A 119,245-nucleotide genomic window follows, 5' to 3' on the forward strand; every position below is an offset into this window, starting at 1 on the left:
ACCAATATGCTATATAAAGGTTACGGGCATGAAGTAAATCTGTAAGTATCTTTCTCTTTGAATACAGGCTTTTGTTTTTTTCATCCGAGTTTAATGCCCCTCTAAATAACTTGAATAAATTTACATGTAATAGTGACGTTAACATTTGTAACCTGTTTTACTTGTTAGGTTTGTGCAAATCAAACTGAGCAGCTGAGTGTATGGTCACTATTCAGCTGTACACATTTCTGCAGAGAAAAGGAACTTGCTTGAAGATTTCCAGGCTGCTCCAAAGGCAAAATGTGACTTTGGGCAAGCAGTTCTGGTCTCTGGGGCCTGTGAGAAGCATTCTAGGCTGCTTGCAGGCTGCAGTCAGTGCTTTGGCAGTCAGCTGCAGTGGCTGGTGACTCACCACCACAGAGGAGAATCAACAAGCCTTCAAAAAATACAAATTAGATGTCTCCTTTGCTGAGTGCAGGGCTCTAGCCACGAACGGGGTAAGGATGAAAGCTACATAGTTTCCATCACCTCTTCACCGTTAGAATATTGTACAGCCACAGTTTAAAAAGAAGACATTGCCTGACTAAGTCATACATTTTTACACATGAACGACACACTGATTCATTTACCTTCCTCAGTCCCTGTGGGTTAGAGTTTTACAGAAGAGTCGATTTATTTAAGAAGAGAACAGGTCCGTTGTTTTGCCTACACAACAGAACAACTGCTTTAATATCTTCACAGGAAGTGAGATAGCATGCCGCCAGGTTGAATTTATCAGCCCTGTAGATCTCCAACAGAGAGTGCTTCATATACACCCGTAGAGAGGGGGGTTCATGAAGTGCTTTTCCAGGACATGTGCCTTACATGCTGCAACGCAGTACTGGGTCACGACCCACGGATTGAAAAACACTGCTGTAGCTAGTGGCCAGGGCCTCAAGCCTGCAAGTCCCAGCAGCTAGCCAGGAGTGCTCTCTAGCTCCCATGGTCCCTGCTAGCAGCTGCCCTATCTGAGGTGCTACCCTCCTGCAGCCCTCTAGGAACCAAGTCCTCTCCCTTGAGCTCCCTGCAGTAACTGAAATACTCTGCCTTGAAGCTCCCTTTTATATGGACCTGCTAGGCCTTGACTGGCGGTTCTTCACAGCCACTCTCCTATTGGCTGTTCCCTGCACAGCCTGTCCAGGCTGCTTTTAACCCCTTCTCTGCCAGTGTGGGGTGGAAGACGTTGCCTGACTAAGTCATACATTTTTACACATGAACGACACACTGATTCATTTACCTTCCTCAGTCCCTGTGGGTTAGAGTTTTACAGAAGAGTCGATTTATTTAAGAAGAGAACAGGTCCGTTGTTTTGCCTATGCAACAGAATAACTGCTTTTAACCCCTTCTCTGCCAGTGTGGAGTGGACGCCTCATCACACTGCATACAAATTTAGGCAATAGGCAGTCCATGAAGATTTATGAATGGCACAGGGCTACAGAGAATAAGGGATTTTCAGCCACTAAAAACTCCAAAGTTAGGTGCTCATCTTGCTTTGGGAATGAGAACAACCCCCAGATTACATCTCTGAAGTTTCCATAACATCTTTCATGATGAAGGACCTCTGAGGCCTTAAACAGCAAACAGGAACCACTTCACCCAACCCCAAGCCACCTCAGCTGGGGAACACGATGGCTGCTCCAACGGCACATGGCTCCACAAAACTGGGTAGGAGACGAAGTGGAGAGGAGAGCAGTCTCAAAATGCAGCTGCAAGGGGGAAATCTGGGCAAGCAGAATGTAATTAGAATTAAACCAGGATCCAGGGGCTAACACCTGAGTGGGGTCTTCAGAACCCACAGGTGGTCAGCCCCTTTGTTTTATGTTGTCTCTTACAGCAACACCTCCGGCAGCACCATGACCCCTAACTATATGGTAGGGCCCTGATTGAGTCAGTGCAGTCTACAGAGTACTATTGAATGACAACAACACTGCGACTTCCAGCTGTTTCTGAGTACTGCGACGGCCACTTCCCATATGACCAGTATTGTCCCATTGTTTCCTTGTGCTGTCTGTGGTATTCACCTGCTGCCTCTGAGCCTATACAAAGATTGTCAACTCTTCCAGGCAAAGATTTTTTTTTTGTTCTGGGTTTGTGCAGCACCAGCCATTCCCCACCCTAGTTCCCTTCCACATTCCAAAGTTGTATTGATGTTGGGACAGTCAAGTTGTGAACATCTTTTAACATTCCAGCCTACTGCTCCAAATAGATTAGCTCTAATTGGAAGAAACCACGTTATGCAATGTCAGTGGTTTGCAGCAGTGGCTGATCATTTATCAAGTGGCTGTGAAAATTTCTTTTAACAATGCAAAAATGTCATGTCTTTGTTACAGGTTTTTATTTCCCTGTGAATTAAAGAAACACTACAGACTTATTCAAGGGAAAAAAAAACTTTTTATAGGCCTAGGATCCTTCTTTCACAGTACAATGCAACAGTAAAAGATTTAGTCAGCGTAAACAGAAGGTGCAATAATGATCATCAACTATCACAAGCCAATTGCACAAAACACCACAACTACTGAAGTTAATGCCATTACTGGACAATTCAACAATACTAGCAGAAATCAAAACTTGATCAACAGTGCTTTTCCATGTGCAAAACCCAGGTCAATTCAATTTACAGATGAGAGGATTCGCAAGGGGCGACATCTCTAAATCTTTATAAAAGCATTGTAAAATTGTGCATCTGGGGCTGTTTTACATATTTGGCAAAAGATCTACAGGCCTGAATGCCGGGTACTAAGCGACAGGTGTCAGAGTTGCAGCCGTATTAGTTTGTATTTGCAAAAAGAACAGGAGGACTTGTGGCACCTTAGAGACTAACAGATTTATTTGAGCATAAGCTTTTGTGAGCTACAGCTCATCCGATGAAGTGGGCTGTAGCCCACGAAAGCTTATGCTCAAATAAATTGGTTAGTCTCTAAGGTGCCACAAGTCCTCCTTTTCTTTCTGGGTGCTAAGCATTCACCACTTCCTTTGAAGTAAGTGGAAACTGTAGGTTCTCAACACCACTGAAGATCAAGCCCTCTGAATTCCCCACTACAACAGAATAAAGGAAATAGTTTACTATTAAGTTTGAGCTGTTTCTATAAAGTCACTCTTGAATCTCAGCTTTGATTGATTCACTCATTCCATTTTTATTTTTAAAGCAGTCCTTATATTATGTTTAACACACAATATAATTCCTGACTACACAAAAATACACACTAGAATATTTATCTAAAGTACTTCAATCATCAATTAAAATGTTAATTGACACCAAAAGTCTAGGACTGAAGTAATGTGTTGGCAATTCAAATACTGTAGCTAACGTATTAAAGTTGGAGAGAGAAACACATTAACACTGAATGCATCCGATGAAGTGAGCTGTAGCTCACGAAAGCTTATGTTCAAATAAATTTGTTAGTCTCTAAGGTGCCACAAGTCCTCCTTTTCTTTTTGCGAATACAGACTAACACGGGTGCTCCTCTGAAACCTGACATCAACAGTTAATTAATAGGAGTTAATTCCGGCCTTGTGATGATACTTGGTATTGCCAGGTGAGTCTTGATTTCTCACAGGTTTTAGGCTATAGAGGCAGCACATGCAGGCCCTAACTCCAAATCAAAGGCCTGGTCTAGGGAAGGATTTAAGGTGTGACAGTAGCATATATTAGCTAACGCCTTCTAACTAACATGTTTTAAAAGTTGAGCATTGCCTAGTTTTGAACTTGACCAGTTCCAAACAGAACGGCTGTGTGCGAACACATTCTAACACCGCACCTTTCGTCCTAGGCTACACAAGACCAGTGAGGCTTTTGTCACTGCTTCCAATAAGTACTGGATGAGGCCCTAGCTGCTAGCACACTCAGTGCAAAGTAGGTGAGGTAGTATCTTTTATTGGACCAGCTTCTGTTAGTGAAAAAAAAAAGCTTCTGAGCTTACACAGAGCTCTTCTTGAGATCTGTGTAACCTCAAAAGCTTGTCTCTTTCACCAAGAGAAGCTGGTCCAATCTTTGATTACCTAACCCACCGTGTCTCTCTCTCTCTCTCATAAGATGGGACCAACATAGCTACAACAACACTGCAAACAATTTTCAGGAATGGTCTCTTAGGAATGTCTATGCAGCATCTGGGAGGGTGCTTCCCAATGCAGGTAGACAGACGCATGCTAGCTCGCCAAAAAGAGCAGCGTGGCCGCAGCGGCACAAACTGGTAGTACTGAAGGAGTCGGGCAGACTTGGACTGGGATCGCTAGCTGGAGCCATCCTGGCCACACTGCCAACGCATCTGTCTTCTTGCATTGGGAAGCACACTCGAAGCCGCAGTGTAGACTTCCCCTTATAGGAATTCTATGCAGTAGGATTCTGACTGGGATTGGAGTGATTGGGTATTTCTCCGCTGAAACTATTAAGTGGGCAAAGCTGGGGGTTTACAGTGCTCTGACAGCAGTGGATCCTTCACCGGGAGAGATTAGGAAGCAATCTCAAATTGCTTTGAATACCTAGTAACTGAAGAAATCAGATGATGTGCTCTTATCAGAGGCATACTGAACAATAGCTGTGTTTTCCACATTCTATGGTATCAGCGTGGATCTTTGTAAATTGAATTCACAGTCACCCAGCTTACAGAGGAAAAAACAGGAGGTAGTTATTGAACCTACCTCTTTTTAAACCGGCAAAATAAAAAGAATATTTGATGTATAATAGTGCAGCAAACAAAAATCAACACTAACTTTTTTTTTTTTAAACTTTTTTTCTTTTTTTTAAACACATGAAGTTAAGATACAGACATAATATAAAATTCACACTGCATGGAAACCCTGCATAGCAGGGAACAAACTGGCTAGCACTAAACAACAAATGGGTATGTTAACAGCTAAAACTGCCATTTACTGGGTGCAATGAAGATTCTGATTTCCTAAAATACAAACGCAGAATGTACACAGTTCTGGAGGAGTCCTATAGAAAAAACCTATACATTTTGCTTGAAAAGGGGGGGGGGGGAGAATTCTTGGGGATAGTTTAACTGCAAAAATTAGTTCCACTTCGGTAATTTTAAGGCAATGTTATTTAGACCTGAGAAAATGAGAAAAGGTAATTTTATTTTCTGAACTATAAATATACACTCAGTCAAAGTCTAAGTATTTCCTTATTTCTCCTCCCCCTTGCACGAATGTCCCACTCCACAACAGTGGTGGGTAAACATCCAAAGAAAACCACAGTGGGGTCTCAGGTCCTGATCTCAATTCCAAGCAAAGTCAATGGGACTTGTGAGTGCTCAGATACCTCTTAGGATCAGGTCCCGTGCTATCTTGAGGAAGTGCGCTCTTGTTTTAACAGAGTGAATGCTAACTCGGAAATCAGCCTAGTGTGTGTATTTGTGACTGTGAAAGGACTGGTTGATTGTGTGACTAAAAATAAATTAAAATTATACACAGTTAAGTTCTAGGCTGGAACTTTTTTCTTGGGGAAAGCAAGAAATAAGAGTTCTCAGCTTCTTAAATTTTCACTGCACCTTTGGCCATTCCCATCATTGAAGAATAAATCCTAGTACACTAATGTGAAATAGCAAATTGTTCTGTGCTCTTCCTTGGAAAAATGTAAAAACATGGCAGCTCACAAACATTTATTATAAACCGTAAGAGACATGAAAATGAATCAGGGAGGAGAGTATAATAACTCCTTAGCATGCAGTGTATCAAACAAAGTGCAACAATTTCAACTAGACAGGAGGACAGACAACTCCCTTCCAGTACCACCTCAATTTCTAAATACCTCTTAAGAAATCTACATGTACAGTTTCAATTTACAACCTTTACACTTCCTGTTTGGATAGGTGTGACTCCGTGGTATAGCATGGAACTAAAGTACACTTGTATGTTTATTTAGTTTCCTCAATGACTAACTAGTAAAAGGGCTTCAATCACTTGAGACATGGCCCCTTCCCAAAATTCAGAACTCAATCACCTCTTAAAAATGTGTTTGTTATCTCTAGAAAAGCTGTTTAAGACACACCTGAAATGCAACTCACCAACTACAAAGCCTGTGCAATAAGCCTGATGCAGCTTGTGTGTGATCAATTCTTTCCCTCAAATATAACTGCAAAACACAAACTGTGAAGCTTTGGGCCCCCATCTGAAAAATCATACATCATGGTGACCCACCCTAGACCAGAGGACGGCTGGGAATAGCTTCTGCTGATGCCCCATTATCTAAACAGTGGCTTAGTAGAGTGGGTGAGTCACTTCAGAGCAAAATGCTCCCTTTCCTCCCCAGGAGCAAAGGATTCTGAGTCAATGATGCCTTACACCGCCTCCTGGCCTGGATAAATGGGGACCCCAGCTCAGATCCAAATACAGCAGTGCAGAGTACAGCTGGCTACTAGACCATCAGGCCAATCTTTGCGCAGAGATTTTGCCAATTTTATAATGTGTGTATTTGACAATCAGAGATATGAGAGACCAAAACAGTCGTCATGCGACTAATAAGCAATTTACATCTTTAGTTGACACCTCCCTAACAACTCTAGGTAGGGCAAAGCAAAGGAAACATTTCATTTGTCATTCCCGTCTGTGTCAAGCTGAATTCTGAATGCTAACAGAGAAATCAGCCACTTTCCCTACCTAGCTGGGACCTAAGGCCATACATCACACCACTTGAAAAGAAGTCCACCATGTGCAAAAGATTATTATGCTAAAAACCAGTTTCTTTCTACACAATGCAGTCAACATGGCTTTCAGCTTAAGAAACTGCAGCTTGCTCTTCACAAGCCAACTTGTAGAGAATATTTATATTCTTCTGGCACCATATAAATAATATTTATACAGCTTAGACATTCTGAGACATGCATTAGATTTTAGGTAGTACATATTTCTTCGTGATCACATATGCAGATATTATTGTCAATTAAATCGAGCAACATAAATCTTACGCTGGGCCATGTCTTGCACTATCTACCAAACTTGACGGAGGCTCGGAATCATCCATGGGAAGGACCAGGCGTGTTCCCCGTATTACAAGTTCATGGTCTCCAAATGCCAGCTCCCGATCCAGTGCATCTTCTGAACTGTTTCCCACAATCCTCCTCGACGTGCCACCAGAAGTGATAGAATCAGCATTCACAGTAGAATCCCCATATGTCAAACTGATGTCTCCATCATTCAAAATAAGGTCGGAATCATCGTCCTTCAGTTGCTCTTGATTCTGAATAATAAACAGAATCAAGAGTTTATTTGCTTATCGGTTTCTTATACATATAGCTAGAATTGGTCCCGAAGTCTGAGAACAACCAACAACAGACAAGAGGCAGTATCCAGTGATGGATTCTCCTTCACATCTCTGACCACAAAGTCGTGCCCTCAAAGGCTTCCCCAATCCAAACACACAAGCATAAGACATTAGCTTAACTGAGTGAGGACAACAAGGGCTTTCAGCTCAATGTTTCTTCTGAGCTGTCACTTCTCACTAAACCCTTGGTATGGACAGAGTCCACCATAAGAGGCTATCACATACAACAGTTCACAAGTGACCAGATGCATTATGGGTACTAAGAACTGCTGGTGTCATGATTCTATAAACAGTTTGACCCTGACTGGCAATTTTCTGGTTTCTAATTCAATCCACCCACTGTGGGAAATGTCACAATCACCACATGGTATAGAAGACACAACCACCTCCGAGGCCACAGTCACTTTGTGACCAATTATTTTCAGCTGTGAAGGCAAAATGCACAAGGGAGGTGCCTCATCTGCCAGACTAAGCGTCTGACTTTTCATAAAGCTCCCAGCGTCAGCTGTTTCATGGAGCAGGAGTCCCAAGATAGTTCCCAACAGTGACCCATGCGTTGGCAACACACTATTCATGTGAAAAAGCTGATGAATAAATACTTTTACTATATTCTATAACTTCAGATAACAGATGAAAAACCCCAAAACATTGGACTTAAGGAATCAATGTACATACTCCAGAAAGTAGACAGAAAGATAAATACATCCGATTCAGACAACACGGGGGCAGACTAGTACTAGACTTACTTCATAAGCCTGAGGACTCGTCAAGCATCTGGCAACAGGTCCGCAGCAACTAGGCAGTGTCGTTGTGAGAGGAGGGCCACTGTGCGTCAACAGAGGCTTCAGATAGCTGTGGGGTGTGTTAAGGCAGAGACAGAGCATGGCTGTATTTATAAATCAAAGTGCACAATGCCGTGGGGCAGAAATACGAAGCTGAGACAGAGCACAAGATTTAAACATGTCTGTTGATTATGGAGCCAAGAAAGAGAACAGAGCATCAAGCAGCCCTGCTGGGAACACAGCATCAAGCAACAGAGGCAAGAAGTCAGTCCAGTCTATGTCAGACCCTTTGCGTTGCTGCTGATTCTGCTATTTGCTGCGTGTATCCCTTCTCACATGCTATAGCTGTTCTCTGGCAAGAGTCGCCGGCAGACTGTCTCAGGACAAAATGTCACTTCATCTTCTATTTTCTGGGTGTGTTTAAGAGCAAACAGTAAAGGTTTTGGGCGGGATTTTCAAGAGTGCCTAAGGCATTGTCTTCTCTAGGAAAGGAGGGGCATTCTTCACTCATGTTAGCTACTGCATGGAACTAACAAGAGGTAAAATAGTGACAAGACACGGCAGTTAGTTTGCACACAAGTTAGCAGGCCAAGGCAATCCCTAGGCTCTCCAAGTCTTTACCTTAGCTTCCTAACTCACGTGCAAACTACGAACCGCTCTGTCTTCACTAGGATTTCATCTTCAGTCAGTTACTGCCCATTAGCAGTAATTATTAACTACTAAAAGATTAGCTAACGTGAGGTAAGAACACATTTTTTCCCCCCTAATGAAGATGCACCCTGTGTGACTTAAGGAACACAAGTTCCAATGATTTTAAGTCCCATTGTGCTTCTAAGTTACTTTGGAAAATCCCATCATTGGGTTAACAAAAAAGTGTTGGAGACTAAAACCATGACCGGATTCCAAATCTAGTTCTGCATGCACATGCTGGAGCTTGGGCCCAGCTGTTTGCTCCTGCATGGTGCATTCACTTCCTTCCTACATGCTAGTCAGTAGCTTTCCCCCGCACAAAAAGCTGCAGCTGCTATTGGCACAGGCAACACAGAGACCTGCTAATGCTCAGCAGAACAAGCTCAATGTTGGAACCATTTAGTTTCCGAGAGGCTTATGTCTCCTCTTTATTTAAAAAAAGCCTTCTTCCCACTTCCTGCATTAAAGAATACAGAGCATTTTACAAGGACTATTCAACTTTTCAACTAAAAGTATTCAACCAAAATACAGCAACCAGTTCCAAACATAATTTGTAAAGGAAATCTAGATATTTGGGACCATGCAAATCAAAGAAACGAGGAAACATGATTGCAACCAAATGAATGGGGAAACGAGCGTAATGAACATACCAGAACACAGTCCCAGTTGAACACCCTTTTCTAAAAAGGGCAACACCACCACTTTTCCAGAAGACAGCACCTTTCGTAAGAGCCTGGCAAATCACTTCACTATTAATTCATTGCGATGCATTAGGACAAGCAAGACAGCACAGCACAAATTCAGAATGTTGTAACAGGATAGGAAAGGGCTGAGAAGAGCTTCTCAACTTATTACTGGACTCTTGCCACAAGAACCATACACACACACGGAACTTAAATAATTCCATATCGTGATCCTTGTCGTGAGCCTGGCTTTGAGAAGAGCCATTCTTCTAAAACTGTTGGTGGTAAGAGTTGGATAAATTCTCACAGGTGCAGACACTATAAGAAGTAAAGAAGAACAATGGATCAGTTAATGCTGGCTACTCCTCTCCCAGGGGACAAAGCATGCTCTGAGTTAATAGGGTTACTCAGATGAGCCAGATTCTGGCTCTTACGTGTTCTTATTTCCATTAAGGATACTTGTGATCAAAGTTGTACCACAGCCTGAACAGCCAGGCACTTTCCGCTTTCGTACTCCTCCTTTCACTTTCCGGGGCACCCTGCAAAAGAGTCACAAGTTAAACGATGACTGCACAATGCAATTCTCTTTCTCTTGGAACCGGATCGGCATGAAAACCCACTGTTCTGATTATACGTGTATGTCGAGGAAGAGGGGTTCGCCAGCTTTTTCACAGCTCCTTAATTCATCATTCTCTAACGCACACATCTTCTTTTGACGGTCATGTAACATCCTTGTGGAGCCTTCAGCAATTGCTTACATGGCAATAGAATACTAATGAGGTATTTCATCAGAAGCTTCTTTTAACACAGTTTAGCAAGCAGAAATAAGAAGGTGCAGCCTGTACCATGTGACCAGCCAAAAAGTCTCTGAATTAGAGGTGTTAGTACTCCTCAGCCTCAGAGCCCACTTCCTTCCACCACCTTTCCAGCACAAACCTCAGTCCTGCAACAGTTTGAAGTGGAATTACACATCGTTCCCAATGGAAGTGAAGACTTCCCTCCCATTCCCTTCCCCTTTGTCTAATCTTATTTGTCCCTATAACTGAGCCAACTTGTTGGGGCAGAGGCCATGTTTTTTTAATGCCCACCAGTGCAGTGTGCTACTTTTGAAAAATCAAGACGCTGAACACAGAAAACGTCTAATCCATTGCAGTATTTGCCACTCAAGTGACATCATTTCTTAAAGAAGAGATTTTTATGTGCGGATGCTTCACATGGATTCACTGTTTTTGCTCCTTGAACAACAATATCTCAAACTCCCTCAGTTTAGAACTGGGTGGCTTACGGCATTCAGATTTTTTTCCTTCAATCAAATATTTCATAAAAGTTTGGCTTGCAGACTGATGGGTCTGGGCTCCTCCTAACAGTGTCTTAGTAATCGCAGGGAGCAGAGTACCCCCCTACAGATCTTATTATGCATGGGATCCTCACGAGCAGAACCCCAGTGATTTCCGTGAACTCCAAATACAGAGCAGCTCAGGCCTTAATGGTGTAGGTGTCACACCTACAAGGAGAACAGTTACATGCTATTTTATCACAGCACACTTTAATAACTCTGATTGGGCACTGCATGAGTCTTCGTCTTAGAGCTGTAAGTACTTCCTGTTTTACAAAATAAACAAATGCAGCAAGGCAACAGAGGTGCGAACAAACAGCAGTGCGTGACAACCCAAGGATTAAGAATAGCCCAGCAGGCACAGAAAAGAAGATAGCATCAAAGGAAACTGCTGGAAAGCGTTACATGCTGGGATAAAGAAGAGGAAGGGTTTAAGTATTATTAAAGATCAAACACCTCAGAAGCAGGAAAATTAGGGTTCTGGTCTTAAAACCCAGTCACACTCCAACTTTAGGGCACCCTATATATAGCATGTCTTGAAAATCAAATTAAAATGTGTAGAGGCTTTTTGGCTCCCATGCTTAAGTTTAGAAAAGGGTTTTTTTCAGCACAGGGAGAGAGGGATTGTACCAGGGAACAGATGGAAGTGATAATATACTGAGTGTTGTGATGCTTTTCCCACTACCTTCTTTCAGGTTTAGACATGTCCCTTCTTTCACATCTTCACCGAATGGCACTAAAAACCTCCACCTACCCCAGGGCTGGAGTGAAAGAAAAAAAGAGTACGCGGATATACATGTAAACCATTCATATGGTTCTATGTAACCTTCTGCCACCTGACATGTGGTGCACGTCCCTAGATAAAGGTTCATGTGAAAGCAGTTAAGGAACAATATTTACCAAGTGTTCTTGATCTGAATCTACACCGACCCTGTGGAGGAGAACAAAAGGAAATGGTTAGCGTGAACACAAACAATCCCACAGACATGTGTGACAGTCTTTGGAGGCGCTCTCTTTTAGGTTTGGATCCATAGCAGGTTAAGCTCATTTATCAGCTTTTCCTATCAGAGGGGTAGGGTCAGATTTGGCTCCAGTCATATGAGAGAGACTGCCCATAATGGACAAATGTTTATCCGCATCACAAGCCTATCTCAGAATTTCCAGCTTCCACACACTGTTCAGCCCCCTCGCCCCCAGAAATGGATTAGCACCAATCACAGCAGCTCAGGGCTGATGTCCATCAATGTCCCTATTCAGAATGGCACTTAAAGCACCTGCTTAATTTTAAGCACATGCTTAAGTCCCACTGAAGACTATATAGCTGTACCATGTGTTTAAATGTTTTCCTGAACTGGCGCCAGAGCTATGCGAGGAAACGGGTCTGATGTGCATGTACTGAGCACGGTTCCAGAGCATGCTAACACACCTCACTCGCAATATTCAAAATTCAGCCCTCTCTCCCCACAAGTGTGCTAATAGCGCTGTCTGAGTACAAGTAAATGCATTCAGAGGCCACAGTTACAACACACAGAACTATGTGGGGGTGTCAATAATCATGAATATGATCCTAGAAAAAGCTGTCCAATGTACCACGCCTGTTTTTTTGCTCTCACAAGGGGTGGGACTCAGCAGAGGAGCATTGGAAGGGGAGGGTGAAGCATGCTCTCCCCAGAGTGTTACTGACACTGGCTGGCCATCCCTCACAGGAACACTAGCTGCAGAAGTCACTCTGCCTTTTGCAAGCGTATCTGTGGCGCCTTTGAAAAACTCTGGCGGTGTAGTTCTTCTAGTATTTCATCCAGTGGCGGGTGGGGGAGGAAACATGGTAGATGCCCAAGATAAAGTGACTGAGGTGTTTTGATGACTCCACCTGGACTGGCCTTAGTTGTGGGCAGGGTTTACGAAAATGAACCTGTGCACTAATGCCCAAGGGTAACCACCATCAGGAACATCTTATTTCAGAACCCAAGTTACCTACTGTTTCTACTTTGCTACTGAATATTTGCCAGTTACCACAGTATCCATCTACAGCAACACCCAGTGGTGAAGAGGATTCATTTCACCTGTATAACAAAGCAGTCTTCCATACAAGCATAAGAGAACATGCAAAGATTGAACTGCCTTTTTTTTTTTTTTTTTACTTCCAGGCCAAAAAAAACAGGATTCTAGGCTTTATTCAGTTTTTTGTATTCTCATTTGAAAGGGCTGGAACATTTTCAGACTCCCAGTAAAATGAATGGCAGTTCTCCAAAGGTTGACTCCTCTGCACACCCATGCCTTTTGGTTTGGTGGCTCTGCTGGGAGGCACCCAGCGTGTATATTCAACGCACCCAAACATTTCTGGTGTCATCACTTGATGCAGAAGCCATCCGACACAAGAAGGTGTGTGTGCATATACAGGGCATCACAAAAGGAAGCATCTACCCTCCTTAAAAATCCTAAATTCTGCATGTTTGGGAGAACAGTGGTAGAGAGGAAAAAAAGGAGGTGGGTTTCTTTGATCTCCCCATCCTCCACACCTGTGAAAAACTCTTACAGGCTATAGGATCCCGATGCTTAAGCAGCACTTACTGCTGAGTATCAGCCAGCAGACAGCTTAAAGTCCACAGCTGAAGGTGGTTGCCTCCATGGAAACAGATGTCAGATTGCCATAATGGGATAAGGGGATTAGAAGTGAAGACTGTTTCAGCTCTAAGGCCCAACCGTGAGATTCCAGAGTGGGGAAATCACAGAGACTTGCACCTTGGAAGGAACCAAATAATACTGAGTCCTGCTAGAATAATACTGCACAGGATTCCAAGGGGGTCACTGCATTCTAGGAAAAGAGAGGAGGGGGGACAAAGGTCTCACTCACCTGATATGCAGGCAAGATAACATGGCTGTAGTCCCACCGCCAAAAACCCAGACGGTGAAAAACACAATGAGGAGCGTTGTGCTGAACATCATCTGTCTAGCATAGGTGGCAGTGTCTCGAATGGCCAGGGCAAAAGCCATGGCGCCTCGCAATCCTGAGAGGAAAGGCAAAGAGGTGAACTCCAGTAGCCTCATGAAATCTGCAGCCCATGATGGTTCCTACTGTCCATCTCCAGATTTCTACAATTCCTAAACAGGGGCTTATTTAATCTAAGATGCGTACCATTGGCATCCTACAATCCTCTCCCTAGACTAACCATGCCCATTCTGCCTGCCAGGTTACTCTTGCCTGCAATCAAGTTCTCATCATCTTTTGCATTCTAGAGCACCAGCCACTGGAGGATCTCAAAGTGCCCTGATGAGTTGAGTGAAGCTGGCATTACAATCCCCATTTTAAAGATGAGGAAAACAAGCAGTGAGAGGTTAAGTATTTTGCCCGAGGTCACAGCTGGTCCATGGCAGAGCTAAGAATGTATCCTGACCCCTTAAGCGCTATACCATTTTGTATGTCACAGAGAAGAACTGCACTCAAAACGGACACATTTATACTAACTAGCTAGGATGTGGATATTTGAGGTGAGGCCCTGGTTTCACATGTAGCCCAGATGAGTTTAAAGTTGGAGGAAGGATGTTTCAGGCTGTTCAACAGGGTGGTTACTCGTGCATTCATGAGAGGGAGTGGCAGGGAAGAGACACAGGGACAGGGGTAACATACCGGCAAACATCATCATGTGCTGGAGATTTGTTCCAATCTTGTTTCTTCTTCCCAAATTAAGTAAAAAGGACAGGGGATATATATTAGCAGCTCTTCCCAGGAAGATGGCAAGCTACATTCGTACACACATTAAGGATATTTTTTCTTCAGTTCATTTCCCACTATACCCTACATCTGCATTCAAAGTCAATTTCTATTGTACACAAGGATTCTTAAGAAACTTGAAAAGTGTTCCATCCATTGCAATTAATGGATAGTAACCCAGCTTCAGATGCACTGATATCCTGGTGAGGGGCAAACTACGATCTTATCTAAGCAGAATCCAGAACTGCAGTTCAAGATAATCATAAAGAGACAAGTATAAACAGAAGAAACAAGACAAAGAATACAGGGCAAATTACATAGCAGGGAAGAGGGGGGGAAAAAAAATCACAAGTTCTCCATTCCACTCCCTCCTCTCCAGCTCATGTTCAACCTCAAAAACTATTAGCTGCAAGTGTGTCAACTAGCAACTTTATCATCCTCAGGGACCTTTCTGGAGTTCAAAGTATCCCAGCTACGTCCATCCCTCTGCTCAAGTCACACTCCCAAGGGTACCAGATTTCCAAGCTTTGCTCGAGTTTGAAGGACACATGCTCTACAGAAGACACAGTCCCTACAGATCAACCCGTGAAATAAAAGCTGTAAGAGTCCAGTTAACAGGGAATACTCTCACAGTTTCTACAGCCTTGGAGATCCAACCCCTTCACATTTTTGCCTTTCCCTTTTAAACTGTATCTTTTAATACGGATGTCCCCCACGGTAACAATAACCTTGAAGCCAGGTTCCAATTCTGCCTACAATAACTTGCAAAAATCCTTCCAGCCTTTATTTTCTTTCCCGAATGTCATGAATTGCATGAGACACATTTGCATCATATTGCTCATGAAAGTCCCCGTTCCCTAAGCCAGTTTCCACTGCAGGGGCACAATATACTACTCTTGTCTATTTCCCCAGACAGGACTTTGCTCTCCATCCCCTTGGCACATTAGCACAGCCTTGCAAAAAATCATGACCATTTACCACACCTGCCACAGTATCTATTCTCCAACCCTGACAAAGAAAAAGCTAACGATATTTTATTCATTCATCAAAAATAAGTGACTCAACCCAGGCAAACGGGAGAACACAATTTTACAAGGCTGTACTGGTTTCCCTACATTCCCATACTGAACTCCTCACAACCCTCACTCTTTGTTCTGAGACACCCAGATTCCCTTTTATTTGTCTGAGCACAAGTCCCCGGTCTGCATTAGCACTAGCCCATGCAGAACAGCAAAGCCTTTATCGCATTACTTGTAGGCACCAGCTCACACTTTCATGCTGCTGATTTGAGAGGAGTTTTTCAGATATTAGCCAAGTTTAACAGTCAATCCTGATCAGCAGAGAAAGTCGGATGTAAATGGTTTGTTCTACCTGGAAGTGTTCCACCTTGCAAAACCATTAGTTTTGCTTAGTACCACAGGAACACGTGATCACCCTTAGTTCCTCAATAGCACATTTACAATTCAATGCAGAGTTTCAGGCTGAGGTGGTTATAATATCCACTGACATGGAATAAAGTAACAGACATAAAAGTTTGGCAAAAGCAGATACTGACATCTTTAAAAATCATCAACAGAGACAAAAATGCATACGGACTTGTCTATGCAGACAGGTAGCGTGCAGTAAGCTGGGGTGCATATCTACAGCACACTCACATGCTATGCACTAACTGGCTGTGTGAACCACGTTACTATGCACCAAATGCTCCCTACTACACCCTGACTACTCCTGCCTGAAACGCTCACTAAATTGGGTTGCTCCAAAGGATACAAAGGCTCCCACTATAAAAGTAGGGTTGAAGTCGTGATTCTGGAAGGTGAACAACGTGAGTCCCATATAGGAGAAGATGAAATTTTCTGCCAAGAAATTCAGAAGCTCAAACAGCTAAAGAAAAAATAAACCTAGTTAGTTATCGTGCAATAAGACAAAGGTGCTCTCCTGCCTATAAAATACGTCCATAACAGTGATTTTTTTAGTAAAAGCCAGGCACATTCAGAAAACCCAACTAATTCTTGCAAAGGAGAGAGAAAAGTGAATTTGGTATTCGCAGAGGTTGAACAGTTCTTACCTGTTTAGTTCTATGCTGAGACTCTGTAGACAAGTTGTTGTATGTATAATGGGCCTGGGTGATTCCACAGAACAACACTGCTACCACACCTGGGGAGCGCAACGCCACATTAAAACGTTTGTACGTAAAATGGGAAACAGAGCTACTTATTTATATTTTATTGATTTCTATGCAGCACTAAAATATTGAAATAATTATAACTTTTGCATTCCTTTCTTCTAGTCTTCTCTCCCAAGAGAGTTTCATGAAATTTATACTGTTTAAATTTGAAAAAAACAACAAAAAACACTAGATTTTTTCCCCCTAGGCTACATGATAAGTTTTGTGGTGGAGTGTAAGTTACTTGATGCTGAGTGAGATTATTGGCTGCAATAAATACATTTGCTCATAGGGAAGCCATTTAGTAGTTCAACACATACGTGCTATTGTGTGTCTCAGCTATATGAATCCCTAATTCTCCTATCCATTCGTAGCAGCTAACACGCTGTATCCTACCTGTGAAACCACATGCTTCAGCCAGCAAGAACGTGCTCCAAGACATCAAGAAAAACAAACCGGTTTCCAGCAAGGGGAACTCACGGAGTTTGGTGAACTTGGTGACGTTGAAGACTGTTAAGGACAATATATTAACACAGCGGATTGTAGCTACACTACATGCAACAAATAAACAGGAAGACTCTGAGTATCAGACATTTATATTATTGTAGAGCCCAAACCTATCAGAACACATTTCCAAAAGCAAGGTGAGAAGCAGAGAGAGCCCATACTAACAGCAGGGCAGTGGCAGAGTAAGGACATGGTGATAACCTCCCTCCATCCCCTCCCTCCCTTTTTTATACACTGAGTTATAGTGGGAGCATATTCAATTAGTTTAATAGCTGTTAGATCAGTCCTATGATAATTAACTTCACATAATCTTCAATCCAAGAATTGAGATGTAACGTAAACTTGATTTAAAGAATTACAGAAAGCTTTCTTGATGACTTACTGTCCCCAACTTGGTAATATACATGGGAATTCATACTTCAGGCGTACCTAAAATCACTACAGAAGTATTTATCTTCCTTTTAAAATGTTGATTGTGCCAGGTATATACATCAGGCCAGATCCTGCTTGCCTGACTCACAGAAGAAGTCACACTGAATTTAACTCCCAATATATCTTTTGTAAAGCTATATAACAAGTGCAGGACTTAGATCAACTAAGCTGCAAGTTATGAACAATGGGTAGTATCTGAAATCTCCTTCAAATAAAATTAAGTGGTCTATATTAACTATCCCAATGATATAATGTTTGTGATGTAGAAAGAAACTGCGCATTGTAAGGAAATCAGACCATGTTCTATACAATTGGTAACATTACATGGCTTCCCTCTAATCACACAGCTTTAGTAGCTTTCGTTAAAGTAGAACAGAAAATCATAAAGGCTTATGCTTATATGAAACACATTCTAACAGCATGGAATACACTTTCTGAAATACCAGTGAAAAGGATATTAAAGCAGTGACTACTCCTGTAGCAGCTCCCATTGCAAAAGAACCACTGAATATCCCAAGGAAGATGCCAATGGACTTAAACATTGCTGTGACATCGAACGTGTGGCTGTTGTCGCCAGCTGGCTGGTATGCTACGATTGAACTGGAAGAAATGAACACTTCTTAGTTTGGAAGGATAAGAAAGCTGTGTGGATTTGCATGTTAATCTAATGGCTGTTGCCATGGCTTCTACTGATGACGATCTTGAAAAGATGGAGAAACATGGGCTAAAAGGCAAAAAGGGGACTTCAAGTAGTGTGTTGAAGCCATGCTGTGACTGCACCTGACTTCTCAGCACACATTGCACCAACTTGAGGAATCAAATCAAGCTCTCACTGTAACAGGTACTTTTGGACCCACCTATTCTATTGGGTTTTGAGGAGGTTTATTCTACTGTTTGTAACCCGCAGGTAGCCAGGAGGCAGGAGCCATTCCATGAGGATACTGACCCCTCACCACAGTCATCCATGCTTTTGCCATTTCCATGCCACTCTGCTAAAATATGCTCTACTTGGGGCTACCCTTGAAGCCCATGCTGGCATTTCAGCATAGTCCAGAATGTAGCAGCCCACCTGTTTCCTGGAGTGGGTAGTGAGAGCATATTACACCTGTGCTCTGTGAACTATGCTGGTTTCCCATCTGTTCTGGGTACAATTCAAGGTACTGATTCTAAACTATAGTGCCCCTTATGACCCACCTTCTCTTGGACCCTAACTCCCTAAAGAGCACCATGACACCTGGGAACAGCCAAGGCACATTTACCAACAAGCCCAAATGTTCACTTTTGGGGACTGGCCATGAGAAGTTTCCAGGGAGGCTCGCAACTGTGAAACTTGCTCCTTCTGATGATATGCAATATCCCAAATTTAGTGACACTCTCCTCATCCTGGTGCAAGCCACCTTTTTGGACACTAAGCTGTGAATGATTATTAGTTCATTTAAAATTGTTTGGCGGCATGGGAGGGGTACATGAAGGAGGGCTGTTTGTGATGCCCACTGTGTGAAGTTTAACTTAACAGGATGCTGCATCTATCTACGATGCCCAGACAACATGGAGATGGGCACATACAAGTCAAACATACTATCCCTACTGTCATTTGCTGTCCCTGAAGGCATAGATTTTAAGGCCAGATTGTATCTTGTCTGACCTCATGCATAACATTGGCCATAGGACTTCCCTGCATTAATTCCTGCTTCAAGTCCAATAGCTGTGGTTGGACTAAAGCAGCGCTTTTTAAAAACATCCAGTCTTGATTTTAAAACGTCCGGAGTTGGAGAATCCATCACCACTCCTGCTACGTTGGGCCAGTGGTTAATTACTTTCATTGTTAAAAATTTGCTCATTTCTAGTGTGAATTTGTCTAGTTTCAGCTTCCAGCCATTGGATCTTGTTCCTCTGCTAGACCGAAGAGCCCTCTATTACCAAAATCTTGTTCCCCTTGTAGTTACTTATAGACTGATCAAGTCACACCTTAACCTTTTCTTTTACAAGCTAAGCAGGCTGAGCTCTGTAAGTCTCTCGCTATAAAGTGTTCTCCAATCCTTTAATCATTCTTGTGGATCTTCTCTGAGCCCTCTCCAATTTTTCAACATCCCTCTTGATTTGGGAACACCATAGCTGCACACAGTATTCCAGCAGTGATTGCACCAGTGCCAAACAAAGAGATAATATAACTTCTCTCCTCTTACTCAATGTCCCCTGTTTATGCATCCAAGGACTGCATTAGCCCCTTTGGACACAGCATCACACTGGGAGCTCATGTTCAGCTGATTATCCCCTATGACACCCAAATCGTTTTCAGAGCCACTGCTTCCCAGGACAGTCTCTCATTCCGTAAGCATGGGCTGCATTCTTTGTTCCTAGATATATGACCTTACATTTGGGTATACTGAAACATGTATTGTTTGCTTGTGCCCAGCTCGCTCTGTATCAGTGACCTGCCCTCTTCATTATTTACCACCTCCCGATCTTTGTGTTATCTGCAGACTTTACCAGTAGTGATTTTATATCTTCTTCCAAGTCATTGGCATGCTAAATGGAGTATGGCCAAGAACTGATCCCTGCGGGACCGCACTACAGACACAACTGCTCGGTATGATTTTCCCTTTACAATTACATTTTGAGCCCTATCAGTTAGCCAGTTTTTAATCCATTAATGGGTGATGTGTTCTAGTTCCTGAATCAAAATGTTGTGCAGTACCAAGTCAAATGCCATGCAGAAGTCTATCTTACATCAACACTATTACCTTTAGCGACCAAACTTACACTCCCATCAAAAAAAAGATAAAACCCATAAACCTATGCTGACTGGCATTCAATATTACCCTCTCCTTTAATTCTTGATTAATCAAGTCCCATAGCAGCCATTCCATTATTTTGCCTGGGATTGATATCAGGTTGACAGGCCTGTAATTACCCAGGTCAGCCTGTTTACCCCTTTTAAATATTGGCACAACATTAGCTGTCTTCTAGTCCTTTGGAACTTCCTTGTGCTCCAAGACTTATTGAAAATGAGTATTAATGGTCTGAGAGCTTCTTCATTGGCTCTTTCAAAACACCTGGATGCAAGGTATGCAGACTGGATGATTTTAAAACGTCTAACTTCAGTGGCTGCTGATAATAGGAAAGTGAGAGCAGAATAGAATTTGCTTTTACAAAGCACCTTTCATGCAAGAAATGACTGAAATCGAAGTAGGTAATGCAAACGCACCACAACACAGCTAACTATTCAACTCATTCCCCTGAGGGGAGATTGGAAATGGTTTTACTACACTTCAACTTTGGTCGACCGAGCTACATCACTCAGGGGTCTGGAAAAGTCACACTCCTGAGTGACAAACTTAAGCCAACCAAACCCCCAGTGTAGAAGCTGCTAAGTCGACTAAAGAATTCTTCCGTCCACAGCTAGCTAGTGCCTCTCAGAGAGCTGGATTAATTACAGCAATGGGACAACCCCTTCCATCGCTGTAGGAAGCATCCACACTATGCTACAGCAGCACAACTGCAGCATTGTAGCTGTACCACGGTAGCACTTGTAGTATAGACAAACCCTCAGAGGGGGAAAGCTGTCCTGGAGATGCTGGGGCAGGCAGGATCTAAGCCTACGTGCAAATCCCAAATTTCACCTAAGCAGTCTCCAAAGTCTTGCCTTTTTCTTTTTTGTTAAATATTCAGAAACTACCCCAGTAAAGGGAGACAACAAATCAGCGCTTTGGACTCCTAGCACAGTAATTATCTCCAACAACAAGCAAGACTGAGAGTTGACTCTCCTGTTGCACTTAAAAATTAGTTCATTTTTCTGTGTCAAGGAAGAGATTTCTGTAGCTAACTTAATAAAGGTAGGTAACCCTGGTCAGTACGCTCTGAGCAACTGGCATGAATCAAATCCACATAAAGAGAAATCCTTGTAGATTATATATTTAGGTCTTCAATGTAATCAACTAGTTACAGTAACGCACTCTATACTTACAACCCTATGGTATATTTTTAAAAGTGTGTTTTTATCTGTTAAGCATGGTTACAGGACTATTGCTAAGGGGATGTGTATTAGGTCACTTAAAACACTCCTACCTTTGTCACTCCTCCCTATTTCAAGGGGAGGGCTACACACAAACTTGCACCAAAATAACGCAATGGGTTGTAGCTCACACCATTTTTATTCTGGTGCAAGTTGTACAAGTGAATGCTCTGATTTCTGAATAAGACTGTTTTATTTCAATTTAATTTAATCAGAAGAGGATGCTCATAATCTGAGATATGAGTCTCCACACACAGAACTTGCAACAAAAGGGATGAATTACAATTGATTTAGTTATTTAGGTTCACATAGGCAAGTGGATGTGTAGACCAGCCCTGAATTTCATCGTGATGTGCAACATATCCACCTACTCTCATCCAGAACCTTGCAACACACATCTTTCATGTTCAGTTTTATGCTGGGACACATCTTACACATGGCTGGATCATGCAACACTTACATACTCTGGTGATGGACCCAATATAAAAACAAAGAGAGATTAATACAAATAGTCGTAGCGATGTCAATAGGCTATTCAAATTAGTAAGTACTGCTCAGATATGAGGTGCAGGGTTGGTCCACAAACTGTAATTAAAATGTGAACAATTATCAAATCTGGGTTCTCAAATATTTCAGAAGATCTAAATTATTTTCTGCGTTAACCTTAACAATAAAAGAATCTGCCATGATCACAAATACTGTATATTTCAAAACAAAACTTCCATGACAACAAACACAATGAATATGCAGGAAAACTATGTTACAGATGCAGAAAAGTTTGAAAGCATCCACTTGATTTAGGGAGACACTGAATTTCTGGCACTGGTGCTCTCAGTCCAGATATTAACTACAGTTGCAATGACTGTCTTCTTCTCAATGCAATCGCAGGTGGAAGGTGAAAGGAAGCAACTGCTTTCCCAAATATTTCCACTAGAGGAAAAGCAAGTGTGTGTGGGTGGAGAATTATTTGAGAGTGATCTCACCGGTAAGTGGCATTAGCAGGATCCCGCAGCAAAAGAGCAGACGTGTTGTTCCTTTTTCACATTACAGGTGGGTGTTAAGATTTCCTATTGACTCACTCAATAGGCAAAAAAAAACCCCAAAACATGCACTGTAATAGCTGTAATTATGGCCTCAGTGTTGCTTTCAATTCCCAGCAGCAGTCTTTCATTGTGAGGCTAATTAGAGGGTGATTAATACAGAGGATTGTATTAGGAGGATTAGTAATGAATTCTGATTATTATAAATATTGATATTTCTATTTTCTCTGATGCAAGACCAGGTGATTTTTAAAGTCTCACATGTGACATACATAACAATTAAAAAAACAGAACACACTTACGAAGACAGCACTATGGCAACGGCATCATTGAGGACGCTTTCGCCAAAGAGAAGGGCATACAGCTCAACATCAACCTGAAGCTCATGGAATATGGCAAGAACAGTCACTGACAAATAGAAAAATAGAGAGACATTTAAAAGGTGCCATTACTTCCTTTATGTAGATATATATTAAAGCAAACTTGGCCTTTCTAGAATTCTGCCTTCCTTCACATTTTACTAGTCTGCTTTTCAGTGTAGCAATGCTTCATGCAGTCTTTGCTACTCTGCCCTGTGCCTCCTCAGCTTTGTGTTTTTTACAGTTTATGTTATTTTTTACATACAGAACAAGGATCTGTTTCTCCCCTGTATAACGCAGAGTTATCCCCTGTTGGAGGCCTTTTTTAATTCGACCTTAACCTCGGAGTAGTCCTGATTTTATCAAAAGATCCTAGAAGTGCTGGTTAATATCAATATGAACCAACATCAAGGAAAGTGCCAGTACGTGTTAGAATTTTGGAAACAGCAAAACAATGGGCCAAATTCTGCCTTCAGTTACTCTGGTTTTCCAGCAGTATAATAGAGATTGGAATTTGATCTATTGTTTCTGCAACTGTTTGACTCCAAGTTGGTCATGAAAATGCACCAAGTTTTACGGTCAGTTTCATGTGAACCATAAGAATGTCTAGAATAAGCAAGATGTAATACACAGTAATCCTTGCTCTTGTGTCACACAAAGTCACACGGAGGCATTTGTCACATGGGCTTGGACTAATGCAATGTGATTGCTCTAAAAGCCCTTTTAAAACAATTACCATATGAAAGGCAAGAAACTCAGATATGCATATTTAAGGGGCTTTAACCCACTTACACATAAACAAAGGCATTCATTGATTGACATGAGATTAAAATCCACGTAATATTTTATGCAGGCTGAAGCAGCAGAGGACCCAATGACCAAAAGCAGGTCGGTTCAAGAAAACATGCCCATTCCAGAAAGCCGCTAATGCAGATACTTCATTTTAAACATGTGTTTAAGTCCCACTGAAGTCAGTTGGAAATAAGCACGTGCTTAACTGCTTTCCTGAATGGGGGCCATAAAGAGAATCATTTGTTAAGCACTGACGGTGTGCTTGGCGCTGCAGAAGACACAGAACGGACAATTCCTGGCCAAAAGAATTAACAGTCTCAACAAACGGACAACACAAAAGACACTGGGAGAAGCTGGGAAAGGATTTGAGTTCCTATTTTAAAGTGTTCTACGAAGGGGTAACTGTCAGTGTCACTTGACTGTGTTAAGTGTACAGGCACAACTTTTACAGTAAATTGAAAAATACTACGCTACTGTACAGTAACGATCCAAAACAATGCAGTTACTCTATACTAAAAGGTTATGTTTTGGACTATTATTTTAGGATGCCGCGGTGGTTTTTTTTGTTTTATTTTTTTTAAAAGGAAAGTAATTGATGGGTGAGATGCAGAAGTAGGAATCAAACGCCATCTGGCAAGAATAACCATTGGCATTCATTTTATTGTCCAGATTGAGAAAAAGACACAGGCATTGCACATGCACAAAATCTGCCCAGTCTGTACAACACAGGATGTCAATATCAGCTTTTAAACAGGTCTACGCAGGTATGTCTACATGACATCTTGGAGGGTGCTTCTCAGCACAGGTAGACACGAGCTCCAGCTGGCTTGCTAAAAAGAGCAGCACGGCCAGAACAGCACAGGCTACATACCTGAATGCAATCCCGCCTGCCCCCCCAAATAAGCCCACCTGTGCCGCAGTGGCCACATTGCTATGTTTAGTGTCGAGCACTAAAGCACAGCCAACGAATGTCTGTCTACCCGCACTGAGGGCTCGTCTACACCACGCAGCTTTTAGCGACAAGGCTGCGTTGACACAGCTTTGTCGCTAAAAGTCAGCGTGTGTAAACACTGTCGGTACTTTGTCAGCACTTTTGCCGACAAAATACTGCCAGCCTTGTGAGCGGTGTTAGCGCTCTCCTGCCGACAAAGCTGCGTTCACACTGCCACTTGTGTCTTTTGCAAAACTTTTGTCTTTCGTGGGGGGGCTTTATTAAGTATCCGTGAAAGACAAAAGCTTTGTCGACAACTTTGCAGCGTAGACATACCCTGAGAGGCGCCCTCCCAGATGCCATGTAGACACATAAGAACGGCTATAACTCAGGAGGCAGAGCTAGGCTGCAGTGTCTCAGACCCCTGAAGGATTTACTCAAATTTGCAGAGATGTAAGGCACCAATGGAAGAAATTCAAGTTCTACTACTTTTAAAAAAAAAAAAGGCACATTTTTGCTCTTTGTTCTTAGGTTAGATTATACTGATGAGTACAAATGTGATGAAGACAGTTAACAAGCAAAAAAAACCTTGTTGCATTCAAATATAACAACATTTAGCATTTGTATAGCACTTTGTACATCTAAAGAGCTCAGCAGGCTGGAATACGTTTTTGTTTTTAAATAATCGCCATTGTTCTTGTTATGGTTAGATAGAGTCAGTTCATATTTTAGATTAAGACCAAAAAATCTGTCCATGCAAAACTTTGAGGATAGAGATTGTCTAGCACATACCAAGAAAACACCCTGAATTCACACACTTTGGGCAGCACTGATTGCTTGCATAGGGTGCTAGGGGCTTACATCTGCCACACTCACTGTGGGCCTGAACAAAAACCCCAGTAAAATCGACAGAAAGCCTCCCAATGATGTCAATGTGAGGACAAGGCTTTGGAGGGGGGCAGCTTTTATATATAATTCAAATATTATTTTTCTTGATGGAGATCAATTTTACCGCTAAAAATGAGTCATAATTGGCTTAAACTCCGAAACTCAGGGAAAGATGCCATAAGTCACACATCTCTCTTCCCCCCCCAAAACAGAACAATACTTTGGTAACATGAGAGGAGAAACAATGATCACAATATACCTGGGTCAGTAGCAGATACTATGGCACCAAACAACAGACAGTCCGTAAAGTAAAAATCTCCTCCAAGTTGCCCGGTTACTTTCATCAATGCTACACATCCATACATGAGCGACCTGTTGAATAAGCAGAGACATAGCTGGATATTTGAAAAGCTTGTGAATATTGTTTTAACAATGCAATTCGCTTGAATTTGCAGGTTTAACCCGTAAAGTTACCTCAATACACAATATTTTATTTATATTAAACAAGAACGGCAGAGTTTGACCGGCTGGGCTGTGTTCATCGACGGGAGCAAGTCTGCAAAGCGCTAAGGGCCCTCAACTCCCATTTAATCAATACACAGTGCTGTATATGTGGTTAGCAGCACATGGATTTAACATCTGAACTACTCCGTGCATAAAGCTACTTAATACAGAACAATTTGAAAGGATAAATATGTCAGCAGCTTGTGGAATGTGTAACACAGACCATCGCACCTGCTCCATCTCACAAGTGGTTTAATTTCTACAATGTTTTATATGACTGGTCAATGTAATGACCTTTCACTGACTTTGTATCAAGCCTCTTTCTTTTTCTCTCTCTCTTTTTTTAAGACAAGTCTAGATGGAGGCTGAGGTTGCTTTGATCTTCCACAATCTCCTCTTGAAAGCATCCTATGTAATTCTCACTTTTTTACTACTTAGAATAAGAATTAGTTCCCTCTGTCTATATAAATGAATAATACTAAATAGAATCATAGCATGGCATAACCAACAATATCCGGGAGCAAACCCAAGCCCCATTAACTTGCCAATTTAACACATCACAGTAATTCTCCTGCTCTCTTGCAATATTCTAAGGGACATTTTCAAACACAAATTTGTTTCAGCTATTGCTACACATGCACATATTGTATCCTACTAGCTAAAGGGCATCACATCACTAATCACAGGTTAGATCAAACACAGCATGTGTGGGGGAAAGGGAAGGTATTCCTGGAAAGAAGAAAAAAAATCTACTGATTACTTCAATAGCCTAATCCTGTGTTACTTAGAGTAACTCCTTCTACCCCAGAGGTACTTCCCTATCTTTCAGGCAAAGAAAATTAAAATATGTAATTTCATTTTTTAAAAGTTGATATTATCTTGTAGGTTTCTGCTACATTTCTCCAGTCTAGTAGCATTGTGCCCTACCACGGACCAGAAGAATGAATCACAGCACAGCAGCGTTCCGTACTGCTCCTGAAGCAACTCCCGAAGCCTTTAATCCCTCGGGGAGGTTTTTTTACTGCTCACACTAAAACGACGCTTGTAGAAACCTCTTACTCTTAGGCCAAGTTTTCAGTTTAGACACTGTTACAGTTCAGGTGTTTGGGGTGGTGTTGTTTTTTTAAATACCGCTATGCAGTTTGTGTGGCCCTCTATATTTCATACCAGTGCCTCACTTGATACTTATATCTACCAAGTCTTTCACTGATCCAGTCTCATAAGTAATATCTGGTATTTAAAGACCTGTGAAAATCTCTGGAAACCTTTTAAACCCAATTTAATATTTTTATATCAATATTCTATTTATTACAGTAGTAACTAGAAACCAAGAACTACAGTATAATATTTGTCAGACCCTAATTGATCTTCAACAGCTCTGAAAGGTAGGCAAATAGTATTAATTCCTCCTTTAAAGAAACTGAGACAGGGAGGTTGAGTATCTGGTCAGAGCTGGGATTAGAACACGGGAGTTCTAGCTCTAAGTCCTGTGCTCAAATCATATCACTCTATCTTACTCCACATCAAGGATAGGTCTACCCTGCAAGCGAAGATGTGATTATAGAATGGGTAGGCATCTCCATACTACCTTTAATCTACCCAGCATAGGTAACAGCACCATAGAAGTGTTGGCACAAGCTAGCAACCAGAGCACAAGCCCTCTATATTGCCAAAACCTGTGGATGGACTTCAAATACTCACCCTATCACAAAACAGGAGATAGCTGTTCCAAGAAAAGCATACGCTAGGATTGACCCCAAGTTTCTGAAGAAATGCCTCTAGAAGAGAAAAAACACACTGCATTACAGCTGTACTGATGCTTTGCATTCAAATGGTTTGTATGTTCCTCAGACCATACACATTAAGGAAGGGTTGTCAATATCTCATCTTATACTTTGATTGTAAATTCTTTGGGGCAATCAAAGTGTGTTTGTACAGCACCTTGATCCATGATCTGGCCCCTAGGTGCTACCACAATACTACTACTAATAAATAAATCAAAATGATCTAATTGTTTGCTTTTAGCAGCTTGTTTAGCAGATTGCTGATGCTGAAGACTGGGGGATTTCCAAGCCTGGAAGGATTATTTCCTTTTACATGAGCCAAACAGGCTCATGTTTCCTTCCTTACATATTAGCACTTCAGAGATTTGGCTAGGACAAGGAACCTGTCGCTTATTTCAAACCTGCAAAAAAAGCTTCACCGTGACCTAATTTGATTTAAGTGCTTGTAAATGGTTTGTAACTGCTGCCTCCTGGGGAACTCCTGAGGAAGCTTATGTTCTCCTCAGTGACCCAGGCCAAAATGCTGAGTTCCCCTAACTCTGCTTTTTGTAAGCCTTGGTAACAATTGCCTCAATAACTTCTGGATCCCATGAGAAAGCTCTGACCCATACACAATATTCTAACATGGCTATAGTTTCCATTTCCCCAGTCTTTGTTGCTTTTTTAGGAGAACTCCCATACCTGATCCTTTATACTTGTGTATTTTGGGGAGGGAAATAGACAGAAATTTTACCAGGGATCAAGCAAACAAGCACCCTCACATCTGAGTGCAAATTTGAACAAAAACTGGAGATTTCAGATAAAGAATATACAAGCAACAATTATATTTTTTAAGCTTTTCTCCTTTTTCTGTATATATACACACACATCACAGTATAGGACAGCATGAGAACCTTTGCTTAGTCACTCTGGCAATGACCGCTCTAGAAATAACTAAGACAGAACGTAGGACTGTGCACTGCAAATGAGGCGTGCTGACGTTTGTTCAGTATTACCGTACTTCCAGAGCTACAAGAATTTTAAATACCTACGACCTTCAAATAAAATGAAATGCAATGACACATACCCTTTTTAAGCTGTATCCTGCATAAAATATAATTGGAGGGAGTAAGATATTGAAAAACACTTCAGGATCAAAAGTCACCTGTTTAAAAAGAATAAAATCTGTTGAAATTAAGATTTCAAGAGACAAAAGAAATCACAGTAATCAGAATATGTTGCATATTTTATATATAATCAGACAAGACAGTTTGGCATGAAAGCTACAAGACTAACAAGAGTAATATGAAGTGCAATCCTTTAATTTGTAGCTTTTACAATATAATTAGCTACTGTAGTAAGATTAAACGTTCTGGTTTACAGTTTGCGCCAAATCCTGCCCCTGCTGCAGCTGAGACCAAAACTCCTATCAACTGCGAAGGGGACAGGATTGGGCCCATTTAACAATCCTGTCTTGGACATTTGCCAAGAGCTATGCCATGCAAAGTTTCCAAACGATAAGCAGCTCACCTTTCTCAGCATTTCATTATCTTGAACGTTATTAAGTTCATGAGGGCTGATTTCCCCCTTCAGGGTATACTCATAATATTTCCCACTAACATTTACTAACAAAGTAGCTGGACTGGTTTGCACTTGGCAATTTAAGGTCACATTATTAACGTCGCTGGGAACGTGAATTCCATATCGAAGGATGACGCCCATCAGCACACCTGGAAATAAAGACACAACATTAGCCATGCAACATCTGTAAATATTAACCAACTAAATTCCACCAGGAGATGTGGAAGATAAACTCTGTATTTGTGCTAGCTCCTTGCCAGCTTCTCAGAGCTGTAAAACCACAAATCTCTTTTAAAAAAGAAAATTCATCAGAACTTCTTCCTAGCATACTGACCTGCAGAATGCACATATTGGTAGCACACTGCCTCTCGAGGGTGGACAGAATTAGCATTTCTTAGGATGCAACTATTACATCCAGGAAACACACCTCAGATGTGGGCAGACAAATCATATACATCCCACTGACTGGAAACTCCCATGTATAAACAGTTCATACACAGAAACTGCCCCATTTCCCATGACGCCTTCCCAAACTATAAAGATTTATATAAAAGAAAAGAATAAAATACTTATACTGCTGAGGGGAAATACACAGAGATTGTTGTGCATTCTTTTTAGAATGTGAGGAACACATATGTATTACAACGTTAGGGCACCATAAAAGCTTTAGAGGATTGAAAGATATCTATCCAGGATAAAAGGTCTCTTCTAGGTTGATAAAAAAAAAAGGGCAGTATCACTGCTAGAATTCTAGGTGGAAATCAGTCCTGCCAACATATTAGGAAGGTGTTTAGTGCAGTGTAGCACCTGGAAATGAGGAAGAGGAATGCTGTGGAGTTGAGTTTAAGACTCCCTTCGCCTGGCCAGTCAACTGTATTGCAAAGAAAGGGCACTATACAAATCGCAGGCCTGTGCACTAAAACCACAATACTGCAAACCAGCTGATCAGAAAGCACCTAGCATTCTGCTGCTGCCAGTTCAGGAGTTGTTATTGACTCAGCTGGTTCATAGGGGATGGGAGGGGTATATTTGCCATAGAGTAAGAACAGGGCCCTGCATTCCTTTCATAGAGAAAACACTCATTGTTTACGTAACACTCAAAGAACACAAGAGTCTTCAAATTTTTCATTGGCATAAGGATGATCTTAAAGAGCTACTTATTGCACAAACTCACCAGTATTAAAGTTATACTGAAAGGCCTAGCTTAACCCACAAAAGCAAAGTGACTGAGAATTAATAAGAGGGGCTCCCAGAATAAAGAAGTTCTTGTTAGGTTTTTGCCCTGCTCCAGATTTTTCAAGTGTACACGACAGCTAGTACCCAAAGAGAAATCTGACTGGACTGATGTATGGGATGTTAAGCTCTTCTTGGTATGCACAATGGATGTATTTTCTTGGAAAGAGATGATTTTAGGACTGTCATGAATATTTGAAACTGTAAGAATAACCATCAACCTTGTTTCAGTCTCCTTAATACAACCCAGGAGGTTCATTCAGGGATTATTTTTAACATTTCAAAGCTGGTAGGACTTAATAATACCCTCCACAGGACACCTTGCTTTGTGAATTTCTAAGGGATCTTGTCTTTCTTCATCTGCTTCTCCACGTCTTTTAATCTTTGCAAAGCAGTGCTTCATTTGATCAAGCTGGTTTCCTAGCAGGTGCCTTTCTGCACTTTGCAGTCCAGCTTTCAGTCCAACTCGAACAGATCTGTACATGACGCTGTGCACATATGAACAATTTAGGGGCACCTTAACAAGACTGGCTTCTAAGTTAAAATTCCTCAACACCTGTTGCTCCTTGCATTTTCCTGCCAAATAAATTTCTGGTTCCATGGAAAGCAGGAGACAGAAAGTGCTGGATAAACCTATAATGTTTGCTAAGACGACCATCTGAACCCTAAAGATACTGTATATTGTGTGTGTTAACAGAGCGAAGAGTCTGAAAGACAGCATGTTAAAGAGCAAAAATAAGTCCCCTTACTATAAACGGAATCACTAAATAGTATGTAAAAAAATATACACATACACAAATCAACACCAGAATGAGAGCTCAAGCACCCTGGGTCTGAACCACTGGGTGACACAGCCTCACTTCTAAATGCAGATTTGTCATTCAGATTTACCTATTAGGGAGGGACAATGTGGCTATGCCCAAAATAGATCTGTTTTGACAATGGTCCAGTGTTACACTGAAGATGAATACTGAAACATGGGACACACCTTTCCGTTTGCCTTGCATTGGTTTTAGGTGTAACTGACCCTCTCAACAGAAATCTTGTGGCTACAAGACAGCATTAGTTTGAAGTGCCAGGCATAAATCCCTAGATGGCAATAAATTTCAGAGATACAAAGTGGGTGAAGGAATATCTTTTACTGGACCAACTTCTGCTGGTGAAAGAAACAAGCTTTCGAACCACACAGTCAGCTCTCACTCTCTGTACCATGTATATGTGTTACTACTTCTTACCATTGCTGAGAATAGTATAAAATCTCAGGCAAAGATTGCTGGCTTGGAGCTCCACTCTGGTGACGCCACAATCAGAGAGGGTTTAATGTTTTAGTTTGGCAACACTTATAAAAACCTCTCCCTAAATCTGGCCTGGAGATTGATGGTGGGGAGCCTGCTGACACAGAAGAAAGGACATGGAAAGTTTAACGGCGAGGATGGTAGACTAAGTGGATCATTTTGAAACAAGATGCTAAAGCTAAGTGTTTTCATCACATTTACCTTTCAACAAACAGTGGAAGCCCATAGGCTTTTTAGGTGTTTCTGAATATTTCTGAGCTAGGGTTTAAAATTAAGATCATGTGCTGTCTATGAACACAGCTGTAATGATCTTAGATTTTTGATGCCTGGGTTGTGAGAGCGTCGTTTTAAGCATCTGTGTGAAGCACAAAGACCATCAAAATGCTGTTTTCCAATGTGCTGAAATAATTCACTGCTGTGCCTACGTCTTTTATTGCAGGCAGACTTTAGCCTACAGCACAATTTATGAGAGAGATACAAACTCATTGAGAGAGAGAGAGATTATAATTTACAGTGAAAATATGAACAAGCTGAACCCTAACATTGTGTTTTACTGGCAAGAGATGCAGCCAAAAGATATCAAACATCAGTGCTTTCTAATGGAATTAGCAGATAGGTTTTCAGCCCCAACATATGCTACACCTGTGCTGGCATCCTCCATGCTTAGTTAGCAGCTTCACAGTACCCAAACTCAAATTCTGATGGGTCAGAAATACTGAGCCCAATTTACTTGAGAGTCTGAGGACTTACAGGCAAAGATGAAGCTTAAGTAGTTTACTTCGTGCAGTTTTTAGCTCGCCGCTTTTGAGCAACCAGGGTCCGAACAGCCTCTACAGCACTTGAAGAGATTAGCCTTCATTTTTCCTAATTCCACACTTGTGATCAGTCTTCAAAGGAGGCAAATCTCCAATATTTCCCCCAAAGCCATAGAGACAGAGAATGGTCCAGGTTTTCCTACGCAACCACTGAAATAGTATGTATTTGGTGTTATTCGTTTTGCTATTGATTCTCTAAATTCAGTTTAGGAAAGTGCAGATGGGAAAAAAAAGCACATTACAGATTAGTTTAGAATCCAAATTACATGACTCATCCTCTAGAAATGAAGGGAGAGCAACCCTCGGATGGGATAAGGGGTAATGGCAGAACAAAGATGACAACCTCAAGACACAAGTGGAGTCAAAATGAAGTCTGCAAAAACGGTGCAATTGCCATCTTGGCTGACGGACCAGGGATTTCCAGAAATAAAAGCATGAGCTACTACCACTTGAGCTAAAGAACTAAGTTTCTCTAGCTGGGGCTGTATCAACTCATATCCTCTGTGAATCGGGGGTCTTGTAACATACTCATCAGTGGGTTACACCGTTTTTTGCACATCAATGGAAACAACCTTCTTCCCTTTGTTTTAAAATTAATGAGAAAATAGGGCACAACACTCAAGAAGCTGAATGCATAAAAATCACAACTTTTGGATAGTGTTTTCCACTTGTTTTGTCGAGGACATTTGCCATACGATAGCTACCAGCTTGATGAGCTCAATCACAAGCACCTAATACTGCAACGCCAATTAGAACTAACAACTGACAGGAAAACTGAAATAAGAGCCATTTAATACTAGCTACAATACCAAATACTGAAGGCTACTTTTCAATCCTAAACACATACTTAGTAAGGGCTTGTTTAGAGTAGGATTTGTCGTCAAGTTACAACCTGACTGTTCCTTCTAGCTCAACTCTAACTCTCTCTCTGCCCATACGCCTAAGCCCCTCAATGTGTTGGTTTCAGTCATGTCATCTCAATCATGTTAATGCCCATGAAGCTTCACTGGTAAGGCAAGATTCCAATGCTGATCCAAATCAGTCCTCAGCGCTACTACACAATGTATGACAAAGCCACCTATCTGCCCATCTCCCCTCTCTCCACTGCATCAGTCAGTCCTAGGTCCTGAAATACCTGCAACTACAGTGCACCTTCCTCGGATAACTCACCTCCTACCGCTAATGAGAATTCTCAGTATATCACCTTTCACTGCAGCTTACGCCAGGAATCTAGGCTCACAAACAGCTAAGCAACACACAGGGAAGGAAACTAACAAGCAGACAACAGAGAGATGGAGTGCTGCCTTCTGGCCCCATGGATTTCTGGAACTGGTGAACGGATGGACTGTGGGAATTTTCATTCAAGTGACTTTCCCCTGCACAACCCCCAGATAAACAGACAAGCTCTATCACAAAGCCCTGCAAAATCAGCTGATCCAGGAATTCAGGGAGGCTTGTCACAAATCACTGCGACTAACATGGTTGAATGCTGTGACAATGTAGACACAAGGAGGCTGAACAAATCCTAGATACATGCGTATCAACAGAGCATGGATGCAATCCATCAAATTAGTTTTAATGGGAATATAGAACTCGAGTTAAGAACAAATGAGTTAACTCTAATCTAGACAAGGCTTGGAATGGCACAGTTTAAATCACTCAGCTAAGTCCTATAGCCCATTGGCCTTACCCTACCTATCCATTACAACCCCAAAATTCAGTTAATACTTTGCAGAGATCACAGACACAGTCTAATCGGTTATTGATTAGAAATGTTCAATTTTGACTCACACTCCATTAAAAAACAACAACATGATTCGAGAGAGCATGTTATACATCCTTGCAAAAATTACCCTTTTTGGAACCCATCCCACTATATTATAAAGGGCTGCAAAGGATATTTTCCTCCACAGAGCTGCTTCACACCTCAAATAATTATGCCTTTTTCCCACTTGATCGCTTCGTTGTAGAGAAGTATTCAGAGGTGGAACTACAACCTGGACGGTGAGTGCTCTTAACAAGTGAACTGGAACAGTCCCATCTGCTCAAAGACAAACACTATGCAGCAGATTTACAAAATGACCCAAGGAGCATGTCCCTCAAACTGCCAAGCACCCATCCTTAAATCAATGGGATTTGTGCTCCTGAATTCCTCAGGTGCTTTTGAAAGCACCACTTCAAGTGTTTGTCCACATTTGGGATTTCTGAACCCCCAGTGTAGGTACACTGTACTGGTGCAAGCCCCACTTTACAGAACTGCAGCACAGATGCACTGGTGCAAAAATCCCTAATAGACAAGCCCTAAGGTCAATTCCTACATCACCTCACACACGGAACAGGGCCTTCTTTCTCTTATTTACGTTCCGGGTACTTACAAGGGATCAACTGTATCTTCTTGACAGTCCGTTTGTTATGGGGTAATTATTCTGCAATGCTCCTCGTTAACTGGTTTCCTTTCAATGGCATTTATTACAACAAATTGAACAGCTTTCAACGTAGGTGTTTGCATAGAGTATTGAAAGTAAAATGGATTTAAAAAATAAGTAATGAAGAGGTCCTAGCACGGCAAAACTACCTACAACAATACAAGCAGGACAAAAGAAGAGAGAGCCATATTTGGGACATATTTTAAGAAGGCCCGGTAACAGCCTACCTAAACAAGCATTTCTTTGGCAACCCCAGGGCAAGAGATGGAGTGGCCAACCTAGAGGCACACTCCATATCTGACAACAGTGGAAACAGCATTATTACACTGGAATATAAAAGACATGTAAAAATGAGCCTAGGATAGGAATGACTGGTGCTGTGTGGCTTCTGCCTCATGCACCTGATAGTGTGGGAAGAAAGATGAGGACGATAATGGTTTAACAACACTATTGAACAAACGGAATACTTTACGTCTTCTGGGTGCAGTGCAAACACTCCCCCTACCATGGTAAGTATTATCTCCATAGTACAAATGGGGAAACTGACAGAGGTTGTGATTGGACTACAGTCTGAGTATAAACCAGCCACAGAACCCAGGATTGGAACCCTGGAATTTCATTGCCTGATGAGACATTCTTATGTTGTAACAAATCCACTGCCACCTAGGACTTCCCTAGTCTCAACAAGCTGCATCACAGAATGTAGCAAAGGCAATGGTAAAGAACTCCGGTCCTCCTGCCCTTTATACAGTTTAGTTCTGTGTTAGAAATAGCACTAATTCTCCAGGCCAAGATTTTAAAATGTGACTAGTTATTCTGAGTGCCCAACTTAAGACACCTTAAAGGAAGCTGATTTTCAGCGGGAGGGTGCTCAGCACTTTCTGACAGTCAGGACCCACTCTGGTGCCCCAAGCTGGGCACCCAGAAACACTAATCATTTTGTAAAATCTTGGCTCCACAGACTCACACTTTCATTGATGACAAGCTCTATGACCTCTGAGATTCATATAGGCATAGCTCTGCACAGGGCCACACTGATGTCCACCTCCACAAGACAAGCTGCAGGATTAGTGCCTCTACAGGGCCTCTACATGCAACCTCTTTGCCACAAGTGTCAGTTGGTCAGGAATTATATAAACACCTCAGCATGATCCCTTTTGGACATTAGATGTAAGATCTCCATTCTTGATACGATGCAATATATAATTTATTTATTTTTAAAAAAGCTTACCACCCAGTAAGTGACATGCTATACCTCCCAGGCAAAGAACACGGCCTAGGATCTGAGCAAGTCTCTGTCATCCTCTTAGCCTACTGCACCTTCCTTACTCAGTTGTCAGAACCATGTGAAATCAGTTGTCACAGAGTGACACCTGCACTTAGGAACATTTTTAATAGGCTGCCCCCATCTGAAAAGACCACTTTCAATATTCCCAAGACCTCTTACCTAAAATACATTTTCTTGCAAATTTTAAAGACACACCTCGGCTACTATATAGGCCTTTCAAGAAGCCCTGGGTTAGTTAGTTCAACCCCTCATGCCCAGACCTTTCTTATGCAGGAATTGTGCCCAGCAGTGAGTGCTGAGGCTCAGCACCAGTGGGTGCTAAGATGGTGGCTCAGAGAGGGAGACCCCAGATGGGCATTTTCCTGGTCAGTCTCACCATAGATCATGGTCCCGTCTCACACAGAAAGTATATCACTGTAGATAACGGCAAGCGCTATGATGGGGTTGCAGGGTGAGCACTAGATGGGGGGTGCTGGGTGCAGAGTGCATAGAGAGGTTCATGTCCTGGCTGGTCTCATGCAGGCAGTGTGCACAGGGATGGGTCCGACTCAGTGGGTGGGAGATGGGGTTGTTTGCTGGGTGGCTCAGAGGACGGTTGGGTCCTGGGAGGGTGTCTCGCTATAGATTGTTGCCAGGCAGATCTTGTGCAGTCAACATGTGCCAGCAGCGGGTGCCAGATGGGTGGCTAAGTGTGGGGTGTTGTGTGGCAGTTCAGTGGGTGGGTCTGGATGGCTGGGGGAGGGAGGAGGGGCGCCTCACCGTAGACATAGCCAGGCTGGCCTCATGCAGGAAGTGTGACTGGAGGGTGGCTGCTATCAACTGGTTGCTGGGTGGCAGCTGAGAGTCGTGTGACAGCTCGGGGATGGGTGCTGGGGGTTGGTTGCTGGGTGGATGCTGGGTGAGGGGTGCTGGGGGTTGGTGCTAGATGAGGGTGCTGAGGGCTGGTTGCTGGGTGCTAGATGGCAGCTGAGGGGGTGGGGGCTGGTTGCTAGGCAGCAGCCAGGGGGTGGGGGCTGGGGGTTTGGCTGCTGGGTGCTAGATGAGGGGGGCTGGATGGCCGCTCAGGGTGTGGGGGATGGGGGTTGGTTATTGGATGGGTACTGGGGGGGGGGCTGGATGGCCGCTCGGGGGGTGGGGGCTGGATGGCCGCTCGGGGGGTGGGGGCTGGATGGCCGCTCGGGGGGTGGGGGCTGGATGGCCGCTCGGGGGGTGGGGGCTGGATGGCCGCTCGGGGGGTGGGGGCTGGATGGCCGCTCGGGGGGTGGGGGCTGGATGGCCGCTCGGGGGGTGGGGGCTGGGGGTTGGTTATTGGGGGGGTGCTGGGGGCTGGATGGCCGCTCAGGGAGTGGGGGCTGGGGGTTGGTTATTGGGGGGGTGCTGGGGGCTGGATGGCCGCTCAGGGAGTGGGGGCTGGGGGCTGGTTACTGGGGGGGTGCTGGGCCGGGGGGGGGGGGGGGCCGGCGGCAGCTCGGGGCCGAGTGTCGGTTGCTAGGCTGCAGCCAGGGGCGTGGGGGCCGGTTGCCGGGCGGCAGCTCGCGGCGCCCCTCACCGTAGATCATGGCCAGGCCGGTCTCGTGCAGGAAGCGCGCCCGGCGGTGCTTGAAGAGCCAGATGGTGAGGATGGTGAGGGTGAGCAGCAGGATGAAGATGAGGAGGTTGGCGCTGTCCTGCCGGTGACTCTCCTCCGCCGCCTTCTCGGACACGATCTCCTCCTCCAGGGCCACGGGCCGGGCCGCGGCCTCCCCCCGCGCCGCCGCCCCGGCCCGCGCGCCCAGCCCCGCCGCCAGCAGCAGCAGCGGCGGCAGCCCCCGCAGGGGCCGGCGCTCGGCCCCGCCGCGCAGCGCCATGGCTCCGGCTCCGGCTCCGGCTCCGTCCGCAGGGCCCGGCTGGCGAGCGGAGCTCGGCGCAGGCGCCGGGGCGGGGCCAGCGGGGGGCGGGGCTGCTGGGCGCGGGGCCTGGCTGCGCACCGGGGACCGCTCCGGGGCCTGCCGCTCCCCCGCCGCCCGCTGCGCAGAGCCCGGGGTCAGCGCAAATGCCGGCGCCCCTCCGTCTGCACTGGGGTGAGGGGCCCCCCGAGGCGCGGGGCGCCAGTCAGGGGCCCCGGGGTCACCGCCCAGGGCTCGCGGGAGGCCACCTGATGACTGGGACTTTCTCTAGCTGAGTCAATGCCAGGAAGAAAGCACCCCCCTTCCCCCCCGTTTCATAGCTAGCCACCTCGAGCCCTCGAGAGCCCACTTTCCTAGACTTGCCCAAGCGTTTGGGCCCGTGCCTCGCACCGGATGGCATCACATCAGCCTGCCACGGGGTAAGAGGGGACGACAGTAAGTTACAAACACCTTCGGAAAGGAGGTTGTTCCTAACTCTGAACTGTTTGTAGCTCTGAACAAAAAACATGGCTCTTTTCAAAAGTTTACAATTGAACATTTCCTTAATACGACTTTGAAACTTTACTATGCAGAAGAATAATGACGTTTTCCCTATTTTTTTGTTTTTAGTAGTTTACGTTTAACACACTACTATACTATAGGGTCTCTACTGCTGCCTGATTGTGTGTTTCCGGTGCCACATGAGGTGCATGGTTGACTGGTCAGTTCCTAACTCTGGTGTTCGTAACTCTGAGGTTCTGCTGTACACCAAAACATCACAATATTTCATAAGCTCTGCAGCTTCAAAACTCAAGATGATTCCACAAGCAACACAATGGCAGTCAGTCAGTGGGATCTAAAACACTTCTGTGTACAGTGACATTAATACAGTGCAGTTAGTGTGATTTCCTCCTCCCCCCCCAAAGCGTAGTTTTGTGTGAGCTGTGTACCTGGAGAATAGGATATATGCTGATATAACCCTCACAACAGCCGAATAGGAGGGACAGTCAAAGGTGGCAAATACGCAGGCTGTCCATTTCTCCCTATTTGGGAGGGACAGGTGTTTTTTCCGAAAGGTATGTTCTAGCATCTTAACTGAAGTGGTTGGAGTACTGAATCCTTAACAAAGCCATCCTTTTTCTGAAATATTCATTAGAAACTGAAGTTAAACAGGTATTAACTAAAAATGAACCAATAAAAAAAACTGCAAATGGTGTGAAAAAACTTTCTCCTTTCAATTGCTCAATACACAGACACATCCATGCATACATACATCTCATACGAAGTTATAATACAATAAATTATAACGGTGATTAATATATTTTCTTACATTTCTGGCTGCCTTACATGCTCTCTGACTGCTAAACTATTTCCTTATTCCATCATTGCAAACTCTGTCCTCAGCAGCTCTCTTTAATTAATCTGCCAGATAAATGTTTCCTCCTTCTTCCCCAAATGTGTATTTCCCAAAAATTACCACATCCCAGAGGCCCAACGTAAATGAGATCGTTATGGACTAGTAACCACTTAAAAATTAGCCCTGCAGGGCTAGAAACAGGAACCTTAAATTGTTGTCCCACCCAAGTTCCACAAAGCACAAGAATGGAGAGGGAGGCAAAAGGGATCCCCTTATTCTGGCACTATCTGTTCTCAGAAACAACAAGGAGTCCTGTGGCATCCTGATACTCTGTTCTTAGAGTAAATAAGAGCAGCCGCAGGGCAGCTCTAATTTATGTTCAACTGCAACATCCCCTAGATTCCATTTAATCAAGTAAGAACAGAAATAATTCTGTCTGGCTACACACTATCCCCAGGAATGTCCACGGAACCAGAGAAATGGATAGCTACCCCGACTGCTGAAATGGTTCTATTTCCTAGCGCAGACAAAGCCTGAGGCGGTATAGATGGAGGGATACAAGAAAGTCCCATTTAAATTATTAATAACTCTAAAACAATCCTTAAGTAGTTTTTAGAACATACATGGCAGGTAGAGCATGATGTAGTGTAGAATAATTTTATCAGCTCTCATTTTTTATGTTCTGCATAATTTGCTCATAGCTTCACCCCTTGTAATGCACTCATCCCAAACTCATGGTGACAAAACCTTTCTCCCACGCCATCATGTATTCCGCATAGATTACATATAAAATATATTCCTATTTGTTTAAATATTTTTGTTGTCAATATTCATCTAATTGACCTTTAAGGTATTAAAAGCAATCATTGCATTTTACTATAGGGCACATCTTGTTAGACCATTAGAATCAACAAAATTCTATCTACTTCCTAGCTCCAATATGTTGTTTTTTAAACAACCGGGAGAAAATATGTAATGATCTTCTATCCTCACCCCCTCACTGACAAGCTACTCTAATTAGAGTTTCTTGAGAAAAGACTACAAATTTAATCCTGCACTCTGCACAGCTAGAACTCCCATTGATTTAATGGGCCTACGTATGCAGAGACAACAAACCAGACATGTACCTACAATGATACATTTATCCAAGTGGGAGATAAAAGATAGCCCCAAGAAGTTCTCATAACTAATTTCAAATTTAATGAGGATGAAATTATAATTCTGAAAAGTGTGGGTTTTTTTAAAAAAAGATTTGCTCAGAATTATTTAAGATAGTGTGAATTATGAGAGAAATCAGGGAAACCAGAGATGGCATTTTTAGTGCCAGGCTATTTCTTAACACAAAGACAGGTTTCAGAGTAACAGCCGTGTTAGTCTGTATTCCCAAAAAGAAAAGGAGTACTTGTGGCACCTTAGAGACTAACCAGTTTATTTGAGCATGAGCTCACGAAAGCTCATGCTCAAATAAATTGGTTAGTCTCTAAGGAGCCACAAGTACTCCTGGTTTTTTTGCGAATACAGACTAACACGGCTGCTACTCTGAAACCTGTCATTGTCATGTTGTGTCTGTGATTAAACTGGGATAAAGGTGTGGGGATGGCTTACTGTAGGGGTGGCCAACCTGTGGCTTTGGAGCCACATGCAGCTCTTCAGAAGTTAATATGCGGCTCCTTGTCTAGGAACTGACTCTGGGGCTAGAGCTACAGGAGCCAACTTTCCAATATCCTGTGGGGGTGGGGTGGGGTTGCTCACTGTTCAATCCCTGGCTCTGGCACAGACCCCTTGCCCCCACTCCACCCCTTCCCACCCCCTCCCCTGAGCCTGCCGTGCCCTCATTCCTCCCCCTCACCCCCAGAGCCTCCTGCATGCCAGGGAACAGCTGATGGGGAGGCGCTGCTTGGCAGGGCTGCTGGTGGGTGGGAGGCGCTGGGAGCAGGGTGGGAGCTAATGGGGGGTTGCTGACATATGACTGAGGCTCTTTGGCAATGTACATTGGTAAATTCTGGCTCCTTCTCAGGCTCAGCTTGGCCACCCCTGGCTTAGTGGGATGACCATGCATTGGGAGTAGAAGATGAATGCTTGTGGGACAACCATCCTCTAGGGTTGGGGTAAAAGCCTACTGTCCCTGCCTGGGGCATTACCTACCCTATTGTCATCAATATAGCGCAAGTAGAGTAGGGGCTTTAGGGGACGAGAGCTGAGGAAGCGTTGTTCTAAATCAGCCATAAAAATGTTGGCATACTGTGGGGCCATGCGGGTACCCATAGCAGTGCCGCTGATTTGAAGGTATACATTGTCCCCAAATGTGAAATAGTTATGGGTAAGGACAAAGTCACAAAGTTCAGCCACCAGGTTAGCCGTGACATTATCGGGGATAGTGTTCTTGACGGCTTGTAGTCCATCTTTGTGTGGAATGTTGGTGTAGAGGGCTTCTACATCCATAGTAGCCAGGATGGTGTTATCAGGAAGATCACCGATGGATTGAAGTTTCCTCAGGAAGTCAGTGGTGTCTCGAAGGTAGCTGGGAGTGCTGGTAGCGTAGGGCCTGAGGAGGGAGTCTACATAGCCAGACAAGTGGTCAGTTTAGATGAGCTATTACCAGCAGGAGAGTGAGTTTGTGTGTGTATGGGGGTGGGGGGGATGTGAGAAAACCTGGATCTATGCAGGAAATAGCCCGACTTGATTATGTAAAGAGTTGTCACTTTGGATGGGCTAGCACCAGCAGGAGAGTGAATTTGTGTGGGGGGGTGGAGGGTGAGAAAACCTGGATTTGTGCTGGAAATGGCCCACCTGTTGATCACTTTAGATAAGCTATTACCAGCAGGACAGTGGGGTGGGAGGAGGTATTGTTTCATGATTTCTGTGTGTATATAAAGTCTGCTGCAGTTTCCACGGTAAACATCTGATGAAGTGAGCTGTAGCTCACGAAAGCTCATGCTCAAATAAATTGGTTAGTCTCTAAGGTGCCACAAGTCCTCCTTTTCTTTTTGCGAATACAGACTAACACGGCTGCTACTCTGAAAGCTGCGGAGGAGGCAGCTCTGGGGCTGCTGCCTCGCCCCAGCCTGCGGGCTGACAGCCGGGCCCCGCCGGTTGGGAGACCGGGGAGAAGCGGCTCCCGGGGCGGGGGCAGGCGGCCAGGGGCGCCGGGCCGGGTCCCGTCCCCCCCACAACGCCCCCACTTTAAGGGGATGCTGCGCCCTTGAAGGCGCCACAGCCAGGACCAGCCTCCTCCGCAGGCGCCACCAGCCCTGGGAAAAGAAGGCGCATGCGCAGCAGCACCAACCCGCCCCAGCACCACGCCTGCGCTCCGCCCCTCGACCTATGACCCTCCGCCCCCCTGGCTCTCTTGGCCCCGCCCCTCGACCTATGGCCCTGCCCGTCTCTCCTATCACGGTCGGCCTTCTGGGCCCGCTCCGTAGTGACGCCATCTCGGTGCGCCGGTCGCGTTGCGGGCGCCCCTGGCGGTGGCCGGCCGGGCTGAGGAGGGGAGGGTGTCGGTGGCCCGTGGGGGACAATGGCGGCCGCCTCGCTGTGGAAGGGGCTGGTGGGGATCGGACTCTTCGCCTTGGCCCACGCGGCCTTCTCCGCTGCGCAGCGTGAGTGAGCGGGGCCCCGCGCGGACGCCCCGTCCCCGGGCCGGGCGTGCCGCGGGCAAGGATCCGGGGTGGGTGAGGGGGGGCAGCTGGCGGGGGCCGGGAGCAGGACTGAAATGGGGGGGGTCTTATCCCCCATAGCCCCCCTCCCCCACACTCACTGCGCGGGCAGCAGGGAAAGGGGGCGGCTTGGGGGAGAGGAGGGGATTTGAGGGGGGAGAGAAGGGGGGGATGTGAGGGGATGTGGGGCTTGGGGGAGGATGGAATCTGGGTGAATACGTGTAGCCGGCATCGAGCTGATGGCGTGAGGTCTGGCATGCAGGAGCTGGACCAGGGTGATAGTGGGAGCCAGGGTGGCAGGCGGGGGATGGGCTAGAGTTAAAAGATGGGAGAGAGGTTCAGGAGGGCAATCGAGGGCCAGGTTGTTATTGAGGAGTCACTGGACCTCAAGCCATTTGCTCAACGGAAGATTTGGGAAAGCATTTCTAGCAGTGGGCTAGGGCACGGGAAGGAGAAAGCTGACGGGGGGGGGATACAGCACAGAGCTGAGATTGCAGCTCAGAGTCCATTTTTAATATATTCTGTGTAGGAAAAGAATTTGTAGAATGTAGCTAATCTCTTTTTAGTGCATAAATGAATTTTACATGTTTGTTTAATAGATGTCATTAATATGTTTAAAGCTGAACAGTATCATTTCTCAAAAATGCTTACTTATGCGGTCAGAGATCCAATTATGTTTTCTGATCGTTAATTCAGGGCTCTTGCTTGGAGAAATTACTGTTTCCTGAAAACATTTATTCTAGTCCATCAAAATGGTTCTAGCTGTGGTAATGGCAAATCTGAATATTACGTATTTCTGATTACTATCTATATAGAAATATCTTTATAATTCCAAATTCTCAATTTGTTTAAAATACTGTTTTTCAATGCTAGTGGGTTTTTGGGACACCAGATGCTAAAACCATCTCAGAATTGAGGTGGGGAGATAGGGGAACATGCCAACAACTAGTATTATATGATTTAAAGGTTGAGTATCTTTCCAGTTGCCCATGCTAGAAGCAAATGCTATTTAACCTTGATGGTTTGCGAGGTACTGAAGCTTGAAACTACCATTTGTCAGTGCTGCATTAGTTCCTTGGTGCAGCAATGCATTTGGAGTACTAGTCAGTGTCTGACCACAGCAACTGCTACAGTGCAGTTTCCAATCTGTGGCAAGAGAACCATTTTGCCAAGAGTATTTGAAGATGCTAGAGAGGATGGTCACATTATTTCAACTCCTAGTGCACAGTGGATCAAATTCAGCCCTGGTGTAAGTGGGTGCATCTCCCAGTGACCAAGATGGAGTAAACCATTTAGGATAATGTTTATAATTCAGAAAAAGGTGATATCCTTTAGAACCCAAAGTTATCTGAATTTTATGACAGACTAAGTTAAGGCAAAATGTGCTTTTAAAATTCCACACTATCACATAAGTATAAGTAAGTATAGCATTTACAAATAATTCCTCAATGATTCTTCTTTACACACAGTGCTAGTACCTTAATGGGTTATAGCCAACCCATCTGGAAAGTGTACCTATTTTTGAAGAATTCTGGAAGAGATTTGTGCTTCATGTGCAATAGTATTCCATATACATATTATATACAATGTCCTAAGAGTGTACAAGAAGGAATCGTTTATTAAATGTAGTATTATGCTGCTGAAGTAGTAAAGCAATTGCAGATTGTCTTGTGCAGAAACATGCTCTTCAGTTTACTAGTAATGATGAACAATTTAGATCAGTTCAATAGGGAACAGTGGCTATATATATTGCAATAAAATAGAACATCTAATGCCTTCTGCTGAAGTAGCTTTGTGATAATGCTGGCTGCACTACAGTTTAAGTAGCAATATCTGGCATTCATAGAGAATTCTTCCTGCATCTGTGTGCTCCATCATCAGCCCTCTTCCACCCTCTTCTCTCTTATGCAGAAAGGAGACTAAATTATTGCTGAAATTATTTATCAGAGCAGGTTTGGAAGATCAGATATGCTGTGTGAGGAAGCAAACGTGGAAACAAGATTAAATATGGCAGAGTTACTGGGAGTTAATAGTCCATGGCATAATACATAGAAACCCAAACACTCTTGGAATTTATATTGATTTGCCTTATTACAAAAAAAATTAATTTACCAGTATGTCTTTACTTTATAGATCGTTCCTATATGAGATTAACAGAAAAGGAAGATGAAACATTGCCGATAGATGTAAGTTACACATTTTCATGGTGTTTGGAAGATTTAAGACTAATAATATAGTTTGGGCTCTTGCTTTTGTTCCTGTTCATGTTTTTTTATTTGAATAATTGTATTTTAATCGTACAATCTTTCAAGTTCTCATTCTGCGTGAGAATGTTTCACCTACCAGTCCTAATGTCCAGTAATGCATTACAGCTCTTACAAAGAGGGTTTGCAAATCAGAATAAGTCCTGACTTCCTTCTCCTTCTTTAGAACTGTTGGTGAAACGTCACCTCTAGAACTTGGAAAGTCCTTGCATAAGTTTCTTATACTCTGCAGCATAAACATCTGCGTCCCTCTGGCATTTGTTGGCTGACATTTGTTTATTCAATACTATAGGTGCGGCTGTTATCCCAGCACAACCTGTTTCATTTACTTCAGTTTTCTTATTTTAGTATCTTTCTTTCTTGGTTGACCAATAAGAAAATGACATGCAGAAGCGGACTTCAAAGGTTGCGCCCAGTTGTCATCCTTGTTGACAGTGTTACAGAGGTTACATAATTTGTCTGAGTACCAGATTCTTCCTGTTAAAGCAGTAATTTGAGTGCACAGAACAGTGATTCTGACTGCTGTGAGGAATACAGAATCTGCCTGAAGAACTCTGAATTAGATCAAGCTGCCTAGCAGAGGGTATAAGTAGGGTGCCAGGAAATCCCCCTTCTGTTCCTGCTTCTGCTATTGACTTGCAGTGCTACCTTGAGCAAGCTACTTAATCCTTGTGTCTCAATTTCCTCCCCCCACTAAAATGGGTCTAAAATTATTTACCCAGTTTCCTAGATCACTGGTTGAAAAATGTGTATGTGCTTATTGTGAGCAAAACAGAATAAAAGATGACAGTTTTGTACAAGGGTTCTCTTATATTGTTTAGCAACCTCTGTGTGGTGTATTGTGTCTCTCTCTATTGCAGATAGTTCTTCAAACGCTGTTGGCCTTTGCAGTTACGTGTTATGGAATAGTACATATTGCAGGAGAATTTAAAGACATGGATGCCACTTCAGAACTAAAAAATAAGTACGTTGGGGTTCTTTCTGTTCGTTAACAGGTTTTTCTGTTGCTCTATAAATAAACTCAGTATGTCCTGTGAAATAGCAGCCCCAGAAAGGTTCTCCTTTTTAGCTCACCGCTTCTTGACAACATGCTGTAGATGTGATGCTGGGAAGGACAGGAAGAGCCAGGAAGCCACCACGCAATGTCTGGCTGGGGGATGTAGTGTTCTAGATAGGATGAGGCTACAGCAGTGACTGGGATACTTTCTGCCCTTCCTTGCCTCCTTCCTTGAGCCTCCTAAAAACCCACCTCAGAGTTGGAGTAGTGGAGTGAGCAGGTGAGGAATAGGGAAATAAGAGGTTACAGAACTACTCCTGTCCTGTGGTCTCAGCAGGGGACTGGGACAGAAGCTCTTCCCACCAACCATCTCTGCCTCAGTTTTCACATCAGTAAATAGGGATGACACAAACCCGCTCCTAAGAGTGTTGATGATGAATTAGTTAAATACTATAGAAGTGCTGAATTGTGATAGATAGAATTGTGTAAACCTGTGAAGGGTTTTGAATTGAATTTTGAGGTGGATAGGAAGTCAGATGGGCAGAAAACCTGCTCCTATAGAGAATAGTCTGAATAATATGGGACTTAAGTAAATCTATGAAAGATGGCAGTACAAGGGGGCCTGAACGTGAAGTGCTAGGAAGTGCGTGAGAATTAAGGGCGCTCAGCGTTATTAGCACTGAGGCATGAATATGGATTTTGGCTTAGGCAAGGTCAAAGGAGGGAGGAATTTGGGTGATATTTTGTAGGTAGTTATTAACACTTGTACATAAGGAAGCTGTAGAAGGGAGAATAAAGTTTATTAATGATGTGGGTGTTTTCAGTATACTGAACAATCGGCATATCTATATCTCCATAACACTAGCATCTTATCTTTAAAATTCTTAACATTTATGTTATGGCATAGGAAATTTGGGTAAGATCTAGAGGCTTAGCACCCCTGCCATTTGGTAACAGCACTTACTTCTTATTCTATCAATAAATACCATATTTTTACACTTTTGTGAAATGATCATTCCAAATCGACATTAATTTATTTTTCATGTTTATTTTAAGGACATTTGACACATTAAGGAACCATCCATCTTTTTACGTATTTAATCATCGTGGTAGAGTACTGTTCCAGTCTCCAGATATAGTGAATTCTTCTTCAAACCAAGATGCTTTGTCATCCAGCGCATCACTGAAGTTACGAAAACTTGAACCTCTGCGCCGTTAAGATTTTTACAGATTATAATAGAACAGGACACTGAGATGTAATATTGGAGTTGGGGATGTAAACACTTTTTAATTTCTGGAGCAGTATTTATATTGATCTTCCAGACTTTATAAAATATATATATATATATCTATATATATATCTCTTAGGACCTTCTTTGTACACTGTTAATGAAAATGACTGAATTGTGACTTGGCAATGGAGTGTAAGTTATTGCTACAATTATGCTGTGAAACATCTTTGAACTTTCATATATTAAACAACGTTGCGGTTGCATTTTTTTCATTTAAAACTATTCCTATCCTTAAGAAAAGGCAAATAAGTTTTTATTGCAATGAATATCCTTTGAAAAGAGGGAATGCTTTAGTGCTATTTATTTTCTTGGTTTGCTTGTATTACCCTTTATGGAACTCTTTCAGAAACAGTAAGTGCACTGCAGCATTTAGCAGCATGAAAAGATAGACTTTCTAGGAACAGGAGACAGACAGAAAGCTAAGATGCACCTTTTGGTGTATGTTTGAAACCTAAAAGAATGCTTTCATTCTTACAATGCTAGAAAAAAGTGGTTGTCAGGTTTTCTAACTCTTTGTTATCAAGTTATTGTTTTCTAGTTATCCTCCTGTTTAAAAGTAGATTCTCTCCTTCTCCTCCCAAAATTATCTGGGACTCTACATCTGGTATGTGTATGGGGGAGACAACTTGCTTCTTTTTAGATAATCTAATATGCTCAGCTTGTTTATTCACTGTATTTGTATTGCTCTCTTTGCTTGTGTATACAGGAACAATCGTGAAATGGCTGAGTAGTGTTTCAGTACCATAAGTGGCACCAGAAACTAGTTTATCTTTCATGCATTCTGAGAAGCAGTTTTCATAAGTATTAAGACAATATCCATTCTAACAAATTGTATGTGTTTTCCAATACTAAGGTGCTATAGGGATTAGCACAGGAAGGGGGGTTAAGTGGGCATGGTGTAACTAGCCCTGAAGCATCAAATTAAGCTAACAAAACTGTTACCTCTGAGCCATTAGCTGACTTAAGATAACTGTTTTGAGGGCACATGTTCTTAAAACATGACATAGCCTTTAACAGTTACTGTTTTATAATTTTTTTTTAAAAGGTTGGTTTTACTGTTAAACTTTGTTCAACTCTGGCATTTTCCATTGGTAACTGAAAGCTTCTCTTCTGCTTCCATGACATAGCTAAGACCCTGTGCATTGCATAAGATGCTTTACAGGTCCACCTAGATTTCTGTTTATTCCCCCTTAAAGCTCTCTCACCTCACCCTGCAATATTTTTATTTTTAAAAATCTATTTTATTCAACCCAGCAATCTGAAAGTTCAAAGGCAAAACGCGTAGGAAAACTAAGCACCTTCTGCTGGTCCATCCTATTGCCTGGGCTGCCATGGTGAGAGCAGCAGTATGGATGGTTGCTCTGAGTAGTTGGATTTTCACTTGAAGGTTCTTTGGGTTGGTTAAATATTCAGAAGGGTTATTCTGATCATTTAAACGTTACTCTCCAATCCACTGTGCTATTTCCCAAAGTGCATTTGGCTCTCTTTCCTTGGGAGTCACAAATAAGCTAGATTAATTGATGGCTGCTACCACTAAAGGCCTCATGCTGCCCTTTTAACTTAGAACAGTGCTGGTGTACAAGGAGAGGATTGCTTTTTGCCTTGGCAGGGTATGTGGAGGAAATGGATGCAGACTTAGGCTCCATCATGACTTGCTAGCTAGGGAGGAGCAAAAGTGGTATGGGAGATGGAATGAGATTCTCATGCCATTAGATTAACGACAGAAGAGGTGAAGAAAGAAGGCAAGAGCCATGTAACCAGCCTAGCAGACTGATATTTCAATTGTTTGGCAGTGTACTATTTGCATAATGTCTTGTAGAGCAGGGCTGCTCACCTTTTAATATCTAGGGAGGCCATGTTCATGCTACTGTAAGGCCCACTCAGTGCAAAATGTGCTACAACGTGAAGTCTGGAGTCCTGCTCAGAGCAAATGTTTGTTTCTCAAGCCCTCAATGTTGCAGAGTTTGAGAGCTGCAAAGCACCTTGGTGGCTACATGTGGCCTCTTAACCACATGAGGAGTAGCTTTACTCTTTAGCAACAATGGTTACATCACAAAGCTGTACAAATTATTTTTTTCTTATCTTGCAATGTCCAATAAATAACATCCTTACAAAGCTTTTAGTGGTGATTTTTCTCCCAACTATCCTGCACCTTGTCACAGCAAGGTGAGTGAGGGTTATCAAGAAATTGTCCAGCTAGTAGTTCTAAAGAAATAACTTTACTTTGCCTGTAGCATCTTTGCAGGGAAGTTCTTGCATGCCACTTTTCCATTACAGTGTCAAATACATAAAAAGGGAATCAGAGCAACACCATGTCCTGGGGCTAAACAAGCTTTTAGGATTGCTAAATCATTGGCCTGCATTATCTGGCTGCCTTCACCATTCCTAGTCTATATCTCAACAGCCTGAGTCATATATATTCTTCACATGTGAATTAATACTATATTTAATGATGAGCAAGCTCATTGGAAGGCATGTGCACTCAAGATCTTGTCTCCTTGGTGTCTGAGTTGTTGAGCAAAGTTCCACCCCTGCTTCCTAAGGCCAGAGATAAACACTGGTCATAACTGCGTAGTCACATCTAACTCATCCCATTCCAATAGGTATCTGAAGGCTGTAAAATTAGCAAAGAAAAATTTCAATTTGCTTAACTACACCTTTAAATGTGGTTGTAATAGAGAGATCACTGTTCAGCTTTGTTTACTATACTCCCTTCACTCTATTAAATCCCCTGTCTCCATTCAGCACCTTAAGTACAAACACAGTCCTCAGTACAGTATTCAGTGGGGGGGGGCACTGTATTGCTGTGGATTTGCTCTGGGAACCAGCTATACTGCACTTATCCCTGGGGCATTCACGCTTACGTTCCTGTAGACCATTTTCTGTTCTCAAAAAGTGGCAAGGAAACAAAAATATGTTGCACCATCAACAGCTTTGAGTGGGCCAAATGGAAATATTTCCCCAGCTCATCCAAGTATTTCCAGGGCCTTTACTCTTGGTATCTACTTGGCTAGTGTACATGGCATATTTCTGCTCAAGCAGCATGCTTTATTAAATACTGCAAAGATTAATCCCTTCAAGCTGGGCCACTAATTAGCATTTCTATTCTTTTGGTTGCAATTTGAATCCAGATGAACTTCTGTGCTGCTGTATTATCTTTCCCGCTCCTCACTATTTAATGTAGGTCCACCAGTGATTTTGGATTTAAAAAAGTGGTGCTGTCAATCAACTGTTTGATCGAATGACGATGGGACAGGGGCAATAGCTTCTGTGAGGAAACCTTAACAGTTCCTAGCCCCCCTCCTCTGGTACAGGTTGTTAGGGTGTCTGTTTTTTTATGGATCTCAGCTGGTAGAAGTGTCTTTTCTCAAAGATTGGTCAAATAGGCTTCAGCAGTTACATGTCTCTAAAATAGCCACTAATTACACTCTTCTTTTGCTTCCAGCTCTGGTAGTCATAACGGAGACTGATTAGTCTCTGGAGAAGTTTGTAGTGTAACAGAGCTGCAAACATCTCTTTAGTGCAGGAAAACAAGAGACAATCTGAGATTAATTGATGTGGCTTTATTTTTAGTACTTGGTATGTGGTTTCACCCCCCTCCAGCTGTAATCTATTTTCCTAGAGCAGTGTTTAGATCTCTGTGAGATGGGTGTTAGACCCTTACCAAAGATTTGACACTGAATAAGTGACTATTTACATGTAAGCAGGTGACACAAATGACTTCTCAATCTGAAAAAAGAAAAGGAGTACTTGTGGCACCTTAGAGACTAACCAATTTATTTGAGCATGAGCTTTCGTGAGCTACAGCTCACTTCATCGGATGCATACCGTGGAAACTGAAGTGCTCCTGCACCATTTAGTTTTTACCTCCTTGTGCCTGGTGGAAGAGCCATTCAAATTCCAGCATTCGTTTCACTGCCTCTTCTCCATCTCTATGAAGGAAGAACCCTACAACCTATGTCTCTGAACTAGTACTTTAGCCACAGGCCTCTCAAGCACCTTCGGCTGTGACTCAGCAACTCCAAAATTATCCTGGGGTTTAGTGTCTCTCAGAGCTTCCACCCTGCAGAGAACTTGATTCCAACCACCAAAAGGGGCAAACCATTCAGGGCAGTTCAGCCTCAGAAAACAGCAGCTAAGAATGTCTGAGCCCTGCCAACCATAGTGCAGCTTCACCATTGCTGGAATACAGGCACGTTTTTCTACTGTACATGCACCCTAGGAGTCGGCATCCTCCCCTGCTTCAAAGGGGCAGGGAGACCTGCAGCTTGGGTTACAGCTGCCTTGTCATCACTAGTTAGTGCCTCTCGTGATCCCAGGGGATGGGTAGGGAAAGTGGGGGTCAGATATTTAGAATGCTAAAACAAGCAGAAAACCTGTACCTGCTCCCTGCCTTATGATGCAGCCCTGAGGGCACACATTACTTTACTTTGCCTTGCAGTTCACACTGAAGCCTCTCAAGTCACCCAGGTTTCAGAGTAGCAGCTATGTTAGTCTGTATCTGCAAAAAGAACAGGAGGACTTGTGGCACCTTAGAGACTAACAAATTTATTTGAACGTAAGCTTTTGTGAGCTACAGCTCACTTCATTGGATAGGAGACTATCAGGACAACTTTAAAAGCATGGGGAAAGGACAACTCCCCACATCTCAGCATCGTCTGAGATGTCCGTCCCCAGACTTTAAACAGGACAAGAGGGTTTATTTTATATAATTACCACATATACTTGTTCATTACCCCGTTCATTTATAAGCCGACCCCCCAAGATTGATAGGTAAAAAATAGTAAAAACTTTATGACCCTTTCATAAGCCAACCCTATATTTTAGGGGTTGGCAAAGTTTGGCTCCCAGCCCGTTAGAGTAAGCCACCAACGGGTCGGGACGTTTTGTTTACTTGTAGCGTTCATAGGCACGGAGCTCCTCAGCTCCCTGGGGCCGCGGTTCGCCCCTCCCATTGGCTGGGAACGGCAAACCGCAGCCACAGGGAACTGAGGGGCTCAATGCCTGCAGACGCTCCAGGTAAACAAAATGACAATGTATTAGATATTCAATTCAATGATTTCATAGAGTTTAAAATCATCAAATTTTGGTGTAGACCCGTTTATAAGCCGACCCCTACTCTTCGATGCATCACTTTTTTACCAAAAATATTCAGCTTATGAACAAGTATATACGGTACTCACTTTTTAAACACAGCAGCATAATCGTAGCTACAGTTCACACCATGGTGCCAGCAATCTCCATATAGCCCACCCGGCTTGACAGCTCTGATTCAAAGATAGGTCTGAAATGGAGTTGGAAATGTCCACTACAATCCCGCATAGTAAAGACTCAGTATTTGGGTATTTTACATGGGGCCAGGTTGAAACACATTATTAGTCCCAGCCAGGCTTTTTGACCTACTATATCAAAATTGGCCACATAGGGCCAACTTCTGGGGTTTGCTAGCTGACCCCAGGCCACAGAACCATCCCTTTTAATCTGTGCAGACAGACAATGAAAGGGGCGTTACTGGAATTTTGAAATAACAGAGTTTCTGTGGCTAACTACCAGGCTTACACAACAACCGATGAAGCAATGTGAAGAGCAAATTCCAGCCAAGCACAACTCCCAGTGCCTCTGCCAAAGGCAGACTCCCTTTCAGCTCACATGACAGAGCTGCTGCCCAGTCTGAGTCTCTGCTGAGGTGGGTGCTGGACTTATTATTGGGAGTTCCTTAACCCAGAGAGACTCAAGAGTGAGGGACAGAGATAAGAACTTTGCTGCTCGTGTGCCTTGCATGCTACCCCTATGGCTCTAATGCCCTGCGGCCTGATTGGCCCTTGCCATTTAGACGGTTTAGTTACAGTACAGAGTACTATCAGATCAGACTAGTAACTGTTCCCCCACCTTGTGCTGGTGTACATGACAACACATGGGAAAATCCAGCCCCCAGAGCCTTGGTCCAGTTCGCACTTGGTCTGGGATGGATCTTGTGAGGAAAGGCTTTTCTTGTGTGGTTCGCATATGCTGGTCGGAAAGCTAGAGGGGATCTTCCCGAGACAACAGCAGGGCGTCTGCTCACCCTACCTCCAAACTGTTACTTGGTTTGGATTGTGCTCGCAGCACTGGCTTTGTGATATTACCATAGAACTCTGCATTCTACTACGTATAACAACAGTAGTAAGGGTTAGGCAGAAATCAGCTGCTTAGCAGAGGGCTGGGTTTCTAATCAAAAGTCAAACAAGACTGTACTGGAAACCTTGGTGATACTTTAAGGTGGTTGCTTAACACATGGAGTTTTCTAGGTGTCCCTAAAGCCAGCTTCACATGTGGTGTAAATTGGCAATTGTCTAGAGTGCAGAGGTGGGCAAACTACGGCCCGCGGGACCATCCTGCTCGGCCTTTGAGCTCCAGACCTGTGAGGCTAGCCCCCAGCCCCTCCCCTGCTGTTCCCCCCACCCCTGCAGCCTCAGCTCACCATGCCGCCAGTGGGTGGTGGGGCTGCGAGCTCTTGCTGGGTAGTGTGGCTGGCTCCGGCCAGGCAACGCGGCTGCCAGTCCTGGTGCTCTGAGCAGCATGGTAAGGGGTCAGGAAGTGGAGGTTGGATAAGGGGCAAGGGGTTCTGGGGGGCAGTCAGGGGACAGGGAGTGGCTGGATAGGCATGGGAGCCTGTCAGAGGGTGGGGATGTGGATAGGGAGCAGGGCAATCAGGGAGCAGGGTGGGGGTTGGATAGGGAGTGGGGTCCCCAAGGGGCGGTTAGGGGAAGGGGGGTCCCTGGAGGTGGCAGTCACGGGACAAGGAGCAGGGGGTTTGGGTGGGTCAGAGGTTCTGAGGGGGGCAGGACGTGGGAGAGGGAGGGGGCCAGGCTGTTTGGGGAGGCACAGCCTTTCCTACCCAGCCCTCCATACCGTTTCGGAACCCTGATGTGGCCCTCAGGCCAAAAAGTTTGCCCACCCCTGGTCTAGTGGCTGGAAGTGACATAAGAGGGGAGTAAAAAGAAAAGGAGTACTTGTGGCACCTTAGAGACTAACCAATTTATTTGAGCATGAGCTTTCGTGAGCCACAGCTCACTCACGAAAGCTCATGCTCAAATAAATTGGTTAGTCTCTAAGGTGCCACAAGTACTCCTTTTCTTTTTGCGAATACAGACTAACACGGCTGTTCCTCTAAAAGAGGGGAGTAGTTTCAATGTGATTATCTCCAAGTAAGTTATTGATTCACAGAACGACCCTTCCTGGGAGCAGGGCCATTCTCCCTTTTGTAGAGGCTGGTGGGCATTTTGGAGACCCGCACTCCCAGTAGGACCAGCTGCAGCCTTTCATTAATCCAGATCTCCCATTGCTAAAAACACGGCACTGTGAGAGCGTGCACAGGCAGCCAGCACGCACACAACATGCTGCTGGCCAACCTTCTCTACCACTGCAGCCATCCCTGGTGGACCAGGGCACAGAAATACCTTCAGGTCTGGCAGCTTGAGCAATCTTCCCCAGACAGCACCAGGTAAGTCTTACCTCCACTGCAAGTCTGGTCCGGGGGCTGATGGACTGGAGTTTCCTAACTGCCTTTTTCAGTCGATCTGAACCCCAGCAGTAAGAGCATAGCCGGGGGGTGTAGAAGGGAAACTGCAGCTTTCAGAGGGTTAGAAACAGGAGGGTCCTTCAGCAGGGAAAACTGCTGGCAAAGTCCAGTTCCCTGGAGACCCTATAACTGGAGGAAACAGTTGGAGGAGAGTTAACGAGGATGCTTAACTATGGTGTTGGAGATTAAAAATCACTTGTGGTACAAATCTCCAGGCCCACTAGTGACTTCAGTAAGTCTCATCTTTAGAAAGAGCAGCAGTGTAGTATGTATGTTAATCAGCCCATCACAACAAATGTCTGAGCCCCTCTTCAACAAGCTCAGCATTCGACGGGGCTCCTCTCTCTAAAAAGAGGGCTTGATTCACACCTTTTAGATTGCCTGGCGGTTCTAGCGATCACCACCGATCCAGGCAGGCAAAAGGCGAGTTGAATGGGGTCTATATGGGAAGGACAAATACCAATAGGTCATGAACTTCAAATAGTTTTCTGAAGTTACAGGAATTCTCCTTTCACGCCTATCGTACAGAATCCCAACATCTGAATGCCTCACCCTCCCCTCCACAGCTCAGACATGCTAAACAAGAGGGCACACAAGCTGGAGCCTGATGGTGTCCATCCATTAGGACATTCCCCGAGAGAGGGTCCACCAATCACCTCCCTCTGATTCCTGCCCAGATTCCAAAAGGGCATGAAAGCATGTGGCTATTTATTGGTAGACCAAGTAATATTGGCATGAGCTCCTGACCTCTCTCCATTGCCCTGTGGAGGTCACTAACCAGACCAACACTGGCATATCCAAGGGCCTCGAAAGGAGAGGGATCCAATCCTCCTGAAGGGAGGTTAGAGACTGGGCAGTAATTGGTTAGCTCAGACAAGAACAGCCAGGCCACACAGTGTTTATGGGTCACCAGCCACTTGCACCTCCTCCTTGGCAATGGACCAGGCACTCCTCACCAGCGGGATGTCAAACAAATACCTCCCAAACATTGCTGCTAGTGTGGTGGATCAAAGTACCCTGACTGTTACTTTTAGGGCAGCAGACTGGGTGCAGAGAACCCCGTGAGCGTTTAGTCTGAGGGTACGATGAGCACTGCTGCCACTATGTCAAAGAACAAACCGGAAATAGAATTGGCGTGCTACAAAATCCCAGTCGATTTAAAACCACCATCCCCCTGCAAGAGCTTTTCGCATTGAAAGAAAAGGTTAAGGCAGATTGATTTCAGCTTCTCAAGGATTTCCACTATACATTTGCACGTTTTAATGCCAGACTGAAAAGCCCCTGAACTAGCAAAATATAATTCACATGGTTTTTAAAATGGATTTGCCAGGGCTGAGAAATGTCAAGTGTGCTTGGGAAGTGACTTGGGCTGGTGACCAGAAGTAGATTTAAAATCAAGATGCATCTAAAGTGCCCAGGTTTTTAAAATTCCTTTATGGCTCCGTGCCTCTCTCTGAACCCTCCCCACTTTTCCGTAGCTAACGACTGCCATTCTGCATCCCAGACCTGGTCTATGCGAGGTGTAACTAACTACATTACTGCAAACCCCGAGTGTAGACATGGTGCTCTGGTGTAAAAAGTGACTTGCACTGATGCAGCTAAAATCCAGTTTGAAACCTGCACTGGGGTAAGCACAATGTGAAGCCAGGGTTAGCGGCAAGATTATTATTAGTGTGAGCTACAACTGTGCAAAACCCCCAAAACAGCAGAGAGAAGGTGTCAGTCTACTGGCTGAGACACCCGTTGCCACCAGTCAGTCGGATAAAGGGGAAACAGAAATGTTCTCCGGGATTGTGAATGCTGCTCCACCCTGCTCCCAATGAACAAGGAAATAGGTGCAACAGTGGTATCAATTTTCCTGTCTGGCAGCACCGAGGGCTTCTTAAGGCCAGCTCCAAGGCTACTGGGCAAGAAGTGAAAAACCACCCAATCCAGACAGATTTTCATTACTGCTCACCAGACCAGCTTAACGTAAGGGTAAGTTTCCTGAGTGCATCAGCCGAACAGCAGCATTTCTGCTGTGAGGCCGGCGTTGACCTGCCACCTCCTTTTGGAAGCGTCATGCAACAGTAGAACTGGACAACTTGCCTGCCCAGCTCCCCACGTTGCTGTTTTATCCTCTTGGTTACATTGTACTCAGCTGAGGGTGCTTGATATTGCAGTAATGGGAAAGCACACGTGGCTAATCATGGATGTACTCTTGCCAAAGTGCATCACAGTGCACAACTGACTGTCCCCATGCCTTTGAAAGACACCACCACAGAACAAGTAGGGAGAGAACAGTGGCTAGAGAAGAGGCTGGAGTCCTGGCTTCTGCATTCTATGATAAGCTCTGCCACTGGCATGGGGCATGACCATGGGCAAGTCCTTTCCCATCTCACAGGGTGCCCTGAGACTCAGTGTCTATAAAGCACTATTTTCAAAAAGAATGGACTGCAGAAAAATGAGAACTGCCTTTTTTTTCTCCCCCCCCTCCTTATTCCACCAGCAACTGGAGAGCCAGGCTGCAGCTGAACAAGTCACTTAAAAATAAAAAAATTAAGGGTGCTAGCTGTGCATTGAGGAATTTAATACATTGCACAGCTTGGAAAATAACTAGTGAAGAACCCGTTTGATTTTCCATGGCTGGGATCTTGCTATGGTGCAGCTGCATGGTAATATTCACAAGCAGCAGAATTTTTTCATCACTTTTAATCTTCGTGCTTTTTTTTTTTTTTTTTTTTTTTAAAAACACTTCCCTGTTTCTGAAGCATCTCCTCATCCTGACACACTCCCCTGTACAGACTAACAGCCTGGCACAGGTCAGCCAGCAATCAGACAATGTAATGAATACTGATCAACATAATCACACTCAGCATAGCCTGAAATCAATGTAAAAACAAACAAAACCACACTACTCCTGAGGGAAAAGATATTTTCACAAATCTAACCAAAAGCCAGCTCCAGCCTCCAACAGGCAACTCTCCGCAGCCACACCCGCTCTGAGCGTAAAGTCAATTGGACAGCTCCCCGACAGAATCCCTCTGCATGGAAAATCTGAGCCCACCAGCCTGGTCCCTACAGCGTTTAATGACCACCAAGGCAGCCGTGATGAAGCAAATGGGTCACAGCCGGCGGGGAAAGCTTTTCCAACTCAGTCAGTCTCACAACAAAGGACCCACTTCCAAGAAAGCTGGGAGAAAACAGCAAAAGACACCCGAGACTAACAAACACAAGTGAAAGTTTTAGCACTTGACAATCAAGGTTCAATACCCCTGTGAGCTAGGCAAATATTTTACAGATGGGGACAGACAATGTGCTTCTCTGCATGCAGAGGTTTTCGCTTGGCAGCAAACGTATTGCTTGCAAACTGTTTTATAGAAATGATTTTAATGCAGCATAGCAAGTTAAGGCCTTCACATGATTTTAAGTAGTTTTTTTTTTTTTAAAGGAATGTATTTAATTTGGGAAGCATAAAGGTGTATCTCCACCTATAGATGAAAAGTTCAGAATCTGGGCCACTGTCTTTAGTTCGGCTGCAACCTGTATTTGGCTTCATAAGAAAGCTAGCGCTCACCTCAGCAGGGGGAAAAGCTTTTGATGCACACCATGTGTGATTTATTTATTTAACAAAAAGAAACTCTTCAAGGGGCAATACCCACTAAAAACCTATTCTGAAGCCTGACTAGCAAACAGCTACATTGCATTGCAGTGAATATATGTTCCTGCGGGGGGAAACTTCCGATTCACATTTGCAACACTACCTATGGTGTTGTTGTGATTCTGGGTTTACTGAGTGACCTAGTTGCGTAAGTTTGACTACACAGCCCTGGAAGTGGATGGTGAAATTGGAGAAATGGTTTCAATAACCTCTAAAATAAGCTGCTGCTCTGAAACACCCCCGTGTTAAAACTGTAACCTTGTATGAGTGATCTCAGCTGCATAAACATACAAATAACACGTAGGTTTGTGTGCCACACGGCTTAAGGAGAAGAGGGAGGCTTTACACTGCCTCTGTGCCCTTGAATTCTGAGGCCAGTGCAGTCCCTGGTCCAACCATCACGTGCCTATGCCTCTGAGCTCACCCTAGCACACCCCTTATATCAAAACCTGCAACATTCTGCATGAGGCTGGTAGTGCAGTGCCTGTGCCAGGAAACTCCTCCCCTGGCTAAGTGGCTTTTCCAGTAAGTTTATGCAGCTGGACCTGTATAAAGGGGTTAGGCCTGAAGTTGGAAGAGGAAGTCCTTACTCATGTTTGTCAATGTCAGTCAAACTGGGACCTTCAACACCAAAGCCACTGGCTTCTCTTGCTTGCATTCATGGAAAGAAAAACTTCGAGAGAGATAATATGGTGCATAATCACTGGGACCAGCTGCTTGAGGAGACAAGATTACATGCACTAGGCCAGTAACATGTTTTTCGTTTTGTTTTGACTGCTTAGTATCAAAGTTAAGTTGGTCTCACTAAACTTTTCTTGCCCACAGGGGATGTATGGAGTACTGTGGGTTATTTATGCTTGTACATTTAACATTGTAAGTGAGCTAGAGAAATGTGGTCTATATAAAATTACCGTAAGGCAGTTGCACAACTGATTGAAAGACTGTACCCAAAGAGTAATCCAGGTTCACTGTCAAACTGGGAGGATATATCAAGTGCGGTCTCATAGGGGTCTGTGTTGGGTCCAATACTATTCCATTTCATTAACAGCTTGGATGATGGAATGGAGAGTATGCTTATAAAAGCTGCATACAACCACCACGCTGGGAGTGGTCACAAGCACTTTGGAAGACAGGATTAGAATTCAGAGTGACCTTGATAAATTGGAGCATTGGTCTGAAATCAACAAGATGAAATTCAATAAAGACAAGTGCTAAGTAATGCACTTACGAAAGAAAAATCAAATGCACAACTACAAAATGGGGAATAATTATCCAGGCAGAGGTACTGCAGAAGAGGATCTGGAGGTTATTGTTAGCTTATATTTGTAATTGACTATGTGATGTGCAAAACACAAATGGCACATCTATTAACAGGAGCGTTAGATGCAAGACACGGAAGGCAATCATTCTGCTCCACTCGGCACTGGAGAGGCCTGAGCTGGAGTAGTGTGTCCAATTTTGGGCAGCACACATTAAGAAAGATGAGAACAAATTGGAGCGAGAGTCTAGATGAGAGCAATGAAAATAAGAGGTTTGGAAAACGTGATTTATAAAGATTGAAAGAATTAGGCATGTTTAGTCTAAAGAGAAGAAGACTGAGGGAGACATTATAAGTCTTCAAATCTTATTATCTATGTCTGCTCAGTGTAGGACAAATAGCGATTGGCTCCATTTGCAGCACAAGATTGAGATTAGACATAAGAGAGGGTCAAACGTGATTGCTAAATTTTCCATGCTCTCCGCACTTCCTTCTCTGATCACCCCTAGACCAAGCTGCTCTCGATTAGGCTTAGCCGTAAATTTATGGAGAAAACAGCATCAGCAGCAATGTTAAAAACTAAACACGATTTGGACAGAGTTGTGCTTCACAACAGTCTGCTCGTATGGTTTCCTAATCCATTGTAGACAGATTTATAACTAGGTAGCATTAACAGGGCCATGAAAACAGTCCTGAACACATTCCTTTTCCAAACTACCCACTGCTGCAAGCATCACATTCATACCTTTAGGTCCAAGAATTAGCCAGTCTGTTTTATTTTTAAAGAACATTCTAAATATGCTAGAGCAAGCTGGAAAAAGCTTTAGCACAGCTGCTTTTCCTGATGGTTTTACCTAAAGACCCAAACAAGAGTTGCAGCACTGTTGTACCTACTACAAAGGGGAAGTAAGATCAGTACAAAGGCTGTCAGTAGAAGGTTTCATGGTAAAAATAAAACAAGTGATCTCATCTGAGTGGGAAAAAGGAAAAGCAGAGAAATGGTTGGGCGAGAGAAAGGAAAGAGTAGTTTCCATTACCAGTTACATTTGCCCTTTATCAAGGCTGCATTGCTAGTCTGAAAATGTTTGGAATATCACATCCTTCCTTCCTTCCTTGCAATGGAGGACAGGGGTAATGAAATTGTACAAGGCAGTAACGTGGATCCAGGTTTGAAACTCCCTCTACCCCGGCCCAATGTCGTAGGACAAGAATGCTGCCTTTCTCCATTTCAGTAAGAATGAAGTCCTTTCCTACAGGCACTGAAATTAATATTGTTCTAGATCAGTGTGCTGAACATTTCCATCTCTTTTTACAAAGCCCACCTACACTGCTCTTTCCTGTCTCCATCTGCAGGCCTTCCTTTGGCATGGTCTCTGGTATGTCATCTTCAGTCAAGTTGGCTGGCAGGCTCTTCACGACAAGGGCTTTCTACTTGCAAAACACATTTTCCTAAGGTTCTGCCACTGTGTTGGCTGGTAGAAAACGCTACAGTTAAATTTACCAATTGGTTTCCATGCATTTTCACTTGTTCCTAACTTTGAAAAGAGTCCTCTTCTGAACTGAAGCTTTCCAGGGAATTATTTATTAAGTATGGAGGCAGTCCCCATCAGCCATTTTTGAATCAAGACTTGAGGAGAGTGGGCGGAAGAGAAGATAGATGCACTGTTCCCACCCAACTGCTTCAAGATGCAGATAGCTCACCGATGCTGGACTTTTGATAGTTCAAGCTTAACATGCAGGTGGGTCCCTCAGGTGAGAAGCAAGACCTTTGCTCGGTTTAATACCGACAGTTATGGGTATTTGAAAATGCCATTTGGGCACAGGCAAGAGCAACGTCTAATTGTACAAATGCATAATGTGCTTGTTAGGTTTGTCTGTAAGTGCTCAGATGACGACCAACAGTGACAGGGGAGTGTCAGCAGGTGCCTGGTCCCCGTGAGCAGATCTGAAGACATTTTTGCTTGTTTCCTTGGGTGGGGGAAAAAAAAATGGTATGAGCTAAAGGATGAAAAAAGTTAATGTCCCACTGAGAGTGCATGTTAAAGCAAAAAGTCAGGGAATGTAAAAAGATACATGAAGAAAAGTAGGCTCCAAAACACTTAACAGCCCATTAGTATACACACTTAGCAACAGTAAGCTAGACACTTACACAATCTGGCCAAATTGTATCATGTTTCAAGGTGTGTGTATTTAACAATGTGGGGAAGTTAGCAGACCTTTCACATTTCACTTTAGCAGTGCAACCTTAGTATTCATCAACCTAGCAAAGGCCGCAAACAAAAAAACAAACTGCCAACGAGGAAGCACTTGTGGATTTCAGAAGCCCATTTCCTTACTACATATAGGTTAGCAGTCCCGGGCAACTATGTGATCCCTTCTTCGGGGACTATCATAATATTGCACAGAGACATTGTCTACATAGGCAGAAAAATTACTGGTTTCTCTAGGATGCAGCTGCTGCTTTTGGAGTCACGTACTCTGCTTGTAATGAATGGCAGAACCTAGAATGACCTTTCTAGCGGTCCCAATTGCATTCAGCAGTCAAATACAGTGTGAAGCTTGGGGGTATATTTGTCTTGTGGATCTACTTTCTGTGCTCTGCAACATTATTTATTCTTCTTACGGAGTCTTAAGTTGTTCCATTAATATTTTCCCCACATGCTATGGGATTTTCATGGCTGACATCAAGCAGACTGGGCTTTTAGGTAAGCACTGCCTTTTATTTCTCTAAACACTCCAGCGTTCGTCTAGCTTGTTGTCCTAGAGTTACACTCAGTCCATGACATAGCTGAGGCCATGTGTATTTTGGATGCCTGGTTGAACTGGATTTCTCCTACTTTATCAATGAGTCTACAAGACTCATTAGCAGGATTTATTTTTGAAGGTATGTCATTTCTTTCTTGGATAAGTTCAAACCTGATTTTAACAACAAGAACTCTTCTCCTTTAACCTTTCCATCCATATCAACTTGTACTTTTTTTTTTTTTTTTTTAAATTCCCCTCTCCCTACCATTTACAACTTACTAAGCTAGTCGGAAATAACAAAAGATATTGTTCACTTAGTCAGGCAGGAGATTCCAAATCAGTCTGAACAAGTTAAAAGGCAAAGAGATCAGCTTAATGTGGCTAGCTCTTGTCATGGTAAACACCATATTCTGAATACAAACTATGCAATATGAATCAATATTCTGGATTCCTTTCCCTTTGTTTTATTAAAAATATGGGTTGCGGTCTTTTGAAATGGGGAGAACCGTTTAATGATCTTAATTAAAGGGCCATAGAAGGAGGGTCACAGCTCTTAATGACTAGCCCTAGGGGTATTTTGCATGACTCAGATATTCTAAATTCAGGATCTTGACTGTATTTCTGACCATGGGTAAGATACTAGGAACAAAAGTCTTATAATGAAAACAGACAACCTTCCTTAAAGATCCTCAAGAGATGCACTCCATGATTTTGAGAGACATGAGGCAGCATTTAAGTGTACATCCAGTTACTGTTATCACAAGGTGTATGTAAAGATAAGCCCTTTATTATCTTATACCATAGTGAAGGTTTGCTGCTGGTGGATTTGTCTCGTTGATATTTTTCTGGCAGGGTCTGACAGCAAACTTGTATCTTTCAGAGTGGGGTGGCAGATGAGGGACAACGATTTCTGTGAAGGGCGGGAGGAAGGGAATTCTTTGCTTGTAGCCAAGTATAGCCTTGCCAGCTGAAATCCATTTTCCTTCACATTCTGCCTGGATGGCCAGATTCCAAAGTATACTTCTATTGCGAGATAGAAGCTTGTAGATACTTAAGATGATCTCTTCTTCAGTCCCTTCTTCAAAACACAACCATTGTAGATGCAATTGCTTGAAGTTGGTTTGGTTCCTACTTTATAATATTAACCAAATATTTACCAGGTCCTTTGTCATACAAGCCACCTACTATTGGCATATAATTGGTACTTTATCTCCATTTTTTTTAAGCCTACTTGACTGTAGGTGTTGCAGTCATCTTGATCCATCTGCTTTGTGTTCATGAAAAAAGTGATGTGCTTTGTCCAAAATTGTTTTTTAAAGCTTGATAGTCAACTTTTTACAGCACAGCCATTTATGAATGAAATGGGGGAAGATATTAATTTTGATAAGTGAGGTTTTGGATAAGCAGGGGACTTCCTAATGCATTTAATACACGTCCAAAGACGCGACCTTACATTGGAAATGTTGGGAAGTACACAAATTCAGCAGCTATTTCCACGATCTGTGACTGAAGGGGAAAAGAATTTATGGTTAATGTTGCTGTGCTATTTGCACTCAGTTCTTACCGGCTCAATCACAATGATCTACTGAAACATTAGTATTTTTCTGTTTGTACCAGTCAATCAGAGGAACCAACACTTCTTGCTAAAGACTCCTCAGTCAGATTATGCACTTATTAAAAATTAATAAATGGTTTATTTTATATATATACACGTGTTCCAAAAATTCTTTTTGTACAATTAAAATATCAAATTAGTGATCTGGTAACAATACTGTTCAAAATAATCTCTTTTGTATGAACATTAAAATACACGTTTTAAAAGCGTTTCCTTTTAGTGCTTCCAAAGCACAGCGTGTGCCAAGGCCACCTGAAGAATCTCCGTCCTCCTCACAGGATGAAAGAGAACTGAAGTCGGGGACCTGGGAAGCCTCAGGTGCACTTTCATAATGTCTGTAGACAAAACAGAAGAGAGTCTGAGGTAGATTGTTTAGTGACCATCAGGTGGTAACAGTCACAGGGCTGTCTTTAGCTTTCATTAACACAGAATAGCAGTTTCTTTACTCTGATTCAATCTACACTGAAACTCAAGTTTATAGGCATGGCTATCAGTTCCTGGGAACACGACCCTTGTCTCTGTGGTGGCAACATGCAATATTACCACGTGGGTGTTTTTGGGAGGTTTTTGAACACACAGGATCTTTCCAAAGAATGCAGACAGGGTGCGTGTTTGACAGGCCCCATTTTTAATGCAACCTGCTGCCTACAGCACGTAAATGTCTATAATGACAATGTTCAAATGAGTAAATTCTCATCACCTGCAGGAGGGGCAGCAATGGCTATTTTCTTCAGCCTGTTGAGCGAATAGCACCCTCCACAGGAAAAAAGCCACACCTTTCATAGCAAATCCTTAAGGTTATAGCCCAGCTTCTGCCGACAGAGGTTCTTAAAGTTAAAGCTCCACTGCTTCTTCTCAGACTCTGACAGTAAAATCACTTGACTGCCAAGATGGTGAGGGCATCACGTCTTCCTTCATTCTTCTGTGGCACAGCAAACTCATCCCTGATCCGTGTGTCTTTTGCCGGTACACTGTTATCTACTGTGGACATGATTAACTCTGTTGGGTAGACTGCTGAACTCTATTTCCTCTAGTATTCTCTCTAAGTGTTGTATTAAGACCCGTTTTTTAAACCTAAGAAAGAGAGGGGGAGTAATTTAATTTTGGTTCAGCTCATATTAATTTTTTCCTTCCAAAATACAGTGACTTTCATATTAGTCACCCATTCAACATACAAATCACATTTCCAGAGCATCTCTGCATCTTCAGTCAGACATCTATTTTATATTTCTGACCTCATTATAGTACTTTAAATTAGAGATGGGCTCAAACTCAAACCCTGTTTCTTCAAGGACCCATTTCTACATTTTAAAAATCTACAGCACTACAGAGCTATGGTAAAATCAAGACAATCAATATTTTTTATGGAGTTACTTATTTTCTAAAAACAAAGTTCATTAAACGACCAATATTTTGGAATAGAAAAAAACAAGGTAATATTCTTCGAAAAGTTTTGATTTTACTGCCATGTTCAATAAAAAAAATTAATCTGGGTTTTATATTCTATACAAACCTTGCTGCTTCCTTGATAGCAAATTCAATGAAATATTTCTGAACTTCCATAGGTCCTTGCACTTCCTCAAGAAGAGTGAAGATTTTTTCATAATCTAAAATAATCCAAACAGTTGTGTCAATCAAGAGTGCAGATTTAAGAAACTAATCTTTCAAATGTGACTTCAATAAAGATCATCATCCAAGAGAAGAAATGAGACTCATAACTTCGCACTTCTGCTATGTCTGAAAATATATGCAAGACTAAAGACAGAACAGTATTTTGTGTGCAGAAAGCGTTTGATAGCAAAAATTTAAAAGCTACTGAAGTACTGGTTGACTTGTAGTGCTGCACCTGAGAAGCTGACTTCCACTGGCTGTCACTGGGAAAAGTAGGATCCTGCAGTAAACTGGCCTGTTCTCACTTTATACACCACAAACTGTGCACATATGCCCAACTGCCAATGAGCTTCAACGCTAAATTGGAAAGGCCATCTCTGGGAGCACGTTTAAGATTAGACTTGTGCAGGCGAGTTAAGATTCTTCCTTCAGAAGGTTCTCCATTTATGAAGCATTTGCCATGTAACCAAAATTTATGAAAGCTATTTTAGCCATTGCATGAAGATCACATGGCAGAACTGTGTAGCAGCTAGATTAGATCAGAAGTGAAACCAAAGACATCTTCCCTACTATTTAGCCATATTACAAAGCTACATATTTTGGCATGATTAACAGATCCAGAACTAGAACAGCAGAGGAATTACAAGTTGGGACCAGGGTGCATTGGCAGAGTCACAAGTAAACAGGCTTCTACAGCCTACCAACCTGACCCATGATTGGTTTAAGCCATTGCTACTGGTCTTTTCACTTTCATGAGTACTTCATGAGCTCTAAGGTAAGAAGTTTTGGCAGAAGATTCATCATATATTAATATATGGTTTTAATCTAAGTCACCATTTACCGTGTGTAGCTTTGGTAACAGTATGATTAGACTGGCATCTTCTACCAAACAGGAAGCAAAGAAAACCCTGACTCAGCTACTCAGGTTCAATTTATTTTATATGTTAAAGAGGGACTGAAATGCTTTTAAAAGCAAAAGGTTGCTTAAGATCTTACATCATTAACAGAATAAACATGTGTAACTTTTTGTGTGGCAGAAACCTCAATTTGCATAAGTGACAAAAAGACCCATTGAAAAATCCTCAGTTTGAGGAATTAGTAAGCAAACAATTACCAGAACCCAAGAATACTGCATTAAAGAGTCCTCTGTTATTTTAAATTACTGTATTTATCATAATTCACAACATATTAGTAAAAGGTTCTGCCGCATAATTTGGAGAGGTAATTCATTCTTAGTCAACTACAGCAGCATCCTGCTATTCAATCTTTGAAAAGTGGGAAGAGTACAAGTGTGTGAGAATCATAAGATATGCAGATCAGTGAAGTTCTATTGTTAACTTCAAATATACTATTCAAGTGCTTTTACCTCCAAGACGTAAGCTCTGGAGCTGTTTTTGTCCTGCAAGGACAGCATAACCACAATCATCAAAAGAGGAGAGAGTTGCTTTTCCTCATAGGATTTTGGTGTTGGGGATATCACTAAATTTTTCATGGAAGCAGAACTATGAACTCAGCTCCTAGTAGATTTGTAAGATTCAAATCACTTCTTTTTAAGTCTATCCTTGTACTCCATTAATGATCTTAAAGTCTTTTCATGTTTAATTAAAAAAAAAACAAAACATTTCACTTCACCATCAACTGTAGGGTTCCAATTATGGAACATTCCAAAACATGTGCTAGTTACATATGCCTTCCCCTTCGGGACAAAAGATTGAAGGATATGGGACATATTGCAGCAAAAGTGCATCATGCATACACAAATGTAGCACAGCACAACAAAATGTCAGACTTCATATGTTCAAATAACTCAGTCCATTTTTCTTGAAGTATGTCTTAGATGTGGAATTATGTAGTTTCAAAAATGTAATTAGTGCTAGATAAAATGGCGTGCTTTAAAGGTGCTGCACCTTAAGTGTTCTGCTCCCATTAAATTCCATTCAACGTCCAACAATGTTAGGAAGTGTTTTCTCCACCACTACCACCCTTACACCCTAATTCATTTATTCAACAGTCCAAGAAAGCCCTCCCAAAAATCACCGTTTATGCAGCAATTCCAAATCTAAGGGTATAAAACTGTATGTACTCTAAAGTAATGAATTCTATTTTTTAAGTAGACCATACCAAGATAGACATTTGAAACTTACTTCTTCCAGGTTTGCGAACCTCCTTCATCACTTTTATTTTGACATCAGCATTGTTTCCTTCCAACATAGTATGTGTTATTTGCAATGAGTTTGGCACAGTCCCAGAAGTGGACTCCACTACCATTTTTTGGTCATCAACAGGCATGCTGTAATTTAGAGGTCCTCTAACAAGTGCATTGGTGGCAGATTTATGATCAAGTCCATCTTCACTTAAGCAATTGAATTCATCAGGCAAAGAGTCCAAGTCATTTGGTAGCAGATCATCTACCATAGCAGCAGGGATTGATGGAACCATTTGTGTAGACAATCCGTCAATTTGTTTGTCTAGTGACTGACAATTTTCGGCCTTCTTCCCTCCATTAGCATCTTGAACTACACTGCTGTTGGCATCTGTAAGTTAAATTATACATCATAATCAGTTCATAATTAGCATTAAAAGCACCTACAGGAGATAGCATTTAAAACAAGAAATGGAAAGGATCTCTTTGGTCATCTAGTCTTATTTCCTTCACAGTGCAGCACTGTCCCAACATTGTCCTTTAAAAGGCTAGGAGTTTGTCTACATGTTAGGGTGAGGAAAACACGGTGTGAATGTACAGCACCCTGGCCAGCTGTGTGGACCCTGTGACTTATTCAGTAAAAGTTCTGTAGTGCACTTTGATGTACTCCCTCAAGTAGCTGTGTAGACAAGCCCTAACTCAAAAGCAGTGGTTCCCGAACTGTGGGAAGTGACCCCCTGGGGGGGGCGCAGAGGAAAATGGAGCGGGGGGGGGGGGAGCATGGTGCGGCCCAGGCCAGCCCCCACAGGGGCGGGGAGGGAGCACCACGCAGCCCCACTCTGCCACCAGCTTTGCTCTGGCCCCAGATCCCAGCTCTGCTCCCAGCTGCGGCTCGGGGCACAAGGAAGGGGTGGAGGCATGTGGACGGGGTGGGCGGAGTAAGGTAAAAAGCTTGGGGATCACTGCTCTGAAGTGATGGAATTTCCAGCACTCCCCTTGGGAGACTATTCTACCATTTTACTCATCTCATGGGTTCAGAGATTCCAAGGCCAGAAGGCCACGTAATCATCTAGTCCAGGTGGCACCAACTCTTGGGGGGAGGGGGGGGGGGAAGAGAGATGATGTTTAGGTTGGATATTAGGAAAAACTTTTTCACTAGGAGGGTGGCGAAATACTGGAATGCATTACCTAGGGAGGTGGTGGAATCTCCTTCCTTAGATATTTTTAAGGTCAGGCTTGACAAAGCCCTGGCTGGGATGATTTAGTTGGGGATTGGTCCTGATTTGAGCAGGGGGCTAGACTAGATGACCTCCTGAGGTCCCTTCCAACCCTGATATTCTATAATTCTATGACGTTTGATAAATAGTTAATTACTCTCACCATTAAAAAAGTACATCTTATTTCCAGTCTGAATTTGTCTAGCTTCAACTTCCAGCGACTGGATTGTGTTAGACCTTTCTCTGCTAGAGTGAAGTGCCCATTGTTACATACTGAAGTGCCAATCGATACAGACTGAAATCAAGTCACCCCTTAATTGGGTTAAGCAAAATAGATTGAGCTCTTTGAGTCAATCTAAAGGCAGGTTTTCTCATCCTTTAAATCACTCTCATGGCTCTTCTCTGAGCCCTCTCCAGTTTATCAACATCCTACTTGAATTGTGGGTACCAGAATTGGACACAATATTCCAGCAATGGTTGTACCAGTGCCAAATAGAGAAAATAATCTCTATTCCTTGCTCTCAAGAAGTGCCTCCGCCACTCCTTCAAGACTGTAAGCTCTTTGAGGCAGGGACCATTTTTGGTTCTGTATTTGTACAGCACCTAGCACAGGGGTGGGCAAACTACGGCCCACAGGCCGTGTCCGGCCTGTCAGGCCTTTTAATCTGGCCCTTGAGCTCCAGCTGGGGAGCGGAGTCAGGGGTTTGTCCTGCTCCGGTGCTCCAGACAGGGAGTGGGGTCGGGAGCTTGCCGTGTGGCTCCCGGAAGCAGTGGCATGTCCCCCTTCCAGCTCCTACGGGTAGGGGCAGCCAGGGGTTTTCCGCACATTGCCCCCGCCCCAAGCGCTGCCCCCCGCAGTTCCCATTGGCTGGGAACCGTGGCCAATGGAAGCTATATGGGTGGCACCTGCATACGGGGCAGCGCACAGAGCTGCACAGCTCATGCAGTGCCTCCACGTAGGAGCCATAAGGGGGCATGCCACTGCTTCTGGGAGCTTTGGGAGTGGCGCCTGCAGACGGGGCAGCACAGAGAGCCACCTAGCCATGCCTCTGCATAGGAGGCAGAGGGGGGACATGCTGCTGCTTCTGGGAGCTGCTTGAGGTAAGTGCCGCCAGGAGCCTGAGCCCCTTGCACGCCCCCAACCCCCTGCCCCAGGCCTGATCCCCCTCCCGCCCTCTGAATCCCTCAGTCCCAGCCCAGAGCACCCTCCTATACCCCAAACCCCTCATATCTCCAGCCTCACCCCAGAGCCCATCCCGTGAGCCAGAGCCCTCACCGACCCCCCCAACCCCCCGCAGCCCAGCCCAGAGCCCCCTCCCACCCCTTGAACTCCTCATTTCTGGCCTGCACTCCCAGCCAGAGCCCCCATCCCGCCCACACTCCAACCCTCAATTTTGTGAGTATTCATGGCCTGCCATACAATTGCTATACCCAGATGTGGCCTTCAGGCCAAAAAGTTTGCCGACCCCTGATCTAGCACCATGGATCTCTTAGGTGCCATAATAATAAATAAATACTTCGCCCTAAATTTCCCAATTTTATCTCCATAAAAGTATTCCTCCCCCTATTTGCTGTTTACACTCTCCTTGGTGATTTGTTCCTCCTTCCCTTTAAGAGTCACTTAGCCAAGCATGCACATATAATTTTAGTCTTTCCTCAAATCAATTCCTCAGAATAAATCTTCTCTACAGAGTAATGATCTGCAAGCTAATACATCACAATAGCATCTTGGGACCATTACAAAGGTATCAAACTTTAAATTGTACTTTCTATCTTCAGATCTTAGATGTCAGGAAAGAAGGAACACCCAATAAACAAATTAGTAGCCATCTGATGTGAAAAGAACAGACCCGGCCATTCTGAGGTTCCCCAATCTAAGTATACTTTGAATGTCACCAACATTCATACATTTTAAGGCCAGAAGGGACTATTATAAACTAGTCTGCCCTCCTATACAACGTAGGCCATATAATTTCACCCAGTAATTCCTGTATCAAGCTCATAACTTCTGGCTAAACTAGAGCACGTCTTTTAGAAAGACAGCAAGCAGTTTTCTTCTGTCTCAGCATGCTCAGCAGAAACGATAAAGCTGGAAGAAAAATATTTTTCATTAGGAAATTAACGCTCATTTTCACTGGTTTAGTTTTCATCCAAGTTTCCTATGAATTTTGTTTTGTTTCTTTTCCAAATGAAAAAGTTAAACCACAAATTTAACTGAAGAAAGGTTGTTTGATTTTCCATTAGAAATTTTTCTGCACCAAAATTTGTTTTTCATTAAAAGCTATTTTTTTATCAAAACTGCTTTAACAAAAAGATTTTGACCAGCTCTAATGATAGCCCACTTATTTACACCAGCAGAGGACAAACTAAAATCTTCTCACTGAAATTAATTAAAACAAACACTTGTAAAAATGATGACATAACCCTTCTCCCCCTTTTACAAACTCATTTAGGTAGCCAATGGTTTCTTGCACTGGTACTTTCATCTGTAACCCAGGCAGGGTTCTGAACTGCAGTTCAGTGTACCTTTGTGACCTGGGATGGCTCTGAGATTAGGATAAGACGGTGATCCTGAAGGAGAGGGTGGTCCTTTCCCACCAACATGATTAGTTATAACAGGCGGTGACTGTGGTCTTCTCAACAGTGGCGACATACTGCGTCTTCTCTTTAGCGATGCTGGAGTGTTGGGGTCTCCTGGACGCTTAATTTTGTTCTGAGGCCCAGCGACAAATTCATCTGCTTCATCAATCATCATACCCTGAAAAGAGACCAGAAAGTTCTATTTGAAATAGAGATTTTCCACTGATATAACTAGAGTAAGCCTCCTCAACTCAGCTGGCTTTTAGTTGTCTGAAAACACAATGCCAACATGTCTAATATAAGGTGCAGTGTTTCAAATGCACACCAGCTTAGAACGGAAAGCACTTACAAATGCAACATGAGCCTTTGTATCTAATTCTCTTAGACAACATACTTAGAGAATGAGAATGGTTCTGAAGTTGAAGGAATGACTCCACTCTCCACTGAACTGTCTGAAAATGTTATGGAGCCTGCCATATCATGTACTGGTGAAAAATAGCTACAAATAAAGCAGGAATGTTGCTCCTCCCTACCTTCTTATCCTGTTTGAAAGGATTGCCAAATGTATGAAGCCTTTTCGGTTGGTCTGGATCAATCTCCCGAAGGGGAGAAGGCATCATCTTCAGGTATTCCTGGTAATTTCCCATTTGAGCAACAGGAACGCTGTGAAGGCAGTCTACAGTGGAACAGCATAGCATTACTTCGTCTATTTTAAAACCAAGATGATGTAAAGAACATACACATTTTAAATTGCTAGCGTTAACTCTTATGTATTCTTATGGGGCACTACGGGGCTGATGATTGATATGGCGCACTAGGAATGATATGGCTGTCAAAGAGCTACATTTATTACTTGATTTGGACAGAAGGGATGAAGAGAAATAATTCAAATAACTTTTATCCCAACCTCATCCTTTCCAGCCCCCACTGTGACGTGCCCTGAGCACCAGCTTTAAGGAGGGCTGCGGTAGGCAAATTGGAAATAGCATGCCCATCCCAGCCTCAGGCACTGACACACACAAAAAAAAAAAACCAAAAGAAAAACAACACACTTCTTTGCCACAGAGCTCTCCCTGAGGCCTGTGTTTAAAATTTAAAGCAAGCACTGAATTCTCCTCCAGGTTAAAAGCCGAAGTATCCCTTTTGAATCCACTCCCCAGCAAGAAGACAGGTGTTCTGAACAGCATCCGAGTGACCCAGCACACCATGCACAGACAGACACGTCTGGAGCACAACGACTCACTTCAGCATAACCCCAGTGTAGTTGTTCACTGTTAGCAAGAGAAAGGTAACTATTTACCTTCATCCTGTCCAAGGATAAGCTTGTGTGTTTTCAGCAGGTTGGTTCTCATTCTAGTTAGCTGATCTAAAAGACTGCGACGAGGAATATCATAAGCATTTCTGAATGCCTGTGGCTTCAAATCCTAGTTTTAAACAAAGCATATACATTTCAATTAAGCCAACCATTTTCATCTACAGAGAGAACATACAGTGGAGGATTTTAACTATGTATAAAAATTATGAAGTATGACTTCTTCATAGATGGATAGAATGTACTCTCATACGCTGCTCGCTTTAGCGATCTCTACAGGACACATTTCAGCTCTCTCACTAGCGCTCTCAGCTCCACTGAACTAACCACCATGAAAAGTCCGGAACCACCAGATGTATCTTTCTGCAAAGACTGTCACTTTAAGATGATTAGTCTTTGTTCATTTATACTTTCAAAACAGACCCACAAAGCATCTGCAGAAAAACATTATCTATTTTTCTATCCACATGTATGCCTAAACTGTGATATCAGTAACTTCTTAATTCCTTTTACTATAAACAGAAGTTTTTAAGAGCAATTACTTTATGTGAGAGACAAGCACAAGGAGACAATTGACATGCACACCCACAGTATGTTTACCTTGTTTAAGAGTCCTATATGGAAGCCAGCAAATTCTTTAACATTCATTTCAGCCAGTCTCAATGGAGAGTCACCAGTGATCCCTTGTAGCAGCTGCTTAAAATCCCTGCTATGAACCAGGGAGAGGCCACTGGAGTGATTTTTCACTTTAATTCCAGTCTCTTGTGGCACTTTCTTACCCACCGAACCTATTATCCTCTCCGACTCAATTTTTGTCTAAAACAGAATTACATGGTGTTAGAGAAAATCAATAAGTATAAAATTCTCAGTTACTTTAAGAGGTCAACAGAGTTATAGTTTGACTCCCAACTGCTCGAGGAATTGGGAATTACATGTCCAGAGAGAGTCAGTTTCTAGGCAACCATGCCCCACTATGCCAACACAGAAAATTTCTGCTTTTAGCTAGTGCTACGGGAGTAGCGGGGTTACAAAACACTACTAGTTTTGCTGAAAGTCCAGCAGCAACAAAAAGGAAGGAATTAACTGAGGCATTTTTCTTTAAGGGAAAAATCTGAGTTGAAGTCAGAACACATTGTGATACTAGTATTTAAGATAGCAGAATTATCCCGCCTCAAAAACTATATGGTTTCAGACTTTTGGGGTTGCTTGACAACTTATTTTAAGTAAAGTTCACTATACAGGGACAAGAAAACTGAAAAAAATCGTAATTCCATCATAATTCATTAAGAGTTCTTCCCTAATTTTAAAGGACAAAGCAAGTACACAGCATCTCAGACATTAGCTGCCTTTATTCCAATGTCAATATAATGCACATTTTTATCTGAGTCATCTGTTGTGATTTCTGTGAACATTACAATAATATCCTCAAGCCATTCTGATCCTATACACCAAGTACATAATAAGAATTTGTATAAACCCTCATAAAAAATTCACCAGATGATTGAACATTCGCTAGATGTAAATACATGTGAGAAACCTGCTTGTAACTGTTCGTTTTTTGAGGTGGAGGGGTTTTTGTTATATTTAAAACTGCATTACTTCCCCAACACTGACCATAGGTTTTTAAATTACCTATTGCTAAATAATCTGATACTATTAGAATAATACCAAAAGATGCTGAGTAACAGCTCACTCTATTGGACAATGGGAAGATAAAGGGCCTCTCAGAGAAGGGGACTGGGGAGCAAGACATCACAGGGAAAGTGTTTTTTCCGTGCTGAACTTTCAAGAAAGAACTGAAGATACAGATTTGCTTTGCTTAGTGTTCTGTCTCTCTCTCTCTCTCTCACACACTCACACACATGATGGGAATGGGGCTGAATGGGGAGGGGGAAGGGGGGGAAGCCAGATGATCCTGCCTCTTGTAAAATTCTTCTTTTAATATTAACTTTCAGACAAGAGCGCTATTCCGTATGGCCAAACTTTAAACATTTTAGTAATGCACATCCAGAATAGACACTTACGGCCTCAGTCTCCAATGGAGGCATAGTTTAAAGTGGCTAAGAACAAGCAACTTATTTTAGCCAGAGTGAATATTAGTAGTAGAAATACCAAGTCTAGTTGGCAACAGTCTTTAGAGCAGAAATCAAACAGGTGCTTTAAAAGGTAGCTGGAAAAAAAACCAAAAACCTCTCCTTCCCATCCCACTCTACTACATATAGAAGCCACACTGACTGGCTCCAAAACGGTTCAGGGGTTCATCCATATAGCTATAGAGAAAGTATGATACAACACCGGAAAACCCCATAGAGATTAATTGATTTATAATCTGACCACAAACTAAATAATAATCAATGCACTTCTAATTGCAAAGGTTTTATCAATACTACCTGTTGGCTGAGTTTTTTAAGGTAAGAGATAACACTGTAACTAAGTCCACAATCTAAATTATCTGATATCAGATTTGGAGCTCCCATCATCCTTAGGGCTTTCTTTAATGGCTATAAGGAAAACAAAATACACAACATTAAGAGAATAAATCTTAAAAAAAAAGTTTTAAAAAATAAAGTATAGGGAACTAGGGCACTTGGTTTAGTGCTCTAGCTTTTTGCTTTTCGAAACTAGAATTCAAGTCTATTCAAGTAACATGTGTGATGAGTTTGGTGGTCTAGCTAGCTTCCAGTAGGCTTTATGCCACATTACCAGCATACCATGCAATATGGCACCACAGGCACTTTTCACTCAAAGGCTCAGTACTAGAATAGCCGGGATGATGCAAGTCCACATAGAGGTGCATTGCCCAAGCTACGTACAAAAGCTTATGTTGTGTACACCCTCATCTGTCTGGTCGGGCCAGTTCTGTTGGTATCACTTTCTTGAGGACTAGGAATTCACACACATTAATAACTGTAAACAGTAATCTGCACACTCTTTAACTACAAAGGTAGTCTAATATTCACTTTTGACAAAGCAATTTAATCTAAAGTACATTTTCAGATTGGCACAATTTTGCAATAGAGATTTAAAATTAATCTTAAAATGTTTACTGTTGCTAGTAGCACAGAACAAGTTTGGGAATTTTAAAAAAAAAAGAGTACTATCCTTGACACACACACAAAGCAAACACAAAAGGTTTACTAACTAAAGGTTCATAGTTAGTGCTCAAAATTTAGGAAAAATGGGACAAAGAGTCCAGTTACCAGCCACCAATACTTCTACAAATGAAATATGAAAAAATACATACCAATAAGTAGTAAGGAGGCATTGTTTTTAAATAGCTGTCAAAAGCCTGTCGCCACTTCAGATTTGGCTTAAGTTTGTGAACCTTAAACAAGTCATCTGTAACAGAGAAAACAAGATTTGATTACACAGCCCCAACACTAACTTTTTGAACAACACTGCAATAAGTCAGTTTTCCTGGGGGAGTTTTCCAGGGGGCTTCCCCACAACAATTGCCCTTAATCTTAGATTCAAAGGGTTTGCATCCCCCATACTAGCTAGTTTTGACACCGGAAACCATGCCTGGTATTATTACAGCAACCTTACAGTGGATATGATCTCACAAGCAAACTAAACAGGACTGTTTAAATACTGCACACAACTATCAACTGGAGGGAGAAAATATATGCATCACAGCAGTTTTATCTTCCTCAGGCTCTTTATCAGAATTCCTCAATAAAAGTAAGGATTCCCCATAACAGATCAAACCAATCCACATTAACCATGGCTGTTTCTCATATTTCAAGAAGCTTTCATGCATCTGATCTATACTAAAAGTTCAATCTTGACTTGTGATAAACTGAAAGATATGGAATTGTGGCTACATATCAGAGCAGGAGCAAGCCCTACGACATATTTATTTGCTGTACTGCTGGACAGGTTATAATTTGTAATCACTATCTCCAAACATTTGCTATTGAAGGGCATGTAGAGTTCAAAATTCTTGTGCTGTTCTGGATTAGTCCATATACTGCATTATCATTTCCTGTCCTTCCACTTTATCAATTTGTGATTTCATAATCTCTGCTCAGCAGGGCTGCAGAACACTGGCAGAAAGGAAGCTAGAGAGTTTGGAGGAGATGGGGAACGGACATCCAGTAGGAGGTTGGGCAGGGCTACAGGGACATGTACAGGAGAAGGTTGTAAGAAGAAAAGACATGGCAGGGAAAGCGTTTTCTCCTTGCTGAACTTTCAGGAAGATCTATCTGAAGAGGCAGATTTTACTTGCTCAGTGCTCTACATAAATGGAACAGATGTTTCAACATTTTCTATCTTCTCACACTCAAGCCCATCTTAACTACAGGTATTTTCCAATCTAAATGAATTCTGTATCAAACAAAAAAATACCCCACTACAGCTGCTTTAGTTACTCTATTTTCTGGCCTGAAGCAAATGGGGTGAGTGTTTCCAAGGCGTTAAAGCTCCCTTTTAATCTGAACACATTTAATAATTGGCAGTATTATCTAATTAGATCTGTGAGAACTTCTTATGCTTGGATATCTGTGATTTATTACAAATACAAAACAATCCTTTTTTTTTATATTGTAAAGAAGCCTGTTAATGTTTATATGTACTTAATTATTTCATAGTGATATTCTGATGTTTCAAATAAACTTAACCATACCGTTCTTTTATATGAACTCAATGTCCTGGTGGTATGCAAGTTATGAAAACAAGAGATTCTTTCAGGAGTTGCTGTCTGCAGTACAGATGTCACTATATATTTTATTGCATATGCACACACACAGCTAAATTAATGAAGAGACAAAAAAAACTGAAAAAGCATTCTGTGTTGTGACATCAAAGTTGTAGTGTGAAACATCGGCCACAATAAGCCAATGATATATTTTATTACTGGTTTAGTTCCTTTCTATAAAGGAGGCTATTTTAGAATATAAAGTACATGTAGCTTAATGGTGTAACCGTTCATAAATAGTATGATTAATATTTACAATATGCATTGGCTCAATTAGTTATGGGTACCCAAACTAGCGCATGTTTGCAATCTGAGAATTTCGATGTTTGGATACCAGAGTTGCAAAATGCTGTTTCAACAAGATTGTGTGAAATGTAAACAGAGCTTTGACACAGACATTTAAGAGTGGCTGCAGAACCTTCATTCTGTTTACACTCAGGGCCTCGCAGACAGGGTTGCCAACAACAGTGCAGAGTGGACAGCCAGTGTAACAATTCCTACCCTCCAAATGAGAAAGAAAATGGCTACAAGTTTCAGGCAGGACATAAGAGTTGGTCTCTATCCCTCCCTTCCCCTTAGATTTCAAGGAAGGACAGGGCAGGGTAAATCAGTCACAAGAGAAAGTTCCAACATCTGGGTTAAATTAATTGTTTTGGCCTTTATCTTAGACCAATTTAAGGCAAGAAGAGTTCCAATATAATTAGTTTGTTCATAATTGTGATAAGGGGAGAAGTAAGCTCTGGGCTGCTAAAAATTCATGACAATTTTGCTGGTGTGAAATTATCTGAATTTCTACATGCTCATATTTCAAGCCAGTAGTTACAGCTTTTAAGCCTCTGAAATGTACTCTGCCATGGTGCTCGGTCAGGGCAGTATGCCAGCCTCTATGTAAAGAAACTTCACATCAATTTAGTTATACCATTCCTTTCATAAAAGGATACTGTCAAGCACTTAAGGGTTACAATTTAAGATTTATTATCAACAAAAAGATTTTAAGCCAACCCTATTCACCATATTTGTTTTAAAGATATGTCACATTTGTCTTCAGCTATTCTCCTGCAGACAGTGGGCCAGAACCTGCAGAATGCTGAATACCCTCTGTTTTCTGAGTCAGTGGGATCTGAGGGCACTGAATATTTTACAAGAGGGGCTTAGAACCTTAGGATGGGTTCACATGTTTGCAAGCTAATACTATAATAATTCGAGAGACCCAAGTGTGACTAGGGACTGACTGCAAACATAGATGAAACTGACCAGTCTGTTTTCTTTACCAGCTTTAGACAAGGTTTAAAAAACAAAACACCCAACCCAGCAAATGGTGAATAGCAAATTAGAAAATTTTAAAATTCTGTGTTAGTAACAGATCAGGAAGCTGGTTTACTTTTAACTCAAGAACGTGGCAAAACAATGTCAACACAGTTTTAATTATACAGTAGGATCCCAATTATCTGGGCAGCCTGTGTGACAGCAAGTTTGTTCCGATAACAAGTTTGCATAATCTGAAGTTAATATAAAAATGTTTTAACAGATTAATTAATGTAAAAAGGAAAAACACTGCATCCATTATTAGTCTGTTACGTTCTGTTCAATTACACCTGTGAAAGCGTGACTTTGTTCCCCTCTAGCGACTAATCTATGTATAGACATTTATGCGCCTTTTACTGCCTTCGAGCTAATGGACATAGTCCTTTAGTTTATGCAGTAGAGGCTCATGATTTTACATCCAAAGATCATGGCATGCTCATCCCCACAGACAGTCCAGTCAAGGGCACTGTTATATAAGTATGGAATAATCCATCATAGAGGTGCTCCCTATTCCCATTAGTGTAAAAGCAGTATCTGACTGTGATACTATGCAAGAACAGTTCATTTAGCTTGCAGGGGGAGAAAAGGGCAAGTTTTGGATTTTCAAATATAAAATCACCTCTTGAAATTTCTCAAAAAGTCTGTAGGAGCATCATCTGAGCTGGTCCAAGTCACAGGCTCTCCACAGAAAACCTACATTTTCTAACCCACTCAGTTTCGAGTGCGTGTAAGCACAAACGTGGGGGTTGAATTGATTTCCTTCTGGCAAATTTTCTTATTATCTGCTATTTCCCCATTACCTCCAATGACTCTTCAGAAGAATATCCATGACCCTGTTCTCTCATCAAGCTAGCCCTCCACATTAGTGCCTCAGTGACTAGGATCAGTCAGGAAAGAGAGTTGTTTAAATTGCTCAGCCAAGATAGCACCCTAGATTTCATCAATATCCTTGATCTTTGCTGTGTTCCAATTTTAAATCCCTGGCTTCATTTATGCTTTATGGCTTTGGCTTTTCAATTAGCCTGCTCTTCTGCAGACATGGGATGAGATCTGTAAGTGCAATGGCGTTAATGATTCCATTTAAGAGATGGTGTTTCTTTGTTAGGAGAAGACATCTGGAAACTGGTGTAAGAAATTACCAAGAGAAACAGTTGCTAAGCATAGGTCAGTCATAGGATTAAAGTTCTGATGTATCAGAAAACATGACAATTCCATCCCCAGGCCCAATACATGTAATATCATGGTACACCAGAGACCTATTTAGGAGCAGAAATACCTTCAGAGGCAGATTTTTTTATTTTATTGTCAGGTGAAACTTAGAGAAGCAACAAACGAGGATTGTGCTTGCTATTCTGGTGTTCTTCTGGTGTTCAGATTGGACAGCCTGCCAAGTTAGAACACTATGATTCTCTGGCATTCAGTACAAGGAGGAGGTAGAGTATGCATGTGCCAGATGCACTAGTACATCCCACATGGTCACTCTTTGGCTTTGTAAAAGCCAGGGTTTCCTTCTCTGAACCACAGACCAGAGTTTTGTCAGCCAGACACCAATACTATTAACTTGCCCAGATCAGACCATCACACTGGACTGTTTGGCTCCACTCTCCCATAAATGGCCACACCTTTCAGTTGCACCCACTGGTTCCCTGCAAAGCTTCAGATTCCTGAGTCCATGTCTTAAAATTGAGACAAACATCCCTTGCCACGAATAAGCCCCTATATATTGCCTATCGTCAGGTGCAACTGAAGCATGCACACTCTTTAAGCTGGGGACCAGATATAGAATCCACATTTTGGCTCCTGAGAAGCAAAAAAAGATAAGCTGTCAAGTCTCTAACTGTGGTACGATTTTACATCTTCTAGTCACTGGTCCCAGCAATTCACTTCACCAACTTGGCAAAATCTTCCATTTTCTTTAGCGTTCTTAACACTGGTATTCACAGGCTTCCTCATGCCATACTTGCTCTGCCTCGTTTTCAGGCCTGTCTGCTGTGTTCCAGGATGTCAAATTAAAACCTTCCCTTACCCACCAATGGAACAGTGGGAATAAACGAATGCAAGAAAGAATAGTCTTGTAAGCAACTAACAACACTTAAAACACACAAGTTCTTGAAAACTTCTTGACAGACCAGGGGGCCAATAAATTAGATAGGGTGGTTATCTTCTTGTACGGTACAATTTCCTCCCCTCCCCACAATCGTGGAAAAAAGGGAAGGGGGAAAATTTATCTGCATTCCACCCTGAGCATCAATGTTTGTCTCATTCCCCAGATGCAGAGCTCTTCCAACAGAATGGTGGACACAGGAAACATTAAAATAGCTCTTAGAGCAACAAGAGAAGTCGTGGGTGACTAGAGCAAGTTACTCTTCCTTCTCCCCTGTAGAACATCAAAACCCTGCTGATCAGAAAAAGGAAAGACTGGTTTATGCAATCAAACCAGTCTTCTTGCTGTTTTTTTAAATACAAAAACCCCACATATCAAAGATGTCAAGTATCTTTACAAGTGTCTTTGGAAAGATTTACGAGTGTACTGTCAGTTGGTAAGTATTTGGCAATTTCTCCCATTGATCTCAGGATATAAATTCAGCAAAAAAGGCTTCGTTTTAGGTTCATGCAGAATGGTCACGGAACCCAATTTCACCAAGCCTCCCATTCCATGGATGGAAGTGTTCAAAACAGCTCAAGATACATACACTGGATATGCCATCACTGTACCTCCGTGGTAAACATCCTGTTTACGACTCATGCATTTGAAAAGCCCCACCCTGTCATTTAAACAGCACCATGCAGTTTAAATTTTACAGATAAGGTACACCACGTGCTTGAGGTAGTGAGCAGCAGAAGAGCACTGCACATGTTGCAGAGGCGCCTCTCGCACATCCCTGTTTTCCACACATAATGGGAAGACTTTTCACCTCTCAAAATAGGGTGGGGGAAGAAGTGGCAGATCAAAATGACTACACCAAGTTTATTTGTATCCACTGATGGCCTCAGCTGGATTAGCAGATCTGCAATAGAAGTGGCAGTTCATCTGATTTGGTAGCAACCAGCTCTCAGAAAGCGAGCGTTTTTAGACTGAACTGCAAGTCCTAGGTGTTGGAATCAATATCAGGCTGACATACAAGCCATGAGTTAATGTTTTCAACTAAGAGAAGTGCTGATTTGCTGGTGGATTATGATGAGGTGATAAGGTGTATTAGGAATATAAACAAACATTCTTGCACCTTTTTCTTGCCAGAATAATGTATGTGACTGTTCCATATAATACGAGAAATAATGTTTTAAAGTTCAATATTTCTTATCCTAAATCTTCACTGTTATTTTGTATAATTTTTAAAACACACTGGCTCTATAAATGAAAGAAACAATAGCACCTGGGAAGCAATTCCCTCTGCCATTAGCATTTTGCCATGGGAACCAAAGTCTTTACACTATAGCTATTACAGGACCTATTCATGCACCACTTCTCTCGTATCATCTCGCCTGTGGAAAGCAAGCTCATCATGAAAATGAAACACTTCGTCCTCGAGGGGAAATGCTGGCTGCTTCGTTGCTCTAGACCTGCTTGCTGGTTGCTACTCTAAATTGCAGTAGTTGACTTCTCTCTCCCTAACACCCCTAAAAAGTCCTGCATCTGACCTTCCAGCCAAAAGTAGGATGCCACAAGAGCAACTGCAAAAAAATGGAGATACCACAGCCTACATGAGGGAAAAGAATGGAGGTTGAAGCTTACTCCAGGTTAAGGAAGAGGCTACGTGTCTAGGAGGTGAACAGCATCAAACATGCACTGGAAGCAGGTAGCTCTCCTCCTCTGCTGGAGAGAAAAAAAAAAGGGAGAGGGGGTATGAAAATCCTCTCCTCCCAAATTATATTTAAGAGTTTGCAACATTCTATACTCTCTGATCTCCATTATTTTAACCAATAAATTTAGGCAGCACATTAGCCAACCTTATTTTTATGCTGTTAAACTGTCCGATGTACTGTATTACCTACCTAGCAGAGGAAGTAAAGCAGGATAGTTGTAAGGCATCACAAAGAGGTTTACACAGGTTAAAGTAGTGCTTGCTTTTAAATACCCAAATGGATGGCCAAGTTCACTGTATTTTCCACTGTTACTCACAAATACCTGATAAAGAACATAAGAACACTGTTATATTTAAAACAGAACATTCTAAAAAGTTGCACATTTATCAGAATAAGTGCAATCTGATTTTTGACTCTTTTTAAGGGGAGAAGGGGAAAACGCTAGAAAATTGCCGAGTTTGATTTTACCTGTGTACATACAACTGGACATGCACTTAGACTTGTAAATTACATACATTAGAGATGCAAAGATACTTAGTCATTTAGTCTATCCCGGCAGGGTGGGATTGCTCTCCAGAGCATATTTTCCAGTGATTTGTCGACACTATATTTAATTACTCAAGGGAAGTAATGGACGCTCCATTGCTTGACACCATTTAACAGGCTATACCTGATCTCTGTTGCAGGTAGATTTTTCTAATAATTTGATTTATAAAGTTATCTCCCTAAAACACATGCACAATTGATAAAAAGCCTGATTTTTCATTCTTCAATACATTGACACAAACTCTCAAACTAAGGAGATATTGCCAATTTGTAAACATGAGAGTTAATCAGAGCATTAATCCTCGGAAGACTGATTATTAAGATACGAACTTCTCTTAAATTTGGAGGATGCCAATATTCTGGAGGTTGTAACCATGACGTGGAGTACTAAGTTTGAGAAACAGACAGACACTCTCTATTAGTGGCAATATACAGAAGTACAAGAAAGTCCCATTTAGAATGTACTATTTACTCTTACAGGGACATAGTCAACAAAAATCACTTTTTTCTACTTTGTTTGTCTACAGATTTGTCTACTGATGTTACAAGAAACACTTAAGGTTGTTGTAAATGAAAAAAAAAAATCCACTATTTTTCCAGGTTTTTTAACTTTTGTGCATTCGACAGCACTTGGAGTATAGTTTGTCAAATAGTTCCCACTGTAATTAGTCATTTTCCCTCGTCTGAGTGGATCTTTCACACAACTTGGAAAAGAAAAGCAGTTTAAATAAACTAGAGAGATTCATTCACAAAATTTGTCAGGGGAACTGAGGGGCAGATGAGATAGCCAAGCATGCTTTAAAGCCATTATTTGGAATTCACTGGATTGACTGCATTCCCTCAGTTTTTTTCTAAGCAACACTGTGATTTATTTTACTGTTGGTTACACTTCAAAATTACTTTTACCATTTATTTGTAAGTTAGAGATTTTAACATCTCTCTGCACTTCTATGTGGTTTCCAAATTCTTTCTAGGTAATGAAATGGTCCCAAATTACCACAGTACCTCACGTATATTAAATGAATTCATCTTCACAACAGATCCCTGTGAGGGAGGAGAATCCCATTTACAGAGAGGGAACTAAAGCACACATAAATTAAGGACTTGTCTACACTACAGGGACTATAGTGGCATAGCTACAGCACCGCAGCTATGCCAGAATAACCCTGTAGCATAGATGCCGCCTACGCTCACACACAGGTTTTCCCTGCACAACAGTAGCTAGGTCAACAAAAGGCATTCATCCGTGGATCTAGCTGCATCAAACACTGAAGGTGAAGTCGGCATAGCTACAATACTCAAGGTGCACCAGAGCTATATCGTCCTAAATTCTAAGACCTGGTGTACACCAGTATCTCTCAACTTTTTATACCAGGGACTGGCTTTGCTGCCTTCCTGAACTGTGTCAGGCATCTCAGGGACCAGTGACGGTCCAGTCACCCATGTAGTTGCGCCACTGCAGCACTGTAAGTGTAGACAAGCCCTAAATGTAGACTAGGTCTAAGGGACTCGCCACAGGCCATGCAGAAGAAGCCTGTGACAAAGCCTCCACAGGACCAATCCAATGCATTAAGCATGAGGTATGAATTGGACGGGAGAAGTTAAAACCACTACTTACCACACAGTACATTAGAATTTGTGTCACTTAAATAACATCTAAGAGTTCTAACAGAAATCAATAATCTCTTTCTTTTCCAACACGCAAAGGACAAGTTGCATTTCATCTGAGTGTGGAACCTGGGGGACACATTTGCCACTGAAATGCTCTGACTTCAAAACAGAACTAAATGAATGGATGAAGCCTGTAGTGGCATCACCTCTTCAAAGGCTTGAAAAATCTAGTCAGAATTGAAAGGCAATTGGCATCTTTACATATCTCCTCAACTCAACTCAGCAGAACAGTGTAACAGACATACCTCTTGCCTTCTTGCAGGTTTACATAGATTAACGTAGCACTGCCTAGGGATTCCTATTGACTTTATAATAATCAAATAAAGGCAAATACCTGCCAGCAGGCATGGGGAGACTTTCGTTCCAAGATGTACTGCGTTAAGGGCGAAGGTTCAAGTTCATATTTGTCAAAAGGAAGCTTGTCTATTACCATTGGCTCACAATCTACACAGGAGAACCTCACAACAGGATGAGCTGTGCGTGGCGGCTAAGAGAAGGAAGAAAAAAGATTCATGACTTAGAGTCCACCAACTGCCTGATGTTAAAGATAATCAGGTTAATTCTTTAATGCTAGTAACTGCCACCCAGAAATTTGCCTTTTTTTTTTTAATTTAATATAGCTCCAATCTAAGGTACTATTTTAAAGTATTCCACTTTTGATACGTTCTTTTTAATAAATCAAATCAAGCTGTATTACTAAACACAGATGAATAAAATCATTTAGTAAACAAACAGCTGACATGCAGTAATGCACCTCCTCCCATACACACCCTTTATTCCTCACTAGCCTTCAACACTTAAAAAAACCAAGTTAATCATCAAGTTTTGACAATAGCAGAAGGTGAAATTCCTACCATGTGATCCAGATGAATCAAGGTAATGGACTATTAACTAAATCATTCACAAGTTATTGAACAACATTGGCACACTATTCCCTCCTAACCCACAAGGGGGGGAAAATGTAGTTAATATTAAAAATTTTTAAATATTTCAAGTCCTAAATCCCAGTCAATCCACAAAGTGCACAAATACATGATTTAAAGAAAACCTGAACTCTTTCTCTCAGCCTGCTGTTCACAGAAATCCGTGTTTGAGAGTGTATCCGCTTGGCTAATACGATTGCTCAAAATGTTCCCTAGTGATTGATTCCCCCCCCCAAGGAAAAACTAACACCTTGAGCAAATCGCACAAGTGCAGAAACATAACGTGCCCACTTCGAAGGGATAGATTATGAAAAAAAGGCTGCTAGGTCAAGCCAATAACCAACAAAATGACTGAATGTTTCAGAAAAGAGCAAGCACATGCTGCATGTTCCCACGATTATCTAGAGGATTGCTTCCTTCCCTGCCACAATTTGCCCTGCTAGGAAGAGAAGAATCATATACATGGAGTCCTGCTACGTACCAGGAAGAGCGATTCCACAAAAAGGAACATCAAAAATGCACTACATCTTCTAACCCCCTTTGTTGAGATAGTTTAAGACTCCATGGCTCTACTTTCTACTCCCATTTTTAAAAAACACTTTAAATAATTTAGTTCAAAGTATAATTTTGACTCAATATTTTAAAAACTTCATTTCCACAGTCGCAAAATGCAAAGATATTGAATTAAAACTTGATTGATGCAATATTTAAAAACTATTAGAAGAACTAGTTTACTGAATGGAAAATTTATTGCAATAAACTTTCCGGATCCAGAAGTGATGTGGGATGCAATTTCTAGACTTGTCTTCACCAATCAGCATCATGGAGAGTCAATTCATTTTTTTAGTGAAAGCCAGACCATAAGCAAGCCTGGGGTAATTTACTGTTCATTTAAGAGCTCTCTATCCGATCAGGAGATGTGGAATCCTTTTCTTTAGTTGGTTTTACTTACCAGAGTTGGTGAATTCTGATCAGGCCAAAATGACTCTGGAATTGGCCAATGCCCAACAGGAACACCAGTTTTAGGGTTAGGTCGTACATAAATGAGTTTATGACAACTATGCCACGGTTGAGAAGCAAATGAATTGATGGGCCTGGGTGAATCAACAAGTCCATCTAAAATTTAAACAAAGCAAAAAAAAATAAAATGAAAAATAAAAAGCTACATGGCATGCATTTGTTTCCCAGGAAATTCTCTTATTAAACAACCAATGTCCCATTTCATTTGTTTCAAAGATGCCAATGTGTGTCTTAACATCAAGGCTGAACATCTACATCAGCATGTAAAATGGCATAATTTAAAGTCACTTTAAGAGCATGTTTGCCCACACTCTACAGTCCTGCTCCAGCTACACAGCAATTCAACTAAGTGCAGCACTGCTTGCTCAGCGTATTACACAAAATGAAGTTGGTTTAGACTCAGTATTAAGTACTTGCTTTAAAAATGGTACAGTATAGAAGTCTAGAATCTCTGACACTGCCCTGGCTACAAAAACAGGTCACTGACATTTTATAGTCTCACTGAAGGTGATACAGTATACAGGGAATAATGTTAGTATTAGCTGAAATTAAATGGGAAAACTTCTCCAGGGAAAGACAAAATTTTTAGAGGTGTAAAATGTATCCTATGGCAATAGATTCAGTCTCAATTTTCAGCAGTCTGTTGAAGTTCCTAATGCCTTATTAGTAAGTCATTTCACTCTTCTCCTCTTCCACAGAAATGCAAGTTTAAGGGTTTTGTATCAGTTAGCGCATTATGTCCTATTACCTCACGTACATTCCCCCATTTTATATTAAAACTGAAACAGTTAAAATAAGCTCAGATTTCACAAAACCTAGATGTGGGTTTGGAACATGGCTCAACAAGGTACAGGTGCATAGCTAAGCTTGCCAGCCTAGTTTCCAGCATTTGTCACAGGTATATGCTTTTGATTTGATTTGATTTGTTTCAGGAATGGTTGACTGGTATTACAGAACATGCCCTTCTGTTACAGACCAATTCATTTCTCCATTTTTTGTAGCGTGCACTACAATAATTTGAAGAGCACTAACACTGCTACGTTTCCCCATACCAGAAACTTCTGCTGCTCTTGGTTTAGATTGAACATATTTGCTTCCTTGACACACACCAAGTCTGAGCTCTCTTGACACTTTTGTGCTATGTTGATACTTACACTCTACTGTTTTATAGCTTCGGATAAAAGGGAAAAAAAAAAACAACACTAAATCAAGTTCATCCAGTTACTTTCCCATACAAGAGCAACCTCGTGACTCCAGTGTCCAGATCAGCAGATGTCAGGGACTTTGCTTAGTGCCAACCTGGACTGCACAGGATGCCGGGGGCAAGTCTAAAATATTCTCCCAAGTAGATGAAAAGGCATTATGAGGAAAAACAGGCAGGCAGGCAAACAGGAAAGAAAGGCAGGGGGGAAGAAAAGGTGGCTCAGAATGAAAGTAAGGGTGATAGATGATCACAGTAGAATGCCTAAAGGACCCCCCAAAAGCAACAGATACTCTTGATTTTTTTGTTCTACTTGCATACTCTATGTGTCTTCAAGTTTGCTTTTAAGTGTATGATTTTCTGTGCATGTAAGTTGTAGGGAAAGAGAGTCTTCCTAAACATGCCAAGGGATCAGTTTCTTTCCTCCATTTTAGATGTCGAGTTCTGCAAGTCTGAACAAATTGCCCCATGATCAACAAATGTATTTTTTCCCCCACACTCTCCCTTCCTGTCCGGGCACATAAATTTTCACTTGCAGTTAGGAAAGAAAAGTTTCGATCCATTACAGTGTGATCAGGTTCAAGCAGCACAATGCCAAAAACGTTAAAAAACAGACACCTTTACAGTGTATCCATTTAAAACCGCATTTAAAGTATTTTTTTTTAAAAGTCCACTATAGCACCTAAACAAAAATTCAATAGAATTACATTTTCTTTTTCCCTATTCATTTTGTGGATTTGACAGCACATGTATATAGTTAGTTTCCTCTGTTTCTGAGGCTCACCGTACCGAACGTGGGGAGAGAGAAGCCATTAAGGGGGGAAAAATGTGAATGGTAAAGCCACAGAAGTTTGCAGGTGCAGTATCTGAAAGCCCTCTCTACACCCCCCAAATTACTAGATTTCAAATAGGCAGTATCTCCAAGACTAATTAAATTCTGTTGCTTGTAACATACTGAAGAATCCTTAACGGTGATCCATGGTGGTATTCTTCAAGAACTGTAAATCTAGCAGGTATCTTTTGCAGTTGCTTTCAAAGGCCTTGTCTACAGTGGGTAAAACAAAGGTGTATTTTTCACGTATGCAACATATGTTAAAATGCACCTTCCTTCAGCGCAGAGACAGCCTGAGAGCACCAAGGGTTTGTCAACACCAGACATTTTGACCTCAAGTTCACTGACTGGCAATTAACACTAACTAGTTCATGTGTTTCAAAAGGCTAGCATGTACACTCCCAAATATTTGTTTCAGGATACGTGTTGCTCTTTACCCTAGGCTGACCCCAAGTAAATCCACATTAGCTTTTACAAACATACTGAAGACCTCAAGTTACTAGAGGGTGAGTTAACTCTGGTAAAGTCTAGTGAAGCCCAAATAAAATTCACACACAGCTCAAATTTATTTAAAAAAAAAAAAAAGAGAAGTTCTTACGATAGATTTTGAGGTATTTAAAAAAATAAACAGCTTTATATATTGTCAGCCCTATACTGCTTTGAAAATCTACATAGCATTCACAAGACTGGTGTGCATAATGCATCCAGGATGCTTTCCAATTATTTCAACACAGTCCAGTTATTAATGCCTCTACTACTTACTTCTGTTGATGAGAGACAAAAGCTTTCAACTTTGTTCTATATGGTACCAAGCTCTTCTTCAGCTTGGTGTGGCTCAAAAGCTTGTCTCTCTCCCCAACAGATGTTGGTCAAGTACAAGATATTACCTCACCCACCTTGTCTCTCTAGTATCCTGGGACTGACAGTTACAACTACACTGCATCCACTATTTACAACAGGAATAAGTAGCAATGCTGGATATTTCTGTCTTTTGAGCTGTGGTTCCTCAGTCAACAAGATAGCAAGCAATAATGGCATTTCATTCCTAAGACAAGATCGTTTAAGGAAAAAGCTCAGATACCACACACATTAAGGATCTACACTGAGCTTACAAAGCAACAAAAAAAAAACACTTGTACATAGATTACAGCTACAGAGATGGAAGTGAATAGTTACTGTACCTTCTCCAATGGGAGCTGGGTCTGGTCCTGATTTTTCAAAGTTAATAACAACACCACTCTGAACTTTTTGAACTAGAGATTCTAAACACTGGTTCAACATTCTTTGTGTCCGCACACAATAGGAGCGACCTATAAGTAAGAGAAGAGCAATGCAGAGAAAGTCTGAAAAGAAGTCTCAGCAAACCTTAATTGTGTAAGTAAGGAAGGATACTGTTTATTATAAAAATAAAAATTATATTATATGTCAAGGCTCTTTCAACTTTATGTGGAATCACCACCGCAGTGTTGCTGCTTTAGTGACAAACTCAAATCATCAACAGACATGGCACAATACTTCCACAGTGCAAACAATACAGACCGTGAAAGCCAAGTTGGTCTTTTCCATCCTGTGCATTATCACCAATAACACAGGCTTTGCAGGCCAAAAAAGCCTTCAGTGACAATGGTGTAGACCCATTGGAAGCAGTCGGTTTGCACAGCTCAATGCTGTTGATGATGCTTCTGTTCATTCGTGTGTAATTCACTCCTTTTAGCTGTATTAGCACCAGAAGGTTAATGAAGTAAACATTAGTTATTAAAGGAAGCAGGTTTTACTGAATACATAAGGAACAGATCTGATGAGTGAGATGGTTTCATTTCTAATCACTTTTCAAAGAAGACGACCAGCCTTTTATAAAGAAAGAGGAAGGGATTACAAACCTTAACATGAAAAAAGTGAAAAGCTGTCAGATTTAAAACAGCCAGTATTTTTTAATTTTAAAATACTCTTGCAAGGCAGAAACCCAAATGCAACCGTGCTATGCTAACACGTTGAACTGGCCAGGGTAGAGTCAGTGTCCAAAGTGAGAAAAATTAGATGTAAAATTATTCTCTCCCTCCATCCCTCAAGAGCATCCCATTAAGACAGCTTAGAGAATAAGACAAATTCCACGTTGAAACCAAAGCAAAACAACATCCAACTACCTCCTGTCACTTCACACATCTGTGTGATTGCAGATTCATCAGTGGGTACGCTCCCTAGTTGCTCTGGTTCAACAGAAGAAGCTCCTGGCAAACGCAGCACTAGGGCAAACAGCCTTTGATCCCAACGAAATGGTTCTTTGGTTAGTTCACTTCCAGGTAGAGGAGAATTCAAAGGAAGATGAAGCTAGTAAAGAAAGATTTGAAAGCTTTAAGGGATCAGATGCTCATTTGAAGACATGTACCCAAACAAATCATCAAAATAATGGATAAACTGAAGGACCAGTTTTCTGCTCTATTAATCAGTGCTATCAAACCATAGTCTGTGAACTCCTAGTGCCTATGGAACTCAGCAGCGGGGCACTGGGAGAGAAGCTGGTCCACCTTTCTTAAAAAGTGGTCTGCAGAATGAAGCTGAATTACCACCAATATAAATCTAATTCATAATTCTTTTAGCACACTGCCAAGATGCAAATTCACAGATTTTAAAACTGAAATTCTTTTGGGAGTCTTGTTAACAGTTAAAAGTAAGTTAGTGTTCCCCCGTAGCCATTTTAAAAAATAAAACAACTGTGAAAGTCTTACCTCCTCTTGAACACCAGCAGTATGTGTCAATTTGTTTCCATCCGTGATGGTAATTAAAATAGATGGCTCTAAAAAGAACGGGTTTCTCCCCTAGAGAAAGAATAAAAACATGTAAAATAGTAACAAATAATATTTAATTCCATACTTCAGTTAAACTTGTGTTGGTTTGTAAACGTACTCATCAATTTACAGCACATAAAACACAGTATCTGCCTTTAAGAACTTAAAATGCCAAACAGTCCTTATAAAAGCGTGAGATGGTTTTAAATCTGTGGACATGTAGAACTTCACAACCGAAATGATACTGCACATCAAAGCCACACAGAACTTCAGACTGACCACAAGTATAGAACTCAGACCCTCCTGGCCCATAAAGTCACAGGTTCCTATCACTTAAGCAAAAAGTGAGTGTTAGGAGTAGACCCTCTATGACACTAAATAGCAACAATATATCTATATTCCAGCTGGCTCTCCTTGCAGGAGAAAATAAAAAGATCAGTATACTGTAAAATACATTCAGGAGACTTAACAGTGGAAAAATTAATCATTTTTAAAACTGGGCTTTTTTTAAAAAAAAAAAACAACAGATAACATAGTTCATTAAAATACCATACTGAGAAGGCAAACATACAACATAGCAAAGTTTGAAATAGTTATTTGATAAATGTCTACAGTTTTAAGATTCCAGGTGTACGTGCATGCACACACAATATGCACCGAACACAAATATACACAGAACACGTTTCCATGTGGCTCAGTGTGTGACACGAGAACTCGAGTTTTAAAAATGGAATTATTTGTAGTTTATGAATATTGATAGTACATAACACAAGAACTAGGGGTCACCCTATGAAATTAATAGGCAACAGGTTTAAAACAAACAAAAGGAAGTACTTCACACAACGCAGTCAACCTGTGGAATTCGTTGACAATGGATGTTGTGAAGGCCAAAACTATAACAGGGTTCAAAAAATAACTACATTAGTTCATGGAGAATAGGTCCATCGATGGCTATCAGCCAGGATGGTGAAGGATGCAATCCCATGCTCTGAGTGGCCCTAGCTTCTGTTTGCCAGAAGCTGGAAGTGGATGACAGGGGATAGATCACTCAATGACTGCCTGTTCTGTTCATTCCTTCTGAAGCACCTGGCATTGACCACTGTCGGAAGACAGGATACTGGGCTAGATGGACCATTGTTTTACTATAACCAGTTCAAAGCAGCCCCCTCATTTTACTCATACTCCATCACCCCCCCCAACCCCGCTCCAGATATTTAACAATATCCACAAAGCAGCAATGGTTACAAAGAGTGTTTGATAAAATGTGAAGAACAAACATTTGTTACCTGTCCATAATTGTCTATTCCAGATACTAATCTATTGAGATTTAACAAATCAAACGAGGATCTGAGAGCCTGCCCGAGGGTAGTCAATCCTGAAGCTTGGAGGTTTTTCAGTTCATTCATGAATGTTGCATGATTTTCCTTCCATCCAGCCTGTTATGTAGTAATATAGAGAGAGACAAAAAAGACAGTTTATTGGTCATTTTACTAGTGATCTGGCAAACATCAACTGCAGGGTCTGATCATCGCTTTTCCTCTCAGAGGCAGATTACATTTCTCATTAGCAAGTAGATCCTATTGTGCTTGTATGATCCATAGATTTAATAAATAAATAAAATAAAATAAAATCAGAGGAGCCACACAAGTATCTTCCCACATAACTGCAATGTGTACAGAACATGAAGTACACAGTAGAAAACAAACTACAAACAGTATTAAGTTTTTGAAACAATGACTCTGTCTATTTAGCTCTTTTTATGAAAGCTGCAGCAAAGCGGAAGTGACTAATGGAACTATTTGGGTACTTCCATGAGAATGAACATTTGATTTAAAAAGTGTGTCAAATGAAAGGCATTTAGAAATCGAACATGAATACCTAAGGCATGGTGGTGAATGAAGGAGCTGCAGGGAGAGCACACGGAGCTGCTCTTGTGGTGCTCTGCAACTCCTCCCCAAACAGCCTTACCCAGGGCTAGAAAAACATGCAACACGTGCTCAAGGACTAAGCCTAGTAGCCCGTGAGAGATACCCATGCCGACACATTCTTGCTCCCTGCTCAGTGCCCACCCCAGAACTAGAAAGATGTTAGACAGCTGTGTATCATTAACTGAGGACTTTTAATACTGTATAATCAGCCAACTTAGAGAAGTTTTACAAAAGCGACTCACTATAGTTCTTACTTTTCTTGTACTTCCTTTCCCTCCTGGCTTTACTCCATTTACGTTCATATACAGATCGTGCCTCTTATGCTTTCCTCTACACTTTTCCTCCACATCCATATTATATATTGTAAAAGCACACTTTTCTCCTACCCCAGTTTCTCTACGTCCTACCTTATAACTCTAACTCTACTTTCTTCCGTCACTTCTTCCTTGCTGCTGGAAACTGGCTCAGATTCCTGCCAGGTTGTTGCCGGGAACCCTTCTATCTCTTTAGCAGACAGACACTTTCTAGTTGAAGACTGATAGTTGCAAGGTCCCAATCCCTCCCCCACTGTTGGAAGGGAGAAGGGACATTGTGTCTTGTCCTCTGCATCCCAGAGACTCCTGACTGCTGCAATGGGGAGTACAGAACATCTCTCCAATATTTATAGTTCACTCCCTCAGCTACCTGGCTGCTGCAAGGAGGCAGGTGTGTACATGTGCAAGTGTCATTCCACCCCTTACCCCAAGCCTCAGTTTTGAGTCCTCTACACTGAATAGTACCAATCCCTTCCTTTGATGCTGCTCAGAACTTACCTGAGCAGCAGCAAAGTAAAACTAACTCAATTATTGTTAGTTTTGCTAATGCCCACCTAACAGAGTACTGGGCCCTGGAAGGCATGCTTGTGTCCCATGCACCTGTTACTGCCCTTTGAAACTCCAAACTGTGGTTGTAAGCTGTATGTCTGCTCCTAGTCATGTGTTCTACAGGAATTTACATAGAAAGCTTCCTGTCTCTTTAGGCAACTGAGTACCGGGGGAAGTGGGGCGGGGGGGGGAGGGCAGGAGGAAGAGAACCTCTGCAGCTATCAGTTAGAAGGCCAGAGTGGGAGATAGCTGCCAGTGCTGACTGTAGCAGAAAGACTCAGCTGAAGCAGACTGTTAAGCTCTGGGAGAAGAGCTGTAAGGACCAGGAAATCTTGGTGATAAGGACTAAGGCAAAAAATAATTAAAATCTTAAATGCAACTTAACACTCAAGCCTTGTCCTAAGTCAGTCCTTACTGCAGATTCAATGAAATATTCTTCACTTCCTGCTGCTTTCAATGATGTATGTCTAATTTGGGTATCTGTTTGTATAGCACTTTGGAGAAAACAAAAAATATTTTTATAAGCAGTAACCATGTTCTCAGATCCTTATCTGCTCTATCTCCAGCCACAACAGGAAGAGTAAAAAATTAAGTTTCATCCTTAACTTTAAATGTAAGATCTATTTAGATGAAAGATGCTATATGTAAATAAAAAAAGTCACTAATTTCTTTAGAGCAGTGGCTCTGAACCAGGGGTATGCGTACCACTGGGGGACAGAGATCTTCTAGGGGGTATATCAACTCCTCTAGATATTAGCCTAGTTTTATAACAGGCAACATGAAAAGCACTAGCAAAGTCAGTACAAACTAAAATTTCATACAGTTATAACTTGTTTATACTGTTATATATACTATATTAGTGTTTCTCAACCTGTGGGGGGGGGGGGTCGTGATTTATTTTACAATTATAGAGAAAGTAATTAAAAATGAGAAAAGTAAGTAATTTTCCAGTAATATTGTGCTAAAACACCTTTGTATTTTTTAGGCTGATTTTGTAAGCAAGTTTGCAAGTGAAGTGAAACTTGTGGTATGCAAGACAAATCAGCCTCCTGAAAGGGGTACAGTAGTGTGAAAAGTTTGAGAACTACTGCTTTAGAGTAATTCTATGTTGCATCGAAGTGAGTGAGTTATATTACACAACATGCAGGACACAGTTTGTAAAAAGTTTTTAAAGAGGTGACAGTGTACGTGGCCCAAAATGAATGGACATAACATTCTCCTTGCCCTAAATATACCTTGAAATCCAAATAAAAATATTATTCAAGACCCCTATTGGGAAAATGGGGTGAATGAAATGGAAGGAATCTAGATTACTCAGAAGATTATACTGAGGGCAATTTTTTATTTCTATTTAGTCAGCAATTTGAATCCAGGTCAGCTTGGTAGTATCCAAGAATTGATATCATAAAATGGCTATTTGGTTGGCCAGCATGAAATGAGTTAGACTTCCATCCAGTTGTCCACACCACAGCTAAAGCCCCGAGTCTCAAAAAGGGTTAGAATTGAACAGAGAAAGAGCCTTAGCTACTGTGGCATGGTTAACAGTAGTTCTCCGGAACAGACACCGCGGCACATTAGTAGGCCAACACAGGGAAGTGTACCAACTTGTGATGTACCAGTTCTGCAGAGAAAAGTTATCTGCAGGAGTCAGTCTCACACCGTGCACGAGTGCTAGCTTTCATTTTAAAAACAAATTTAAAACCCCACATGTAGTGGAAGGTTTTTGGTCTTGCATTCATACGGCTTCTTTTCTAAAATAAACAGAAGCCATGTGAAGTTGAGACATACGAAAGTCCGATTAGTTTGGGTTGGTTTTTTTGTTTGTAAAAAGAGGAGAGAAGCCAAAACTCACTTGTTTTGCCCCTTAAATATATTTAAAAAATTGTTTTAAAAAAAAAATGAAGTTCGGGACTTTTCCCCTCCCCGAAAACAAACTTGCATCAGTGGTTTTGGTAACAAACTTCCCTGCCCCTCAACTCTACCCAGCCACCCTCCAAATTACATGTTCAGTGGTCTATTATTGTACAGATGCATTGACAAACTTGTAGATTGTGGAGTGTCTTAAAAAAGCAGCCAGAGCTTTTGAAAGAAGCAGTTTTTGGTACAGAGCCAACTGCAACTGAAGATTTCATCCTCTGAAGCTGAAGACAGACTCATTTCCAGACTTCAGGGCCTCCCAAAGGTGTTTCTGTTCTGATGCAAGATAAGTGTTGCAAATGATCTTAAAGTGCCAGGCAACTCCCCAACAGATGCTATTACCCCACCTTCTGTTCTCTGAAACAGAAATCTCCAATGGCAGGACACCTGCTTGTGTGCTTTAAAGTGCTAGATTAGAAGCCCTATGAGTAAGGGCAGGGTGTATGCATATTCTCTAATCTCTTCAAACTAAGTTTGTTTTTTGAGGGGTAGGACAGCAAAAAGCTCAGAGAAAGACCAAGGCTAAGAGCTTTCAGACCTAGTCTGAACTCCTTAGTATCAGTGCCCCAGAAGTGGAGGGAGAGTATGGACTGGGTACAGGTTCCCAACCTCAGCAATGCAGACAGCCCTCCTGCATTCCAAGATCTGCCCCACAGATATTTCAAGATAGTCTAATAACCAGCTAGAAGAATCTCCACCTTTCAAAATCCCTCATTTTGTTGCCTCTAAACAAGTTCTTTCACCCTGAATCTTGGCAGTGGGGATTTTTGGGCCAGCTCCAATTCTTTTGACTTAACTGAACAATTACAAAGGACCTCCGAATCCTCCTAACTCTTCAGTACAACTGCTAAACGTCATTTGGTAGGAACGCCTGCCAAATGAGTTAAATTTCTTGGTTGTAAATCAGGTCCCAGGCCCAGCTCAAGATGTGTTCTCTGAAGAATGGTGTTATACATGGTTCCTGATCTCCTTTAACATATGGATTGGGAACGTGACAGAATACACGCTTATGGAAGCATAATTCTTTCATGTCATAACTTTTGAATGATCTTGAGAGCATACCTGGATTTCCTCCAGTATATTAACAGAATGTCTTGTATATTTCTTTTTTGTAATGAACGATTCTATAGGGCTATTCCATGTGAGTGCAGGGAATACAGGATTTCCCTAACTCCACACCTTGTTTAAATAAATGCCTGTCGAAGCGAAAGTTGCATTTTCTCTCAATTAGTGCAAGGCTTGCTTGGAGGACATTAAAAAAATATCCAAGTGAATAGTACAAAGATCACTTCTGTAATATGGTTCTCTTGGTGACTCTGACCTAAGAATGTAACACTGAAAAATGACAGTGGTATTCAGAGTACTCCAGGAGTTGAAACTGGACCTGGGATTGAGGATTTCTGTGTTCTTGCTCCTCCTCCCCCTCAATACACTGTTAAAAGTATCCTGCAGAATTATTCAGAGTAATCATTTCTGAGCTCGTGTCAGCAGCAGCCTTTCAAAAGTGGTTAGGATTATAAATTGCTGCCTTGGAAAATGCTACTGTGAGGGAATAGTTATTTTCATCTGCAGGTAGGAATACTATAAAAATGAAGGGGAGTTGGAGATGCACGCACTGAAACAAGGAGAGTTAAAGAGGCCATGTATGCAAATAGACAAGAATAAAGTCAAAGCCCTAGAACAGTTATATTTTTGATTCCTTATACATAATTCCAGTTGTGAGACTTCAGTTTTTTCAGGTCTTCAAGTACCCAATTCCTACTGGATCATCTTTATGCACAGAATTTAACACTGAGTAGAGTACATCTTGGCATATAAACTGAAGTGTTAATTTACCATTACTTTAAAATTTAGAGGAAAAACTGAACAGAATTGAATTTTAATGGGATGACCTTCTGGTGAATATGAAGGTCTAATACTTATACTGTACTTGCTTTACTGGGCATTTGTGAGAATCACACACCTGCTGCCCCAAGCCATGATTGGGCAAAAGGGATGTCAATCAGCCCTCTGTGGCACTAAATAGAACTTTCAAATATCATCCTCTGGAATTCTGAAGCTTGTCTTGTGAAATACAATTCTTCACTCAAAGACATCTGGTAGCACTTCACAACTATCCTGTCTCCTTCCAGACAAAAGCTGGAGAGACCTGCCAAGGGAAGAGAGAGGGTCCACCAGCTAAGTGAATAAAAATAAAGTAGCAGAACTAAGCAGTACAGGAAAGATAAGAAATTAAAGAGTCAGTTAAGTTTAAATAAATAGTTTTAATAGCTGGGAAAATTAAGGTAACTGGTGTAGGATTCAGTTGAGAGGCCTGGGGGAATCTTCAAAACAAATGTTTGAATTAAAAAAAACAGTAGGTTTTCCTAGTTGTTCACTTTAAGTTTGGACAAAAAGCATCATCCTCATGAGAGTATCAAAATGCAAGAGAATAATAAGCAGACAGAGTCCCTGGATTTTAGATATGTACAGAGCAGGATGGATTGATTTAATCAAAGCGATTTAAATCACAAGGTGGAGGAACCTGATTTAAATAACTGATTTTAATCAATTTTCCCACCATTTGTACACTTCAGTTATTTTCTAACGAAAGGTGCACTTTCATTGGTTGATATAACCATTAAAACATGTCGATTTATAACTAAATAGAGCCTTTACACTAGATTTGGTACATCTTTTTGCTACCTAGCAGAGTACACTGTAACTATATACATTTATTTAAACAATTATGTAACTCAATACTTTCAGATTCTTGTTAATTTTACATTTTAGTAGGTTAGAAAATCGTGAATGACATGCTTTTTTAGTAGAGTACTAACTTTTTGCTCATGATTTGTGTCAAGCTGCATTAAAGGATGGTAACTGGAATTTAAACACATAAAACAGCATATACATTTAGCTTTAAAGAAAGATAACCTTGCATGTTCAACTACATCTCTTTTTCACACCCCGGAGCAGGACTGGATCCTCTAAGCAATCCAGTGGAAGGTAAAACATACAGTGTAGTTTTATCATGCAATTCTGTGATCCAGTGTTTGTCCTTTCTCATCTCTTTGGGCTAGTCTAGACTAACTTAAGTTTTAGGTCAAGATAAAACTACATTGTATATTCTACCTTCCACTGGATTGCTTAGAGGATCCAGTCCTGCTCTCTCAATCTAGAGCTTATTTCTAAAAAAAATCAGTTCTTTGACACTACATAAAGATCTCCTTCAAGTTAGCAGGCAATTTAATTTTGGGGTGCCAAACATCCTGTCATTTTTCTTACTCTGCCTGTGTGCTTCAGACAGGCCAGCATTTGAAAAACCTCAACAGCCAGGGAGAGCGGCACTCACCAAGCTGACAGTGCTAATGGTGAACAAGCAATTTTGAGCCCTAAACACTGAAACCTAAACCCACCCCACCATTCCTTAGAACAAGACAGTTTAGATAGCGATCTAGTGTCTTTGAATTAACCCTTAAAATTGACTTTCAAAAGCAGCAAAAGATAATAAGAGCTCCTTTTCAGTTTAAGCACATTAAGTAAGTTATACACCTGGCCAAAGAGAAATGGCTAAGGGCTTCCCAAAAATATTGGCAGGCTTGTAGTGATCTTCATTATTAAACCAGTCTTGGAGAAGCACCTCTCTAGACACATGCTTATACTCCTTCTCGGAGATCATATACCATCTGGAAGCACTGCATTATGTTTAAATTTTAATGCATCAAAAGTGAAGTAAATTCACAGATTGAAATAATTTGCTCTAAACTCCACAAAGTATTCACACACATATAAAAAGGTCTGCAGAAGTGTCATTTGCTCTAAAAATTGCTTTAGAAAATCAAGATAAACAAATAGTTTGCCTATGCTACTTACAGCCTTGTAGATACAGGAATTATTTCAGTTTTAACATTCTACTTTTCACCATTCGTGAGGTCTTGTTTTTTGTTAGGCATTCCACTTGGGATAGTGAAATTAAATCAGTCCATTTCAGCTTTGGATTCCCTTCCAATAGCACAATGTTATTGCTTTTAATTCCAACACAGTAGAGGATTTAAATAAAAATTAGGGCTGTCGATCAATTGCAGTTAACTCACGCGATTAACTAAAAAAAATTAATTGTGATTTTAATCGCACTGTTAAACAATAGACTACTAATTGAAATGTATTAAATATTTTGGATGTTTTTCTACATTTTCATATATATTGTATTCTGTGTTGTAACTGAAATAAAAGTGCATATTATTTTTATTACAAATATTTGCACGGTAAAAAATGATAAAAGAAATAGTATTTTTCAGTTCACCTCAGACAAGTACGGAAGTGCGATCTCTGTCATGAAAGTGCAACTTACAAATGTAGATTTTGTTGTTGTTACATAACTGCACTCAAAAACAAAACAATGTAAAACTTCAAAGCCTACAAGTCCACTCAGTCCTCCTTGTTCAGGCAATTGCTAAGACAAACAAGTTTGTTTGCATATACAGGAGAATATGTCACCAGAAAGTGAGAACAGACGTTCACAAGGCACTTTTGTAGCCAGCATGGCAAGGTATCTACGTGCCAGATATGCTAAACATTTGTATGCCCCTTCATGCTTCAGCCACCATTCCAGAGGACATGCTTCCATGCGGAGGACGCTTGTTAAAAAGAAACACTGTATTAATTAAATTTGTGACTGAACTCCTTGGGGGAGAATTGTATGTCCCCTGCTCTGTTTTACCCGCATTCTGCCATATATTTCATGTTATAGCAGTCTCAGATGATGACCAGCACATGTTATTCATTTTATGAACACTTTCATTGCAGATCTGACAAAATGCAAAGAAGGTACCAATGTGAGATTTCTAAAGATAGCTACAGCACTCGACCCAAGGTTTAAGAATCTGAAGTGCCTTCTAAAATCTGAGAGGGACGGGGTGTAGAGCATGCTTTCAAAAGTTTTAAAAGAACAACACTCCGATGCGGAAACTACAGAATTCATACCACCAAAAAAGAAAATCTACCTTCTGTTGGTGGCATCTGACTCAAATAACGAAAATGAACATGTGTCGGTCCACACTGCTTTGGAATGTTATCAAGCAGAACCCGTCATTAGCACAGACCCATGTCCCCTGGAATGGTGGTTGAAGCCTGAAGGGACACATGAATTTTTAGCGCATCTAGCACATAAATATCTTGTGATGCCGGCTACAATGGTGCCATGAAAACGCCTGTTGTCACTTTCAGGTGACATTGTAAGCAAGAAGCGGGCAGCATTATCTCCTGTAAATGTAAACAAAACTTCCTGTTCAACCATTTGCTCAGACAAAGAAGTAGGACTGGGTGGACTTGCAGGCTCTAAAATTTTAAGATTGTTTTATTTTTGAATGCAGGTTTGTTTTGTTTTTTAAACACAAGTCTACATTTGTAAATTCAACTTTCATGATAAAGAGATTGCACTGCGGTACTTGTATTAGGTGAATTGAAAAGTATTATTTCTTCCGTTTTTTCACAGTGCAAATACTTGTAAAAAATAAATATAAAGTGAGCACTGTAGACTTTGTATTATGTGTTGTAACTGAAATCAATATATTTGAAAATGTAGAAAACATCCAAAAATATTTAAATGGTATTCTAATAATTTTTTAATTGTGTGATTAATTTTTTTAATCGCTTAACAGCCCTAATAAAAATATTTAATAATTGTTGCATTCCTATAGTGCTTTCAATAACTGAAAGGAACTATTTCATTGAGAACATTTCTATTAGTATTGAGAAGTGCAAGATCTCTTCTTCCTTCTGTTCCAAAAACAGACCAGAGAAGCAGTAACCACTTGAATAGGTCTTTAAAAATTTCTCAGCACATTGCCCTTTCAACCCATCCAAATTTGAGAGCATTCTCAAAGAGAGGCAGCCACCCAGTTCGACACATCAGGGATCGTACCAAAGAGGAGGTCCCAGACACTTGTCCTTTCCTTCCCTCTGAGCAGCAACTCCCTTCATTTTCAAACTCCTTCCATACCATCTTTATATTCTTTGACTCACGTGATACAGAACCCAAGAACTTAGCTTGAATTTTTCCACTGTGGAGAAAACTGCCTCACCACCACCCCTCCTTCCTCCAAAAATGGAGATGGAAACTCTTTAAATAATTTCAATTTTTAAAAAAGTGCACTGTCTGAGGAAAGACCGATTCGGTTTCCCATCTACAAAATTATGGTTATAAGAAAGAGGCCAAGCTTGCTTTGCTTTTTCAAGACATTCTTTCTTGAATAGGTGAAGAGAACAAGATCAAAAGCAGTGCTTAACACTGAGTGCATAAATACTGATTACTGTGACTGATAGCCTGTCAATAAGCTCTTTTTTCATGCTGATTCTTTCTTAATTCTGTTTTATGGTTTTTCATGACATTTCAAAAGTCACACAACATACAACCAGATCAGGCTACTACAGCCACCAAACCCCTGCTCTTGTGCGTAGAGACAGCAGTACACATGGTCCTTTTCAGAGGGATCTATTGCACTGAGCTACAGGTACAAGACACGTAAAATTTTAATTTCCATTAGGAGGAGTTCAATCATAGAATATCAGGGTTGGAAGGGACCTCAGGAGGGCATCTAGTCCAACCCCTTGTTCAAAACAGGACCGACCCCCAATTAAATCATCCCAGCCAGGGCTTTGTCAAGCCTGACCTTAAAAACGTCTAAGGAAGGAGATTCCACCACCTCCCTAGGTAACGCATTCCAGTGCTTCACCACCCTCCTAGTGAAAAAGTTTTTCCTAATATCCAACCTAAATATCTCCCACTGCAACTTGAGACCATTACTCCTCGTTCTGTCATCTGCTACCACTGAGAACAGTCTAGAGCCATCCTCTTTGGAACCCCCTTTCAGGTAGCTGAAAGCAGCTATCAAACCCCCCCTCATTCTTCTCTTCCGCAGACTAAACAATCCCAGTTCCCTCAGCCTCTCCTCATAATTCATGTGTTCCAGTCCCCTAATCATTTTTGTTGCCCTCCGCTGGATGTTTTCCAATTTTTCCACATCCTTCTTGTAGTGTGGGGCCCAAAATTGGACACAGTACTCCAGATGAGGCCTCACCAATGTCGAATAGAGGGGAACGATCACATCCCTCGATCTGCTGGCAATGCCCCTACTTATACATCCCAAAATGCCATTAGCCTTCTTGGCAACAACGGCACACTGTTGACTCATATCCAGCTTCTCGTCCACTGTAACCCCTAGGTCCTTTTCTGCAGAACTGCAGCTGAGCCATTTGGTCCCTAGTCTGTAGCGGTGCATTGGATTCTTCCGTCCTAAGTGCAGGACTCTGCACTTGGCCTTGTTGAACCTCATCAGATTTTTTTTGGCCCAATCCTCCAATTTGTCTAGGTCCCTCTGTATCCTATCCCTACCTTCCAGTGTTTCTACCTCTCCCAGTTTAGTGTCATCTGCAAATTTGCTGAGGGTGCAATCCACACCATCCTCCAGATCATTTATGAAGATATTGAACAAAACTGGCCCCAGGACCGACCCTTGGGGCACTCCACTTGATACCGGCTGCCAACTAGACATGGAGCCATTGATCACTACCCGTTGAGCCCGACAATCTAGCCAGCTTTCTATCTGCCTTATAGTCCATTCAACCAGCCCATACTTCTTTAACTTGCTGGCAAGAATACTGTGGGAGACCGTGTCAAAAGCTTTGCTAAAGTCAAGGAACACCACGTCCACTGCTTTTTCTTCATCCACAGAACCAGTTATCTCGTCACAGAAGGCATTTAGATTAGTCAGGCATGACTTGCCCTTGGTGAATCCATGCTGACTGTTCCTGATCACTTTCCTCTCCTCTAAGTGCTTCAGAATTGATTCCTTGAGGACCTGCTCCATGATTTTTCCAGGGACTGAGGTGAGGCTGACTGGCCTGTGGTTCCCAGGATGCGTTAATCTATTTGTAAAAGTGACCTCTTACGCAATACTGAAATACAAGTTGAGTAGCCAAACCCTAATTCATCTAAACATTTGTGTTTCCCTGCATTAAAGTTAATCCTCAAAAAGTACTGACTGAGGCCCATAAATCTGCTAGTAAAAAGCTTCTGATCATCAAATCAAACTGTAAAATGCAAGTTTGAATCACAGCTTAATGTAAACTGCAGGCATTCAGAGTAGAACAATGCTGTCTGCACCAAGGAAAGCAGAACAGAGATACCATATGACTGCCCAGGGGATTTTTTTTGTTAGTTTTTTATAATATATGTATGTATAAAAATATTATATTCAAATGTAGCTCTGAGGCAAGTAAAATAATCAATACCATCAAAGAGCAAACTGTCAGCAAGACAGCTCGTTACCCATTTAATATCTGTATTTTTAAATAACTGATATCCAGAGTTTAATCTGCAATATTTTAGACATTTAGATGGCTATGATCAAAAGCCCCATTTTTTTTGCTGCATCAACATCAAGGCTACCACATATGCTTAAGTAAATGAAAAGATATAAACACAAAGAGGTCATCATAACCCACCATTTCAAAATATATCAGTATTTAGACAAGGAACACAAAACTATCCAGAATTAGTTGCACTCAGTAAACAAGTGGCCATATCAGTATGGTTTTGAAGTAGTATGAGATTTTACAATATCTACTTTAATTCTGTATTTAAATCAGCTATGTGTTTCATGTAGTAATTTATGAAGATGGATTATAGGGACACCATCATTTAGAAATAGTAGGTACTTCTGGATTATAAACTTTGATAAGTAAAGTACACCCCCAACAGTGCAAATAACATTCACAGACCAAAATCTTTAACTCTAAGTCAAGGTTAACCAAAAGTGCTTTGTACACTTCCAGAATGTCAAGTGCACCGAGTTTTTGGGAAGTGAATTCCCCCCCCCCCTTTTTCTTTTTTTGAGGAAGTGGGGGCAGTGAGGGTGACATGATTGAGACACACCAGGAAACTTCCTGGGACCACCTCCTCATTGCCACTCAGGATGCAGCTCTACGCTTCTCCTGGCCTCTCCATTCCTCAAGCAGGACTGGAGGGACGAAGGAAGGTAGGTGGTAACTGATGGGCTGCAAGAAGCATATCTACCAGCTGGAGGCATCAAGAGGAAATGGAGCAGAGCCCCATACTCCACTTCAGGGTCTGGTGTAGGGGAAGGTGCTTTGCACAACGCTCTATAGCATAAGACTGCAGATGTGTGAACTCAGTAGGTATTCTCCTCCCCTTCTCTTTCAAAGTCCACCTCAGCCCATTATGGAAAACCAATTTTCTAAATAATCTCCCTATGCACATGGACTTTACAGAATTTTGAAAATTAAAAGCTGTTCATAATGTGACAGACCATAACTGAGAATCTCTTGCCCAAATGACCCCAACTTGCACCATTAACTTTACCCCTGTGCAAAAACATGTTATAAGAAATGATTTTGAAGATTTTGGGGGTTTGGGGGAAGAGATGGCTGTATCTCAGGAACCGCTTGCTCAAATATGGACCACTAACCTACTCCGGGTCCTCATGAAGCACAGAAATTGTCAGGTTAATCCAAGCAAGCATGTGGACTTCACAGCACTTAGAGAAGTCAGCTGTTAAACAGTAAGAGTCTCACCTTAACTACACAGGTGCTACTACCTCACTATAATACCGAGATAAATGTTGGTCAGTTCCACTGACAACTAACAATAATATTGCTAAACTGTAGGCCTTTGCTTATACTAAAAATCTAACATTAGCCAACACAATTTTTTAAAAAACACACACTATGGTTTTGTTTGAAGCTTAATAGCACTAAAATTAACTTCAAGTCCTTTTATCTTTAACAGCAAGCATAAGGAAGATATCTGCTTACACCCTATACATGAATAGAATTGTTAATATCACTTCTTGTAAAAAGTTCACATTAGAGAGCTCAGCCTATAACAGCCTTAAAAGCAGAGAAGCACAAGGCAACAGAATAAGAATGCGCCTACCTCAATACTCTCTGGTCAGTATTTTTTTAGCTGAACATCAATGTACAACATTTTCATACCTTGTTTTGTGGCCAGTTCAAAAACAAATTTAAAAAAATCAGTAGTTGAAAGAAAAATGTAGATGTCAGTTTGAAATTCAAACTAAAACAACTGATCCCAGAGACATATCTTCTTAATAGCCATGCATTACACAGAAAATGTAAGTACCTCAATCTCTACAGGGAATTAGGGAGAAATGGATCGATCAATACAAGTATCAGGGCAGTTACAGATTCTAAATTGAACACAGAATGTGATTACAAGGACACCACTTAAAATGCATATTCTAGACACGAACCAAGCGCTTCACTAAAACCTTGTCCCTAGCTTGACTCGTTGCTTGTGTTTAGAACAGCTCCTCATATGATCCTTTTCATCTTTATGTTTAGAGTCTCCAGCAAATATTAAGTGGAATCCATGAAAACTGAATTTGATAGAGTGTAGTTTTAAGTATTTAAAGTCTACTCAAGGTTTTCAGTGTAACAATAACAGAGATTATGTATTAAGGTGACAGTTGGCATACAGTTAAGTGGTAGTGTTAACAGTTGCTCTATACATAACGCTATACGGTGATGTTATAGATTCTGGAAATAGCTGTACTCTAGTCAAATATTGTGATATATCCACCACAGAGAACACATTAATAAGAGAGAAATTAGGGGGCGGGGAGAAAGAACAGTAGCAAGTTCCTAAACCCACAGTCCACATTAGTAATCAAATGGTTAGTTTTAAGTGTAAGTTAAAATAAAGTTGGTTTACAATGGTGGTATTCCTTCCTCCCCCCCCCCCCTTGTTTTCCTAATGCAAGTTACTCAAGAAGTTGGTCAAGTTGTACAGTATTGCTAGGGCCCTACCAAATTAATAGCCATGAAAAAAACACATCAAGAATGGTGAAATCTGGTCTCCCCCAATGAAATCTGGTCTTTTGTGTGCTTTTACCCTATACTATACAGATTTCATGGGGGGAAATCCAATCTGAGAAACACTGGAGGTCCTGACCCAAAAGGGAATGGGGCGGGGGGTGTCGGGGGTGTCATTGCAAGATTATTTTACTTCTGTGCTGCCCTCAGAGCTGGGCAGCCAGCGAGTGGTGGCTGTTGGCTGGGCATCTGTCACTGAAGGCAGCGCCCCGCCAGCAGCAGCGCAGAAGTAAGGGTGGCAATACCATGCCATGCCATGCCAGGCCATCCTTAGTTCTGCACTGCTGCTGATGGCGGCTCTGCCTTCAAAGTTGGGCATCCAGCACACAGTCGCCACTCTCCAGCTGCCCAGCTCTGAAGACGACAACACCACCACCTGCAGCAGCGCAGAAGAATAACAGTACCGCAATCCCCCTTATCATAACCTTGCAACCCCCACCCCCACCAACTTCTTTTTGGGTCTGGACCCCTACAATTACAACACCATGAAATTTCAGATTTAAATAGCTGAAATCATGAAATTTACGATTTTTAAAATCCTATGACCATGAAACTGACCAAAATGGACTGCGAATTTGGTAGGGCCCTAAGTATTGCATGAAGACAATGAATCTTTGGATAGTGGAGCTCCCTCTAACTAATCTGTAAATCAGACTCTTACAACTGAATACCCATTTTTGTGTATGTATTATGGCTCCATAGTTAAAGCTGAAACCAGAATATTCCAGACAATTAAGTCACTAGATATGCACTACTTTTACCCAGGAATACAGATCCATGCAAGTCATGAAACTGAAGTTTATCAGAGAAGCAGCTTTTCACATTAATGGTATTTTCATATTATGCAAACACAGGCAGCCTTAAATTCTGTGTATTCTTGTTACAGTAAGTTCAAAATATCATTTTTGTACCCTTGGATTTAAAGTAAGTCGACTATTCTCCTAAGGGAGAAACATTTTCAAAACCCCAAATGAGAATGAACACATTATAAGCAATTAAGAATAAAGGAAGAGTATTTACAATCTTATAGTATTCATTATTGCAAAAGCTAATAAATACACACATTCACAATTTAGAAATCAACAGAATGGTACATCATATAGTTTAAAAAGAGAGTTCCTGCCCCAAGGAGTTTACAATCTAATTATTATGTACATTTTTATATAGATTATAAAGCCACGCTAAGAAGCCTAGATCATAATTTAGTAATTCTTGTGGATTCTGCCTTGGTATTTTGATGAAAAAACAGCATGTAGTACACAAGAAACAAAGAGCATTTGGCAAAGAAACGTGGAGACAACTCCCTACTCACTACAGAGAAGCTTTTCCACTTATTTGCAGGCAGTCTTAGGTAGAAATATGTATTATGATTTTACAATTTAAACTTGTTATAAAAAGTGACTTTAGCATTTGAAATTAGTTAAGCCTCTTAGTGTAAACATTTCTGCTTTTATCTAGTAAGCCCTTAAAGCCATCGGATGTGTCTATAGAGCTGTCCAAGATAAAATAGGGAGCCAAGTAAAAAGACAAAAAATAAATAGCCATAGTGGCTATTAGTGGTAGGGGTTAGCGTCAATTTAACTTTTCCAAGGAATCCTATCATTTTATACCATCAGTGTCTCAAGTAAGCATATGCAGGATCAGGGCCTTAATTTGCAAATTCCAGTAGACACAGAGCTGCTTAGATGCTTTACATAAGATCAGTGTGGCAATCCACACTGCCTCTCCTTTTCATTGGTTATAAGCAGCCAGTGAAAACAAGCTATCTAACTGGTCTCCAGTTAGATGAATAATAAGAGTTTTGACAGCTGACTGGATACAGAGGACATAACTACATGAAGGAACCAGTGTCATTTCTACACTGCTTTCTCCATTTAGAATTCAATTCCTTATCAGAACGCAGTGCTTCTTCATATTTTTTCTGAATAAACTGGAATTTAGAGAGCTCCATCAATTAAAAAACAACAACTCATACTTCCATCTGAAAGTGGTCTAAAAATATTGCTAGAAACAACTCTTACCCTTACTGTAAACTAAAGAAAAAAAATCCTCTGCTTTTTCAGTTTTTTTGTGCATTTGTCAGCACTGTGTATCACTAATTTGCCATTGCTGACATTTGCACCCCCTTTCCCAGGTTCTACAAGAGGAAGTTTACTAGAAACCACAGTCGAAAGTGGAGATAGCAGGAAGGAATGTGCATCGAGACTAGGGAGGGAGAAGAGCCTGAGCATGTTTGCTATTGATCGTAGGCCTATCCAACAAGAGGTATACACTTTTTAAAAGAGTGCTCTACCAAAAAAATGAAATTTAAATAATCAATCAAATCAATCAAGTAGTATCCCTTTGAACTGAAAGCTACCAGTATGCCATGGTATTTCCACTAGAGGACAAATTTCATAATTCGCCCCCCCGAAGTTCAAGTGAAATTAGTACTCAGTTTTACATTTTAAAATGCATCCACTGGGGGCCTCCGCATGCAGAAGTCTGCCTCGCGCCCAGCAAAAATATCCACCATTTTATTTTGCTTTAATCTTACTTGCTAAATCCAAAAATTGTCCAACTAAAAATAGAATCACGTAGTGTGTCCTCTGGTCACCTTTCTTTAGGACTACTGAATCAAGCTACCAAAAAAAATACTGATTACACTTGGAGACAGAACAGCTAACTGTGGGGGAATTATTACAGCTAATAGACAATTATTCCCAAGCAAGCAACAGTAAGTGGATTCCAAACCTGTTTTGTTCTCAGGGGGTAACAGTCATTAGGGATTTGCCCCAATCTCCCTTCAAACTCAATTACTTCTGTTAAGCAAATGAATTTAAGAGAACAAACAGAATAAGAACATTTGTTAGTTTTAAACTACCTACTGTAATTTATTTGTTCATGCTCAAAGTCACCACTCAAGGGGGGAAAAAAGACTATGTAAAAGAATACCAGGGTAATGGAAGCTACATTAAATCGGTTAGAACAAGATTCTTCACTCAACTTAGGACTTGTTTTTGGGGGGTTGGCTGAAGACTACACATGATGGAAGATAATTTTTTTACAGCTTTTAAGTAGTGTGCACAAGGCAACTTTTGGCAAAATGGAACAAATCAGAAATCATGTCTCTACACTGTCCCTTTTATACGACCTTATAACAAATACTTAAAATGTATTAATATTTAAGTGATTCCTTCTGCCCACCAATCTGACTTGCCTCTTGACTAGATAATTTTGAAGACATCTCACGTTACTTCAGCTACAAGTGAAGAGAAAAATGTTCCTCTTGCCCAAGAGGAATAGAAATTCCTCTTCTTCTCACCCCCAGCTCAGAACTCCATTTCTTCAACTCACCCTCGCTTCAGCGTCATCTTTGACCCAGAACTCTCCTCCTCCAATACCTTGTGACTGGTGTCCTGCCTAAAAGCACCTCCACAATACTGCCCATTTACACCACTGCCTCAACTTCCACTCTGCCGAAATCACCATCCTTCATCTCCTCTTACTTTAGACTACTGGAATTTCTTTCTCCATGGCTCTAAATCAGAGCTCCAGGTGCCCACGTGAGCAGAATGCTTCTGCCAGATTTCTTACATACACAGAAAAGCATAACTATTTCACTTCCAGCCTCACACAACCCCATTCAGTGCAAGATACTGTTCAAGTTACCTCAGATTAAAAGCCTATGGATTTGCTACAGCCTATCCAAATGGATTGTCTCTGTTGCCCTCTGCACAAGCCTCTTTCGACTCTCCATGAGTTGGCCATTGCCAACATGAGAGCCTTTATAAAATGCAGCACCTGCCATCTGGAACAGCTTTCTTACTACTGTCCACCTCAAGACCTAACAGTTTTCATAACAGAGGCAGAGCAAGTTCTCTGACCCAATGACTCTGAATTCTCTACCTCCAAAGTTATACAAAGAGACCCCAGATCTCTGCCTGCACCAGAGTACACTCAGTTACTCTCCGTCACAGAGAGCCACGTAGGTCATGGTAGTGCCCACTGCCTTCACGCAGCAACCATTTCATGATGAACAAAGAGAAAATCTGATTTGTTTAACATCATTAAGTATACATACTTCATATCAAAATACAGACTACTGACAATAGAGAAACTAATCCCAAGCCTCACCAGCTTCCCTAAAAAGTAACCGAGCTGCTAGGTATTATTTCAGTACCCTTAAGTGGACACTTACATAGGAGCCTTCCAGAAATTTCTACCACCTTCAGCCAACAAACGCAGCCAACCTTGACAAAGGTTACAGACCCTCACATAATGGTTTCAGAAAGTCAGAAGAGGTTACCAGTGAGAGACCCAAAAAGTCTAGTCATAGAAGTCACCATCCTCCAAGACTGGAGAGATCATCTAAAGGTTACAAGGCCTGCAGTCAGAGCAGGAGAGGAAGAGGAGCAACAGGCGCTAGTTAGAGCTCTGGGCTAGCAAGTCTTGTCAATTCTTCCTATACATTTCCAAGATCCTTCCTTTTCTGTCTATCAAGATGGCTCAAATTCTTGTCTATGCACCGATCTCTAGTCATGACTATTGCACACTACTCTTTTCTTGACTCCAAGACCCACAATTCCTCATCTAGTTCATTCAAAACACAGTTGAAGTAATCTTCCTTCCCTCTCATTCTGTTCCCTACCCTTCAACTACCAACACATAGAGATCCCCATTTTTTAGTACATCAGATTCACGCTCCATGCAGATACCTACAGGGCGCTTCACAGATCTTTCCCCACTATTTATCCAATTTTCTGTATGTTCCCATGCCTTCCCAAAAATTCTCACTTTGACCCCCATTTCTCTGTTTCTCCTACAAATTTTGGCACTTTCTTCCATAACTCCCCCATATTTCATGTGTTTATACAGTAGGCGTTGATACAGAAATGTTAATTGAATACATTGTGTAGAAGAGTTTTGTGGGGCAGTAAACTTCATTAATATGTACTGTAGTTAGAACTCTGAGTTAGTTTAGCAACAGCTCCAGAATCACATTTACATATTACTGCACTAGGTCTCAGGAAACCAACTACGGGCCCAACCCATTGGATCACCAACTGAAGGCAATACACTATGTGACCATACAAACAGGAATACAGAACTCCTAATCCTAGTCCCTGAAATAAATTAATTGTAAATAGTTCCAATACTCGGATTTGTGAGCAGATCATTTATGGAGCAGTTCATGTTAAAACAAGGTCTCATGACCTAAAACAAAAATCACCATTTCTGGGAAAAATGCCATATAGAACACCGCCAAGAACCAAGGGAAGGCCATCTCACTGTCACCTGCCCCACTGAAATCATATCAGTCACAAGTGTATAAGAGAGTTCATGAAACCAGTTAGTCTGGATAAGACTGTATTAGTACTTCATCATGAGATTGAATAGTTACCCAGAGCACAGGCCGCAAAAGTAATTTGGGACTGTTTCACAAACTGTAGAATAGGTGATTGACAAAATGAGATTTTATATTATTAGTGAAAAAGCAGCAAATAAATTAAGAGGTGACCAGTCTTCCTAAAAAAGGAAACAAAACAAGTCTATACATATGCCCAGGGATTGCAAGACTGAATAACTTGGAGATCTCAGCATCCCGCAGAACCTACATCTGTAGCCATATATGCTTATCTTTACACCAATATTCAGCTCGGTTTTCTATGCCATCAGGGAAAATGGCAAGAGTAACAGTTGCTGGGGATGCAGGAGGAAATTTCTCTCCTCATCCCCTTCCAGAAGAAATTTTTGGTGCTCCACATAGCATCGTCAGATCAGTAACAGCCAAGCAAAACTGATTAAAATGACAGCTTCAATCAGTTGTGCCTGCTTAAGACAGTGGGGAGATCTACAAGTAGGAACCAAAAACAAACATGCCATTCTCTCAAACGGGAATTAAGAGTGTGACAGGAGTGAGAGATTCCTGCAATACCTCAAATTAAGTGTAAGCAACTCCTGGACATGACACAGTAAATCAGAATCAAAGTAACTTGCACTATTGTCTCTGCATAGCTACCAGCCTCTGTCTAGTAGCATATCAGCAAACTCATTTAACATCTCATTAAAGTTTTTTAATCTGGAAATTAGTGCTTTTCTTAAAAAAAAGTTGTAATTTTTGAAGTACTAAAAATAAAGCTTCCTAGATCGTCCTCAAAATAAATAAACTTGCCATCTACCAAGAGAAAACCTAACAAAGGACCTGATCCAAAGCCCAAGTCAGGGGCGTTTTTCCATAGACTCCAGTGGGTTCTACACAAAGTCCATTGACAAAAGATATTTTAGGTGCAGTTTTATGCATCTCTAGATACCAAAAAAAATTGATTAAAAAAATGTAGTATGTTGGTCTTTATTTAACCCTACAGATTTTAGATCATATTTAATCATCTTTACTATGCATTGCTTTCCGTACAACACATGGGGTATGGAAAAGAGAGTAAGTTCCACTGATTTCAGCAGGTGACCTCTTCTGCCTACCAGCAAGCCTTCGCTAGTATAAACATTATAGACCGTGACAGCATTGTTTTATATAGGGCACCCTCCGTTAGCAGTGGTCAAGTAAGGCAGTGGATTTAAAGTAAAATAATTATAGGGCTATAAGTTACACTGAAGTCACAGCCCCCCCTGCAACCAAAGGAACGCTTGATGGCAAGGGCTAAAAAACTACACCGGACCCTCGCTAGAATGCACATCTATATAGCACGAATTCGCATATAATGCGGTCACAGCCATGGATCCCAAATTTAATTACTTTAATTGCATATCATTTTAATGCGGTCCTCATGTTAACACTGTACTGGGCATGGATCCCAAATCCCGCATTCTAGCGAGGGTCCAGCGTATTTCCTAAAGTTACCCATGAAACAAGATTGTGATTCCCTCTCAATAAATGATACAAACAAGAGAGCAAAGCAGTTGACAAGGGAAATTAGCTGCTGCTGCACAGATATTGGAATATATTTTGTAATCTTACATTTTCATTCTTAATGTTACTTTCTCCTTCCCCAACCCAGAAAAAAGGTCTTGGCATATCCACCATTATTGTTGTCGTTTGATATTAGTATTTCCTTTGCAAAGTTTTTATTTTGTAACACATACAAATCTGCTTGGCTACTTTTGAACTAGAGATAGAGGAAAACAGACTTGATCTAAGTCCTTAGATATTTTCCATTTAAATACTATTTCATATTTACAATACAGGATACAATCATGTTCCATATGCTTTTGATGATATGCAAACTACTGAATTATGAAAAAATATTTGCAGGCTAAGCCTGCTTATTCTTAAGAGAGAAGAAAAGGAATATCTTACCAAGCTTCAGAAAGTAACTATTGTTCACATGAAGTACCCAATTCATGTTATTTTTGTTTTAAATGATGCACTGTGTGCCACACAACACTATGGACAAAACACATCAGTTCCCATGTATTTCAATTGCTATGTACCAACATTAGTAGTATGTAGAAAAGCACTACTCATTGGTACAATACTCCAAACATAGGAATTTTCTTTAGTGAGACTTGCATGGCATGTGATAATAGCCTATATAGTATTCCTATTACACAGAGTTACAAGTAGATGCATTGACACTGGAAAACCATAAATGTTTTCCTTACATCATGTTGTGTGCAATATAACAAAAACAGGAAAGCGTGTTCTCACAGCTAAGACTGCCATGACAAAGACTAGGCTCGCTGTATTTAGTCCTGAGTGGAGAACAGGAGGGAAATATATTTCAAACCGTGCTGCAGAAAACCTTCCAGTGTTGTCAGATTAGAATGCCAGCTAACATTTCTTTGCCAGAAATTAGGAGTTTTTAACCCAGAGCTCAAGATAGATCTTCATGAATGCAGAGACAACAAAATGACCTCTTTTGAGAGGGGGGAGGATAGGTGTGGAGTAGTAAACACAAAATAAATGCTGACCTATGAAAGTGTTATCAGCATTTCAGAGAGCAGACTGCATTTCAAGTGTGTGAATTTAGTGCTGGTTAAAGGCGGAAGATTCATGGCCCCAGAAATAAATTTCTCTTTCCACAGAAACACTGCAACGCACACGGCATCAACACAAGCACACCCACGTCCCACCTACATGCTTTGGCCATCACCTGCAGAGACCATCCATTCTTAGCTTCTCTGCTGGGACTGCCAACAATGGTGGCGTTTGTTATGTGGACATCTGCCTACTTTATGCTGGGCTAATGCCAATCAGATGGTAACTAATGGTAATTACTGACATGTTAAAACAGAAAAGAACGCTAATGGAATACCTATGCCCAGAGCCATTCAATGGATCCATTTTAGGAGTTTTCAAAACCTCTCTAACACTGAAGAGTTTTGTGGTGTGCTTTAATGAGACATTTAAAATTACATTCATGTGGACATCTCAGCTGCTTGGAAGTCATGGTCTGAGAAGCAGACAGAAATATCACTAAGGTGGCCTATTTTTTTGACATGTTCTTGAGGTGCAGCAGCCATGGACTACCTGCCTCAATCCTGAGAAACAGCAAAAATGGGGGAAGAGAAAGACACACACACACTGGGTCAAATTCAGCACTTCCGTGTGTAATCACAAACACCTGTGCAGAGTAACACTATCAAATCAGAATGGTAATGTTTTACACCCACGTTAAACAGCTGTAAGTCACAGCACATGGCAATGCAGCACCACATTATCTCTCTTCAATTCCTGAGCTGCACCTTTAGCAGTAGGTGTGGGAGGAGGAGGAAGAGACAGGCCCAGTCTGTTGCTTCAGTCACTAATGAGGGAGACACACCAAGGTGAGGCATAGAAAGGCAGCAGCAAGTGTGGGGAAGAGATAGTCAGTTACCTCAATCTTTGTGCTGCAATATAAGCAGCATGTGTACAGGGAAACGGATTGCTTCCAGGATGCTGCTCCAATACATACATTCCTGCTGCTGCAGAGAGTGGGGGGGGGGAAAGGAAGTCTTTTGCCCTAATCCTTGTGCACGAAGCACAGCAATGGGGTAGAGATGCACACTCCCGTCTAGGCTTCCCTAGCAACAGCAGCAGAACTGGAGGCAGAAGCAAACTCCGCTAAAGGAGGGGAAAGCGGGGGCAGTAAAGGAAGGGGATAGGGATCATGGGGGAGAGGAGAGGAGAAAAAGCTTCAGAAGCCCCTTCCTCCTATCCTTGTGTAGCAGCAGCCAAGGTGTAGTGAGAGAACTCTCACTGCCCTAGATCCCAGCGCCTGGGGCAAGGGGGACCATGACCCATACTAGCCTGGTCTCTGGGGTCCCAGTGCTTAGGGAGGAGCAGTGGCACCACGGAGATGGGGAGGCGGGAGACACTGTCCTGGTCTATCGGGCTGTGTGTGTGGAAAAGGACCTACACGGTCCTGTTCCACGGGATCCTGGTGCAGAGGCGGGGTCCAGGTGTCCCCGTCTATAGGGTCCCAGGAGGAGGAGGAGGAGGGACAGACAAGAACCACACTGTCCTGGTCCACAGGGCCCCGGCGCATGAGGGGGGAAGGACTGACGAGACCCGCCCCGCCCCGCCCCGGCCTCCCCGGCGAGAGAGGGCGGGGCGGGACCCCCTGGGACCGGTCCTCAGGGGCGAGACCCCCACCGCCCCGGGGTCCAGCCGGGCTGGCGAGGGGTCGGGCCGAGGAGCGGCGCTGGGCGGCGGCGCGGCAGGGGCGGAGCCGCGCGGCGCGGCGCAGCGGCCCGGCCCCGCCCCACGCCGGGGTGGCGAATCACGCTCCTCCCCCTCCTCCATCTCAGCAGCGCCCTCCGCCAGCCTCGCTCCTCCATACAAAAGCAAAATGTCCGCCATCTTCACGGGCTGCTGCCGCCGCCGGCGGCTGCGCCCCCCGGGCCGGGCGCGCGGGGGCGGGCGTTACCTTGATGCAGTAGGGCGGCTCGTCGAAGGTGACCAGCATGTACCTGTCCCCGCGGCTGGCCGGGTCCCGGGCCCGCAGCTGCGGAGAGAGCAGAGAGGCGGCGTTAACGGGCGGGCGCGGGGCGCGGGGCAGGCGGCCCGCCCGGCCCGCACTCACCTTCATGAAGAGCTCCACGGCGCCCTTGGCGATGTCCAGGTAGCTGGTGCCCAGGTGCGCCCGCTGGTTCATGGAGGCCGACGTGTCTATGAGGAAGAGGAGGATCGGCATGGTCCCGGCAGCGCCCCGGCCGGCCGGGCGCCCCGCGGGGGGAGCGGCTCAGCCTCCCCCGCCGCCTGCAGCCCGAGCGCTCGCAGCCCGTGGCCGCCGCCTGAGCTGCCTGGCTTCACTGAGACCCAACTTCTCTCCCCTCAGCCTCCGGCGGCACCATGTGACCAGCCCGCACGCCATTGGCTGGCCATTATACCGTCGTTTGCATATTCATGAGCAGGGGGAGCTGCGGGGGCGAGGGCCCCCCCTCCCTGGCAGGGGCGGGCTTGGCTGCGGGGGGCGGCGCCGGGCCGGGCGGAGGAAAGGGCCGTAGCCGGCGCGCGGGCGGGCGGGCGCGCGGGCTGCGCTGGGAACGTCCCTGCCGATCCGGCCCCGCGTTGCCCCGGCGAGCGGCCGCAAACCGGGGAGCTGCGCCGTGGGCCATGCCGGACTCCCAGGCCAAGGCGCGCCTCTCCTGGCGCCTGCCCGGGGCCAGCCACAGGCAGTAGGAGTCCTACCTGCCGTCGCTGGCAAAGCCAGTTCCTTGCCCAGGCCCCCACGCTGAGTCTGGTCTCACACACGGGCTCTCTCGGCGCAGGCTGCTTCCAGCATTTCCCGTGGTGGCAGAATTACGTGCATTCCCAGCAGCAGTTTAGATTCGCGGCGCTTAAGGCCAGAAAGGACCCTTAGATCACCTAGCCTGACAGGCAGAGCCCAGGCCATTACATTTCGCCAGATCCCAATAACTTGTGTGTTCGCTGGAGCATAACTCGTGGTTGCCTAAAGCATGCCTTCCAGAAAGGCATGAGTCTTCAGAGGAAGACGGCAAGAGATGGAGAATCTATCGCTTCCCTTAATAGTTTGTCCCAATGGTTAATTATCCTGAATGTTAAAAATATGATATCTAATTTGGATGTCTGGCTTCAGCTTTCAGATACTGCTTCTTGTTATGTGTCTTTCTCTGCTAGAGTAAAGAGCCCTTAATATCTGGTATTTTCTCCCTGTGAAGGTACTTAAGAGACTCTAATCTAGTGACTTGTCAATCTTCTTTTCGATAAACTAAACAGATCAAGCTCTTTAAGGCTCTCACTCTAAGGCATTTTCTCTAGCCCTCAAATCATTTTTGTGACAC

General features: G+C 42.2%; 3 protein-coding genes across 11 annotated transcripts; 1 reads left to right on the forward strand and 2 right to left on the reverse strand.

Annotated features, from left to right (window-relative positions):
- Positions 1–2,336: 2,336 nt before the first annotated feature.
- On the reverse strand, positions 2,337–38,381 carry SLC9A6 (solute carrier family 9 member A6). The gene is made up of 16 exons (XM_048863822.2): positions 38,071–38,381; positions 29,414–29,613; positions 28,971–29,048; positions 27,822–27,898; positions 25,876–25,988; positions 22,949–23,054; positions 18,050–18,191; positions 17,049–17,154; positions 16,554–16,642; positions 16,256–16,369; positions 14,402–14,513; positions 13,628–13,781; positions 11,674–11,704; positions 9,897–9,976; positions 8,029–8,134; positions 2,337–7,198 (listed from the first exon to the last, which is right to left on the reverse strand). The coding sequence occupies exons 1-16, from the start codon at positions 38,366–38,368 to the stop codon at positions 6,923–6,925; spliced, it is 2,082 nt and encodes a 693-aa protein (XP_048719779.1). The 5' UTR covers positions 38,369–38,381; the 3' UTR covers positions 2,337–6,922.
- A 4,804-nt stretch (positions 38,382–43,185) lies between these two features.
- On the forward strand, positions 43,186–50,067 carry MMGT1 (membrane magnesium transporter 1). Its single transcript, XM_048862907.2, has 4 exons — positions 43,186–43,342; positions 45,533–45,585; positions 46,524–46,627; positions 47,717–50,067. Exons 1-4 carry the CDS (start codon positions 43,261–43,263, stop codon positions 47,877–47,879), a joined length of 402 nt encoding a protein of 133 aa, XP_048718864.1. The 5' UTR covers positions 43,186–43,260; the 3' UTR covers positions 47,880–50,067.
- A 14,752-nt stretch (positions 50,068–64,819) lies between these two features.
- LOC125642121 (integrator complex subunit 6-like) lies at positions 64,820–118,303 on the reverse strand. 9 transcript variants are annotated; one of them, XR_007358303.2, is made up of 19 exons: positions 118,024–118,288; positions 117,868–117,945; positions 93,705–93,854; positions 92,359–92,448; positions 91,777–91,960; positions 90,814–90,942; positions 87,532–87,695; positions 85,991–86,143; positions 83,629–83,761; positions 76,879–76,973; positions 76,025–76,135; positions 74,235–74,450; positions 73,623–73,746; positions 72,856–72,998; positions 72,269–72,500; positions 68,527–68,916; positions 66,285–66,378; positions 65,548–65,845; positions 64,820–65,106 (listed from the first exon to the last, which is right to left on the reverse strand). XR_007358303.2 is itself a non-coding variant. In XM_048862902.2 (18 exons), the coding sequence occupies exons 1-18, from the start codon at positions 118,132–118,134 to the stop codon at positions 65,746–65,748; spliced, it is 2,697 nt and encodes an 898-aa protein (XP_048718859.1). In that variant the 5' UTR covers positions 118,135–118,288; the 3' UTR covers positions 64,820–65,745. The 9 variants fall into 9 exon arrangements, 4 of the variants coding, with proteins under 4 accessions (XP_048718859.1, XP_048718862.1, XP_048718861.1 ...); XR_007358302.2 differs by having other exon boundaries at positions 65,472–65,845; XR_012670042.1 differs by lacking the exon at positions 118,024–118,288 and adding an exon at positions 116,633–116,763 and having other exon boundaries at positions 65,472–65,845; positions 117,868–117,949.
- Between the last annotated feature and the right edge of the window lie 942 nt (positions 118,304–119,245).

The sequence above is a fragment of the Caretta caretta genome, chromosome 9, assembly GCF_965140235.1.
Source record: "Caretta caretta isolate rCarCar2 chromosome 9, rCarCar1.hap1, whole genome shotgun sequence".
Taxonomy (NCBI): Eukaryota; Metazoa; Chordata; order Testudines; family Cheloniidae; genus Caretta; species Caretta caretta.

What these genes read in the sequence shown, in the direction of transcription:
- MMGT1 (XM_048862907.2), top strand. Translation starts at nt 43,261, where the DNA reads ATGGCGGCCGCCTCGCTGTGGAAGGGGCTGGTGGGGATCGGACTCTTC. An exon ending in GGCCTTCTCCGCTGCGCAGC is followed by an intron (nt 43,343 to 45,532) that starts GTGAGTGAGCGG and finishes TTTACTTTATAG; the next exon opens with ATCGTTCCTATATGAGATTA. An exon ending in ATGAAACATTGCCGATAGAT is followed by an intron (nt 45,586 to 46,523) that starts GTAAGTTACACA and finishes TCTCTATTGCAG; the next exon opens with ATAGTTCTTCAAACGCTGTT.
- LOC125642121 (XM_048862902.2), bottom strand. Translation starts at nt 118,134, where the DNA reads ATGCCGATCCTCCTCTTCCTCATAGACACGTCGGCCTCCATGAACCAG. An exon ending in TATCCTTGGACAGGATGAAG is followed by an intron (nt 72,999 to 73,622) that starts GTAAATAGTTAC and finishes GTTCCACTGTAG; the next exon opens with ACTGCCTTCACAGCGTTCCT. An exon ending in CTTTCAAACAGGATAAGAAG is followed by an intron (nt 72,501 to 72,855) that starts GTAGGGAGGAGC and finishes GTCTCTTTTCAG; the next exon opens with GGTATGATGATTGATGAAGC.
- SLC9A6 (XM_048863822.2), bottom strand. Translation starts at nt 38,368, where the DNA reads ATGGCGCTGCGCGGCGGGGCCGAGCGCCGGCCCCTGCGGGGGCTGCCG. An exon ending in ATAATGAAATGCTGAGAAAG is followed by an intron (nt 29,049 to 29,413) that starts GTGAGCTGCTTA and finishes CTTTTTAAACAG; the next exon opens with GTGACTTTTGATCCTGAAGT. An exon ending in AGTATCTGCTACTGACCCAG is followed by an intron (nt 23,055 to 25,875) that starts GTATATTGTGAT and finishes TCTATTTGTCAG; the next exon opens with TGACTGTTCTTGCCATATTC.